The following is a 144179-nucleotide window of genomic DNA, read 5'->3' as shown; positions in this document are numbered from 1 at the left end:
ACAATCTAACACGTCTAATATGAACTCTTCGACTGAAGCGACCATTAACAATCTTGCACAAACTGTCTCTTCCTTACAGCAACAAATTGCCTCTATGAATTAATCTAAGTTTAGTGTGCCCACATTTGATGTTGCGAGCCCACTTTCTCTTGACATTGTTAGAGCTATCCCCCCTAAACATGTTGAAATCCCGTAGTTGGAGCTTTATAATGGTAAGGGTGATCCTCTAACACATGTTAAGACCTTTCAAACAATATGTACCGATTTTGCTTATGACCAAAGGTTGCTTGCAAAACTGTTTACTAGAACATTAAGAGATAAAGCCCTACAATGGTATTGCTCATTGCCTTCCTATTCTATTACTTCTTTCGAACAACTAGCAAATTCTTTTATTCAAAAATTTCAAAACAATATAAGTCCTAAAATTACTTTGATTGATTTAATGCATTGTAAACAAGGTGTTAAAGAAAGAGTGACTGATTTCATTGGTAGATATAAGCATTTGTATGCTTAGATTTCTTTTCCAGTACCTGACAATGATATTCAAAGAATCTTTATTTCTAATTTACAAAAAGATATTAGAGAAAAACTCTTGTTTTCTGAGTTTACTTCTTTCCAACAGTTGTGCGCAACTCTTCACAATTATCAACTGACTGTGAGTCAAATGGAACAAGCAAATCCTATGGCTCCGAGTGATAAGGGTGATAGTAGTCAACAACCATTTGGGAAGTTTAAACCGAACAGAGAGTCCATTAAGTTCAATGAAAACATCATCAACAACAATGTGAATGCAGCATCAGGTGTGCCTTTTATTTCTAAGTTTTTCAAGAAAGAAAGAAAGTTTAATCCTTTGAATGAATCATTGCATGGTATTATGAATAAGTTATTGGAACAAAATGTACTTACTCTTCCTCCTATAAGGCAAATAGATCCTGCAAAGATTAATTCACCCTATTTTGATAACAAGTCTTTTTGTCAATTTCATCGTCAACCTGGGCATGATACTGAAAAATGTTTTGCTTTAAAGGGTAAAATTCAAGATTTGATTGATAATAATACTATCTCTGTTTCTGGTGTGAATGATAAAGGCAACACATCTGTAGCTCCTCCTAACCAAAATCTTAAGATTTTTACTGATCCACTACCTTCTCATACCTCTAATGTGATTGATACTAATGATTCCTCTGTCTCACCTGATGATCTTGTGTCTATGACTCCGAATGTGATTAACTTTGTAGAGCAGCAGAAAATCCCTAAAGAACCTTCCATCACATTTGATTCCAGTGAAACTATCAGGGCACCTGATGGTCCTTTATATATAGTTGCAAAAGTCAAGAATACACCTTGCCGTGGAGTGCTTATTGATCCTTCTTGTATGGTTAATATCATTACTAAAGAATTTCTTTTTACTTTGCAATTGAATCAAGTGATCTATGATGAAACAAATGTGGTTGTGAAACTATTTGATGCATTTTCTTCTCCTGCAATTGGTTCTATTACATTACCTATTGAGGTCCATAACAAATACCTTGATGTAGACTTTGCTATTATTCCATCATCCGAACAATTTCGTGTGAAGCTAGGCTATCCTTGGCTATCTTACATGAAAGCTATTGCTTCTCCTATTCACAAGTGTTTGAAATTTCCCCATAATGGTGAAGTTGTTACTGTCAATCATAGTCTCTTTAAACCAGCTAAAAGAACTTCTAGTGTTCCTATTGATTATTTTTGGCCTAAACAATTCCAATCCCTTCCACCGCGGAGTGATCATCTTTTCAAATCTTATCAAAAGTGGAAAAAAGATATGATCCTTTCTCTAAGTGAACCTAGAACACCCAAACTTGACATTCCTATCATTCTTGAGAAGGAAGTTCTTCCTTTGAAAGATAAAACTAATGTCTTTCCTCAAGAAGATTCCCAACCCATCCCTATGAATGTGACTACGTCTATGACTAATAAATTTTCTAAAAGTAGACCTATACCTCCTCATCATGATGGACTTGGTCTCCTTCCTAAACCAAATATTCCTCCTTTATATGGAGCAGTTCCTCCTCCTTCCTCTTATAGAGAGAAGAGACCTTCCTCTTCTCCTATTGTTCAACCTAAGAGACCACAACCTAAACACCCAAGTGATAAGGATGAGAACATTCCTCCTCCTCAATCTTCTCAACTTCCTACTAAGACTAGACGAAATCGTTCTGCACGTGAACACCGATGAAAGCGTCGTCTTAGAGCTCAGGCAGCTGCTTCTCAAACTTTGCAATCCCCAAAAACACCTTCAGCTAGTATTATTCCATTCTCTCCTCAGCCAAAAATTGAGCCAAAATCTCCTAAACATAAGATGCATGATGGTCTTGATCTTGTGCGAGTTAAACATCCTATTTTTATAAATCTTGATGATGATATAGATGAAAATGTTATTCATGATGAAAATGTTACTCCTCTTTCTTCTGATAGTGAATATGAATATTTTGATGTTGATAACCATTTATCTAACGCATTTTTTAAAGCACTTATCCTAGCTCCTAGACAAGAACAACGTGGCTTGGAACATGAACATAGCCCTTGTTTGGATCTTGTGATAGCTCCATCTGCTGTGTTGGATGTTCCTCCTCTAGCATGTTTCCTACCTTCCCGAAATATTGATCAGCAAGATCGGGGGGTAGATGACGTGCTAGACTAGTTTCATTAGCATAGCAGACTCTCTCCTCCTCTCTTGATCTCTTTTGTTACTTCTTCTATGTGTTATTCTCATTCTTCTATTTGTTGTCCTTAGTGTTGTCTACTTGAGGACGATGCAAAGCATTGAGATCTCTTGGTCTCTCTCATGTTGACTCAAAAGACACATGTGTTCCCTTCTTCTAGGTGACCTTCCTTGATTGGGGAATGAAGAAAAATTATGCATACATACATATGATATACATGAATTATCATATAGCATACTGACCCCGAGGAAAGTGAAGTCACCTTGTGCTTTGTGTTTTGTGTCTATTATCCTTGGGTTTATCTCACACTTGGGGGCTAAATCCTTGTGATAACGTGCTCCTTTCCCTTCTCATTTCCTATATGTATCACTACCTTAAAGCAATCACCCCCGATGAGGCGTGTGCAATCGCTTTAACATAGGGGGGCATACACCCCATCCATATCTCTTCAAGATACTTGAAAGTTTCTTGGCGAACTTAGCTTTGCCTTGAAAATTTTTGGTATTTTTCTTGCATGACTCATAGTGAGTGAACCTTACTAATGACAGTCATGGTTCTCCCTCGTGATCTTCCCTTTTACTTTGTCAATTGAAGTAGTAAGATCCTTAGTCCACTGGGGGCTTGGTGTATCTTTCCTCCTTGACATGGTGAAAGTCTTTCAACATTGTTTCCTTGTACTTTACCGAAAGTATGGGCGTACGCTTATACTCCCGCTAAAGTGGGGGATAAATGTAGCGTCCTAAAATTGTGACACTTGCAATTTCGATTGTATTTGGGTCTTCACGATGGCGGTGCAACGTTGAACCTGAATGGAGACCCCGAAACCTGCTTGCGACATCAAAAACTGCATATTTCTGCACCTTGGCCTGATCCTTCCTTGCACCCTGCTATCCCGGGAGGTGGGACCATGGCGCACAGCGCCCTGGTCCTTCAGGACCATGGCACCTAGTGCCCTGGTCCCTCAGGACCATGGCACCCAGCGCCCTGGTCCTTGGCCCTATTTTGGGCCCGGTCTCTTGTTGGGCATCGGGCCTTTAAGTTTGCAATTTGGAAAATAATGTTCCCATGTCGGCCCAAGGTCGGAAAAATCAGTCTCTCAACCCTAATTGACAAGTATATAAACTACTTTTCCTCTCCTAGAAAGGGAGGAAGGAAATAAACATATGTGTGCAAAAGGCGGAAGCGATATTCAAACATTCAAGCATTCAAGCATTCAAGCATTCCTTCAAGCAATTGAGCATTCTAAGTCTCCATTCAAGGCTAAGTGTTGCATTCAAGACAAGGATTCAACCATTGAAGAGGAGATCACTTACAACATACAACATACAACATAATTACACCTTTGCATGTTGCAGGTACGCGGCCGTAATTGAAGATCTGGAATCCTTGTGCAGAGACGAACAGATCCCCCTTCGTTTCGCAGATTTTTCGGAGGACCGTGTGCACTCTGGGCGCCATCGTCCCGTCAACTTTCGCTCAAATTTGCAGAACAGCATCATCTCGACATTTTACTACTAATTCCAGGTCCGTAGCTTCATTCTGTATCCCTATCTCTGTTTATAAGCGAATCTTTCCTACTTTACATGCATTCCTAGTTCAAATCATTCTATCTACATTCTTTACAAAAGAGGGTATCCTTGATGTCTTAACCCTTGAAACTCATTTAAAATCCAGTCTTGCATTGTGTGGGATTGGATCTTGTGGGTTTCAACCCCTCTTTTGAATGTAAAGTCTCTCCCAAGTGAAAACCGTCAACCCTAGTGACCCTCCTTTCTCTCTCCTTGGAGTGGAGTGGGGAGAACAACTAGGGTTCGATTTTTCCGCTTTACACATTCCTCTTATTTAAACCCCCCCCCAACTTTGTTTGTATGGTTGCCTTAAACAAGACCTCAGAAATTTGGGGTTTTGGGGTTGCAAACAAAAGACAACAAAATTCACCTCGGGACTCCGGGGTTCTGAGGTTTCGAGGTGGATTACAAAAAAAAAAAAAGCAAAAAGACCTTGAGACTCCAAGGTTCTGGGGTTCTGAGGTAAAAAGGAACAAAATGACTTCGGAACTCTGAGGTTTTAGGGTTCCAAGGTCGAAAGACAAGACAACCTCAAGACTCCAGGGTTCCAGGGTTTCAAGGTAAAAAGGAACTAGGACAAGGCACATCTTTGGAACTTTGAGGTTTCGAGGTTGTGCACCAACAAACAAACACCTACCTTGGGACTCTGGGGTTCTGAGGTTGGATAAAGTAGAAACAAACAAAGGAGACCTCAGGACTCTGGGGTTTCAGGGTTACCAAGAAAAATTAAAAACACAAAGCAACAGAAAGAAAAAAGAGGGACCCATATTTTCAACACAAGGAAACTAATGGGGGTTAGGTATGCAAGGCATAACAAAATATACTATGTTGAATGTATAAACTATTGTGCTCACTACTTCTCTCCAGTAGATATGAGGTAGACTAGCTTCCATTATCATTATTCTAGCAGCATCCAAGATAGTTATGTTCTTCCTTTCCACAATTCCATTCTGCTGAGGTGTCCGGGAAGAAGAAAATTGTCTTCTTATACCATGCTTCTCAAAAAAGTTATTAAACTCACCGGATGTGAATTCTCCACCATGATCTGACCTCAAACATTTAATCTTCAATCCTATCTCAATTTCCACTTTAGCCTTAAAGATTTTAAACTTTTCAAATGCTTCATATTTTTCTTTTAAAAAAGTAACCCACATCATTCTAGAATAATCATCAATGATTAAAATAAAATATCTATCACCTTGAAAACTTTTAACTCTAGAAGGGCCACACAAATTAGTATGAATAAGATCACGAACATCATTACATTTATCTTGTATACTCCTAAAAGAGGTTCTGAACTGTTTACCCATTTGACATTCTTTACATACCGGATTATAGGGCTTCATAATCTTAGGTATATCCCTAACTGCCTTAGTTGAACTAATCTTCACAATGCAATCAAAATTCACATGACACGGCCTTTTATGCCATAGCCAACTCTCATCAATTTGTGTAATCAAACATGTCTTCTCACCAGAGTTCAAATGAAATATATTACCTTTTGTCTATGTATCGGTTGCAATCTTCAAGCCAGATCTGTTAATGATCTTGCATTTTCCATCCTTGAATTGTAATTGAAATCCCTTATCCACTAATTGTCCTACACTCAAAAGATTATGCCTTAAACCTTCAACATAATAAACATTGTCAGTATTGTTCTTACCATCCAATGATATAGTTCATTTTCCTTTGATCATACATGCTTTGTTATCTCCAAATCTAACTAGACCGCCATTAAATTCTTGCAAAGATAGAAACTTCCCTTTATCTCCAGTCATATGATGTGAACAACCACTATCAATTACCCATTCATCCTTATCTTCAATTTTAGCAGCAAGTGCCTTCTCTTTAGGTACATTATCTTCCAATGTTGGATCATCTTCCTTGATAGCCAGGAACACCCATTCCTTCCCATTGTCGGAACCACTAGCAGAATCTTTTGTCGGTTCATCATCAAAATTAGTAATGTCTTCCTCATCCGCTATGTAGCATGATTTGTCTTTGTTTTTCTTGTACTTGTACTTGTTCTGATATCCAGGGTTAGGCTTAAATGATCTTCTAACTCTTTCTTCAAATCTTGAATTCCCTTCAGGACATATAGATGCAAAATGACCAATCTTATTACATGCAAAACATTTAAAATGTTCTTTTCCTTCATACTTACTTCCTACCAGTCTTTTAGGTACTCTTCTAACAAATAGTTCTTCAAGTTGCTCAAACTCATCATCTCCTCTCTTCATATCTTCCAATTCCTTTGCATACAAAGCTTTCCAATCTTACTTACCGGTTGCAGATGTAGATGCATGAAAAGCAGGTTCAGTCTTCATAGCTCTAGAAGGACCAAATTCTTCAAGCTGAAAAGCAGATAGTTTCCCTACCAAAGTATCTCTATTGACAGATGTATTAACCATTGTTTTCAACTCATTGATAGTATTAGCCTTCATTTTGTAAGCCAGTGGTAGGGCTCTTATAACTTTAGAAAAAATTTCATCTTCGCTCAGAGTTCCACCACAACATTGAATTCCCATAGCAATCCCATTTACCCTTTCCTTGAATGCAGTAATCCTTTCATCTTATTCCATCTTCAGGTTTTCATATCTCACCCAGTAACCATCAAGTTTAGCAATCTTCACTATAGGGTAACCTTCATTAAGAGTCTCCAACTTATCCCATATAGCTTTTCCAGATGATTTGTTGGTTAATCGCATTATTTGTTGATCAGAAAGTGCACACAAGAGGGCTTCTCTTGCTCTACAATCATTCTCAAGCTCCTTATCCAGGTTTGCCAGAGGAGGATTGCCAGATCCTGGATTATAAGGTGTGACACCATTTTGTGTGATCTCCCAAATCTCCTTGCCAAGACATCTCAGATGATTCTCCATCTGAATCTTCCATACTATGTAATTTGTTCCATCAAGCCTCGGAATATCCCTCCGAAAGATAGCTCCAGAAGAACTGGATGAACTTGAACTATTAGTCATCATAGGATCTTCCTCAAGCAGTTAAGCTTTATGCAGAGAGGACCAAGGCTCTGATACCTATTGTTAGACAGTTCAAATAACTGGAAGACAACTGAGAGGGAAGGGGGTGAATCAGTTGTCACACATTATCGAAACCATTAGCAGTTAAAACTTTAATATTGGAACCCAAAATATTAATACCGGAATAGCAGTTAAAATAATTAAGCATAAACAATAATCATAGAATAAATACCATCCACATGACACCAAAATTTATACATGGAAAACCCGGTAAAGGTAAAAACCACATTGGGAAGCCTACCCATAGTTAGATAATACTTCTGTAGTAAGTATGTGAATTACAATTGAGGGGCTTGCACTTGTAGGAAGGCCAATAGCCTAGAGTGTACTGATCATCACAAAAGGAGCCTCACTGACTACATAGAAATCTAGACTACAATCCAAAGAAGTGTTGAACTGCAAAAATAGCATCTCCTATGTCTGAGTACAGTTTCAGTTAAGCTCAATACCAGAGGACTAAATCCTCTTACATAAACCCAATTCGATCTCCAATGATCAACCAAATCCTCTGCCTGAATGATATTACATTATTCACACATTACATTCCTTGACCATGACCTCTAACATAACCGTGATGATTTACAATGAGATCTTACATCTATATATACAAACCCTCGACCATAAACAATTAGGTCAGCCACCAGATAATAAATCAATTACATAATTACAAACCATGTCGGCTTTAGACTAAAAAAATAATATCCAAAACATAAGACATTCTGGAAATGCATCGAGAGGTCCAAACCACATGTTACATCAAAGTCAATCCATAACCTAGATCAACCAGGACCCATTATAGGTCCACACACTACAGCAATGATTTCCATCCGCCAAGTCTTGAACATGATCACTAACAACATCTTGAAACTCCACCAGAAGCTACACCAACACCACTTATGCGATTCATCAAAGATCTTCATCAAAAGTTTTGCTGGTGAAACCCTCCTTGGAACCAGAAAACAAGCTTCTAAGCAAACAGGATAGCATCTGATCACCAAACCAAGACCAGCTGGTTGAATATAAGCATGAGTATCATGAACAAGCCAATTCCATCACCAAACAATACTGGATCATGCTGGATCCAAATCAACCAGAAACCACTCAACCTACTAGGACCAAAAGGGTGTCGATAAAGCATCCAAACAGCTAGTGTTGGCATCAATGACAAAACATCAATGCAACACATAATCAATTTCACCAAATGGCCAACAGTAATGCCTCTCAAGCGGTGAAGGGACTATGATACCAAGATATGTATGCTTAGAAATTTAGCCATTAGAACAAAAAGAAAGGGGGAAATTGGACCTCCCTAGCGGACCCCCTAAGAGATATTGAAGAACCCTAAAGGAGAACCACTGATAAGAACTGGAACTTTTGGAGTTGAAATTAAAATTTGGATTCATTTACACCATTTGTTGCTAAACCCAAATCTAATTGAAACTTTTTTTTTAAGAAGTCCTGAGTTAGTTTTTCATATGCTTTCATCATATCTAACTTGATTACCATTGTTGGAATTTTGTGTTGATTAATTGAATGTATAACTTCATGGGCTAATATAGCTCCTTGTCTAGTTTTTTTCCCCAAGATAAAGCTTCCTTGTTCTTTAGACACTATTTTAGGAATGACTTTAGCCAATCTAGTTGTGATAGCTTTTGAAAATATTTAATAGATTGTGTTTCATAAAGAGATTGGATGAAAATCTACAAATATGGTAGGGCTTTAATTTTTGGTAATTAGAACCAATTGATTTGTATTTAATTGTTCAAAATTTCTCCATTTCTTCTAGACTCTTCAAGTGCTAACCATATATATCTCCCAATGAAAGGTCAACATTTGTTAAAAAATAAACCAATAAATCCATCTTGCCTAGGAGTCTTGTCTAGGGGTAAGGAGAATATTGTTTCCCTCAACTCTTTCAATGTGAAAGGCCGAAGAAAAAAATTACTATCTTCTTGCCATACTAGATGAGGTATATGCTGAAGAATTTCTTCCTAATTTTGATTTTGGGAAGTATCTGATTTTGAAAGTAGTTTGGCAAAAAAGTGGATTTCTTCTTATTTAATCATATCCTCTTGTTGATGAGTTTTCCCTTATGAATCAATGGAAAATATTGTATTGTTTTATTTATGAACCTTTGTAGAAAAATGCAAAAAATTATATTGTAAACTCCATCTTTAAGCCAAATCTACCTAGTTTTTTGTCTCCAATAGGCTTCTTCTCTTACTAGAACTTCTTCTAATTCCTACTAAAACTTTTTCTAAAGCTAATAAGAAGAGAGATCTATTCCTTTTTGAATGATCATGTTGTTTTGATTAGATAAAACCCAGAGAGGCAGAAACCATTACATAACAATGAACTGGGCAAATGAACAGAAGGAACTCCAAGCAGTGAGACCACCAGAACCAAAATTTGGAGAAGACTCCTTTTGCAAGTGAAGCTTTTGACTAGAGCAACAAACTGGTGGGAACGATGGTCTCAACTCCTCAAAATTACATTCTCAAAACTAAGGGGTTTAGGAAGGAACCCCAAATCATTAACCAAACAAAAACCCTTGCACTGGAAACAAAGCAGCCAAGGAAAAAGAAAAATAATGAGTTTTGAAAGGCTTCCCATAACCTTTTACCTAAAGGACCACCTTGAAAGGAGACAATCTCCACCAAGAAAGGAGCAAAGACTCTCACATAAGTAGGGATACCACAAAGGTTTGGAAACACCCAAAATCCTTGTGAAAGAGGAAATATCTGGCCATTCTAGAAAACCACTACATAAAAGGAACCATGAAATGAACTAGCACAAAAAACTCAAAAGAGTTTTGAAAGGAATCCCTTAACCTTTCACTAAAAGAACACCCTACAAACAAACCATCATGTTCCACCTCAATAGTTCTGATGTTAGCAGTCAAAAGCCCACTATGGGCAACACACATATCCTAGAAGAAGCGTCTAGCATCTAGAACCACATCAATAGATTCAAAGGCCATGAAACACTCCAAATGGTCCACCTGAAAAGGACCAAGGGAAACAAGAGGATGAGGGAAAACATGGACAAAATCATAAAACAACGAGGAAAATGACATCATCCAGAATAAATCAAAATCCATCATGGGAGCAGGAGAGAAGACCCTCTCTAGTTAATCACCCCTAGGGTAACCAACCCTCAGCACACAACTACCTCCCACCCACAACTAATACCAAATTCAACAAGCAATCTGTCATCCACCAAGAAAGCCCCAAAGACCCCAATCAACTGATGTAGAGAGAAGGCAACACTTGATTCAATCCACCAAAACAACCTAGGTTCACCAACACTTTCTAGGATCCTCCAAGGACTCCTACAACACAATCACAACCACAAGGATTTATATGAGAATGAACTTGCCTAGGACCACTCTCTTGTCTCCTCTCATTAAGACAAATCACTTCCCAAATGTGAGTCTCACCACTCACTTTCACAACTTCACAATCCTAGGTTCCCTCCAAGTGTTCCACCCTAGCATTTCAGGATCTTCCTCAACTTCAAGACTCCACAGAACATAGACATGTTCTTAAAACTTCTACCAACCCAATGACACCAATCAGACCCCTTGGATCTACTCTTGAAATAACAGAACTTGACTTTCCCAATTAGACTTGGTAGGAGACCTACAAGCAATTAGGCCTTCATAGTGAGTATTTTGGGAATTTCTCCCAAATTTCCCAAAAGACTTCCAAAACAAAATCCCATTACTCTTGATCACTTCATTTGACCACCTAACCTCCAAACCCTAGATTTAAGGACACAAACACCTATTTTAGTGCTTCTACAAAGGAACTACTAAGGGTTCACTTGTTCTGATCAAATAACCACCACCAAAGGTTCTGTACCAAATAAACAACACAAAATTCACCATCATTTTGGTGACACCCTTACTGGTCTCTTCACTAAATCAACTTTCCTTCGCTTACAAGGCTCATCACATAAGAGATGCCTAGCCTAATTCAAATCAAACACCCTGAAGCCCTTGTGTGCATAGGCCAAAACCTCCAAAATAATTGATAGTACATGGAATTCCCCCATCACACCAAATAAGAGACTTTTCCTATTGGTGGATTGAGGAAAAATTGCTCATTTAACAACAAAACCCTAGTTTCTTATGTTCTTAGACCTGCAATCACAAAATTGGTTATAATTTACAGAACCTTGCTCCAAATTACTTTAAACCAAGACCAAAGAAAAGATAATTCAATGCACTAACATCCACAATTGGTTTCAGTCTCCTCTCAATCCATACATGCCTGTACAAATGTCTACAACAACAAAGATACACGGAAGAAACAGATTTTGAACACACAAGAACTCCCAAATTCTTCATTAGAAACCTCAATTACATCATGAATCTCCTATTATAGGCTTGGCACATAAATTTCCAACATTCCCAACTTATCAAATTGATTTTGAAAATCAATTAGCCATTGGGGCCATTCTTACCCAAAATTTGCACTTCTTGCCTTAGCAACTTTTGCAAGATTTACAACAACTTGTCATTTTCTAATTTGTCACATCCTAGTGACTTCAACACCACATAATCACGCTTTTAGGACCTCTAGGATCCCAAAACACCTATTACATCCATTATGTCATATTTTGATAAAGTTTGGCCTATATTAACCAAGTATGGTCTATACATGACTTAGTGACCAAACTAACATACAGACCTTATTACAAGCATCATTTGGCCATGAAAGGCCTTATTACAACATGAGAAACATTATCACACCTAGAAACTAAGAAATTCAAAAGAACCAATGAATGGATCCGACCATAGTAAAGGTTCTCCTGCACCATACTCCCCAGCCAAGAAAAATCAAGTCCCTTGAGTTTCTAATTATTGGAGAGTCATCCCATGCTTCAAGATATTTGCTTCACTCATCCAAGTAGCCTATGAATCGAGTAGACCTGCCCATTTGACTAAGTACTCCTTGTACACTCCTTTCCTTGTTTGCTTGACCACCTTTGAGTCCAACATGCATTCTAACTATAGTGGTTTGCTTGGAGGCAAGTCTCTGACCCAATCTTCATCTTCAACCATAGCATCTAACCCAACATCAGTATCCAAAGGTGCTCTGAATGGAAAAAGATCTGAGACATTGAATATTGGGGATATGCCAAGGCCTGGTGGAAATTCAATCTCATATGCATTAGGACCAAACCTATGCACTACCTTGCATGGTCCAATTTTTTTCATCAAAAGTTTGGTTGACTATCCTTTAGGCAATCTCTCTTTCCTGAGATAAGCCATCACCAAATCTCCAACCTTGTATTGTATGTCCCTCTTTTTAAGATCTACCCTATCTTTTTACTTGGTAACTATTTTTTCCAAATGAACCTTAACTTGATCATGCACCTCCTTCATGGTAGTAGCAAAGTGTTCACCAAGAGCACTTCTCTTGTCCCATCCTTGCAGATCTCTAAGTTCTAGTGGTCCCCTTGGGTGAAAACCATAGACAATCTCAAAAGGACTTCTCCCAGTGCTCCTATTCACTGAGTCATTATAGGCATACTCAGCTTGCTTGATGACCAAGTCCCATGCCAACCCATGTTGCTTTGTTAAACACCTTAAGAGATTCCCCAATGACCTGTTAACAACCTCAGTCTGACCATCAGTCTAAGGATGGTAGGCGGATGGGAAGGACAGCTGTGTTCCCAACTTCTTCCATAATGTTCTCTAGAAATGGCCAAAAAACTTAGAATCCCTATCAATTAAAATGGTAAGAGTAAATCCATGGATTCTAACTACTTCTCTGAAAAAAAGACCTTCTATATGAGATGCATCATTTGTGCATTTACATGGCACAAAATGAGCCATCTTACTGAATCTGTGTACAATGACAAATACATTATCCACACCTCTTAGAGTTTTAGGGAGACCTAACACAAATTGCATGCTAATAATTTCCCAAGGCCTATTGGGAATAGGAAGGGGTTGATATAAACCAACATTAGAGGACACACCCTTAGCCCTTTGACAAATTGAACAACTTGCAACATACTTTCTTACATCAGATTGTACCTTTAGCCAATGATAGAACCTAGTGACCTGCTCCAAGGTTTTGTCCAAACCAAAATGTCCTCCCAAGGTTCCATTATGTTTCTCCTTGATGATGTTTTCCCTCATAGAGAATTTAGGGACACATAACAAACTGCCTTAAAACAGTAGGCCTTCCTGCAACACAAAATCAGAATATTCACCATGAAAATTGTTAGCAAAGTTAGAACAAACTTCATACGCAACCTTCAAATCATCATCATATTTTTATAACTCTTTCAAATAGTCTATCCCCATTCTTTTCAATTGTACTTCTTTAATGGTAAGCACTCTTCTTCTCAAGGAATCGGCCACCTTGTTGGCAGTGCCCTTTTTGTGTTTTATGGTAAATGTATAGGCCTACAACTAGTCCATCCACTTTCTATGCCTCTGACTTAATTTCTCCTAACTGTATAGAAAACTAAGAGCGTGGTTATCAATGAAGACAATGAATTCCTTCAGAAGTAAATAGTGCCTCTATTTCTTAAGGGATTGCACCATAACATATAATTGAAGGTCATAGGTAGAGTACCTTTGTTTGGCTTCATTAAACTTTTCTGAGAAACAGGCCAAGGGATGACCCTCTTGACTGAGTACTACTCCTATTGCTTGCTTTCTAGCATCACACTCAACTGTAAACACCTTGTCAAAATCAAGGAGTACCAATGTTGGTAACTTTACCACTTTCTTCTTCAATAGTTTAAAGCTTTCATCTTCTTGCTTTGTCCATGAGAACTTGCACCTAATTCCACCCTTGACAGTGTTTAGTATTGGGGCACATAGGTGACTAAATCCTCTAATAAACTTCCTATAAAAGGTTGCCAAACCATGGAAGCTTCTAACATCTCCTGTTCTCTTAGGGGTAGGCCAATTAAGGATGGCCTCAACCTTTGCAGGATCCATCTATAAACAACCATTAGAAATCGCAAAGCCAAGATACACTAGTTCATTTTTCATGAACTCACACTTGTCTAAGTTGATCATCAACTTCTCTTCATATAGCTTCTTCATCACTTGACCAAGGTGCTTCACATGTTCCTCTTTTGTCCTGCTAAAAACAAGGATATCATCAAGATAGACAATTACAAATTTGCCAATTAATTCAACAAGTACCTCATTCATCAAGCACATAAATGTGCTTGGGGTATTTCTAAGCTAAAAGGGCATGACTAGCCACTCATAGAGACCCTCATTGGTCTTGAAGATAGTCTTCCACTCATCTCCCTGCCTTATTCTTATTTGGTGATACCCTAATTTTAAGTCAATCTCTGAATAGAAGCATGACCCTTCAAGGTAATCTAATAGGTCCTATATCCTTGGCATAGGGAACCTATATCTTATGGTGATCTTATTTATGGCCCTTAAGTCCATACATATCCTCCGCTTTCCATCCTTCTTATGGGCAAGCACACTAGGAACTGCACAAGGACTGAGACTCTTCCTAATCAGACCTTTGTCCAAGAGTTCTTGAATTTGTCTACTCACCTCCTCATTTTTTTGGGGTGTCAACTTGTAAGCAGCTTTATTAGGTAAAGTGGCACTGAGAATTAGATCAATTTGATTGTTTATATCTCTCATGGGTGGCAAAGAACTAGGAGTATCTTCCACTACAATTCCTTGGTACTAATCCAACAACTTCTACACTTCTGGTGGAACCTTCTTCTTCCCCTTGTCCTGCAAACCTGGTTCATCCTTTGGCTTCATCACTAGAGCATACCCTTGACAATCTTCCTCCTTCTTGAGGTTTAGGAAATCCTTGCCACTGACCATCATCACATTGGATTCACTGCTTTTCTCTCCTATCTGCTCTAGCATAGGATCCATTTTGAACATTCTTCCATTCTTGGTGATGAGGTAGGTATTTTTCTCCCCATCATGTTGTGCCTTTACATCAAACTACCATGGTCGGCCTAGGAGAAGGTGACAAGAATCCATAGGGATGATCTCACACAATATTTTGTCTTTATATTCACCTACTTCAAACTCAACCCAAGTTTTCTCTTCCACCATGTATTTTTGACTCTTATTCAACCAAAAAATCTTATGAGGACTAGTATGTGGTAACCTTTTCAATTTAAGTTTCTCTACCATCTCAATAGACACTACATTCTCTATAGTACCAGAATTCACAATGATTTTACAAAGTTTTCCATAAGCCTTACCTTGGGTTTTGAAGAAATTCTTCCTTTGTGGTGGCTCTTGTTTCAATGGCACCTTCAATAGGGTCCTCTTGATCATCATGCTTTCTCCTTCAAGGATTGGAGCAACACTACCAATTGGTGAATTGATACTTTGGAAATCATCATCCTATACCAACTGATTTCTTCTTTCCCCTCCATGGGAACTAGAAGCATTCACGGGGCATTTTCTCATGGTATGGCCCACTTGGTTACAACTGTAACACCTTCCTGTGAAAACTTCAGGTCCTCTGCCTGCTCCACCACTTCTACCTCTACTATTAGATCTTCTCCATCCTCTAAAACCTCCACCTCTATGCCCAAAATCACCACTGGACTCCTGATGATTTGAGTATCCACTTCTATTAGATTGTCCTCTTCCAAAATTGTTCCTTCCTCTACTATTTCTACCACTCCTTCCCCTACTATTTTGATCATTTTTTCTTTTCAATTTCTCCTCAACCCTAGAGGCCAATTGAAAGCACTCATCAATTGTCTTAGGGATCACCATACTGATTTCATCTTGGATACCAAACCTCAAGACATTTAAGTATCTGGCTACCATCTCCTTTTCACCTTCATTGAAGTTAGCCCTCATACTAAGTTTATGAAATTCCTCAGTATATGTAGCCACATCCAAATCCTTTTGTCTAAGGTTATGAAACCTCCTGATGATCTACAACTCATAATTTATAGGCATGAATTTTCCCTTGAGCATAGTCACCATCCTGTAATGTGACTAATGTGTATTGGTGGGTGAAAAATGTGTGAATGAGAAATCAAGAGGAAAACTACCCTTTCCCTCCAAGGAGAGATGAGAGTTTCACTACGGATTTCCCTTCAAACACATTTCACCTAGTTACATTGGAAGAGGAGAGGAGAATTTACTAGATTAAATCTCCAAAGAAGAAGATAGAATTATGAGTAAAATGGGAATGATAAGTTGATCCCCTCTTCCTATTTGAAATGGAAAGGAATTGATTGGATTATGTAGTGCAAAAGTGACAAAGAACTGATTATAACTTAAGATCGGCATATGTGATGAAGTTGTGCACCTAGATCTAACAGTAATATATCAAGATGAAGTCATCCTGCGAATTTGAGGAAAAGTTATCCGCACCATGGCAGGAATGTACATAGTCCTCTGAAAAATCTGCAAAATGAAAAGGGTTTTTCTGCCTCTGCAAATGGAGCCTGAATCTGAAAGTACAGCTATGCACCTACAACCTACACACAAAAAAGAGAGGAAAGTGGGTTGGGATTGGGGGTTTTCCTTTAGGTCAAACCTCGGTTTTGGAATTAAGCAGTAATGAAAGAAAGTACTTGCAAGTGAATGTAAATGAAAGACTGGAATGTAAATCAACTCAAAGGAGGTTGTGATAGCAATGTTGATAGAAATGCTTGTGTGTAATTGAATGTTGGAATCAATCTCCTCTTCATTGGTTGAATCCTTGACTTGAATGCAACACCTAGCCTTGAAGAGAGACTTGAGAATGCTCAATGCTGGAAAGGAATACTTGAATGCTTGAATTCTCTTGAACGCTTGATTGTAATTTTATCCAACTTGACCAACTTACCACTTACCCAAATGAGATGGAATTGGAAACTTAAATACATGTAAATTAGGGTTAATGAAACTGATTTTCGTCACAGGCCGACATCGGGGAAGTTTTCCCGCTCACTGCACAACCTATAATGCATTCTTAAGAAAGGTCCTACCCCAAAATAGGATAGGGACAAGGGTGTCATGCCCCTATCTTAGGAGGATAATGGTTCCATGCCCCTATCCTAGGGGGGATAGGGGCACCATGCCCCTTTCCTACCCCTTTCTCTAGGGCAGAGTGCAGACAGGGTGATGTGGAGGCCAAGGAGGAAGCAGATTCTGAGGGTTGAGCAGTCTCTGGTCTCTAATCAAGCTAGAGGATTCAATCTCGCATGTGTGAGGACCCTAATGCAGTCGACAATTGCTAGGGTCACAATTTTATGACACTACACATCCTATCCCACTAGGTGATTGCGTTCTTCCCTCGCCTTTCTCTTTCACTTTGTGTACAGTTCCACCACACCAAGGCGAAACCCCTCAATCTAGTTTTAGTGAATTTAACCTTCTTGTTGTCTGCATACTCCCTATAATTAAAATAGGTATTCAAGGCTTCAATCCAATTAGTAAGTTCATCACCATCTAGTTTCCCACTGAATATTGGCACATCCATCTTTGTTTCACCACTTTCCTTGTAAGCATCTTTGATGGCATTCACAAATGCCTTCTGGTCTGTAGGTAACCCATCCACTTGAGGCCTTTCTTCACCCTCTTCCTCTTCTTCTTTCTTAGATTCTTCATAGCCTTCATCTTTATGACCTTCCTTGGCTATGAGCTTTTTCATCATCTTTTGAAACTTGGCTTCCCACTTCTCCACTAATTTCTTTTCCATCTCTTCAAGGTCCTGGGCCTTCACACCTTTAGGAGGCATTGTATCAACCTCTTCTTGGATTTTCTCTTATGACATACACCACACTCAAACACCAACTATTGGCTCAAATACCAATATGATGCATATGGAAGGCAACACTTGATTCAATCCACCAAAACAACCTAGTTTCACCAACACTTTCTAGGATCCTCCAAGGACTCCTACAACACAAGCCCAACCACAAGGCTTTCTATGAGAATGAACTTGCCTAGGACCACTCTCTTGTGTCCTCTCACTAAGACAATTCACTTCCCAAATGTGAGTCTCACCACTCACTTTCACAACTTCATAATCCTAGGTTCCCTCCAAGTGTTCCACCCTAGCATTTCAATATCTTCCTCAACTTCAAGACTCCATAGTTAATAGACATGTTCTTAACACTTCTACCAACCCAATGACACCAATCAAACCCATTGGATCTACTCTTGAAATAGCAGAACTTGACTTGCCCAATTAGACCTAGTAGGAGACCTACAAGCAATTAGGCCTGTAGGCTGCAAGTGGGTATTCAAAAAGAAGTATGGTCCAAATGGCAGCATTGACATGTACAAAGAAAGATTGGTTGCTAAGGCGTATTCTCAAAAGAAAGGTATTGACTATGGAGAGATCTTTTCTCCTATGGCTAAGCTAACATCTATCAGATTTCTCTTGTCACTTGCAGCAGCATATGATTGGGAGATTGAGCAGATGGATGTGAAGACAACATTTCTTCATGGTGATCTTGAAGAAGAGATTTATATATCTCAGCCTGAGCACTTTGTGGAAAAAGGTAAAGAACACTTGGTTTGCAGACTCATGAAGTCTTTGTATGGTTTGAAACATTCTCCCAGAATGTGGTATCAAAAGTATGATACATTTGTTTTGTCCTTGGGATTTGTGATATCAAAAGTTGTGTTGTCATATGGACACTCCAATGAGACATTGTGTGTGATTGAAGGTTTTGTCATTGATGGCAACCTTGCAATCCTATGGCACCGGCAAGACATTATACTAGCAAAGCATTACTCAGGCAACCTTGCAATCCTATTGCACCGGCAAGACATTATACTGGAAAAGCATTACTCAGGCAACCTTGCAATCCTATGGCACCGGCAAGACATTATACCGGCAAAGCATTACTCAGGCAACCTTGCAATCCTATGGCACTGGCAAGACATTATACTGGCAAAGCATTACTCAAAAAAGACAGTGCACCGACATCAGCAAGATCAATCTACACCGGCATCGGCACAGAAAATGTACACCGGCACAGAAAAGAACATGTATACCGGCACTGAGGCCAACAGGATTTTTGATATATAATATTTTGTTTATTATTGTAAGCTGACTTGGCAAATTGTAAAATGACTCTTGTATATAAAAGAGATCATTGTAGACATTTGTAGGATATGGATAGGAAGCAAAAAGTAAATTATAAGGCAAACCTAATGTGTGAATTGTAGGTCAAGGGTATATGTAAAGAACAGAGAAAGAACCGGTACCGAATCTGGCATTGAAGATGCTATTGTAAAGCAGTACAGAATATTGGATTTGTGTAAATCCTCATTGTAAGTCAGTGTGACTTCTTATTGAGCAGTGAGCTCTAGGCAGTTGGCCTTCCTGCATGTGCAGGCCCCTATTGTAAGTAATATTATCTTATTGGCCAGTAAGTGAATATTGTGGGTCACAAATCCCACCGAGGTTTTTCCCACACTGGGTTTCCTCCTTAAACATCTTGTGTTATGGTGTTCTTTTCATGTAGATGTTTTTGATTTTGTTATTTACATTAATTCTTGCATACCGGTATACTGTTACTTTATGTTCTGCATATTTAGTTTTAAGAAAATTTCATTACCGATCAGATATTGATTCACCCCCCCCTCTCAATATCTGTGGGAACCCTAACAATTGGTATCAGAGCCTGGTCCTCTATTTTCAGAAGCCTAATAGCTTGAGGAAGATCTTGACACTGGTAAAGATGGAAAATCTGATGAAGCAACTTGAAGGAGCTCTTACTGACTATGATGCAGAGAAGTTAAAAAATATCAAATTAGAAGATGATTTAAAAGCAGCTCAGGACATTATTCAGGCACTTCAAGAAAATCTTACTGTTACAAGAAACAAGAGAAGAGAACTTTGTGAAAAATTGCAAAATGAGAATGATGAAAAGGAATCAATAAATGATATGATAAGAAAATTGAAACAAGAGATCATGACAACAAAAAATGAAATGCAGGATATGACTATGAGATTTTGCAAAGAGATTGAGGACAGAAAGAAGAATGAAGAAGAATTGACCAAAAGACTAAGATGCAGCAAATGAGAACACAAGACTTAGCTATGAAAATGACATGTTGAAAACAGATCTGATGCATACTCAGAATGACTCAAATGAACTAATGAGACAAAAAGAAATCTTGGAAAGGGAATTGGAAACTGCAAATCAACACAAAGAAAAATTCAAGAAAAGCTCAAAAGAACTTGGTACCTTATTGAAGAATCAAAAACCCAAAGGTGACACTTCTGGAATTGGATTTGAAATTGGAGAAAGCTCTGGTATTGCAAATACCCAGGATCACAGCAAACCGGTAAGACCTTCTAATACTTACAAATTCAATTGAAAATGCTTTAACTGTAATAAATATGGTCATAGGGCAAATAAATGTGTTATCACTGATTAAAATTGGGTTTTTCTTTTCCCATGATTGGCTATGGTATGTTGAAATTTTCGAGTAGGGTGTAATTCCAAGTGCATCAGCTTTGTTCTAGACCTTAAGGGTTTAAGGGTTTTTTATTTTAGATCCTATCTTATTTGTTTTAAACCCTCTGGTTTCTAATCTGTCGTTACTTTATTCACTTAAGTTATGGGTCATGGGGTCATAGGAAGTGTCCCCCCTTGTTATTTGCCTAGGCGGTTACGTTGATCAATTGAAAAATTTTATGCCTTGTATGTTTTTCTTCTAAAGTTGTCGGGCCCAGTAACTAGTGCGCATCTCATGGATGGATCCATGGCTTGCGCTATTTTGCTAGGCGAAGTTGCACGTAGTTTAAGACCAGTGAAGTTGCGAAAACCACATGGCATGCCACGTAGATGGTCCAGCTGGTTGTTGACAGCGAGTAAAATGGCGGCATATAGCACAGGTCACAACAGTCAGCGAGTCGGGACTAAAGGCTGAAAGGTGGGCCCCGGAGGTGAGTCAGGTCACAAGTGGAGATGACCTGGCAGGTACAGCTGTTAACAATTTACTGAAGCCCTGTAGTTTCTTTTGGCAAATGACAAAGCGACAAATCAACGCCGAATGTAACAGGGCACCAGGTGTTCACGATGAGTCAGCAGGCCCACCCCTCCTGAGAGCCTTTTCAAAGGATTAAACGTCGATCAGCTTATGAGATGATCCAACGGTCAGCACTATTTCGCAAGGGTAAAGTGCTCACTCTTTATGCCCGCGAAATAGCGAGAGTAAACGAGAACCGTCCATGTGTCATGATGATGACCTGGATGATAGAGCTGTTGAGACAAAAGTGAGGGCCCCGGGGTTTCCTTCTGGCAAATGACAGAGTGACAAATCAGCGCCGCAGGTGACTGGATGTCACGTGTTCACGATGAGTCAGCGGGCCCAACCCTCCTGAGAGCCTTTTCAGAGGATTAAATGCCGATCAACATCAGAGATGATCCGACGGCCCGCACTATTTCACAAGGGTAAAGTGCTCACTCTTTATGCCCGCGAAATAGCGAGAGTAAACAAGAACCATCCACGTGTCATGATGATGACCTAGATGATAGAGTTGTTGAGAGGAAAGTGAGGGCCCCGTAGTTTCCTTCTGGCGAATGACAGAGTGACAAATCAGCGCCGCAGGTGACTGGATGCCAGGTGTTCATGATGAGTCAGCGGGCCCACCCCTCCCGAGAGCCTTTTCAGAGGATTAAATGTCGATCAGCTTATGAGATGATCCAACAGTCGGCGCTATTTCACAAGGGTAAAGTGCTCACTCTTTATGCCACCGAAATAGTGAGAGTAAACGAGAACCATCCACGTGTCATGATGACATGTGGTCTAAGAAGAAAGTGTGGGTCCTGCCATGGTGGAAACGTCGGTATAAAAGAAAAGACACGCGGCCAGTATTAAGTGGAATGCGAAGGGAATTTCAAGGCCAATGATTCGACGCCATGTGGTATTATAGAGCCAATAAAAAAGTGGGACCCAGAAAAAGGCCAAAGTCGTCAGTTAATCTAACGCTCGATCAAGTTTCTTTTGATCGAACGGTTGGCACTATTTCGCAGGACTAAGCTGCCTGATAGTTATGCTTCGCGAAGTTGTGAAAGAGCAAAATGGAACACTTGCAGGAATGTTGTGACCCGTTGGAGCGAAAAATACGAATTCTCGTATGAATTCAATTTCGAACGGACGACCGGAGCATGAGGAATCAATGTTATAGTTAAGGCCCTGAGTACAAATATTTGATTTCCTAACTACCAAGTGAAGATATCTTTTAAAAGATTTTGCAGAAGAGCAGACGCAGAGTTATCTTCTTTAGATACAGAGCAAGTCGGTTCAGTTGCAGAAAAAATTCCTTCAAGCAAAGATCAGGTTCTCTCATATTTTTGTAGCAATTCTTGTGTGGTGTTCTAAGTAAGATAATTCTTTTGTTGCAGGATTGTTTAAGAGTGATATTCATTTTCTTGCTTTTTCAAAATGGCTCCTAAAAGGGAATTTTCCGGCAAGGTTAACTATTTAGAAAGAAGTGTATATGATAATTTTTTAGAACAGTTGACGTTATCAACCAATCAAGCATCAAAGGCCAAAGAGTTAGTGCCCAGGGCTCCCTGTTTGAAGATAGGAGAAGGATTGTATGACAAAGGTAATTGGCTAAGAGACCCACAGGTTGGACTGTCCGGGTTGGGGTTGTTTAAAGTTGGATTTGGAATGAGAAATTCTCCTGCCCCTCAAAACAGTATCTAGGAACTAGATGTTGGGAAATTAGTAGTCCCAGGGGTATTCATGGATATAGACCTGCTAACCCAAATGGCGTTAAATTATGATCCAGTCACAAGATGCATCCGGGATGTAAATGGGAAAACCCTTGTTGAAATTAATGCTGAAGAGTTTAGGACAGCATTTGGACTTAATGAGTTCACAAACTTCCTGGAACCTATAAGTTTCATAGCATTAGCCCAAGTTTACGGTGCACAGAGGAGTCATCTCAGGAATGGGCCTCTCAAGGAACTTTTTGTGAAAATAGGAGGGTTAACAGTTGTAGGACCGAACACACAAGAGCCCTTCTCATTAAGTATGTTTACCCTAAGGGCTAAAGGAATGTACTGGGCACTTTCTCAAGTTCTAGGAGAAGATGCTGAAGCAAATATGCCGAATCATTACTTGCTAATGATTGTCCAGATTTTGAATCCTTCTCTTGCTATCACATTTGATTATGCCTCTTTCATTATCAATGCTATCCATGGAGGGTTGATAGGAATAAAGAATGGAAAGGTGGACAAACCTTTCGGATGGTATTCACTCTTAATGCACCTTTTTCTTTTCAAAGGTGGTGATTATTTCGCCAGTGGACTAGACCTGGTTAAGGAGAAGGAAGGAGAAAAAATGTCAATACAATTATGGAGTATTGTGTTGTCATGGGACAGAGACGATGCTAGTTTCTTAAAGTTTGATAAATATTTTGCATCCAAAATAAGGACTCTCCTCTCCTCTGATAACCCAAGAGTCCCCAAGGTTCTTCTGGAATTCATAAGGCCAAAAGCATTTGCAGAGAACATCAAAATTGTTCATAACTGGGGCGACATCTATTTATATCCAGTCTCCAAGGTTTTCAGAGTTTTTGGTTTCAGGGGTACTCCATTTTTGTTACCTTACCGAGTCCCTCTCAAAGTGGGAATAGCGGAGATCCTTAGGCAAATTGGTGGCCTACAAGAGGCAGAGTTAACAGGCAGAGGTAAAGGGACTATTTTCCCGTCGGCTACCATAGCCCACCAATTCGTAATAACAAAGGGAGGCTGGAATTGCTTTGAGGATTTCCTCAAACCTTATCATTTATCCACTGCAGTGTCCAGGTGTGCTTATCCAGAGGACTTCTTCAACGGTGTGTTTAGGAAGAAGGTAGCATGCAGAGGTAGGCCTCATCAATTCCAATTTCCTGAAGACCTCATCAGAAATGAATTTGATCTAGATGAGCAGGAACTAAGGAAAGAAAAGTGGGTGGCTTATAAGAAAGCCTTGGATTTTGTGCATCAGTTTGATGCTAGCTATGACCCATTGTCTAGCTTCTTCCCATTAGAAGAAAAAATAAAAATTTTGATTGTTTGCTTTGAAGATGTGATGCAAACACTAAAGGAGAAGAGGGAAGCTGTGATTAAGAGCAACCCTGAAAAGGCCAGAGTGATCCTAAGCAGGTCAGCTTCCAGCAAAGCAATTCCTCTTGGTGATTACACATTGCATAAGAAATCAGGTTACAGTGGGCCGGTGCCTACAACAGGAGAGCCCTCTACATCCAAAGGAAAGAGGAAGATACAAGATGTCATTGACATCCAAGACAGCCCAAAGAAGCAAAGGGTGGGGAAGGAAGTGCAATCAGATACACCCTTGTATTCTCCATCCCAATCCCCTATCCATATAGGAGATGAACAAGCAGCAGCTGAACACCTCTTGCAGTTGGGTAGCTTAGGGGAAATTGCATACACCTATGATGAAGTGGAGGAAGGGATGCCAGAAGAGCCCATTGATGCTGAAATGGATATTACCTCCACTGAACTAAAAGGTCAAGAGTGGGATCCTGAGATAAAAAAGGCAAGTAGTGCCTTTTTAGCTAATGACAACTTTGTCACATCGGAAGCATTTATGCAATTCATTTGGAAACAGCATATAGATAGATATAATGCTAGATGTGAGACAAGAAAGGCTGAGCAGCCCAATAATGATCCAGCCTTAGTGGAGGAAGAAATAAAACAAGAGATGATGGAGGAATTCAAGACCATCACCCCTGAGTAGGGAAGAGATATGGTAGCACAAGCTGGAGTGCTTATCTTGCCAGAGTGGGATATTGTTGATGCCCTAGTGCTAGATGCAGTAAGAAAAAAAACTAAACCCATGGAAGGGGTTACTTTCAATAAGGATAATGCTGCACTAGTCATGTGGTCTCTCAAGAGAAATGAGAGCAAGAAAGGAAAAGACACTCCAGGGTCAAGTTACGTTGGTGGAATGATGGTAAAGAGAGTACAAAGTACAGGGGTAGTAGAGGCTGCTAGTACTATGTTAGAAACTGCAAAATTCAATGTTGCAGTGGCAAAGAAGGAAGCCAAAGAAAAAGAGGCCCTCCAAATTAAGTTGGAAACAGTTTTAAAGGCCTATAACAGTGCCAAGGAGGAGGTAAGAGGTAAAGATAGCATCATTGCTAAATTGCAGAGCTAGTTGATGGGACAACACCAACAAGGTGAGTCTTTAACACTGATGATTTCCTCTTCTCTTGCAAGACCTCCGCCTACTAGCCCTATCATTGAATTTCCACCATCTCCAGCACCCCCCAGCTCTCAAATGATTGAGATTACTCCTCAAGAACTAGAAAACCTGAAACAGGCTCAAACCTTATATGCAGGGAAGTATGAGGAGAAATTAAGGGCCACAATCTCCAGTTTTGCAGATACAATAAATGCCTCATTGCTTTACAACAATGTGGGAAAAATTATGGAGATGTGGAATGAGCTGAGGAGAGATAAGGCCATTTTGACACCCATTTTTGATAGATGGAGACCTAGGGAGCAAGATCTAGAGTTCATGTGTGTATCCTGTGATGAAGCAAGAGCCAATCCCATTATCAAATCCACTTCTGATGTCGCTAAAGTCTTAATGCAATTGGCAATAGAGGTGGATAATGTGGATAGAAGGGTTAAATTGCTTAAGAAGGAATACACTGATCAAGTTTGTGAGTTGCTCCCAGGAATTTTTGCTAATCAAGATCAGTTAAAAGACAAGCAGATATGGCTTAAGGAGATAGAAGCCAAATTGTCAGCAAGAATCAAAGGAATCATTGATCTTGATGATACTTCTTTCTTTGTCATGACAATACAAGAGATAGAAAAAATTAAGTCACATTATGGTTTTCTTAATTCAGAAGTCAACAAACTAAGGAATTCTTGGAAAAGGTTAACAAAAATTAAAGATGATGTGATTAATTTTTCATGGCCGACAGAAGAGATATATAGTGAGTGGGCAACTAAATATGCCACCCAGGATCCGGAATAGTTGGAGAGCGCCCCTGAAAAGACAGAAGAGGTTGCAACAAAATAACAGGTTGAAGTAACTGCAGAGGCTGAAAAGTGCTTGTAACTGCTTTTGCGAAAAGCTTGTAACTTCTTTATTTTGTAACAAACTCTCCTCAAAAGGTCCAAAGCTTTGTGCATCCATGTTGTTATAAATGGATACCAGGACTAGAGGAAAGGAAATCACAAAATTTTGTAAGAAAACACTGCAGAAATTTATCTGAGCTTTTCTAAGTCTAATGGAGAATCAGAATTTATTGTAATATTTCTTGAACTGAATATCAATATACAGGCCATCGGTTTTGAGTAAAGCTTTGTGTTGTCTTCAAGTTCGTTCACAAATTTATTTACTGTTTTCATTCTGAATAATCCAGGGTTATTCTGTTTGAATGGAATTGCAAAGCAATTTTAGTATAAGTGTTTGTTAGATTTTCTCTTTAGAAGGGAAATTAAATACGCGGGATCACCCATACCAGTAAATTCTTTGGGAGGAACTTTGAATTTTGAGGACCATAGCTTAGATTGGAATGCATAAATTCTTGTATGTGTCAGGCATATATAAGGATTAATGGAAACCAAGCCGACGGGAAGTATAAAGATGTATTGTTTAAGGAGTTTTATTTGAGTTTAGATGACTCTGTGACCTTGGATAAGGCACTGGTATTAATTGAAGTTTTTTTTATTGCATGCTTTGTTGATCAAAATGCTGAATTTAAGTACAACTTCCATCCTTTGTTTTCAGTTGATTTCAAGGTGAATAAATCCACTGGTTTTCTGGACTGGTTTGTTGTGGGTTTATATTTGAAAGTGTGAATTTAATTCACAAAGGTATACCCACCTGGGCTCTGAGGAAGCCCGAAGTGTAGAAGGTTTAATCAAACCTTGTCATATGTTGCCTTGAGGGTTTCCTTATCTTTGATGTCTCTTCTGCACCAAGCTCAAATCATATTACTCTAAAGATATTAAAGGGAATCAGATTTTGAAGACAACAAAAGTGGCGACTCTGCTGGGGAGAGTTATTACAAAGATATAAATACCGATCTGTGCCGAGATTTGTAAAGAAATTTGTTGTGTGTTTGTGGGTAAGACTGCTTGTTTTCACTTTTCCCATAGTTTTATGGGTGGCGACTCTGTTACTATTGAACCAGTCCTTGTGAGATACAAATTTTCTAAAAAGAAGACAAGCGAGATGCAAGGAAACAAGAACACGAGATCATTCATGAAGAAACATCCTCGTGAAACCTTGCAAGAAGGTCTGCCAGAACAGTCACGAAGAGGTCAGAAGCGATCTTTGTTGCATGAGCCATCAAATGCTGTGTGGGTGCAGAAAAGCAATAATACTGGTAAGATGCCTGATCGACCTGTCTATGCAAAGTCTAATTCATCTTCTAGAGATTCGGAGCATGATATTTTAGGTTTCCATTCTGGATTATTTGGAAATATTGATGATGCACCTATTTTAAATCAAGATCTATCTCATGCTAGTGTTTCTGCAAAAGATAGAACCAGCTCAAATGCAATTAGGCACTCAGTTCCTAGGACAATAGATGGGAACATTAGTCTAATTGACATAGATCAAATTAATGCATCTGACTCTGAAGAAAACTTCCCTGATGAGAATAAGATGTCTCAAGAGATCGAAGATTTGAATAAAAGAGTCCATCATTTAATCTCCCTAAGAGCCCAAAAGGAGGCAAATAAGGAGAAGGAAATCAAAGCCAAGCTAATGGAAAGAGATAGGCTTCTTAGACAGATAGCAGATCTTGAAATGCTTGCTAAAGAAAAGGAAAAAAGTGATGAGGAAGGCCTTGTGATTAGGGAAATCCTAATCCCTAAAAATAGACAAGCTTGTAAGTCAGTAGCCCAGCCAATTAGGGAAGTATTTAATGACTCCCAGCTTCCTAAAGCTAATTTAGATAAAGGAAAACAGAAATGGGTAGATGATGGAGTAGAATCTAAAACTGCAGAAGAGATTTCTCATAGGATTCTAGCACATGAGAGAGAAATGGAAAGGATGAGGAAGGAAAAGGAAGACCTCCAAATGGAACTGGAAAAGGCTGAGTTGGAAGCAGCGAATCAGGAAGTTAAAAGAAAGATTAATTACTTAAAGGCTCCTCCTATTACATTCCCATCAGAAGATCTTAGCAAGCCCAATCCCCAACATATTTCCGTTCCTCAGGTCAATACTCAACCTGCAGTACATGCTAATATTGCCTCGGTAAGTCAAATACCCTCGAATAAACAGTACACCCAAGCACCTCAATCTCCAATCCCAAAAGCTAAAATGACCATGGGAAATAATAGTGCTATTGCCCCTTTTCAAAGAAGGCCAATCAATCTAGAACTATATAGGCAATTGTTTTTTGATGGGATCCCAGGATATCCAAATCATTTTCCTACTGAGCTAAGAGACAGACTCCATAAGTTTGCTGGGAACAATGTAATTAGTGTTGAGGAACATCTGAAATCTTTTGGGGATTTAATAAATGATTATGAGATAGCAGATGAAGATGTTATTATGAAGCTGTTTGTTCAATATCTGGTTGATGATGCAAAAGATTGGTACAGACGTCTTCCAGTAAATAGCATAGGTTCATGGGATGATTTTAAAAATTGTTTTCAAGAACAGTATGGTGACAAGACTAATGTGAGTTTCATGCTGAATAAGTTCAATAATATTAGAAAATCTGAAAATGAAATAGTCACTGATTTCAATGCCAGATTCCAGAAATCTATGCATAGATTGTATCAAGTGATGAGGCTAGATGATAACATGTGTCTTAATACATATTACAATGCATTTGATTCCAAAATGGCCTATATTTTGAGAGATAAAAATCCTCATAACTTAAGGGATGCTTTTAGAATTGCTATAAATGTAGAAAGTAATAGAAAAGCATCTGGAAAATTAGGAAGACGGATAGATGGTAGATTATGGCATGAAACCAAACAGCAACCTAACAAAGTTGCTAAGGAGGATGATAAAATGGAGAAACTGGTTATTGCTATGAAAGATTTGACTGCCAAGGTTAGCAAAAATGATAAGCCCCATTATAACTAGCAAGATAGACCTCCTAGATTACATGATATGCCATACAATACAAATTGGAAGGATGGTAAACCCCAAATTGAGAAGCCCAAAATTGCCCAAAGTCAAGATACACCGGATCCTTTGAAAGGGAAAACTGTTAACAATATAGAAAATACTCCTTGGTGTATTTCTTGTGATGGACCACATTCTCCTCATCAGTGTGCAGTGGCTCAAGCTTTGGAAGAATCTATGAGACCTGAAGCAGAGCTTGACATTAATATGTTTGAAATTATTGTAGAAAGTGATGAGGAATCTATGCAAAGTGAACACAGTGATGTGCTGGATAATGAAAGGTTAGTGCAAGGACAGTTAGCCTTAGGTTGGCATCCTACATTGAATGTGGTAACAATTGAAGATGAAGAAGTTCATCTTAGGAGGCCTAGTGAGGAAGAAGTTAGAAATCTCACTAAGGCTGCAATTGCCAAAGCAAAACATAACTATAATCTGAGAAGCACCAAGAGAGCCACTGATCAAGGTGAGCCAGGTTCTATGTTTGTAAAAGAAGTCACAAAAAAGGGGGCATCAAGCAGCGCTACTACTATTCCTAAAGTTAGTCAAGAAAAAGAGGAACAAGTTAAAGATTTACCTAAAGGTATAGATGACAAAAATGTTGGTGATGTACAAAGAGCAGAGACAGTGAAAAGGGCAAGTCAACTCAAAACAGAAAAGGTTAAGGTTAATACTGAAAAATGTAATAATTCTACATTTGATATGGCCCAAGCTTTAACTCAAATGAAAGTCACTGTTCCATTAATAGAATTGCTAAAGATTAAAGAACATAAGGATGCAGCTTTGTCTTTATTCTCTAGTATATCTGATAGTGACACAGTATTATCCACTGGTTTGGTTAAAGTTGGAAAGGATCAAGAGTTCCAAACCCCAGAGGTCTATGTTGGAACCACTATCACTCAGGAGCCTTCTCAGGTAGATCCCTTCTATGTTACTTTGTTAGTCAATAACTGGTTGATTAAAAACTGTATGATAGACTCAGGAGCTGCTGCTAATGTAATGCCCTATGGTGTTATGAAGGAATTAGGGTTATCAGTAACCACTGTGTATGGGAAATGTTATGCCATGGATAACAGAGAAGTGCCTGTGATAGGTACAATGAGAGATGTAGAAGTAAAAATAGCAGCATTTCCTGAAGCCACTTACAAAATGGATGTTATTGTTACTGATACTAAACCCCACTATGGTATGTTACTGTCCAGGCAGTGGGCAGCAGTAGTAGGGGGAAATGTTCAACTGGACTTATCTTATGCTACTATCCCTATTGGTGGCAACCAGGTCAAACTATACAGAGAGCCACGAGCTGCTAGGGTAACTGAAAATGTGGACCCTAGTATGCTTAATTGTATAATTGATGTAGATTTAGATAACTTCAGACTTCAACCAATCTCACCTCAATTGAAGAATACTGACCCAATTGTAGTTGAGTTACAAGCACAGCAGTATGGGTTGTGGCAAATGTATTTTGATGGAGCTTGCTCCAAAGAAGGATCTAGAGCAGGGGTTCTTTTTGTGTCCCCGTCAAGTATAACTTTTAAGTACTCATTTTTATTGGCATTCCAGTGCACAAATAATACTGCAGAGTATGAAGCCCTATTACTAGGACTTGAGGTTGCAAAAAAGCATGGAATCCAACTGTTGAAAGTAATGGGGGATTTAGAATTGGTTGTCTCTCAAGTGAGATCTAAATATGCATCCAAGAATGATAAATTGAAGCAATATAAGCATGCTGTTTGGGATGTTATTGAGCATTTTGATGCATTTTCTATTAATTGGATAGAGCGAACCAAAAATATTATGGCAGATTTCCTAGCTAATGTTGCTTTGAAAAATGATGATGCAACACTAACTGGCATTTCCACCGTGGAAATAAAATCTAGACCTGCTATCCCTGATAATGTGTATAATTGGCAAGTTTTTGCTGATGATGAAGACATTCTTAGGTTTATCCAATATGTTGATGATTATGATGGACAAAAGATTGATTGCAATGCATTGGTGGAAGTGGTAGATAATAGAGAGACAGTGTTTGGAAATGATGTTGTCCAGTTGGAAACCAATGAGATATCTAAAGGGTTGGTGGAGCTAGAGAGCATGTTTAGTTACAATGATAGTCATTTACACCAGCAATCTACCACCAAGTTAGAAGAGTTAGAGGAGGTAAACTTGGGGACAGAATCATTCCCTAAGTTAGTATATATTGGAAAAAAATTACCCCCTCATGTTAGGACTAACCTTATCAATTTATTGAAAAGGTATAAGCATGTCTTTGCTTGGTCTTATGAAGACCTAAAGGTGTATAGACAAGATATTTTTCAGCATGAAGTTCCTTTACTTCCAGATGCTAAGCCTTTCAGACAGAAATAGAGACCTATCAACCTCTTATTAGAAACTAAAATGCAACAAGAATTGACTAAATTAAGAGAAGGGGGGATTATCAAACCAATAAGGCATTCTTCATGGGTCTCCAATTTGGTCCCAGTAAGGAAGAAGAATGGAGACATCAGATTATGTGTAGATTTTAGGAATCTGAATGTTGCTTCCCTAAAAAATAATTATTCATCCTCAAATATGGAAGCAATGCTACAAAGAGTGATAGGTTGTGATCTTTTATCCATGATGGATGGTTTCTTAGGATACAATCAAGTGTTAGTAAAGGAGTCTAAACAGTTTAAAACAGCTTTCACTACTCCATGGGGAACCTATGTATATGTGAGAATGCCATTTGGATTAAAAAATGCAGGAGCTACATTTCAGAGAGCTATGGATGTGGCTTTTAAAGAATTCATAAATATTATCATGGTAGTTTACCAAGATGATCTAACTTGTTTCTCAAAGAAAGCTGATGATCATTGTGGACATCTAGAGAAGGTGTTCGATAAAGCCCTGGAATTTGGTGTGTCACTGAATCCCAAGAAATGTCATTTTGGGGTCACTGAAGGAAAGTTATTAGGACACATAGTTTCCAAGGAAGGGGTAAGAATAGACCCTGAGAGAATTGAAGCAATCAATAGGGTTTCTGAACCTAAAAATGTGAAAGGTATCCAATCCTTTCTAGGCAAAGTAAATTTTGTCAGGAGATTCATTACAAACTTCGCAGAGATAGTGAAACCTATTGTCAAATTGCTTAAGAAGGACACAAAGTTTCATTGGGATCAAGAAGCTTCAAAAGCTTTTGATGAAATTAAGAAGGCAATCCAAGAGGCACCAGTGTTGAAATCCCCTGATTATAGTAAACCTTTTTCTCTATTTTCTTTTGCTTCATATCACACGGTGGCTGCAGTACTATTACAAAAGGACAATGAAGGATATGAACATCCCATAGCCTTCTATAGTAAATCTTTGCAGACAGCAGAACTAAAGCATGAAACCATGGAGAAACAAGCTTATGCCCTAGTTAAAGCTATTAAGGCTTTCAGGCCATATTTAGTGAATGCAAACATTATTGCCTATGTCCCACATGCTGCAGTTAAAGATATTTTGTCTCAGTCTGAGGTTACTAGAAAGAGATGCAGATGGATTAATAGAATTCAGGAGTTCAACTTGGAGATAAAGATCACCAAATTGGTGAGAGGTTTAGGCTTGGCTAAGCTCATGACTGAGTCAAATCTCATGAATGTAGAAATACACAATGTTGAGGTTAGAGATGTTTTGGTCACTAGTATTGAGAGGAAACCCTGGTACACAGAGATAATCCAAGTTTTGAGAGGTGACATATTCCCAGAAGAAATGACATACAATCAGAAAAGAACTTTGAAACTCAAGTCCCAAAAGTATGTGCTCATTCAGGGTGATCTTTTCTAGAGAAAAAGAGATGGAGAGTTATTAATGTGTTTGGATGAATTTCAAGCTAAACAGGTGTTGATTGAAATGCATGATGGAGTATGTGGAGGTCACTATTCTGCTAAGACTACTGCTGTTAAGATAATACAGGCTGGGTATTATTGGCCCACTTTATTTAAAGATACCCATGCATATGTTTGGAGATGTGATCCATGTCAAAGATTCTCCTCCAAGCTTAAGTATGAAGGAGCCTTACCCCTAAATCCAGTCTCTGTAGAAGCTCCTTTTGTCCAGTGGGGCATTGATTTCATTGGAGAAATTGTTGAGAAGTCAGGGAGAGGTCATGGATGGATCATAGTGGCCACTGATTATTTCACCAAATGGATAGAAGCCATCCCTACAAGAAGAGCTACTAGTAAAATTGTCATTGATTTCCTGATGGATAATATTGTGACTAGATTTGGAACACCTGCAAAATTGGTAATGGATAATGCTATGTGTTTTAGATCAGAATAATTTGTAGGCTTTTGCAATAGTCATGGTATACTCATGTCATACTCATCACCTTATCACCCCAGGGGAATGGACAAGCAGAATCCAACAATAAAAGCCTGTTGAATATCATCAAGAAAATCATTGAGGAGAATAAAAGATCTTGGGATCAAAAGTTGAAGTTAGCTCTGTGGGCAGATAGAATAATAGTCAAAAAATCCATTGGAATGTCACCTTTTGAGTTGGTTTATGGTACCCAAGCCAGATTGCCGGTAAATAACCTTCTTTCAGTGTATACGTTTTTGCAGAATGAGGAGATGGAGGTATCTGAACCAATGGAAAACCGAATGATCCAAATTGTAGAAATGGAGGAACTTAGGACTTCTGCCCATAAGAAAAATCAGAAGATCCAGTTGCTGTCAATGTATCTTTTTGATAAAAGGACATCACTAAGGAAGTTTCAAATTGATGACATGGTTCTTCAGTGGAATGCAAAAGGACAGGATAAAGGAAAGCATAAAAAATTTGAATCATTATGGATTGGCCCTTTTGTGGTTTGTGACTTAAATGGTAAGGATTCATATTTCTTGAAGAATATGGATGATGAAATGCAGGAATTTCCAGTGCATGGACAATTCCTGAAGCATTATTTCTCTTAATGTCCATGCACGGTAGGTCCTTTGTTTGTACATATTTTGTTTTCTTTCCTGCTTTTCTGGTTTTGGTCTGTGTTTTGGTCTGTTTCTCCAGAGTTTCTGAGTCTTCTTGTGTTGATCTCGCAATCAACCATCCCCAATCAGAGCCACTGTTATCACTGATTAAAATTGGGTTTTTCTTTTCCCATGATTGGCTATGGTATGTTGAAATTTTCAAGTAGGATGTAATTCCAAGTGCTTCAGCTTTGTTCTAGACCTTAAGGGTTTAAGGGTTTTTTATTTTAGATCCTATCTTATTTGTTTTAAACCCTCTAATTTCTAATCTATCGTTACTTTATTCACTTAAGTTATGGGTTGTGGGGTCGTAGGAAGTGTCCCCCCTTGTTATTTGCCTAGGCGGTTACGTTGATCAATTGAAAAATTTTATGCCTTGTATGTTTTTCTTCTAAAGTTGTCGGGCCCAGTAACTAGTGCGCATCTCACGGATGGATCCACGGCTTGCGCTATTTCGCTAGGCGAAGTTGCACATAGTTTAAAACCAGCAAAGTTGCAAAAACCACATGGCATGCCACGTAGATAGTCCAGCTGGTTGTTGACAGCGAGTAAAATGGCAGCACATGGCACAGGTCACAACAGTCAATGGGTCAGGACTAAAGGCTAAAAGGCGGGCCCCGGAGGTGAGTCAGGTCACAGGTGGAGATGACCTGGCAGGTACAGCTATTAAAAATTTATTGAAGCCCTATAGTTTCTTTTGGCAAATGATAGAGCGACAAATCAGCGCCGAATGTAACAGGGCGCCAGGTGTTCACGATGAGTCAGCGGGCCCACCCCTCCTGAGAGCCTTTTCAAAGGATTAAACGCCGATCAGCTTATGAGATGATCCAACGGTCGGCGCTATTTCGCAAGGGTAAAGTGCTAACTCTTTATGCCCGCGAAATAGCGAGAGTAAACAAGAACCGTCCATGTGTCATGATGATGACCTAGACGATAGAGCTGTTGAGACGAAAGTGAGGGCCCCTTGGTTTCCTTCTGGCAAATGATAGAGTGACAAATTAGTGCCGTAGGTGACTGGATGCCAGGTGTTCACGATGAGTCAGCGGGCCCACCCCTCCTGAGAGCCTTTTCAGAGGATTAAATTCCGATCAACTTCAGAGATGATCCGACGGCCCGCGCTATTTTGCAAGGGTAAAGTGCTCACTCTTTATGCTCGCGAAATAGCGAGAGTAAATGAGAACTGTCCACGTGTCATGATGATGACCTGGAGGAAAGAGCTATTGAGATGAAAGTGAGGGCCCCGTGGTTTCCTTCTAGCGAATGACAGAGTGACAAATCAGCGCTGCAGGTGACTGGATGCTAGGTGTTCACGATGAGTCAGCGGGCCCACCCCTTCTGAAAGCCTTTTCAGAGGATTAAATGTCGATCAGCTTATGAGATGATCCAACGGTCGGCGCTATTTCGCAAGGGTAAAGTGCTCACTCTTTATGCCCGTGAAATAGCGAGAGTAAATGAGAACCGTCCACGTGTCATGATGACATGTCGTCTAAGAAGAAAGTGTGGGCCCGCCAAGGTGGAAACGTCAGTATAAAAGAAAAGACACGCGGCCAGTATTAAGTGGAATGCAAAGGGAATTTCAAGGCCAATGATTCGACACAACGTGGTATTATGTAGCCAATAAAAAAGCGGGACCCAGAAAAAGGCCAAAGCCATCAGTTAATCTAACGCTCGATCAAGTTTATTTTGATCCAACGGTTGGCACTATTTTGCAGGACTAAGCTGCCTGATAGTTATGCTTCACGAAGTTACGAAAGAGCAAAATGGAACACTTGTAGGAATGTTGTGACCCGTTGGAGCGAAAAATATGAATTCTCATATGAATTCAATTTTGAAAGGACGGTCGGAGCATGCGGAATCAATGTTATAGTTAAGGCCCTGAGTACAAATATTTGATTTCCTAACTACCAAGTGAAGATATCTTTTAAAAGATTTTGCAGAAGAACAGACGCAGAGTTATCTTCTTTAGATACAGAGCAAGTCGGTTCAGTTGCAGAAAAAATTCCTTCAAGCAAAGATCAGGTTCTCTCATATTTTTGTAGCAATTCTTGTGTGGTGTTCTAAGTAAGATAATTCTTTTGTTGCAGGATTGTTTAAGAGTGATATTCATTTTCTTGCTTTTTCAAAATGGCTCCTAAAAGGGAATTTTCCGGCAAGGTTAACTATTTAGAAAGAAGTGTATGTGATGATTTTTTAGAACAGTTGACGTTATCAACCAATCAGGCATCAAAGGCCAAAGAGTTAGTGCCCAGGGCTCCCCGTTTGAAGATAGGAGAAGGATTGTATGACAAAGGTAATTGGCTGAGAGACCCACAGGTTGGACTGTCCGGGTTGGGGTTGTTTAAAGTTGGATTTGGAATGAGAAATTCTTCTGCCCCTCAAAACAGTATCTGGGAACTAGATGTTGAGAAATTAGTAGTCCCAGGGGTATTCATGGACACAGACCTGCTAACCCAAATGGCGTTAAATTATGATCCAATCACAAGATGCATCCGGCATGTAAATGGGAAAACCCTTGTTGAAATTAATGCTGAAGAGTTTAGGACAGCATTTGGACTTAATGAGTTCACAAACTTCCTGGAACCTATAAGTTTCACAGCATTAGCCCAAGTTTACGGTGCATAGAGGAGTCATCTCAGGAATGGGCCTCTCAAGGAAATTTTTGTGAAAATAGGAGGGTTAACAGTTGTAGGACCCAACACACAAGAGCCCTTCTCATTAAGTATGTTTACCCTGAGGGCTAAAGGAATGTACTGGGCACTTTGTCAAGTTCTAGGAGAAGATGCTGAAGCAAATATACCGAATCATTACTTGCTAATGATTGTCTAGATTTTGAATCTTTCTCTTTCTATCACATTTGATTATACCTCTTTCATTGCCGATGCTATCCATGGAGGGTTGATAGGAATAAAGAATGGAAAGGTAGACAGACCTTTCGGATGGTATTCACTCTTAATGCAACTTTTTCTCTTAAAAGGTGGTGATTATTTTACCAGTGGACTAGACCTGGTTAAGGAGAAGGAAGGAGAAAAAATGCGAGTACAATTATGGAGTACCGTGTTGTCATGGGACAGAGAGGATGATAGTTTCTTAAAGTTTGATAAATATTTTGCATCCAAAATAAGCACTCTCCTCTGCTCTGGTAACCCAAGAGTCCCCAAGGTTCTTCTGGAATTCATAAGGCCAAAAGAATTCGCAGAGAACATCAAAATTGTTCATAACTGGGGCGACATCTATTTATATTCAGTCTCCACAGTTTTCAGAGTTTTTGGTTTCAGGGGTACTCCATTTTTGTTACCTTACCAGGTCCCTCTCAAAATGGGAATAGCGGAGATCCTTAGGCAAATTGGTGGCCTACAAGAGGCAGAGTTAACAGGCAGAGGTAAAGGGACTATTTTCCCTGCAGCTTCCATAGCCCACCAATTCGTAATAACAAAGGGAGGATGGAATTGCTTTGAGGATTTCCTCAAACCTTATCATTTATCGACTACAGTGTCCAAGTGTGCTGATCCAGAGGACTTCTTCAATGGTGTGTTTAGGAAGAAGGTAGCATGCAGAGGTAGGCCTCATCAATTCCAATTTCCTGAAGACCTCATCAGGAATGAATTTGATCTAGATGAGCAGGAACTAAGGAAAGAAAAGTGGGTGGCTTATAAGAAAGCCTTGGATTTTGTGCACCAGTTTGATGCTAGCTATGACCCATTGTCTAGCTTCTTCCCATTAAAATAAAAAATAAAATTTTTGATTGTTTGCTTTGAAGATGTGATGCAAACACTAAAGGAGAAGAGGGAAGCTGTGATTAAGAGCAACCCTAAAAAGGCAAGAGTGATCCTAAGCAGGTCAGCTTCCAGCAAAGCATTTCCTCCTGGTTATTACACATTGCATAAGAAATCAGGTTACAATGTGCTAGTGCCTACAACAGGAGAGCCCTCTACATCCAAAGGGAAGAGGAAGATACAAGATGTCATTGACATCCAAGACAGCCCAAAGAAGAAAAGGGTGGGGAAGGAAGTGCAATCAGATACACCCTTGTATTCCCCATCCCAATCCCCTATCCATATAGGAGATGAACAAGCAGCAGCTGAACACCTCTTGCAGTTGGGTAGCTTAGGGGAAATTGCATACACCTATGATGAAGTGCAGGAAGGGATGCCAGAAGAGCCCATTGATGCTGAAATGGATATTACCTCCACTAAACTAAAAGGCCAGGAGTGGGATCCTAAGATAAAAAAGGCAAGTAGTGCCTTTTTAGCTGATGACAACTTTGTCACATCGGAAGCATTTATGCAATTCATTTGGAAACAGCATATAGATAGATATAATGCTAGATGTGAGACGAGAAAGGCTGAGCAACCCAATAAAGATCCAGCCTCAGTGGAGGAAGAAATAAAACAAGAGATGATGGAGCAATTCAAGACCATCACCCCTGAGCAGGGAAGAGATATGGTAGCACAAGCTGGAGTGCTTATCTTGCCAAAGTGGGATATTGTTGATGCCCTGGTGCTAGATGCAGTAAGAAAAGAAACTAAACCCATGGAAGGGGTTACTTTCAATAAGGATAATGTTGCACTAGTCATGTGGTCTCTCAAGAGAAATGAGAGCAAGAAAGGAAAAGACACCTCAGGGTCAAGTTACCTTGGTGGAATGATGGTAAAGAGAGTACAAAGTACAGGGGTAGTAGAGGCTGCTAGTACTGTGTTAGAAACTGCAAGATTCAGTGTTGCAGTGGCAGAGAAGGAAGCCAAAGAAAAAGAGGCCCTCCAAATTAAGTTGGAAATAGTTTTAAAGGCCTATAACAGTGCCAAGGAGGAGGTAAGAGGTAAAGATAGCATCATTGCTAAATTGCAGAGCCAGTTGATGGGACAACACCAACAAGGTGAGTCTTCAACACTGATGATTTCCTCTTCTCCTGCAAGACCTCCGCCTACTAGACCTATAATTGAATTTCCACCATCTCCAGCACCCTCCAGCTCTCAAATGATTGAGATTACTCCTCAAGAACTAGAAAACCTCAAACAGGCTCAAGCCTTATATGTAGGGAAGTATGAGGAGAAAGTAAGGGCCACATTCTCCAATTTTGCAGATACAATAAATGCCTCATTGCTTTACAACAATGTGGGAAAAATTATGGAGATGTGGAATGAGCTGAGGAGAGATAAGGCCATTTTGACACCCATTTTTGACAGATGGAGACTAAGTGAGCAAGATCTAGAGTTCATGTGTGTATCCTGTGATGAAGCAAGAGCCAATCCCATTATCAAATCCACTTATGATGTCGCTAAAGTCTTAATGCAATTGGCAACAGAGGTGGATAATGTGGATAGAAGGGTTAAATTGCTTAAGAAGGAATACACTGATCAAGTTTGTGAGTTGCTCCCAGGAATTTTTGCTAATCAGGATCAGTTAAAAGACAAACAGATATGGCTTAAGGAGATAGAAGCCAAATTGTCAGCAAGAATCAAAGGAATCATTGATCTTGATGATACTTCTTTCTTTGTCATGACAATACAAGAGATAGAAAAAATTAAGTCACATTATGGTTTTCTTAATTCAGAAGTCAACAAACTGAGGAATTCTTGGAAAAGGTTGACTAAAATCAAAGATGATGTGATTAATTTTTCATGGCCGACAGAAGAGATATATAGTGAGTGGGCAACTAAATATGCCACCCAGGATCCAGAACAGTTGGAGAGCGCCCCTGAAAAGACAGAAGAGGTTGCAATAGAATAACAGGTTGAAGTAACTGCAGAGGCTGAAAAGTGCTTGTAACTGCTTTTGCGAAAAGCTTGTAACTTCTTTATTTTGTAACAAACTCTCCTCAAAAGGTCCGAAGCTTTGTGCATCCATGTTGTCATAAATGGATACCAGGACTAGAGGAAAGGATATCACAAAATTTTCTAAGAAAACGCTGCAGAAATTTATCTGAGCTTTTCTAAGTCTAATGGAGAATTAGAATTTATTGTAATATTTCTTGAACTGAATATCAATATACAGGCCATCGGTTTTGAGTAAAGCTTTGTGTTGTCTTCAAGTTCATTCACAAATTTATTTACTGTTTTCATTCTGAATAATCTAGGGTTATTCTGTTTGAATGGAATATTTTAGTATAAGTGTTTGTTAGCTTTTCTCTTTAGGAGGGAAATTAAATACGCGGGATCACCCATACCAGTAAATTATTTGGGAGGAACTTTGAATTTTGAGGACCATAGCTTAGTTTGGAATGCTTAAATTCTTGTATGTGTCAGGCATATATAAGGATTAATGGAAACCAAACCGATGAGAAGTATAAAGATGTATTGTTTAAGGAGTTTTATTTGAGTTTAGATGACTCTGTGACCTTAGATAAGGCACTGGTATTAATTGAAGTTTTTTTTTATTGCATGCTTTGTTGATCGAAATGCTGAATTTAAGTTAAACTTCCATCCTTCATTTTCAGTTGATTTCAAGGTGAATAAATCCACTGGTTTTCTGGACTGGTTTGCTGTGGGTTTATGTTTGAAAGTGTGAGTTTAATTCACAAAGGTATACCCACCTGAGCTCTGAGGAAGCCCAAAGTGTAGAAGGTTTAATCAAACCTTGTCATATGTTGCCTTAAGTGTTTCCTTATCTTTGATGTCTCTTCTGCACCAAGCTCAAATCATATTACTCTAAGGATATTAAAGGGAATCAGATTTTGAAGACAACAGAATGTAGGTCTAGGAATTATCAAAACATCAATCTTCCCACCGGTCAATGCACTAAATGCAACAAAATTGGTCATAACTCTAAAAATTGCAGAATGAATGTAAGATGTTATGTTTGTGGAAGATTTGGTCATTTATCAAATAAATGCAGAACACAAACCGGCATAGGTTATGGGAAAGCTATTCAAAAAAATAATGTAACTTGTTATGCATGTAACAAGATTGGTCATATTGCTAAATTTTGTAGAAGTAAAGGTACACCGGTAGATAACAGAAGTACTAGCTTGAAAGGTAAAGAAAAGGTTGAAGAGGTTAAGCAAGAATTTTCAAAGCAATGGATTAGAAAAGGTGATCTAAAAATTGGGGATACTCCTCCACCGGTTGAAACAACAAATGCTTCACCGGTAGGACAATATGATGCTCCATCGGCAGGACAGAGCAATGCTCCACCAGCAGGATGTTCTTCATCAAATTGAAGAAAATTATCTTGAGGGTTTGGCAATCAAATGACATGTGCTATTATTCCCTTAGTTAGAGAAAAGAAGTTGAAAATCTTTCATTACCGGCAAATAAAGTTGAGCTAATACATTATCGAAAAGCAATTAATGTGGTAGGTAGCAGAAAAGACTTTATAAAATAAGGTTTTTGGCTCCATTTCATTTCACCATGAATTCAAACTTTCAGAGAGCGCCAAGATTTCCAAGCTAAGGCATTCCGAGCAAAGAGGCAAAGCACTTCAGCAATCAATCCATCCAAAGGCAGAAAAAGGTATTTATCATCATGGCATCCTCCTCTGCACCTGAATTCATAGCAAACCCTACAGTAGTCGAGGTTATAAAATGACCTAGGCTCATGTTTCAGCTAGTTCCTGAGGTAGCTAAGAAAGATGACAACACAGGTGCTTTTTCAAAAATTCCAAAAGGTGTTGTTTATGTAGAAGACCCTAGAATGTATATTCATTGCAACATAGAGGAATTAGGTGATGAAGAAATCAAAAACATGTATAAGTCTGTTATATGTGACAACTCCGGGAATGTGAAACCTGAATATAAAATTGTTGAAACCCTAGGATTCACTGAAATCCTCTGCATTCCTGAATTTCCCAAGGAAGTGGTTAGGATAGTTCTGAGTAGGGTACATGGTTCATTCTTTTGGCTTGACTCAGTGCATAAAATTACAAAGGAAGTTGTGAAAGTAGTAACAGGGTTACCTTCCACCGGTAACAGACCCGACAAAACCAAGAAGGTCTCCAATGACTTGGTAACAAACTTAACTGGTGCAACATCCGACAAGAGATCATTAAGGGTTAATGATGTGACTGATACAAATGTTAGATTTGTTAGCATGATTCTAGGTTACAAAGCAACTCATGCTAATAGGCTTAACTCAATTTCTAGTTTATGCATAAAGAGTGCTTATGACATGGTTAAGGACAATGTAAAAATTGATATCTGTGAATGGTTAAAGGATGAGTTAATTGACAATTTAGCAAAAATAAGAAGGATAAGAAAGGAACCTTTAGATTTGGAAATTTACTCGTATGCTTAATGCTACATATAACCAAACAAGCTCCCGGTATAGGCAACAAGGATTTTGGATTCGACATATCGGTAGGAAAACAATTATCTGACTTATTCAACAACATGGGTGAAAACAAAGAAAAGAATATCAATGAGTATTTTCAAGCACTAAAGGTCAGAATGAATAAAAGAATCAGACTATCACAGGAAATTGTCAACAAATACAAGGATGATATATGTTTTGTAATCAAAAAGGATGAGATCTAGATGGAAGCAGTCATCCCAAGGACAGTCTGGGTAACAGAGATGGGGTATGAAATAGATGACCACATAGTAGAAACTTATGCCAAAGCACTTCTGGAAGCCCCCAATGAACCAAAGGAAGAAGTATTTGGTAGTGCTGAGACCATCGAAAGTCAAGTTCAATCTAAAAAGAGAGTAAAGAAAGTTGAGGCATTTGTGAGGAAAGGAACCAGATAAGCAAAAGCCATAAAAGAAGATGTATTAAAGAAAACTGGCATAACAGAAGAAGAGTTGGTAGCCCAACATCCTGAAACTCATCTATCACCGGTAGATACTTCCTCAGAAGGAGATATGCCAGTAACTTTCAAAAGAGTTGTTAGGAAAAGAGACCCCTCACCAGTATCCACTCCTTCACCTAGAAGGACAAGACAGAAGCAACAAGGTGTGAGGTCTCTGGTCAAGAAAGCCACACCTAAGAAAAAGTTGACCCCCAAAAAGAAGAAGAAGACAAACACTGACTTGGCCCCTCTTGACATATTACTGAATGAGATCATAGAGGAAGGTAAATTGAAAAACATAGGGAAAATCTATGACACCCTATCAGATGATGAGAAAGGACAAGTCGAGGAGAGTGTTATATTACACATGGACATGTATAAAAAAATTTTGATGCAAGTCCTAAATGAAATTCCTGACAAATTATATAAAATACTTGAGGCCGGAAGGCAAGGAATAGTTGAGTTGGATAAGAAAATTAAAATAGAAAAATTACTTGCAGTATACCCAGTCAACTCACCTAAGGAAATTGATGATCTGATAGCTCAGGCCAACCGGACAATTTTTTCCACTGCACACCGACAAATATCACTAATGGCAGGTACAGTTACAGAAGTTTCAAAGGAAACAGAAGATGGTTGGGTACATTCTTGGTTGAAAAAGAAAAACAAGAAGAATATAGGAATCCCAAGCCCATTCTGGTATATCAAAAGGACAAAGGGAAAGGTAAAGTTGGTGGACCACCAGGTATCAAGATTAGAGACAACTTACCCCCACCTCCTTTAAATACTCCACCGGTAAAAACAACAACTGCAGAAGATCAACCGGCAGCTGAGAGTATGGACACAGAGGATAATAATCCTAATCCTGAAGTCCTATATACTGTGAATGTTGATACTCAGAAAATCAACATAGTGGTAGATAAGGATACAACAGATAAATCAGAAAACAAAGAGCAACTGGAAATAGGAAACAAAGAGCAACTGGCAATAGGAAACAAAGAGCAACCGGCAGTAGATTCAGAGAAAAAGATGGAATCTGGAACACAAATAGAGAAACCAACAGAGCTAAAGGCTCCAAAACAGATGCCACCGATAAGAAATGATGCAGGAAAACCAATGCTTAAAGAGATGGAGACTCAAACAGACCTACCAAAGGTCAATACTAGCTTGGTCACTTCCACCTGCACTCAGTTTGTTGGATCACCATCAAATGTAACAGAGGTATTGCTCGAATCTATCAAGAAAATAACTGATTATAGCTCACAAGCTTATAAAGTGATAGATGATTCAATTCCTATTTTGAAATCAATAGCTCCCAATTGTAATATAGCCAACAAAGATTCTTTAGGCCAGTTGGATACACTTTGTAAATATATTTCTGGAAATTTTGAGCAAACAAAGGTAGAAACTGTAAAGGAAAGTGTAGAAAAAGAGAAACAAAAATTCTTTGAGGAAGGAATAAAGAAGTGTAACAGGGAATTTGACACACTTCTACCAGAACTGTGCAATTTATTGAAAGAGTACAAAACTCTATACAAAGACACCTGTAAGATAAACTTTTTGACCATAGATGTAGAGAAAAAGATGAGCAAGGTACAGGAAGAAATCAATAAACTTGCTGATAATTTTGTTAACTCACCCGATACATTATCAATTTTTGAGGAAAAGATAACAAATTTTGAGGAAGAATTGCTCAAACTAGAAAGAGAGAAAGAGAAAATAATAAACAAGGCAAAATTCTTGAGATCTAAACTAAGTCCAAGATTGGACTATTTAGCATCTCTGCGGAAGGAAATCTCAGAGGCACTAACATAGGGTAGCAAAACACCAGCAAAACACTTGCAGCATCTCACTGGTATAGTATATAGAACTGAGATAGCAATAAAGGAGAGCAAGAAGTTTATGGATGGCATAAACTTAATTTTAGGAGATATTCTTCAGATAATAACTACCCAACTACAAGGTTGAGGTTATGAATTGGTACAACTACAAAATCTACTAACCTTTGTCATTGATGCCAAAGGGGGAGTAGTAGGATGAGAAAATTCAAAGCACAGGGATCACATGCTCGGGGGGAGCTCTCACATTTTTGGTAACATTTTTGGTCTACACATTTTTTGGATATCTTTTTGAAATTTCTCATGAGTGTTGCCATCAATGCCAAAGGGGGAGATTGTTGGCATATGGACACTCCAATGAGACATTGTGTGTGATTGAAGGTTTTGTCATTGATGGCAACCTTGCAATCCTATGGCACCGGCAAGACATTATACCGGCAAAGCATTACTCGGGCAACCTTGCAATCCTATGGCACCGGCAAGACATTATACCGATAAAAGCATTACTGAGGCAACCTTGCAATCCTATGGCACTGGCAAGACATTATACTGGCAAAGCATTACTCAGGCAACCTTGCAATCCTATGGCATCAGCAAGACATTAAACCGGCAAAGCATTACTCAAACAAGACAGTGCACCGGCATCAACAAGATCAATCTACACTATCACCGGCACAGAAGATGTACACCGACACTAAGGCCGACAGGATTTTTGATATATAATATTTTGTTTATTATTGTAAGCCGACTTGGAAAATTGTAAAATGACTCTTGTATATAAAAGAGATCATTGTAGACATTTGTAGGATATGGATAGGAAGCAAAAAATAAATTATAAGGCAGACCTAATGTGCGAATTGTAGGTCAAGGGTATATGTAAAGAACAGAGCAAGAACCGGTACTGAATCTGGCATTGAAGATGCTATTGTAAAGTAGTACAGAATATTGGATTTGTGTAAATCCTCATTGTAAGTCATTGTGACTTCTTATTGAGCAGTGAGCTCTAGGCAGTTGGCCTTCCTGCATGTGCAGGCCCCTATTGTAAGTAATATTCTCTTATTGGCCAGTAAGTGAATATTGTGGGTCACAAATCCCACTGAGTTTTTTCCCACACCGGGTTTCCTCGTTAAACATCTTGTGTTATGGTGTTTTTTTCATGTGGATGTTTTTGATTCTGTTATTTACATTAATTCTTGCATACCAGTATACTATTACTTTATGTTCTGCATATTCAGTTTTAAGAAAATTTCATTACCAGTCAGATATTGATTCACCCCCCCCTCTCAGTATCTGTGGGAACCCTAACAAGTTGATCATTGTGTTTACTACAAAACTGAAGGTGATATGATTCTTATCATATCTTTGTATGTAGACGACATGTTGTTCATAGGAAATACAAAAGGTATGATCTCAGATTTAAAATCTCAGTTATCTATAAAATTTGAAATGAAGAACTTAGGAGTAGCAAAGTACATTCTGGGAATGGAGATCAAAAGGGATAGATCTAAGAGGAAACTTTGGCTCAGCCAGAGAAAGTATATAACCAATGTTCTTGACAGGTTTCATATGTCTAACTATAAATCATAGGTTGTTCCCATCTTGCAGGGAACTAAGTTGTCTGTGCTTAACAGTCTGAAATCTCCTGAAGAGATTGCTGACATGAAGAACATCCCTTATGCAAGTGCTATTGGTAGCTTGATGTATGCTATGGTTTGTACAAGACCAAACATTGCCCAACTAGTGGGAGTACTTAGCAGGTTTATGTCAAATCCAAGAAAGCCGCATTGGGATGCTGTAAAGAGGGTGTTTAGATATCTGAAGGGAACTTCAAATTTTGCTTTGTGCAATCATGGTAATTTTAATGATTCAAAGAGAAATCTTAGCATTTGTGGTTATGTGGATTCTAATTGGGTAGGGGACATTGACAGCAAAAGATCCACCAGTGGATATATTTTTGTTATGAATGGTGGAGAAATAAGTTGGATGAGAAAGCGACAGTTTGTAGTTGCTTTGTCCACTACATAGGAAGAATACATGGCAGCTACACATGCTTGTAAAGAAGTTGTTTGGCTCAGGCGTTTGAGTACAAAAATTGGTTTTGATGCAGGGCAGATTGAAATTTGGAGTGACAGTTAGAGTGCTATATGTCTAGCGAAGAACCCTACTTTCCATGCCAGAATGAAGCATATTGATGTTCAGTATAACCTTGTTCATGACATGGTGGAAGATGGAAAATTTTATCTTAACAAGGTAGACACTCTAGAAAATGTTGCAGATGCCTTGATGAAATCGGTGAGCACTCGCAAGTTTAGGTGGTGTTCTAATTCTATGGGTCTTGATACCCATGATTCTCAGTAACGTCTAGAATTGTAATTGGTCCAGTGAATTCCTCGTCAAGTGAGAGTTTGTTGGAAATGTGCAGCGAATTAACTTGACTTGTGTTCAGAGTGATCGACGTAACCTACCCCGATGGAACAGCTAGAGAACATATATGCATTTTCTATCGGTGTGACTCTTGCTGATGTATCCTTCTTCATCGGGTTTTCAGAGAAGCAATGTTCATGTTAAACCAATGGGTCGATGGAACCTCCATCTTGTTGATCAGCTATCAGGTGATATTGGTTAGTGTTACACAAATGACCCGATGAAGTCGCCTTCGGTGATCGGGATGTCATCAGCTATCAGAGGAGATTGTTGAATGCTATGTCGATTACCCGATGGATCCGCTTTGGTCGACTTTGGTGTTATCAGAGATCGAGGTAGCTAGTTTGATTATCTTGTAGATGACCTGATGAGGTTGCCTTCAGTGATCGAGTTGATATCAGCGATCGGGTTGACAAGATGGAAGCTACGTCGATGACCAATGAGGTCACCTTCGGCGATCAAGTTGATATCGGCGATCGGGTTGACAACATGGAAGGTACGTCGATGATCGATGGAGTCACCTTCAGCAATCAAAGTATCATCGAAGATCGGGATGACATTGTTGTCTTATGTCGATGGCCTCATAGAGTCACTGTGGTATCATCGGGAGATCGGGTCTACCTGTTGAAGGCTATTCCAATGAGTCGATGGAGCCAACCTGTCTGGAGCCACATTAGTGGAATTATCTACTAGTTCATTAGGAGATCAGAGCAATGCATTTGTGGTCTTTCTGATGGCTGATGGAGTAGAGACCGACTATGGGTGTGCACTCCAACCAAAGTCCAAAAGGTGAACACTTGGACATTGAAGATGGTGTTGTCAGTGTATATGAATACGAACCGACCTGACTTCCTGGTGCATGTGGGATATTGTGTTTCTCATGAATGCAGACCAACGCAGATGGTTAGACTTCAAACCGTTGGTGCAGTTGCTCAGATGAACTATCGACAATCTTATATATGAAGCCATTGGATAACTATGGTGAATGTAACTGATTATCGTATGCCGATTGTAGTGTTCAGCTCGTGAGAATCTGAGAACGAATACTAGTAGTTGTAGACTGAAACTTTATTGTAAATTCATTTACTGGAAATAAAGTGTTCAATTGTTGGTGGTGGGTTTTTTTCCGAAAGGGTTTTCCCACGTAATTCTTGGTGTTTTGTCTTTGTGTTGATTATATTTGTTTGTCTATATGTTACTCTTAATGTTCTGTAAAAGTTTTAAACTACATTCTTGCATTATCTTCCCTATTAATTGACATTAGGAAGGCATTTCTGCATTGTGCTTTCCTTACACTTTTCAGATCTCTATTAGTTTCCAAAGTCTTGGCTCTTGATCACTTCATTTGACCACCTAACCTCCAAACCCTAGATTTAAGGACACAAACACCTATTTTAGTGCTTCTACAAAGGAACTACTAAGGGTTCACTTGTTCTGATCAAATAACCACCACCAAAGGTTCTGTACCAAATAAACAACACAAAATTCATCGTCAGTTTGGTGACACCCTTACTGGTCTCTTCACCAAATCAACTTTCCTTCGCTTACAAGGCTAGTCACATAAGAGATGCCTAGCCTAATTCAAATCAAACACCCTGAATCCCTTGTGTGCATAGGCCAAAACCTCCAAAATAATTGATAGTACATGGAATCCCCCCATCACACCAAATAAGAGACTTTTCCTATCGGTGGATTGAGGAAAAATTGCCCATTTAACAACAAAACCCTAGTTTCTTAGGTTCTTAGACCTGCAATCACAAAATTGGTTGTAATTTACATAAACTTGCTCCAAATTACTTCAAACCAAGACCAAATCAAAGATAATTCAATGCACTAACATCCACAATTGGTTTTAGTCTCCTCTCAATCCATACATGCTTGTACAAATGTCTGCAACAACAAAGATACATGGAAGAAATAGATTTTGAAAACATAAGAACTCCCAAATTCTTCATTAGAAACCTCAATTACATCATGAATCTCCTATTATAGGATTGGGACATCAATTCCCAACATTCCCAACCGATCAAACTAATTTTCAAAATCAGTTAGCCATTGGGGCCATTCTTACCCAAAAGTTGCACTTCTTGCCTTAGCAACTTTTGCAAGATTTACAACAACTTGTCATTTTCGCATTTGTTACATCCTAGTGACTTCAACACCACATAAACATTCTTTTAGGACCCCTAGGATCCCAAAACACCTATTACATCCATTATGTCATATTTTGACAAAGTTTGGCCTATATTAACCAAGTATGGTCTATACATGACTTAGTGACCAAACTGACATATAGACCTTATTTCAAACATCATTTGGCCATGAAAGGCCTTATTACAACATGAGAAACATTAGCACACCTAAAAACTAAGAACTTCAAAAGATCCAATGAATGGATCCCACCATAGTAAAGGTGCTCCTGCACCATCAACCCCCAAAATAGATGTCTCCACCTCAAAAGGAGTCCTCGAATGGAGGTTTGGTAAAAACATTCAAAACTCTACCAAAGGTAGAAAGGGCACCATGAACCTAGAAACCACATAGTATCCCACAATCTAAGAAGAGGTACAATCTCCTAAAGAGCCCCCCCAGGATGGGAAGTTTGAGCTCACACAACCACCAACCAAGGACTACCAACACTTAAAACAATAGGGGCATTGTACAATTGAGTCCACCATGCGCTAGCAATAGGGGCATCACCTGTATCCTCAACTACAATGGTCTCAGCACCAAAACTCACAACCCCCATAGATCATAGCCATCGCCCAAAATGCTCACAATCACCATAGGGAAAGGCATGAAGAACTAGACATAAAATTCCAATGAGCATGAACTAGGAACCCCACATGGACAAGAACAAGGTAGAGCACAACGGTTCCACAACTGCAACCACACTAGCCATATGCAACAAAAGAAGGGATAAAGTCCTTAAACCATTGGTAGGGGACCAAGGGAGCAAAACAAAGACAATGTTGACTATTCCAACCCAAACCAAGAACAACATTAACTACCACAAGAGGCAGTCCCATTCAACTCAAATTTATAAGCTTTGACCCAAAAAAAGTCAAAGAACCCAATAGTGGCATAATGAAAACCACCAGGAATAGCAACACCAACCAAAGCCCCAAAAAGAAACAAGGTCGAGGTAAATAGTCCAGGGCCAGCCCTATTTGCATCTCCATCATCATCTCCCTCATCTACCTCCCCTGCATCTTCTCCTCCTCCAAAAACCCTAGCAACGCTCTTTCCTCTCCCACTCACCTTTTTTATTATATTTTTAATGATGATTTCATTAAATTCATCTTAATGGATTAAAATTTCTAATTTTTTGTTGAAAAATATACTTGAAATGATTTATATTACACTCTTTAATCTTGATCTTCAAAAGATATAGTTTCTTTGCCAATTGAAACATCCTTGAGCCAAAAATAAAAGGGGAGTTTTCCCACCAAGAATTAAGAAAATTTAGAAAATTTGCATCCCTGAAACACATTAATTGTTAGGATTCCCAAAGATACTGAGAGGGGGGGTGAATCAGTATCTGACCGGTTATGTAATTTTCTTAACTTATAACATGAAAAACATATTAAAACTGTGTACCGGTAAACCAGAAATAATGCAGCAAATAAGAATAACAACCACAACATGAAAAGCACACCATAACACAATATTTTAATGAGGAAACCTAGTGTGGGAAAAACCTCAGTGGGATTTGTGACCCACAATATTTGCTTACTAGCCAATAAGGGAATATTACTGCTTACAATAGGGGCCTGCACATGCAGGAAGGCCAAGTGCCTAGAGCTCACTACTCAATTACAAAAGAAGTCACACTGACTTACAAAAAGGATTATACAAATCCTATATCTTGTACTGCTTTTGATCAACATATGTTATGCCGGATTTAGTACCAGTTTAAGCTTTGATACATACATAAACCCTTATCCAATAATTCACATATTAGGTCTGCTATTATCTTCCCATACTTCACCTATTTCACACACTAAATGATCTATGATGATCTCATACATATATGAGTCATATTACAATCCACCAAGTCGGGTTACAAAAAGATTTTACAACTAATTACAAAATATATATACAAAAAATTCTTGTCAGCCAGGGTGTCGGTATTCTTCCTTTTCGATGTCGATGTTTTGTATGCCGGTATAGAGTGTCGGTGCCATATGATTGTAAGGTTGCCATCAATGACAATACCTTCAATCACCTACAATTTATCATTGGAGTGTGCATTTGCAAACAATATCCCCCTTTGGCATTGATGGCAACACTCATGAGAAAAATCCAAAAGTGTATATCCAAAAATGGTTTGCTAAAAGTGTCTTACCAAAACTGTGTGCCCAAAAATGTGTGCTCCCCCTGAGCTAATGATGTCCTGTTCTAATCATTTTTCTCATCTCACTACTCTCCCTTTGACATCAATGACAAAGATTGTCACTCACTGTCAGTGGAGTGTGTTTCCTGCCTAGATTCTTGTAACCGGTGGGTTACAATCTAGAAAATATCTGCCAAAACCAAATTTAAACTGTCGGTGAATCTTTTTCTATCCTGTAATGCCTCTTGTGCTCTCTAAATTGTACCAGTGAGTATGTGCATTTTCTCTTCCGGTGTCTTAAGTCCAAGAACCAGAGCCTCAGAAATTTATTTTCTCAAAGAAATGATGTAATCTAGTTTAGGACCAAGTTTAAATTTTAAGCTCTTTGCCTTATCCTTTATTCTCTCTTTATCTTTTTCGAACTTCTCAATTTTCTCTTCAAGATCTGCAATTTTCTTTTCTATCTCCAAAAATGAATCTGATGTGCCTATTGGATTGTCAACAATATTGTTAATCTCATCTTGTGCTTTGTTGATTTCCTTGTCTAGGTCTTCTGTCAAAATATCTGTTTTACAAGTATCTCTATACAGTTTTTTGAAATCCAAAATTATCTCTCCTAGTTCTAGTAATAGGGTGTCCATTCTCTCCTTGTTCTTTTTTACTATTTCCTCAAAGAGTTTCTCTTTCTCCTTAATCATCCTTTCTTTGAATGTGTCCTCATTTATTTGATCAACTGTCAAAATGTTGTTGGTGATGAATTTAGACAATGTGTCTAGTTTACCTAAAGAATATTTGTTATCTACAATGCACTTGGGTGCTATCAATTTAAGAATGGGAATTGTGTCATCAATAGCCTTATAGGCTTGTGCATTGCACTCTGTGATCTTCTTTATGGAGTCCAATAAGACCTTTATCACATTTGTAGGTTGGAATTCTGACATTGAAGTACCAGATGTCTACCCAATTGTTTTCACAATATCCATGTTGTCAGTTGTAGTAATAACCTTGCTTGCTTCGACCTCTGGTAGGTCAGTTTGTGTTTGCATTTCTATTTGCAAAGGTTTAGGCTTATCATTTTTTCCCGGTGGCACTGTTTCGGTCTGAACCTGTGTCTCAACTTGTTTATGTTCCGGTTTCTCCATCTGTGTCTCAGAGGGTTTCTCTGAGCTCTCAATAGTTGGTTTCTCTGATGTAATCTCTCTATGTACTTTTGGTTTCTTAGTTTGTGCTTTTGTACTATCCATTGCCGGTTCTCCTGATTGTTTTTCAATTTTGTCTACCGGCTCTTCTAATGGTTTACTAGTGGTGTCCTCTGTCGGTTGCTCTGTTTGAGTAGGTTTTTTTGTGTTTATATTTATAGTATCATTGACCTCAACCTCAGCATCTGCAGTCAGTGACTCAGTAGTCACATCTTTCTTTTTGTCCATAGTGGTCTCTTTGTCTACCACAATATTCACCTCTTGAGTGTCTATATTCATAGTATACAAAATCTCAGACTCAAGATTTGTATCCTCTAATGGAGTCTCCATACTCTCAATGGCCAGTTGACTATTAGTAGTATGTGCCAGTGGAGTATCAGGAAGAGGTGGAAGTACATTATCAATTATTTTAAGGCTTGGAGGTCCACCTACCTTACCTTTTCCTTTATCCTTGTCCTTTTGATATACTCTGATGGTCCTAGGTCTTCTGAGTTCTTCCTGTTTCTCTTTTTCTACAAAGAATATGTCACATGCATCTATTGTTTCCTCAGAGACTTCATTCACTCTACCTACCATCAGTGCTACATGTCGGTGAGCGGTTGAAAACACTGTCCAGTTAGCCTCACTGATTAATTTGTCTATTTCATCAGGTGAGTTAACTAGATGCACTGCAAGTAATTTTTCAATTTTTATTTTCTTATCCAGCTCAACAATGGCTGCCCTTCTAGCTTCTAATCTTCTATACAAATCATTTGGTATCTCATCAACAATTTCTAACAAAAATTTCTTGTAAATATCCAAGTGTAAAATTACACTATTTTCTATGCTTTGTTTGTCATCTACGGAGAATGTGTTATACAGTTTGCTGATGTTTTTCAACTTACCATCCTCTGTTATTTCACTAAGAAGTTTATCTAGTGGAGCAATATCTTGTTTCATCTTCTTCTTCTTTGGAGTCATTTTCTTAACAGGAGGCCTAACTGCCTGTTGCTTTTGGCTGGTTTTCTTGGGTGTAGGTGAGGATGTCGGTGAGGGTTTTCTTTTCCTTTCTACTCTTTTAAATACTGCCAGTATATCACTCTCAGAGGAAGTTCCAACTAGTGAAAGATGAGCTTCCGGTTGAAGTCCTTCCAACTCACTTTCTTTTATACCAGTTTGTTTCAAAACATCTTCCTTAATTGCCTTTGCTCTATCGAGTTCTTTTCCTTACTGTTTCTTCAACCTTCTTAACCCTTTTTCTTGACTGAATTCCACTTTTAATTGTTTCTGCATTTCCAAAGACTTTCTCAGTGGGTTCCTTTGGTGCTTCAAGGAGGGATTTTGCATAAGTTTCTATGATATTATCATCTGTTTCATAGCCCATTTCAATTACCCAGATACTTCTAGGGATAACTACCTCCATCCAGATTTCATCTTTATTGATTACAAAACATATTTCCTTCTAATATTTATCTACAATTGCTTGTGACGGTCTTATTCTTGTTTTCATTTGAGCCTTCAATGCTTGAAAGTGTTCATTTATGTTTTTCTCTTTGTCTTCTCCCATGTTGATTAATAAATCCAATAGTTGCTTTCCTACTGGTATATCAAAGCCAAAATCTCTTCTACCAATACCGGGTACTTGCTTAGTAATGTACAACATTAAGAAAACAAGCAAATTTCCAAATCTAAAGGTTCCTTTCTTATCTCCTTTAATCTTCTTTAGATTGTCTATCAATTTATCTTTGAGCCATTCACACAAATCTATTCTAGCATTATCGTTTACCATGTCATATGCACTTTTGATACATAGGCTAGAAACTGAGTTCAACCTATTTGCATTGTAGCCTTGTAGCCTTGTAGCCTAAAATCATACTAACAAAATCTGACATTGATGTCCTTTACATCATTTACCCTTAGAGACCTTTTGTCAAAAGTTGCATCGGTTAGTTTCATCACTGTGTCATTTGGGACCTTCTTTGTTCTGTCAGGCCTGCTACCAGTGGAAGGTAACCCTGTTACTACTTTTACTACTTCTTTGGTGATCTTATGGATGGAATCCAACTAGAAGAATTCACCATGGACTCTGCTTAGAACTATTCTTATTACATCTTCAGGAAAATCAGGAATGCTAAGAATATCCACAAAGCCTAGGGTTTCTATTATCTTGTGTTCTGGCTTGACATTACCATCTACATCACAAATCACAGTCGTATACATGTTTTTGATCTCATTATCACCTAATTCCTCTATATGAAAATGTATGTATATCCTAGGGTCTTCAGCATATACTACTCCCTTAGGAATTTGAGAAAATGCACCTATGCTATCATCTTTCTTTGCAATTTTGGGAACCAGTTTGAGTACGGGTCTAGGGCACTTAATAACCTCAATCATAGTAGGGTTTGCAATAAATTCAGGAGTGGATGAAGAAGCCAAAGTGTAAAGCGGAAAATCGTGATCGAACCCTAGTTGCTCTCCCCTCTTCCAACTCCAAGGAGAGAGAAGGGAGAGTCACTCTAGGGTTGATGGTTTTCACTTAAGGGAGAGACTTTACATTCAAAAGAGGGGTTGAAACCCACAAGATCCAATCCCACACAATGCAAGATTGGATGCTAAATGTGTTTCAAGGGTTAAGAAAGCAAGGCTACCCTCTTTTGTAAAGAATGTTGATAGAAGAATTAAGCTAGGAATGCATAGAAAGTGACAAAGATTCACTTATAAACTGAGATAGGGATATAGGATGAAGTTGCAGACCTGGAATTAGCAGTAAAATGTCGATACGGCGCTGTCCTACAAATTTGAGCAAAAGTTGTCGGGACGATGGCGCCCGGCGTGCACACGGTCCTCCGAAAAATCCGCGAAACGAAGGAGGATCTGTTCGTCTCTGCACAAGGATTCCAAATCTTCAATTTCAGCCACGTACCTGCAACCTACACACAGAAAAGCGAAGATGATTGGGGGGTTAGGGATTAGGGGTTTGCCTTTAGGTCAAACCCCGGTTTTGGAATTAACCAAGAAATGAGAAGTTGCTGTAAATGTAATGTAAAACAAGTACTAATACCTTGTTGTAAGGATGTTTGTATCCTTATGTGCGAAGGTATAGATGTTGTTGTTTGTTGTATGTTGTATGTTGTATGTAGCATGTAGTAAGTGATCTCCTCTTCAATGGTTGAATCCTTGTCTTGAATGCAACACTTAGACTTGAATGGAGACTTGAAATGATCAATTACTTGAAAGAATGCTTGAATGCTTGAATGCTTGAGTATAGTTTCCACGCTTTGTCCCTCATGTATGTATATCCAAATGAGAGAGGAAAATGTAGTTTATATACTTGTCATTTAGGGCTGATAGACTGATTTTCCTGACCTTAGGCCGACCAGGAAAGATAATTTTCCAATTTGCAAACATAAAGACCCGAAGTCCAAAAGAGACCGGGCCCAAAATAGGACCCAGGGACCAGGGCGCTGGGCGCCATGGTCCTGGGGGACCAGGGAACTGGGCACCCTGGTCCTGAAGGACCAGGGCACTGGGCGCTCTGGTCCCACCTCCCGGGACAACAGGGTGCAAAGGAGGTTCAGGCCAGGGTGCAAGAAAATGCAGTTTTTGGTGTCATAATCAGGTTTCGGGGTCTCCATTCAGGTTGCGTGTTGCATCGCCATCGTGAAGACCGAAATGCAGTCAAAATTGCAAGTGTCACAATTTTAGGATGCTACATTTAGCCCCCACTTTAGTGGGAGTATAAGCGTACGCTCATACTTCCGATAAAGTACAAGGAAACAACATTGAAAGACTTTCACCACGTCAAGGAGGCAAGATACACCAAGCCCCCAGTGGACTAAGGATCTTACGACTTCGATTGACAAAGTAAAAGGGAAGATCACGAGGGAGAACCATGACTGTCAGTAGTAAGGTTCCCTCACTATGAGTCATGCAAGAAAGATATCAAAAATTTTCAAGGCAAAGCTAAATTTGTCAAGAAATTTTCAAGTATCTTGAAAAGATATGAACGGGATGTATGCCCCCCTACGTTAAAGCGATCGCACACGCCTCACCGGGGGTGATTGCTTTAAGGTAGTGATACATATAAGAAATGAGAAAGGGAAAGGAGCACGCTATCACAAGGATTTAGCCCCCAAGTGTGAGATAAGCCCAAGGATAATAAACACAAAATACAAAGCACAAGGTGACTTCGCTTTCCTCGGGGTCAGTATGTTGTATGATAATTCATGTATATCATATGTATGTATGCATAATTGTTCTTCATTCCCCAATCAAGGAAGGTCACCTAGAAGAAGGGAACACATGTGTCTTTTGAGTCAACATGAGAGAGATCGAGAGATCTCAATGCTTTGCATCGTCCTCAAGTAGACAACACTAAGGACAACAAATAGAAGAATGAGAGTAACACATAGAAGAAGTAACGAAAGAAAGGAGGAGAGAATCTGCTATGCTAATGAAACTAGTCTAGCACGTCATCTACCCCCCGATCTTGCTGATCAATGTTTCGGGAAGGTAGGGAACACGCTAGAGGAGGAACATCCAACACAGTAGATGGAGCTATCACAAGATCCAAACAAGGGCTATGTTCATGTTCTGAGCCACGTTGTTCTTGTCTAGGAGCTAGGATAAGTGCTTTAGAAAATTCATTAGATAAATGGTTATCAATATCAACAAGTTCATATTCACTATCAGAATGAACATGAGTAACATTTGCATCATGAATAACAATTTCATCTATATCATCATCAAGATTTATAAAAATAGGATCTTTAACTCGCACAGGATCAAGACCATCATGCATCTTATGTTTAGGAGATTTTGGCTCAATTTCCGGCTGAGGAGAAAATGGAATAATACTAGTTGAAGGTGTTTTTGGGGATTGCGAAGTTTGAGAAGCAGCTGCTTGAGCTCTAAGATGACGCTTTCGTCGGCGTTCACGTGCAGAATGATTTCGTCTAGTCTTAGTAGGAAGATTAGGAGATTGAGGAGGAGGAATGTTCTCATCCTTAGCACTTGGGTGTTTAGGTTGTGGTCTCTTAGGTTGAACAATAGGAGAAGAGGAAGGTCTCTTCTCTCTATAAAAGGAAGGAGGAGGAACTGCTCCATATAAAGGAGGAATTTTTGGTTTAGGAAGGAGACCAAGTCCATCATGACGAGGAGGGATAGGTCTGCTTTTAGGAAGTTTATTAATCATAGGCATAGTCACATCCATAGGAATGGGTTGGGAATCTTCTTGAGGAAAGACATTAGTTTTATCTTTCAAAGGAAGAACTTCCTTCTCAAGAATGATAGGAATGTCAAGTTTGGGTGTTCTAGGTTCACTTAGAGATAGGATCATATCTGTTTTCCACTTTTGATAAGATTTAAAAAGATGATCACTTCGCGGAGGAAGAGATTGGAATTGTTTAGGCCAAAAATAATCAATAGGAACACTAGAGGTTCTTTCAACTGGTTTAAAGAGACTATGATTGACAGTAACAACTTCACCATTATGGGGAAATTTCAAACACTTTTGGATAGGAGAAGCAATAGCTTTCATGGAAGATAGCCAAGGATAGCCAAGCTTCACACGAAATTGTTCGGAAGATGGAATAATAGGAAAGTCCACATCAAGGGATTTGTTATGGACCTCAATAGGTAATGTAATAGAACCAATTGCAGGAGAAGAAAATGCATCAAATAGTTTCACAATCACATCTGTTTTGTCATAGATCACTTGATTCAATTGCAAAGTAAAAAGGAATTCTTCAGTAATAACATTAACCATGCACGAAGGATCAATAAGCACTCCACGGAAAGGTGTGTTCTTGACTTTTGCAACTATGTATAAAGGACCATCAGGTGCCCTGATAGTTTCACTAGAATCAAAGGTGATGGAAGGTTCTTTAGGGATTTTCTGTTGCTCCACAAAGTTAATCACATTCGGAGTCATAGACACAAGATCATCAAGTGAGATAGAGGAATCAGTAGTATCAATCGCATTAGAGGTAGGATCAGTAAAAATCTAAAGATTTTGGTTAGGAGGAGCTACAGATGTGTTGCCTTTATCATTCACACCAGAAATAGAGATAGTATTATTATCAATCAAATCTTGAATTTTCCCCTTTAAAGCAAAACATTTTTCAGTATCATGCCCAGGTTGACGATGAAATTGACAAAAAGATTTGTTATCAAAATAGGGTGAATTAATCTTTGCAGGATCAATTTTCCTTATAGGAGGAAGAGTAAGCACATTTTGTTCCAATAACTTATTCATAATACTATGCAATGATTCATTCAAAGGAGTAAACTTTCTTTCTTTCCTGAAAAACTTAGAAATAGGAGACACACCTGATGCTGCATTCACATTGTTGTTGATGATGTTTTCATTGAATTTAATGGACTCTCTGTTTAGTTTAAACTTCCCAAATGGTTGTTGACTACTATCACCCTTATCACTCGGAGCCATAGGATGTGATTGTTCCATTTGACTCACAGTCAGTTGATAATTGTGAAGAGTTGCGCACAACTGTTGGAAAGAAGTAAACTCAGAAAACAGGAGTTTGTCTCGAATATCTTTTTGTAAATTAGAAATAAAGATTCTTTGAATATCATTGTCAGGCACTGGAAAAGAAATTTGAGCATACAAATGCTTATATCTACCAATGAAATCAGTCACTTTTTCTTTAACACCTTGTTTACAATGCATTAAATCAATCAAAGTAACTTTAGGACTTATATTGTTTTGAAATTGTTGAATGAAAGCATTTGCAAGTTGTTCAAAAGAAGTAATAGAATAAGAAGGCAACGAGCAATACCATTGTAGGGCTTTGTCTCTTAATGTTCTAGTAAACAGTTTTGCAAGCAACCTTTGGTCATAAGCAAAATCAGTACATATCGTTTGAAAGGTCTTAACATGTGTTAGAGGATCACCCTTACCATTATAAGGCTCCAAATGCGGAATTTCAACATGTTTAGGGGGGATAGCTCGAACAATATCAAGAGAAAGTGGGCTCGCAACATCAAATGTGGGCACACTAAACTTAGATTGATTCATAGAGGCAATTTGTTGCTGTAAAGAAGAGACAGTTTGTGCAAGATTGTTAATGGTCGCTTCAGTCGAAGAGTTCATATTAGACGTGTTAGATTGTGATGGAGGTGTTATGTTATTGAAAGAAGGTAGAGAGTAAGGTGGTGGGACACTATGATAGTTAGTCATAGGAGATGATTGGAAAGGAGGAACACTACAAGGAGGAATGAAAGGGTTAAATGAATTGCCCCCTTGCATCATGTTCATTTGTGGAGATATAATAGGAACACTTACTGAAGGAATGAATGAAGAAGTTGGATTGAATGAATGAAGAGGGTTGATTGAAGAAGAGGGATTGCCCCCATGACTGGTGATCATAGGAGGAATGTCTTGTGTTGAAGTAGTCATTATGTTTGATGTAAAAGTAGGTATGCTAGCAATAGAAGTCGTCAAAGGAATAGAATGATTGACTTGAGTAGGAGGTTGTGTATAACCTAAGGTTTCGGCACAACTTTTCATAGGCATCACATTTGAATCCACAATGTCTGCAATACCACGCAAAATATCAATTCCATTCTTATCACTTTGAAGCATACGTTTTAGACCCTCAATTAAAGGAAGAGCTTGACTATCAGGGTATTCTTGAGACATCCATTGTCGAAAATCGTCAAATTGGTTATCCAATTTTGAAAGTTGTTCTACAGAAACCTCATGGAGAGCTTCTTCATCATTAAGAGGATTAGAGGAATTACCCATGTCCTTGTTAAAAAGGCCATTCAAATTAGGTTCTATCTCCTCAGTAATTAAACCTTGGAAGGACTTAATTCTAAGGCTTCATCTAATGGGAATAGTGTAAGTAGGGCTTATTGTTGTAAAACTCATGCACTAAAGAAAGAGAGAAGATTTTGAATTTTAGAGGTAGCAAATTTCAGTAAAATCGGCCAATCTTCTAGATTTAAGCTGTTAAATACAATCAGGACAATCTCCCAAAATTTCGAAAAAAATGTCCGGGACCGTGGCGCTCGGGGTGCACACGGTCCTCGCAACTTTTTTTGAAATTTGCAGGGATGAAAGTTATGATGATTTTACAGCTAACCTAAAAAAATTGAGTGATTTTACGATCTGTAGATAGGCCAAATTAAAGTTGCAATCTCAAAATTGAATCCTACCAAGATTGTCGAAAAATGCAAAATTTGAATTTTGAAAAAGAGAGGGAAACTGAAATTTTGAATTTTATGATTTTAGAGGGAATGTCAAAAGCAATGCAAGTTTTGAAATTTGAAGGTTGACTCAATTTCACACAAAATTCAATTCTGAAAGTGGAAATCAAAGTTGTTGTAATTAAGCACTTAATTTCAAAAGTCACAAATTGCAAGAATTTGAATAAAGCACTGAAATTTCGAATGAATGCCAACACACTTTTCAGATTTAGGATAGTAAGAAACACAATATTGACATGAATTTCAGTTTCGACAATTTTTGAATGATTAGAAGCCTCAATCCAAGCAATCGCTAGACCAACTTTGACTGTAATTTTGAAGGTGTTAAAATTGATAAAATCAGCCAAAATTCCGGATTTTAGCAGGAAAATACAGTAAGATCTCGCTCCCGAAATTTTGGAAAAAATGTCGGGGACGATGGCGCTCGGAGTGCACACGGTCCTCGCAACTTTTTTCCAAATTTTCAGGGATGAAAGATATTGTGATTTTATTGCGGAATCCAAAGTTACAGCTGATTTGGAAATGTTTTGATCAGTGAAATTGTCGGACAAAGGTTGAATCAAGAGGGTTTCAAAAATTAGGGTTTTGACACGTAACCACTTAATTTTCAAAATTAAAGCACAAATATGAGTTGATAATTTGTAATAGAAGGGCAGATCTGAAACAAGCATTAACAATTAAACATTTCACAAGTTTAATTACTTAAAAAGAAAATTTAGGGTTTTTATGCAATTAACCTCTAAAATTTTACAAAAGATCAAACATGGAAATGTAATCAAGGAATCCAATTTTCAGATCTAACTATGAATAATCAGAAAGGATGTTCACGTCGGGTTCACCAAAATGTAAAGCAGAAAATCGCGATCGAACCCTAGTTGCTCTCCCCTCTTCCAACTCCAAGGAGAGAGAAGGGAGAGTCACTCTAGGGTTGATGGTTTTCACTTAAGGGAGAGACTTTACATTCAAAAGAGGGGTTGAAACCCACAAGATCCAATCCCACACAATGCAAGATTGGATGCTAAATGTGTTTCAAGGGTTAAGAAAGCAAGGCTACCCTCTTTTGTAAAGAATGTTGATAGAAGAATTAAGCTAGGAATGCATAGAAAGTGACAAAGATTCGCTTATAAACTGAGATAGGGATATAGGATGAAGCTGCAGACCTGGAATTAGTAGTAAAATGTCGATACGGCGCTGTCCTGCAAATTTGAGCAAAAGTTGCCAGGACGATGGCTCCCGGCGTGCACACGGTCCTCCGAAAAATCCGCAAAACGAAGGAGGATATGTTCGTCTCTGCACAAGGATTCCAGATCTTCAATTTTAGCTGCGTACCTGCAACCTACACACAGAAAAGTGAAGACGATTGGGGGGTTAGGGATTAGGGGTTTGCCTTTAGGTCAAACCCCGATTTTGGAATTAACCAAGAAATGAGAAGTTGTTGTAAATGTAATGTAAAACAAGTACTAATACCTTGTTGTAAGGATGTTTGTATCCTTATGTGCGAAGGTATAGATGTTGTTGTTTGTTGTATGTTGTATGTTGTATGTAGCATGTAGTAAGTGATCTCCTCTTCAATGGTTGAATCCTTGTCTTGAATGCAACACTTAGCCTTGAATGGAGACTTGAAATGATCAATTACTTGAAAGAATGCTTGAATGCTTGAATGCTTGAGTATATTTTCCACGCTTTGTCCCTCATGTATGTATATCCAAATGAGAGAGGAAAATGTAGTTTATATACTTGTCATTTAGGGCTGATAGACTGATTTTCCCGACCTTAGGCCGACCAGGAAAGATAATTTTCCAATTTGCAAACATAAAGACCCGAAGTCCAAAAGAGACCGGGCCCAAAATAGGACCCAGGGACCAGGGCGCTGGGCGCCATGGTCCTGGGGGACCAGGGCACTGGGCGCCCTGGTCCCACCTCCCGGGACAGCAGGGTGCAAAGGAGGTTCAGGCCAGGGTGCAAGAAAATGCAGTTTTTGGTGTCATAATCAGGTTTCGGGGTCTCCATTCAGGTTGCGTGTTGCGTCGCCATCGTGAAGACCGAAATGCAGTCAAAATTGCAAGTGTCACAATTTTAGGACGCTACACATAGTTATAAATACCTCAATCTACCTTAGGGATGAATGCTTTGATGAACTGCTTCACTTTTTTGCTAAGGATGTCTTCGTTCGGAAATTTTTGCACTCTTAAAGATTTGAAAGCTCGGTGAATGAAAAAGGAGCCAAAACACTTACTTTATAATGTTATTTTCTCCAACTACCACATTTAATGCTTGTCAGTTTAAGTCACAACTTAACTCATCTATTGGTATAGAAGTAATTTGACTTCTTCCCATCAACTGAGGGTATAATAGCATGTTTTTCAATTTGTTGCTAAACCCCCAAAAGATTTTCCTTCAGTTAGATGAAGAGTCTCTTGCTGGTGGAGTGATACTCTATTCTGCCAGTGGAGGAGTATTTCCATCAACATTCTGATCTGACTTTTTGATCCATTGTTTTGAGAATTATTGCTTTACCTCTTCAACCTTTTCTTTACCTTTCAAGCTAGGACCTTTGTTATTTGCCGGTGAAGTCTTGCTTCTACAAAATTTTGCAATATGTCCAATTTTGTTACAAGCATAACAAGTCACGATGTCTTTCTGAATAGCTTTCCCATATCCTATGTCGGTTTGTGTTCTGCATTGATTAGATAGGTGTCTGAATCTTCCACAAACATAACATCTTACATTCATTCTACAGTTTTCTGAATTATGACCAACTTTGTTGCATTTAGAGCATTGACCGGTGGATGTACTAGTGTTCTGATAATTTCTAGATCTACACTGATTTTCTCTATGACCATACTTGTTACAGTTAAAGAATTTCCCATTGAATTTGTAAGCATTATGTTGTTTTGCCGGTTTACTATGATCATGATTGTTTGTAGTACCGGAGCTTTCACCAATTTCAAAGCCAAGGCCATTTGTATAACCATTAGGTTTCTGATTCTTCAGCATGTCAACAAGTTCTTCTAAACTTTTCTTGAATTTCTCTTTGTGTTGATTTGCAGCAATTAGTTCATTCTCCAAGATTCCTTTCTATCTCATGAGTTCAGTTCTATCATTTTTTGTATGCATCAGATCTGTCTTCAACATATCATTTTCATGACTGAGTCTTGTGTTTTCATTTCCAGCATCATTCAGTCTTCTAACCAAGTCTTCTTCATTCTTCTTCCGATTTTCAGTTTCTTTACAAAATCTCATAGTCATATCTTGCATCTCATTCTTCATTGTAGTGTTTTCTTGTCTTAGCTTGTTCACCAGTTCATTAAGAGTTTCCTTTTCATCTTCATCATTCTGCATCTTTTCACAAAGTTCTCTTCTTTTATTTCTTGCTATAGTGCAATTTTCTTGAATTCCTTGAATGGTATCCTGTGCAGCCTTTAGATCATCCTCAAGTTTGATATTCTTTACTTTTTTTGCATCATAGTCTGAAAGAGTTGTTTCCAATTGCTTTCTCAAATTTTCCATCTCTATCGGTGTCAAGATCTTCCTCAAGTTGTTAGGCTTTTGAAAATAGAGGACCAAGCTCTGATACCATTAATTGCTTCGAACTTTAAGGATGAAAATTGTGAAGTTTTGAATGGAGCTAGGGATATCTAGATAGGATAATGGATTGAACTTCAGAGAGGTAAAATATGCATATCATAAGGAGAAAAGGAATTATCCAAAATTGATGATACCATGAATTATCAAGCCTTTCATCAATTATATAGAAGTCTTTCCTTATATTTGTCCAAGTAAACAATCCATTCATGGGGGTCAATCAATAAGAGCACTATCTGAGATAAAGCCTGCAAAATCCTCCATTACCTTTGGAGGTGGGATGACACCTCCTTTTTTCTATTTTTTATTGATTATTGTTTTAAAGTTCCCTCCTAGTAAAATACTTTCCTCTTTGAGATGATCTAAAACATCTGAAAGGGAATCCCAAAGCTATTATCCAATTGTTGTGTTTGGACCATAGATTTTAAACAACCAGAATGTGGAGTCAAAGAGGGATACATTGACTAACATCTAATTTTGTGAAGCCACATTGTGCTCCATTTGAACCTCTTTTCTATTATAAATTCTATGTAGAAAGACACATTTACCAATGGTTTTTTGTCAATTTGGTTTAGATTGCAAAAGGACAATATCAGATGAATAAGAATCTAGTTGATGCTTAATTAAATGTCTTTTATTAGGGGCATTTAATCCCCTAACATTCCATGATATGGTCTTCATTGAACTCAAGGATAGCAACATGCTCTCCTCGGTCTATAGTTTTCATTAACTGGGTTGACTAAATGCCAACTTCAATTTCCTTTTGGGTTTTTTTTTTCTTTTATGTAGTTGATCTCTCAAAGGGGGAGATGATACAATTTGGATCTTTGACTTGGAAATGGATAGTGTGTGACTAAAATCAAATTTCATATCAATTATACCCTCTGCCTTTGCAATCTCATCTATCAGTTTTGAGCCCTTTTGAACTAAAATTTCTTTAACCATTTCCTTGACTTGTTCTTCTATGAACAGATTTATGATATCTTGAACACAATTAGAATTTGTCTAAGGAGAGGCTATGGTGTTTTCCTTTGTGTTCTCAATCTGCATGGGGGGTGAGTCAATATCCTTATAATCATAGACAAAAAGAGATTCCAAAGGCATTCCCCCATTGGTTATGTTCTCATCAAAGGATGGGGAAGTTTGAGGGTGATCTCTTTTGCAATTTTCTTTTGTCAAATTATTTTTGGAGGAAGGAAACTTTTCTTTATCTATAGAACCTAACAGAAGCTCCCCTTGAGCAAGATCCTTTTTTTGAGGAGGAAGAGAGGTCACCAATTCTATGTTATTAGGGCTTTGGTCCTCATTATAAAGCTTCTAGAAATAACCTTGCTTACCAACTACCATGGAGTGCAGAGGATTCATTTCATGATCAAAGGGAAGGTTTAATTCTAAGACATTACTCCTCGAAGAAGACTCTCTAAAAAAAAAATTATGATTAAGGGATAAAGTGTTTCCTTTATCCATTGGATGATAGGAGTTTTTTCCTATTCTTCTAGGATAAAAGATAAGTTTGAACCCTTGATATTCATTTTGTAGGATGAAGGATCCAGGAAAGGAATTTCTTGTTCCAGATCCACACATTCCACCATCAAAGAATAGAATTCATGAGCAATGTGGTTTAGCGAATGGCAATTGGAACAAAATAATTGTAGGGTTTCTAGTTGAAGGTGTTGTTTCCGCATAGTGCTTGGATTCGATAGCAAGGACCTTGGGGAAGGCTTCCCTTGCATTAATAAGGACACAAATCCTGACTAGTTTATCGGTATTTTTCATGAAATCGTTATTTTTTTTTAATTGAGTTTCTAAATGCCTCAAGTATTCTATCTTCTTTGTATTCCAAGGGCAACCCTTTCATTTGTACCCAAAAAGGAGTAAAATTAATAATTGTTATTTTAGGGTTAAAATGGGGTATCCATGGTTGCAAATAGTGGCACAACCTATTTAAAAACCAATATTTTTATTTATAAACCCTATTTGATCTGCTCTAAGATCAAAAATCACTATAAAAAATCCTTTTTCTTCTTGAACATAAAAAGCATCTAAAACCCCTCTCCAAACTTTGTGAGACCAAGAATTTAATAAGGAATGATCAGGAGTAAAGTTATAGAATTCACCAATTAGGGCATGTGATATGAGCTAAAAATATTGGGACAATCATCTCATCATCAACATGCACCTTATATTTTAATTTTTGAGAAGGAGAAAAACCCACCATGGAAGCAAACCTGCAATTTCTTTTCAACAAGAATTTCTTTTGGGAGTTTGGAAGCCATATCCTTTGTTTCCTGTATTTGGAAGTACTTTTTTTGTTGATGAGGATGATAATTTTATGGATTGTGTGAAGGATTAACTCTTTTTGAATCAATATAATTGTTAATTGTTGTATGTTGATTAGAATTTGATGACAATGATAATGTGTGAATAGAATTAAATCTTAGTTATTTAAGATCTGATTTAAATATTATAATCTAATATTCTTGTCCTTGTTGGTATAAATAGGATCATTTCATATCTATTTATTTAATCACACTTTCTAAGTTGTCATATTCACACTAGTTAAGTGTCCACATAGGTAATTTTATCTTTTTATCTCCCTTCATTTTGTTGAGGCACATGAACTCACTTTTTGAGACATCTATTTCATGCACATTTTACACATGCTTAAACCTTTGTGACATGAGTAAACTTGTGTTGCACATTTGGTGATATAGTTAGTTGATTAGTCTTGCGTTCCTACCTCCTCTTCCTTTTTTCTATATACAAGGATTTCATTTTATATTTAAAAATATTTTATGATAGACATGCTCTTGTACTCATTTGTTCACTAGTGGAAGACTATCTTGGTGTTGCATTTTGATCTTGGCTTCTCTAACATAGAATCGCAATCATGATGGAACATCCATTATCAAATCAAAGTGACTGGCATTTATTTCTATCATCAAACTACCATGAAGCCAAATGAACATCATCATTTTGTCTAAAAAGGCTGAGAAATGAAAACTAACCTTTCATTTCATCAAATTTAATAATGTTGCTTTTTTGCAATTTTTTTGCCTTTTAACATGTGGTATTGTATTGAATATGTACAAATCCATATTGTACAAAAAAAATTAATTCTTTTTAAAAAAATTACTATAGGGTTGAAATGTCCACTACCCATTTATACTTTTTTTTGCCCCAAAAAAAAGTAGGAATTTTTGCATCTGTATGTGAGTGTAATCTTTTGTTTATGTAGCATACAACATGCACCTTTGACCATATTTATTCATTAATTAAAAATTAGAATAAAATGGTGTAATAGGACTTCAGCATAATAAAAGTTTTTTTGGTTGGGTCAAAGTTCAGGTAGTCCACCATGGCTAAGGCATTGAAGTGCACAACACCACTTTGACTCACAACACAAATCCCCCTATGTTTATCAGGTCTTGTTTTGACCACAATCAAGCTTTCATCTCCAATAAGATCTAAATACACTAAACATCCCAAGAACCTCCATAATAATAGTGGCCTTTTTCAAATCACCATAATGCCCATAATTACAACTCTTTCCCAAATGGCTTCCATGTAGTCTCTATGCTCAATGGCAACATCAAAAGACAGTCTTTAAATTGTTGGTCGATGTTAAGTAAATCGCTTGTCAATCCTTGACCACTAGAAATTTTATAAATCACTAGGTCAACAACAAAATTACCTAGTCGAAGAGTGAATTGGTCAATTGAGATCACATAAAGTCAACTCACATTAGAGTTTATAAAAGGGGTTTTTTATTATTTTCACAATATCTTGCAAACTAGGAGTTTTCTTTATGAATACATGTGTCAAATTTTATTAATATAAAAATAGTATACTCATACCCACAACAAAAAGGTAGAGGGACACAAGATCACCTCTAAGAGTCACACTGGTAGTGCCTGGAAAGCAAGCTAATAGAAATAACAAAAATGATGCTTAAGTGGTGAGCGAAACACCAGTAGGTGATGGAGGAGGATCTTCATCATCTATCTTGCCCCATACATATGTGCAGTGTGGGGTGATATCGCGAAGGGATCACCACTCATTAGAATTTGTCTCTCTGTCCTCTTTATCTTTAGTCCCCTTGAGTGAAATGGTCAATTCCAACTGAGGGAGCCATTTGGAAGAGTCTAGTTAACCACCACCACCACTAGTTGAGGGCCAACTTCTACCACCACTTGTAGATGATCATGCACCACTAATAGGTCACCTAGAGGAAGAGCCTCCACATGGGTGAGAAGTAGAGTGCCATTGATTTGCACCAACCCTACCACCAAAGTGATAGCGAGGGGCCTGGGATCTTGGTGAACGAGAATTTCAAGTAGAGAAACTTCAACTATGCATGTGGTCGTGGGGTGGAGAACAACCACATGAGGTAGAAATTTTTGAGGGAACCCTAGCCATAGGTGCATGAGGTATTGCCCCAATGTTCAAGCAATGCCTAAAGGATAAAAACCTTCAGGGCCACTTTGTTCGCCTGAATTTGAATCTAAAGCATCACAGTATTACAAATAGTAGCTTTAGTATAAAACAAAACAAAAGTATCAATAGAGTTATGAGAAAAAACTATAGCATTTCTATATCTCCATAAAGAAAAGAGAATATCCACCCTAAAAGCATGCCAAACTTGGGTATACTTTAAGAAAATGCGAGGTCAATCCACCAAAAGAACTATGTACCAAGAAAAAGGTTTTGTCTAAAAGGGGTAAAAAAAATCATGAATCCAACTTCACAAATGCTATGCATAGTGACAAAGCCAAAAGACGTGTTTAAAGGTCTTTGTTTGGACACAAAATAGACAACGAGGGTTTTGGATACCCATATGACTGAGGTGAGAGCCCTCTAGCAAGCCTTATAAATAATACACTAGGAAAAATGGGACAGTTTAGGCTCATTAATAGCCAAACAAACATTCTTGAAATGTCCTTGCTAGACAAAAAGAGGTGACTATGAATGCCACCATAAATTGAGAGTTGAGACTATAGGAAGATGTGAGGAGAGATATCTTGGCAACCCAAATGTGGTTTATAATTTTAAAAGGAAGTGTTAGGGTGTCAACACCAATCCTTCCACTAGGGCTTGAAAGAGTGAATGTCAATTTTGTGTAGAATATTCAAAGGCAAAGCCAACACAACTGTGTTGAATGTTTGTCAATCTAACCATATGAGATGATATTGGAATCTAAAATCTTCCCAAGTGTGAATATTCATATTGGCTCTAGAGAATAGATCCTAAGGCATGCAAATACCTTTCTTATGAAACCACAAGGCAAACGCGTCAAGGGAAGACCTTGAATGTGAATGAGAGGAGATCACCAGAGGTTATGTTGATTAAAAGATAATCCATCCTAAAAGCCAAAAATAGCCCACCAAAGCCAAGGCTTAATGGCTCCCAAGCATGCCAAATACTTTTGGCCACAAAAGTGCCCTCAATATGAACAACCTCTAGCATAACCAAGGTTTTAAAGCCAATATCCTTCTAGATCGGTATGTGAGACAAATAGCTAAAATAAATGCAATGTTTGAGAACCTATTGGGCATCATTACCAAATATAGCATGAAAAATCCATTTGCCGCAAAGGGTTAATCCTTGTCTCCTAGTAGAGAGGAGACCCATCCCATAACAAAACTCCCTAGCAATATAGTGAAAACCCTTGTGATCTTTAGAACAAGCCCATAAAAATTCACGAAGGAGTTTCTCCAACCCCAAATAAGAGTCATTGGAAGGAGCCCAACAAGAGGAATAGTACACATGGGTAGCCGCAAGGATTTTAGAACAAACCTGGAATTTACTAGCCAATGAGAGATTCTTAGTAATCCATTATGAGATCTTTTTCTTATTTCTAGCAAGGACTACATTCTAAAGTTCCACAAGAGACACCTAAAAGGAAAAGGGAATTCCTAGGATGTGAAATATTTCCCCATGACCAATCCACTTTCACCCAAACCCAAGAATCCAAGAAGGCATGGGAAAAAAGAATGAATGATAGCACTAAGTTTTATTCCACTAGATGGTTGAACTAGATGCCAAACATAAAGTGTTAAGCGACTAGAAAACCTCTTTAATATATTTTGCTCCTCTTCAATGAGTGTGAGAAAAGAATCATCAAAAAAATGCCCATTAACCAACTAGCTAGGTGACTCAAGCAAGGCAATTCCTTAAACCCTCCCAGAGGAGATAGATTTATCTAACAAATACCCAAATCCTTTAGCAGTAAGAACATATAAATATAGAGCTAGAGGGTAACCCTAATGTATGTATTGATGAAGCCCAAAAGTAGAATATTTGCGGTCATTGATAGTGATACATGCAAATTTTAGAGGGGATTTCCTACTCTCAGTGATGAAACCTCAAGGACAAAACCTTCCTTTGCTACCTCACTTAACTAGTGCTCTACTAATCTAGGAAGATACAAGAAACTAACTATCCAAATCTATGTATGAAAATTACAAAATAGAAGAAGAATATATAATAATAAAATTATTTTAACCACTAAAATTGAAAGGGAAAGTCACAGAGATCCTCTAATGACATCTACTTGCCCTCTACCTAAGGATGCACATGCAAGTTGTGAATGACAGCATGACATTGTTGGCATATGATGAATCAGTATGATGATTATGATGATAATGTATGTTGTCATTGATGTCAATAAGTACAGGTGAACCAATATGAAGATTGGAAGAAGTTGTTATTGATGTTCAAGTTGGAGAACTGGTATGAAGAGATGAGTGAACCGGTGTCGAGGTTTCACTAAGTGTGACTACCAGTTGGTAGTCTCAGCACTAGGGTTTCTGGTTTGGCAATCTAGCTTGTGTGATGCAATCGGTGACACTTTGTGATGAGTTAGCTAAGAGATGAGGATGAGATCTAGATGCCACGTCAGTTTTGTGCACGTGAAGGATTTCCTTAAGGATCTTGCATGTGAAGATCGATTGCATTAAATGTCTACCTCGGGAATGAACATTCTTCTTAGTGGTATGTGAAGAGAGCTTGATGGGTTACTGATTCCCATGTGCGGTGAAGAATGGATGATGCAAAAAGAATTGTGATCTGTTTAAGATTGTTTTATTCTATGCAAAGTGTTTGAATGGTCAGGATTGGACCGCTTGTAATTGTAAACCTAAAATGTTTAGGGTTTAGGGTTTATGCTACCGACCTAATTGTTGTCTATAAGGTTGATGATGTTTGTTATTGTTTGTGTTGGCAAATGTTGTGTTTTGTATCTGAGTGATGAGATACTTGCCAGACCATTAAGTGGAAAACTGCAGAGTGTGATTGTAGAGTAGAGGAACTGAAAAGGATCTGCCTTAGCATATAGTGTTGTTATCAGATCAGAGCTTTACCTATTGTCTTCTAACCATTTCAACAGTAAGAAAATCCCTTTTCTGGGTAGCTTTAGCAGGATTATTGTAAATCCTCTAACCAGGTGACTCGAGATCATTGATTTCTTCAAATCCTCTAGCAAGGTAACCTTTAACAGGGTTTCAACCTTTTAACAAGGTATATAGTCATCCCTTAACCGACTGATCTTTAACAGGATCGGTTCCTAACAGAACCTTATTGTAAAGTCTTTAACCAGACTAGGCTCCTAATAGAGTGAGCTTCAAAAGAGTTCAAAAACAAGCTTATGGGTATTCATCCCCATCATGGTTTTTCCCATTTGGGTTTCCACGTGAAAAATATGTGTGTCATGAGTTGTGTATTTTTCATGTGATGATTGAGTATTCTTTGTTTAGGTGAATATGCATGCAAAGCTAATAGTTATGGTATTACTGATACAACACATGCATGAGTATATTGGTGAAGTAGTTATCAAGTGTTGAATGATATTTGAAGTATTCAGTTTTACTGGTTTAGATGTCTGAAGTCTTACTATGTTTAACCAGTATTGCCATGGTTAAGTTCAATGATGAAGACAACCGGTTATCATTGTTTTAACTTGATAAGTTGTTGAGAAGTTTTTTATGTACTGATTCACCCCCCACCCCCTCTCAATACTAGTTAGGGTATTTATTATTCATCATTATTCATCAGACACACTGGCATCGTGTATCGACATAGTACAAAGGCTATGCTAAAGAATGTTGCAAAATGACTAGCACCCAAGTGTTGGATTCAGGGTTCACTGAGAGGTAGGGTGAATCAATGATCTACTGATTATCGGATTTTCAAACATAACTTTAAACCACTAGAAGCATACAAATGAAATTGAAATGCAAAAACATAAAACAAGCAACCACAAAATCATAACACTGGATTTTTGCGTGGAAACCCAAATGGAAAAAACCACGGTGGGATTTGAACCCACAATATTATTCTACTATGGCTAGTAGAAAAACAATATTACAATATGGGGAATGCACAAGCATTCAGGCACATTTCCTAGAGCTCACTGCTCAAATACAATAAGGGTTACAACCCTAGAAGGCTCACTGCCTTACTGATTAGTTACAATGATGAATTACAGCAAAATGAACTCTGAAATAGCATCTACAATGCTTGGATGAGTTCCAATTGAGTGCCAAATATACCGACTAAATCAACTCTATAGTTTTGCTTTGTTATGCCCTATTCATTGTCTCAATCGGCTACCGGATCAAGAATATGCATGTGAAACTATGCCAAACTAGATTCTTGATCACCACTCACTCACATACAATCATACCACTCACCAAAAAGATCATCAACACTAAACTTATATACCGGAAATCACAAAATAGATCATTTACCATGTCGGCCTACTAGTGTAATGTGTAATCACATGTCGTCTTGACCAGATCACAAAAGATAAATGTGGATCACCAAAACAATAATAAAATGATGTTTCAATGTTGGCCCAATAAATCCAAACACTATTCAATGCATCGCAATCATCGAAAAGCTTTCAGACCCAAAACTGCTATGTTCTTCCTAAAATACCAGTTAACTAGCTACCGATTGACATCTACTTCCAATTAAGAAGAATTATGGCTACCGGATCAAATATCCAAGATGATTTGCCATCAATGACAACCCTAAACCAGTAATAAACCATCAGAAGCCACCAGATAAGTGTCAATTGCCAACAATCTTCCCCTTTGGCATTGATGGAAACACTCATGAAAAATAGCTAAGTGTTGAGCACTGTACACCGGATCAAAAATAATTTCTAAGTCTCCCCCTTAGACAAAGAATTTCACTCTTCTATATTGTACATTTTTCACCATATCTCTATTCCCCTTTGATAGCAATGCCAAAGATGGGTGCAATCCAAAACTTATATACAAAGATACTTGCCAAATATTTACAAGTACTTGAAGATGTCAGCAAAAATGGTCTTCAAAGATCCTATGTCAGTATCCCACTCGCTCTTCAAGTTATCCAAAATAGCAATAAATGCACTAAATACAATGGCATGAATCTCTACCTCCTTCAGATTGGATGACACGGGTTGTGCCATAGCCTTCATGCAATCTACCTTATTTCTTAGCATGGTGTCCAACCGGGGAGAAATTTGTTAGGTCCCGGAGACAACTGAGAGGGGGGGTGAATCAGTTGTCTAATAAATTCAAACCAAAAACAATTAACCAACTTAATGCTTAATACCGGTAAACCAGTTAAGTATGTCAGTAGACAGTGTTAACAATAAATTGTTATACTGGTAAAGATTAATGCATGAAACACAAACATAAAGTCATCCACAACACAACACCAATATTTGTATGTGGAAACCCTGTAAGGGGAAAAACCACGATGGGAAACCTTACCCACAATCAGATGATACTACTGCAGATAGTAAGTGTACATAAATGGGGTCTACACATGCAGAAAGGCCAATAGCCTAGAGCTCACTGCTCAATCACAAATGGGAGTCACACTGACTACAGTTGGATGGTTAAATCCAATAAGAATGTGCTGCACAAAATAGCATCTTCATATGTTGGATTCAGTACCGGTGTAATGCTAATATGCTTATACAAAAACCTAGCTTCACCTTCAAATGATGTCTTCATGTATACCTCTGCTTGATCTCGCATAACCTTCACTCAATTCTTTTTTGCATTCAACACTTGATCTTACACATAAGATCTTACATTTATACCATACCCTAAGACCAATTTTAGTAGGTCGGCTCTACAAGATATTACAATAAAATCATTTTACAAACAATATAATATCCGATGCAATAACTGATTAAACATGTCAGCTGAATGCATTTTCATCAATAATAAATCATCTCCATAGCATGCCATGCTGATCTGGAAAAGATAAACCTGCCGGTGTAACCCTAGATAACCTGGACCTATTTGCCGGTAAAAGCAAATATGCAAATATGAATATACCAATGATTAATTCTTCAAAACAAAGTGTCCACATGATGTCTTCGACATTACTAAGTGTCTTCCATATCATTCTAGATACTGGTGAACATTATATCCTGTCGGTGAACCATATATCAGTAACTGTGCAATAGTTACTTGCTTGCCGGTGAATGTTGCTGGATCTCCAAAGTGCTTGTTTTCAGTAGGTGTTGACATCAATGACAAAACCATACCAAAATACCAACAAAATCAAGTTCTGAAGTTCACCAACTCTCCTCAAAAAAATTTCCTTCTCTGCATTGAGCCTTCAGATCTGATCGTTTAGAGCTAATATTTGTCCTTCAACACTACTAGTTGGAGCAAAATTGGGATCAAAGGACTGAGAAATACTAGCAAGTTTGCCCTGACAAACACTTATTTGTTTGTCTATGTCTACAGTAAATTTAGGCAAAATTAGAGAAGACTTGTACAATTTTCCACCTTCTGTCAAGGCATCTGAGATAACCTGTATACCTTTATTTAATCTCACTCTATAATCCTCAATCATCTTCTGGAATGTCTACATCTTAACATCCTTAAATCTATCCAAAATTCTCTTAGTAGTAAACTTCTCTAAAGAATCAAAACTGGTATTTACACTGTTAATCAATTGCAACATTTTACCAGAGGGTTGGCATTGGAATCTAATTGTACATTCAAAGCCACCTTCTGCAAAACATCTACCGACATCAAAGTGAGCTTCTTGTCTTCATATTCAGACTTAACCAAATCTTAGCTTCCCCGGGCTTGCATAAAAACTGTGAGCATGTGATTTCTATAGGAGACATTTGTCCAAGGTTCAATGGACCATCAAGATTGATAGGGATTTGAGGTGGGGTCATAGTAACCGGAGGAGTGATAATTGTCAAATCAACTACTCCTTTGCCCTTGTCTAACTCTGCAACCTTTGCCTCTGCACTCTTAGCATCCTTTTTTCTCTTCTCCATCCCCTTTATCTTTTACATTGGTGTTACCACTTGGTGCAGTATCATCCTTTTGGATCTCAGGGGTTGTTGAGTTGCCTATCACTGGAGGTGTATCACCGGTCTCAGCATCAAGTATTGTGTTATCTTGATCTTCTGGATGTCCCTCGGTCTGAGTTTTACCCTTCTGCTCACTAGAAACACCTTTCTTTTCTTCCGACTGAGAAGACTTGAATGCATCTTTGTACAAGGGATATTTTACAATTATCTTTCTCCATATGTCCTCTGTCTCCTTCCTCACCTCTTCGACCTTCCCAATCATTAACCTTTTTACCCTGTTCTTGCTTCTAAATTCTTTCTTGTTAGCCTCTTCAATGAGTTTTTTGACTTCATCATGAATGATACAGTTGCAGACATTTATTAGCTCTCTTTCTTTCATCTCCTTGTTTATTATGATGGCATTTAGTCTCCTTGCATCAATAAGGTTGTACAGATCCTTGGGGATGCTCTTCTCCAGCTCAATCAATGTTTTTCTAAAATTGTGCAAATATAATACAACTGCTTCTTCCACTTTTCTTTGATCACCTTCATCTAGATTCTCATAATAAGCTCCAAGATTCTTTAAGTTCCTATCAACTATTATTTCATCTATTAGTTGGTTTGTTGATAATGGAGGAACAATTGTGTACTTACCTTGAGGTCACCAGACTTAAGGTCTTTATCAAGTTGACTCCTGACCTGTCTACCTCTTTTGGGCCTTCCGGTAGGAGCAGGATTAGATTTGGCTTTCTTGCTTTGTTGGGCTCCACCAGACTGTGGCTTCCTCACCACTCTGACAAATTCACCTTTCTTCTTCGCCTTTCCTGCTTCCTCCTCAGACTCTGTCTCAAATGTCATTGGAGACATAGCAACATAATTCCTCTTGGGCTTCTTCTTTTGCTTCAATACACCTTTCCCAGATGGGCTAGGTCCTGAAGATGATACAACCAGAGCAGTGGTAGACTTGGTCTCTTTTGGTTTGACCTTGGAGGGAACCGGATCAACCTTAGGCTTCTTGGTTTCCTCTTTGGCCTCCTTCTGATCATGTTTTTCTCTTGCCTGCTTCACCTCCTCATGGGTGAATCCCATCTGCACTGCTACTTCCTCAGCCATCTTTGTAAATTTCCTTTTCCTAGCAAGTGCAGTGAATTGATTGTGCAATTCAAGGTCTTTCTCCTTGAATGTTCCAAATCTCCCTTCTTTAGGATCCATCAGTTGCCTCAATAAGTGTTGAGCATATGCCTCAAGAGTGATAGAGTCAACTTTATACCCCATGGGCATGATCCACACTATCATGGGCTTCACAACTTCCATTTGACATTGATCTTTATCTACCATCAAGCAAATGGTTTGCTCATACTTCTCAACAATATCTTTAGGGATTCTCTCTCTGTTTTTCATTGCAGCTTGGAAAGATTTGAAGTATCCCCAGAGAGAGAAGATATTCTCATTGTGGTATCACCTATTCCCCATAATCTCCTTGATTTGCATAGCCACCGGTCTATCATAGGCCCATTGGACCTTTTCTTTCACACCGGGTATCTCATTCAAGAAATATAAGGCCAAGCAAATAAGAAGAGTTTCATATTTGAAAGTGTGCTTCTTATCTTCCTTAATTTTCTTCAAATTACTTATCAAATCATTTAGGAGGTCTATACCCAGATCATACCTCATGTCATTCTTCAACATCTGCTATGCAGAGTAAATGGCAGTTTTGAAGACAGAGTTGTGTCTGCTAGATTGGTAAACTTTGTATCTGACCACCATAGATGCAAACTTCACATCATGCTCTAGAATATCATTTATGGTCATTTCTCTGCTATCAAATTTGGAACCAGTAGTGGCTATCACCATGTTATTCAACACTTTCCTCAGGCCATGTACTTCACCGGTTTCATTGAGGCATGGCATAGCTCAAATCACCTATTTGGTAATCTTGTGGGGTCTATCAAGACATATAAACTCATCATGAACTCGACTGAGAATGTATTGGATCCACTATGCTTCGTCGAACAACGAAAAATGGACAAATTGTGAAAAACCCTTGTCTTGAAGAACCTTGTATTCTGGTTTGAGGTTTCCCAAATTGTCTACCAAGTGTATGTTATACAGGTTCAACATATCTGCATTACCAAGCTCCTCGAGATCATAATGGATGTAAGCCCTAATATCTTCATTATGAAGGATGTCGTAGGGTACCAAAGAAAATGCACTTTCCAATTCATCTTCAACCAACTTGAAAGGGTGTTTCTTGAATACAAGTCTGGCCCTATCCTTAATCTCCATGACCAATGGGGTAACAATACCAAAAGCTAAAGCCATTTAGAATTTAGGGTTTGTAGAAACAGATAGTCTAGAATAGATAAGTACCTTGATTTGCAACTCGGCGTTGAAATTCACTTCAGAATCACTAAAATCATTGTTAAGATCGCCAAACTGCTTCGCTCTGCTTCTCTCTACTATTTGCTTGATCACATTGTGACAAATGAAGCTTTAAAATGCCTTTTTATCCTTTGAAAACCTAATTTTCCATTGCAATAAATTTTGCAACCAGTTACCATGATTTTCATAGAGTCACTTACCGGAGCACCAATTCTTCTCTGAAACTTTTGGATAACATCTGCACATGTGATTTAAGCCTTTTGCAACCTTTTGAAATCGATTGTATATTATCGAAGAGGGGGTTCTTAGAATCTGCATGAAAAGTTCCCCCTAAGGCATAAAGCCCTAGTTACCGAATGAAGATCCTACACCGAATTCGGGTGCAAATCCATTTTCTACTTTAGATTCATCTTTTCTAGACCCACATCTTCTCATGTTTATCTCTGATATTTTATACCTTCACCTTTCCCTTCTCATCTGATTTTTTCTTGTCTACCGAAGCACTATTCTTGCTTCTACAGTACTTAGCAATGTGACTAGTTTTATTGCATGCACAGCAAATAACATTTCTTTGCATAGGTCGGAAGTTCATCTGATTTGGTCTCATCCTACACTGGTTAGAGATATGTCCAAACATCCCACAAGCATAGCACCTCTTATTTTGGAAGTTATTCATTACTGCTCTACACATATTTGACTTGTGACCAAAATTATTGAATATGAAGCACTGATTGGTAAAGGTAGGAACATTATTCATGTTGTTCCTTCCACTATTCATCCTACTTCTGCATTGATTTGCCATATGACTTAATTTGTTGCAATTAAAGAATCTATCATTGAATTTATGAGCATTAGGTTGTCTTACTGGAGGATTCTTTCTCTTCTTTTGATCAGGTTTTGGATTGCCTTGTCTAGATCCAGAGGATTCGCCTTTCTCAAATCCAAGTCCTCTCATGTCCTTTCGATGTCTCTGACTTTCTAGCATCTCATCAAGCCTTGTTGAGCTAGCTTTGAATTTGCCTTTTTAGTTGTTAGTCTGCTCTTGTTTTTCTGTCTTTTCACGTTGTTTAAATTTTTCCCCTTGCAATTTTTCTTGAACCGAACCTCTCACTTGAACCGTTTCAAGGTTCAAGGTTCAAGTTCAAGTGTGGTTTGTGACATAGTGGCTTTGTTAAAAAAGTTGTTAAAAGTCTTGGTGGTTGTAGTTAATTGAACTTGAACCGTGAACCTTTAGAGTGGTTCAAGGTTCAAGGTTCAACATGTTAAAGCAAGTCTCGCGTAAGTCATGTTCGCGTGTTTTGCACTAATACTTTTTTGAACTTGGACCTTTGAACTTCTATTCAAAGGGTTCAAGGTTCAAGGTTCAAACTTTGAGGATTGATGACTTTGGAGATAAAGTGGACAAAGTGTCGGCATATAGAGAATATTCTGGATTTAAAAGATGAACCTCAAGAAGATGAATTGTGATGTGAATCCGTACTTGGGAATAAGCATTCCAAATAATCATTTCAAGTAAAGGATGCAGAGGAGAAAAGACTTGTTATTAATAAATTGTCAGAACTTGATCTTTTTGGCACGATTTGGCATGAATGAGTATGCAGTTTTCAAATCATGACAGATTGTGTGGCCCATATTTTAGGCCAGCCCCTAAGATTTGTTTTATTTAAAACAAGTTACTTCCCTTTATCATTTACCCAATTTGGTAAGTAGAAGGTTAATGCAGATGACATTTCTTGCTCCCAACTCTGTGAATTCTCAATTCTGCATGAAAGGTGAGCACAAGTTCTTCCTCTTTTCTTGTTGGTTTTCATGAATTGAAAGTGTTATGTGATACTTTAGTCAGTTTAGTCAATTCTTCCTGCTGTGCATTTTCTAATTGTAAAACTAAAATGAGACCGAAAGTACCTCAAGTAGACCAGAAGTCTTGGCTAGTTAGTTCCCTGCCTGACATAGGAGATACTTTTCTGTCGTCAGTAGATTTAAATGAATTCCATGAAAGAGTGTGAAATTCTCCTAGCTCCCCTTTGATGCAGAAAATTTCAGATAGTGGGTTGATAGAAGTTGTTGTGTTTCCTCTCAGTGTGTCATGTCCAGAAGTAGTTTTGGAATGTATGAGAAAATATGATCCTGTAGAGAGGTGTGTAAGAGATGCAGAGGATAAGTTTTTTCTTGCAATTAATCGGGAGGTTGTTTCTGCCATAATGAAAATATCAGAGAGAGAGCAATATGAGGACTGGATAGTATGCAAGTCGCAAGGTATTTTCTCTGAGAAGAAGTCATGTTATAGGAGTGTCAATGCAAGAAATTGGTTATTAAAATTTCAAAAGGGGGGTTTAAGACTGCCAAGCCCGTTAACCCGAGAGCATCTGATTCGGGAAGTAAGGGACATAGTCATTTTATTGCATAGAATGCGGGGAAATCAGATAGCCTTTTATTGGGAGGATTGGATGTATTTCTTTATTCAGGTCATTTTTGTTGACAAGAGATACATAGATTGGGAAGAGTTAATTGCAGAAAGAATGCATAAGGGTTTAAGTTGTTTTAGGAACAAAAACTTCTATATTTCATCCTACCTCATATAATATTTAGCTTGTACTCGTCAATAGGTAGGTCTGTATCATGAAACTTGGCAAAATGATATGAAGATATATGAATATCACCCGCATTTGCAACAACATAGGGTTACTGAAAATTATTATAAGGTTCACATTATTTTCTTAGGTAGGTTAGTATTTGAATTGAAAGGAGATGTTCATAAGAGATTGACTGAGGAAGCTATGCAGTTTATAAATATATATATATGGAAGCTTCTATATTCAGTTCTCCAGGTTCACTTATTTGAGGGTTAGTGGCTTTGAAGGAGAACCCTACAAATTGTCAAGGTATGCCTTTGACAGACAAGTATTAATTGAAGTTTGCAGGTAATTGGCTCATATAGATAAGAAATAAGGGGAAGAACACCAAACAGGGGTTTCCTTTCCCATTGAGCTCACATACTACACTTGTAGCAGTGTTTCGAATGCTTTGAATTTAGAATTAGAGCTCAAAAGGTTCAATTTTCAGTTGTATTTCCCCCACACTGAATTTGATACTAAAGGATTTGCAATGACACACTTTACATTCAGGGAGAATTTTCGACATGTACCTGATTTAGAAGACTTTTGGGCGGATTGTGTGGATGAGTATGAAGTCCGAAAAAGAGCTCACCTAAGACTCACAGTGAAGCAGATTCGGGATTATGGTCTAAAGATAAACATTGCAAATATTGTGGATGATGAAAATTATTTGCTTGATTCCAAATTTGTTGATGATAGGCAGCCAGGGGTAATACCAGAGATTGACTGGACAAAGGATGAGGAAGAACAGATTCAAACTAGGACAATCTTGGTCATTCGAAGAATAGAGAAGTGGGGTGAAGAATTGATGAAGATGGCGCGTTACGCACAATTGATGAATTCTAAAGATACCAAAAATGAGTGGGGTGAAGAAGAATCTTCAAAGCAACCTGGCGACTCTGAAATCCACTTCCTTGAGTACGAGTCAGATTTGGAAAGAGGGGGTAATATTTTGGTTACTTTAGAAGATCCTTCATATTGTTGTGCTTACAAGAAATCAACAAAACATAAAGCCCCAGGGTGTCTCTTCATCTTCAGTTGTGAATTTCAAAGGTAAGGGGATTGACCCTAAATTTCATAACAATGATCAAAAACTACAAGATTCTCCATTTTTTAAGGTCTGTTGAAAAAGAAAGTTCATTTGATATAGTAGAATTTTACAAATCTTCTCAAATTCAAATCACGCTTGTCAAGTACCTTAAGCTAAATCCTAAAGAACTAGACAGGCTCATACATTTTATAAAAGGGAATAATGTACTATGGGCCAATGGAACACAACAATCAGTAAATGCCATATTGCCCTCACATAGTGATGAATTGGTTCACCCTGTGACTTATGAAAAGGTGCCTAAAATAATTTCTCTTCAAACAAATGATTCTATACCTGCCCTTGAGTCAAAACTAGAACCCTTTTACATATCATTATTCATAAATGGTCATAAGTTGAATAATTGTATTATAGATTCAGGTGCATCTAGCAATATAATGCCTTCTATAATAGCTAAAGCATTAGGGTTGTCCTTGACAAAAACTTTTGGCAGATGTTATTCTATGGATTCAAAATAGATTCCTCTGCTAGGACAAATTAAGGATGCTCAAGTAGTTCTCGCCTCCCACCCAAATAAAAGAATCAAGTTGACTATTCTGATAGCTGACATCCCAGCTAGCTATGGCATGTTGCTAAGTCGTACTTTTTGTAGGGATTTAGGTGGTGAAATTAAAATGGATTGGTCTCAAGCCATGATCCCTATTGGAAAACAGCAAGTCATTCTGCAGCCTGAACCAAAGTCTACATTCACTGTTTTCCCTTCAGATGACCCAAGAGCTCAAATTCTGTATCATGATTGTCAATTTGGAAACTTCATGATTTTGTCCAATAATGAGGTATTGTGAGATCCATCATAGCCTAAGGGAGAAGAAAGCTTGTGGTTAATGGAGTTTGATGGTAGTTGTGCAGCGTCAGGTTCAGGTGCAGGGGTAGTGTTAATCCCACCTTCTGGCAATCATATTCCTTTCTCTTTTAAATTAGAATTCAAAAATACCAACAATACGGCTGAGTATGAGGCTTTGTTGTTAGGTTTAGCTGAAGCTAAGAGGTTGGGAGTGAAACTCTTATAGGTCAAAGGAGATGCTGAACTGGTTCTAAAATAGGTTAGAGGGTTGTTTAATGTTAAAAATGAAAGATTGAAACACTATTGGAATAGAGTTTGGGACGAAATCAAAGATTTCGATGCATTTTCCATTGAGGCAATACCCAGAGAACTGAATTCAAAAGAAGATTCATTAGCAATCTCAGCTTCTTTACTTGTTCCACATCCCAAATTTGTTGATGATACTTACAGGGTAGAGTTGTTATATTGGCCTAGTGTCCCAGACAACTCTGAGTTTTGGCAGGTGTTTGAAAATGACAAACAAATCAATAATTTTATGCAAAGTGTAGACATGTTTTTTGCCATATATTTTGAAGGTTCAAATGCAGAGTGCAAAGAATTTACACCAGAATGAGCCAAGGAGTTGCCTGATGGAATTATGTAGTTGAAAGGAAACAAGATCCCTAAAGGGTTGGTTTCATTGGAGCGTTTGTTTGATCGTCATGACGCCTACAAGAAGAACAAAGGTGACAAATCTCCTGAGGTTTAGGCTATTGGATGTTATGAAAAGATTAACATCGGTATTGAGGATGAATCTCAATATATCAATCTGGGAAAATGTTGTATGCCTGTAGAAAAGGAGAGGTTCATTAGTCTCATGTTGGAGTTTAGGGACGTGTTTTCTTGGTGCTATGACGATCTTAAAAACTTCAGAGAGGGAAAATTCTAGCATCAAATTCCTCTGAAACCTGGGGTAAGTCCTTTCCGACAAAAGCTTAGAAGCTTCAATCCAAAAGTAGCTAAGGCTATATTTCAAGAAGTAGATAAGATGTTAAAGGCTAGGATTATATATCACATCCATCATTCTAAATGGATAGCTAATATTGTACTCGTTAGAAAGAAAAATGGAGAAATAAGGATCTGTGTAGATTTTAGAAATCTAAATTAGGCCAGCCTAAAAGATAACTATCCATTACCAGTCATGGACCATATTCTACAAACAGATTTAGGATCAGAGATGATGTCCATGCTTGATGGATTTTTGGGCTACAATCAGATTAGTGTTCAGGAAGGTGATCAACATAAAATTGTCTTTATTACTCCCTGGGGTACATTTGCTTATAACCAAATGCCATTTGGTTTGATTAATGTAGGAGCAACATTTCATCATACTATGGATTTGTCCTTTGGTCATCTAAAGGATAAGATCATTGTTGTGTATCTGGATGACTTAACAGTTTTCTCAAAAAAGAAGAAAACATCACCTGCGGGACCTGAGAGAAGTGTTACAGAGGTGTCGTGAGCATGGGGTGTCCTTAAACCCAAAGAAATTAGTGTTTGGAGTCATAGAGGGTAAGTTGCTTGATCATATTGTTTCTAAGGAAGGGGTGAAAATAGATCCTGAAAGGGTAAGAGCAATTCAACAGCTAACTCTACCATCAAGTAGGAATATCATTAGATCCTTCTTTGGATAGGTAAATTTTCTAAGGAGGTTCATCTCGGATTTTGCAGAGACTACCAGGTATATTGTGAATTTGATGAGTGAGAAACAAGCTTTTAAATGGAATGAGGAAGGGAAGAAGGCGTTAGAATCAATAAAGAATGCTATTGGTCATGCGCCTGTTCTGGTTAATCCTGATTTTAGTAAGGTTTTGTTATCTACTATTATGCCTTAGAGCACACTATGTCATAAATTTTATTATAGAAGAATGAAGATAATGATGGAGTCCCAATATCATTCATGAGTGTACCACTAAAAAAGCATGAAGTGAAGTATTCAATAATGGAAAAGCAAGCATATGTGGTTGTGAAGGCCGTAAAGTAGTTTAGGTATTATATTCTCCATTCCCATGCAATTTTTTATGTGCCTCTTTCCATAGTCAAGAGCATATTTACACAACAAGACATATGAATGAATAATAGAGCCTCCTGGGTGTCAAAAATTCAAGAGTTCAATTTAGATATTAGGCCCACAAAGTTGGTAAGAGGGCATGGTTTGTACAAACTAATTGTTGAGAGTAAAGAGGGAGTGACAGAGGAATTTCCCTTAGTCTTGTTTGTTGGCCTTCAGGATTCCTGGTTCGCAGAGGTTGCTTACTACTTGACATATGAAGATTGCCCAGAACATCTTTCTTCAAAAGAGAAGAGGAAATTGAGATTAAAAGGTGATAAGTATGTTTTTTTTAATGATGTATTATATAAGAGGGGATTGGATGGAACCTTCTTGCGTTGTGTAGATAAATCGCTCCAAGAGTCTTTGTTGAAAACATTTCATGACGAAGCCTGTGGTGGCTATTTCTCATCAACAGTGACTGCCTACAAGATTTTTAGGAATTGTTATTATTGGCCAGGGATGTTCAGGGATGTGTATGCATGGGTAGCCAAGTGTGAAAAATGTAAGTTGTTCACAGGTAAGCTGCAGCTTGTAGCATTACCACTCTGACCCGTGGTTGTAGATGAACCCTTCAAACAATGGGGTTTGGATTTTATAGGCCCTCTGACACCTACTTCAAGTGCAGGACATACACATATATTGACAGCTACAGACTATTTTACTAAATGGGTTGAGGTCATTTCGGTACGAAAGACATCCTCAGAGATTGTTTGTAACTTTCTAAAAGAGAATATCTTGGCTCGATTTGGAGTTCTGCTAAAAATTGTGGCTAATAATGCTACTAATTTCTCTTCTACCAAGATTTCTTTATTTTTCTATGATCATGGGATCTCCCTTGCTCACTCTTCTGATTATTATCCTCGGGGAAATGGTAAAGCTAAATCCAATAATAAAAACCTCATAAACATCATGAAAAAATTAGTGAGTGAAAACTTTAAGGATTGGCATAAAAAATTGTATGAATCTCTTTGGGCTGATCGTACATCACCAAAGAGGGATATTGGGATGTCACCGTTTGAACTAATCTATGGTGTAGGGGCTCAGGTAGCACTTCCTTTGGAACTTGTAGCTACTAAGTTACAAACTGTCATTGAGGATGCTTATTTTTCAAAAGTCTCTGGAAAAACAAATTATGCATTTGATGAGGATTAATGAAGAAAGGGATAAATTAGTGGACCGGATAACAAAGCACCAGATGAGGGTGAAGAAAATATTTGACAAATGGGCCAGGCCACGGAAATTCATGCTAGGTGATCAGGTACTACTCTGGGACAGAAGGAGGGAACCCAAAGGGGCACATACAAAGTTTGAATCACTCTGGAAATGACCGTTCTTGATTCATGAGGTAAAGGGGCCAAATTCATTCAAACTTGCATATCAGGATGGTATTGCTCTTCCCCTATCTTATAATGGACAGGATTTGAAATTATATCAATTATGAATAGGATTCCCCTGTCGGTCTTGTATATAAGTGTTTGTTGGGTAGTTGGGCGTTGATATTGTTTTTATGCGTTTTTCGGTCCTTTCTTTCTGTAAGTGTGCTTGTGAAACTAGAGATTCTGAGTTCATGTCTTGGTCCTTTGCAGTTCCAGTCCTCAGTTAGAGCCAATGTTAGTCCGCTCTTATTTTTCTGTCTTTTCGCGTTCTTTAATTTTTTTCCCCTTGCAATTTTTCTTGAACTGAACCTTTCACTTGAACCATTTCAAGGTTCAAGGTTCAAGTTCAAGTGTGGTTTGTGACATAGCGGCTTTGTTAAAAAAGGTGTTAAAAGTCATGGTGGTCGTAGTTCATTGAACTTGAACCGTGAACCTTTAGAGTGGTTCAAGGTTCAAGGTTCAACATGTTAAAGCAAGTCTCACGTAACTCAAGTTTTATAATGGGTAAGCTTCATGTTCATGTGTTTTACAGTAATACTTTTTTGAACTTGAACCTTTGAACTTCTTTTCGAAGGGTTCAAGGTTCAAGGTTCAAAGTTTGAAGATTGAAAACTTTGGAGATAAATGGGACAAGTGTCGGCATATAGGGAATATTCTGGATTTCAAAGATGAACCTCAAGAAGATGAATTGTGATGTGAATCCATAGTTGGGAATAATCATTCCAAATAATCATTTCAAGTAAAGGATGCGGAGGAGAAAAGACTTGCTATTAATAAACTATCAAAATTTGATCTTTTCGGCATGATTTGGCACAAATGAGTATGCAGTTTTCAAATCATGATAGATCGTGCGGGCCATATTTTAGGCCAGTCCCTAAGATTTGTTTTATTTAAAACAAGTTACTTCCCTTTATCATTTACCCAATTTGGTAAGTAGAAGGTTAATGCAGGCAACATTTCTCGCTCCTGACTCTGTGAATTCTTAGTTCTGCATGAAAGGTAAGCACAAGTCCTTCCTCTTTTCTTGTTGGTTTTCATGAATTGAAAGTGTTATTTGATACTTTAGTCCGTTCAGTCAATTCTTCATGCTGTGCATTTTCTAATTGTAAAACTAAAATGAGACCGAAAGTACCTCAAGTAGACCAAAAGTCTTGGCTAGTTAGTTCCCTGCCTGACATAGGAGATACTTTTCTACTGTCAGTAGATTTAAATTAATTCCATGAAAGAGTGTGAAATTCTGCTAGCTCCCCTTTGATGCAAAAAATTTCAGATAGTGGGTTGATAGAAGTTGTTATGTTTCCTCCTGTTGTGTCATGTCCAGAAGTAGTTTTGGAATGTATGAGCAGATATGATCCTGTAGAGAGGTGTGTAAGAGATGCAAAGGGTAAGGTTTTGCTTGCAATTAATTGGGAGGTTGTTTTCGTCATAATGAAAATACCAAAGAGAGAGCAATATGAGCACTCAACGGTATGCAAGCCGCAAGGGATTTTCTCTGAGAAGAAGTCATGTTATAGGAGTGTCATTTCAAGAAATTGGTTATTAACAATTCAAAAAGGGGGGTCAAGACAACCAAGCCCATTAACCCAAGAGCATCTGATTCAGGAAGTAAGGGACATAGTTATTTTATTGTGTAGAATGTGGGAAAATCAAATAGCCTTTTATTGGGAGGATTGGATGTATTTCTTTATTCAGGTCATTTTTTATGACAAGAGATACATAGATTGGGAAGAGTTAATTGCAGAAAGAATGCATGATGGTTTAAGTTGTTTTGGGAACAAAAACTTCTATATGTCATCCTACCTCATATAATTTTTAGCTTGTACTCGTCAATGGGTAGGTTTGTATCATGAAACTTGGCAGAATGATATGAAGATATATGAATATCACCCACATTTGCAACAACATAGGGTTACTGAAAATTAGTATAAGGTTCACAATATTTTCCTGGGCAGGTTAGTATTTGAATTGAAAGGAGATGTTCATAAGAGATTGACTAAGGAAGCTATGCAGTTTATAAATATATATGGCAGCTTCTATATTCAGTTCTCTCAGTTCACTTATTTGAGGGTTGGTGGCTTTGAAGGAGAACCCTACAAATTGTTGAGGCATGCCTTTGACAGATAAGTATTAATTGAAGTTTGCAGGCAATTGGATCATATAGATAAGAAATAAGGGGAAGAACACCAAACAGGGGTTTCCTTTCCCATTGAGCTCACATATTACACATGTAGCAGTGTTTCAGATGCTTTGAATTCAGAATTAGAGTTCAAAAGGTTCAATTTTCAATTGTATTTCCCCCACACTAAATTTGATACTAAAGGATTTGCAATGTCACACTTTACATTCAAGGAGAATTTTCAACATGTACTTGATTTAGAAGATTTTTTGGCAGATTGTGTGAATGAGTATGAAGTCCAAAAAAGAGCTCACCTGAGACTCACAGTGAAGCAAATTCAGGATTATGGTCTGAAGATAAACACTACAAATATTGTGGATGATAAAAATGATTTGCTTGATTCCAAATTTGTTGATGATAGGCAGCCAGGGGTAATACCAGAGATTGACTGGACAAAGGATGAGGAAGAACAGATTCAAACAAGGACAATCTTGGTCATTCGAAGAACAGAGAAGTGGCTTAAAAATTGAAGACCAAGCAGAAGTTCAAGGAAAGTTTCAACCTCACCCACCAAGGTCTTGGTATCTAATTCTCTTGTCCCATCTTGTGTTGCAGGTTTGCAAAAACAGGAAAAAGGAGGACAGAGAGAAAAGACAGTGCAAACCAAAGAGGAGACAACTTCTATTAGAGTCACCCACTCAAGAACAAGAGGCGAAAAACATTCCTTGCCTATTGATACTGTAGTAGTTGATCTTGAGATGGATGCTACTTCAATTGATCCAATCAAAGAGAAACAAGGTTTAGCAGATGAGGGTAATAATCAACAGGAATGGGAAGCCCCAAATGAAGTTACTACTATGGTAGTCATGGATGGAAAAGAAACTGGAACTGACCCAGATAGGTCTCAAGTTCCTTCAGGACCAGTATGGTTAGAAAACATGTTAAGTAGCAAAAAGAGAAATTTTATTCCAGCCTCAATTCCAGTTAAAGATATTGTGAGTAAGTACCTGGGAAAAACTCCTAAGGCAAAGAAGTCAAAAACCATGTCAAAGATTGATTTCAATGTAGATAGTGGGAATTGGATTGCAAAGATAGTGCATCCATTAATAGAGGGGAAGACAGAGAGCCCTATAGCTTAGGACTTTGTTGTTGAAAGGATTAAAATTGGAACTACCTCTTGAGCTACAGATGTGCTTCATCTTGAAGCTTCAACAAAGAAAATCATAACCAAGACATGGAAAGATGAGAAGGATAAACATCAGATGAAAGAGATGTTATAGAGGATGGAAGAGTATATTGAGGCAATCAATGATCCAAATCCTCAACCTCTATCATAACTTCCAATGTCTTTCGATCCTAAGTCCCCTACAAATCAGAAGACTCTAGAACAAATACAAAAATGCAAGTTGATCATAGAAATTGTGATGGAGTGGCTAGCAAGAATTCAGAAGTCTGGTGTAGAATACTTTGTTTAAGTAGAGTATATAATGGGGCGATACAAGTCATGAAGGAACTAGAAGTTGAGATCATCAATTGGAAAAATGAAGAAGTAAAATGGGCGTCGAAAGCTTCACAGATTCGAGAAGTGCAAAATTATGGGGTAATGAAGTTTATCGTAGGAAAACCTATGGCAGGTTTCGATGATAGCATTTTGTATGTGTGCCAAAAGAATATTGAATGGACAAATTCTTTGATAAAATAGGCTTATGAGGACTTCACAAAACTGATAAATCAACTTGCAAAGTTAGTCACCTCCATGAGAAATGAACTCGTGTGTATTGGGATAAAATGCCTGAAAGATGATGGAAGAACCCTTGAGACAGTTGAGGTTATAACCAAATCATTCAAGGGCAAAATCAATTATGTGAAAGAAGCTAAGGGTTTATTTCTGGATGACCTGAGTGTGATTGCTAAAATTGAATCACTCTTGTTTTTATGCATCAGACATCTGGATAGTCACTCCGATAAAGTTGCGCAGGTTCATAAGGAAAAAGAAGTTTGGAAGCAACGAATGGCACACATGGGATTACCTCATAACAAAATCATTCAGCACTTTGCCACTACACATGCGGATTGGAAGAAAGAAGCAGTTACCAGAACTGCATAGTAATATTTTTCGTTGATGATAGATCCTTTTACTTGTTGGTTGCAAAAACAATTTTATTTTGATGCTGGTTTCACTGACTTTGTGGGGCGGAAGTTGTTGGCTTTCCGTGTTTCCCGTTTTAACCGTTGGCCAAGTTGTGGCTATATATCTATGTTTTTGAGACTCTAGAAAGGTTCGAAAAAAACTGTGATTTTTTTATAGTAAATAATATTTGTGTTTTTCTTTAAGTAATTGCTGGAAACTAGAATGATTGATCAATCAACATAAGTTATGGTGTTATCTTTAAATCTAGGTGTTTAAGGAATAGCAATATTTCCTGAGAAGTTTGTTATAAACATGATGTCATTTTATGCTCAGTCATTTCTATGTTTTCTTCAATTCAAGGTTACCATTAGTTGTTAGTAGACTCATTACATATTGATTTGCACTGATCCCCCTTGCCCTGTGAGGTGCGAGAGAGTATCGATCAGCCATTAGTATTGCTGAGCTCCTGCTATGCTTTGAATTTATACAGTGAGCATGTTTGTGGATTGGAGTCTGTGAACTCGCATTAAATTATTTTAGAATATTTTCTCTGCTTTTAGTTTGGAGGCATTCATTTGTGTTGATGAATGAATGCTAAATCCTTTCAATGCTTTCTGGTAAAAAGTGTTAGCATTTAATTTATATAATAAATTCATTGCAAATCATACAAGGAGCTGCCCTCTAATGCAGAGGTTGAATTTTAATCAATTCATCCAGTTGTCGATAGTTTGTTTCTTTTCATAAAGGGCGAACTGGAGTTAAATTTTTGCTTAAGGAAGATAATTATTAAGATTTCAGAAAAGAGACAAATATGTTTACCAACAGTAGTCATTAGTAGTAGCAAGTTCATCCCTTAAGGCAGCAATCTATCTTTCAAGTTCTTGACCATTATTCCTTGACTATGTCAACTCAATCTTCAACTAATCATTCTCATAGGTAAGCCTGAAGCATTCATCAGCTCTTTCCTTCAATGATTGTGCCAGATTCACTTCATTTTTCTTCTGGTCCTCAATCTCCTTAGTCGGTCTCATCATAATGGATTGCATCTCAGTCTTCAAGGAAGCATTCTCTCTCTCAATCTTGTCATATTCATCAACTTTACCCTAATTTTCCATGATTTTATCTTCTTTCTCCTTCATCTTGTCCATTAATTCTTTCCTCTTGTCTCTTTATGTGCTCACTTGATCTTTCAAGTCATTAATGAAATCATCAGTAGCATTCAAGTTTCTCTTCAAGGAAATGATCTAATTTCTTGTTGCATCAAGATCCTCAAGTGCCACACTGAGTTGTCTCTAAAAACTAGAATCCATTGAGTCAATCTCCCAGACCTTCCTCAAGCTGTTAAGCTTCCTCAAAGGAACTAGGCTCTGATACCAATTATTGGATTCAAGGATCACTGAGAGGGGAGGGTAAATCATGTTGGAATCCAAGAACACTAAGAGGGGGGGTGAATCAGTGTTCTACCGGAATGATCATTTATAACCTTATTAAAACATGCATTCACCAACTGATATACCCGTACATATAGAATTGAAAGAAGTAAAGCAACCAATAATCTAGTCACACAAATTAATCCCATAACACACAGAATTTTACATGGAAAACCTCAAAGAGGAAAAACCACAGTGGGATTTGTGACCCACAATATCAATCCACTGGCCATATGAAAAGATATTACAAAATATAGGGGGCTTGCACTTGCAAGAAGGCTTACAGCCTAGAGCACACTGCTCAATCACAAAAGGAGCCTCACTGATTACATACAAATCCAGACTACAATCCAGAGAAATGATTGAACTACAATGATAGCATCTTCTATGCCTGAATATAGTTCTGGTTAAGCTTTGTTTATTTCGGTCTGAAACCCTAAACCCTTACTGAAATACCCATTTATATAAATATCCTCACATACATGATCTCTCTCATATATTTTGCATCTCTTTCATTATTTCCTTCCTAATACATATCACAAAATGATATAATCAACTGATCTATATACCCTTTACAATACATCATGCCTTATGTCAGCTTATAAAGATAATTACAATATGAATATACATGTCGGCTTAATAACATAAACATATGAATATCAAAAACAATTGTCGATGTCGGCCTCCAATATCGATAACCTAAATGTGAACCATGTCGGCCTAAAATATCGGTACCCAAAGAATTCCTTCCAACTTGCCAGTGTCGGTGTCGGTGTCAGTGTCAGTGAAGTGTCTGTCAGTATACAACTAAACCAAAATATGAAGCCAGAACAAGTTGCCATATTTTCATCAATGGCAATATATAGAAACCAACCAATTGAGTGTCAATTTCCAACAATCTCCCCCTTTGGCATTGATGGCAACACTCATGTGAAAAATGGTCATGGTTTTCATCTGTCGATTTCATCCTGAGCCTGCTCCCCCTGAGCTGAATATTCATCTATGATCATAATAAAAAATACTCCATATCTCTTGAATATTTTTCACCTATACTCACCCTTTGACATCAATGCCAAAAATACCAAAAACCAGGATGAAGACTGAAAGACTGTATAATGAATATGTCCCAAAATATCTTTCCGGAGCTTAATACACTTGAAAATTTATAGATAGGTCTTCTCCAATAGTTCTAGATAAGTATCCCAACCAGATTTGAAAGTGTTAGAAATAGATACAAGTCCATTTAGCATATGGGCATATGACTCTTTCTCATTTAGCTTTGTCTATGTGGGCTTACCAACCATATCTATACACTCCTTCTTATGTACACTTAATGAATCCAACCAGGGACTCACCAATCCTCTAAGAATTCTAGCTCTCCTTATAATTTTATCTTTTTCCTTCTCAAGAGCAAAAACTTGGGCATCCAAAATGAAAATCTGACCATCAATAGATGTATTCAATTAATTCAATCCATCAAAAGAATTGGCTATACCTGCAATCTCCTCCTGAATATCCTTAATCCTTTTATTTGTCTCAGCTGTGAGTAAACCTGTACTACAACATACTCTGTAGATATTAGTAAACTGCCTTAAGGAGTTATATATCAAGTTCAACTTATCATTAATCTCCTTCCTCTCAGACTCAATCATTTGATCAAATGTAGCTCTCTTTGCATGTGTAAACCTCTCCAGTGCCTATCGGTTTGATATCTATTGTAAAGACTGAAAATCCTTTGAAATGTGCTCTGTGATTAAATTAAGCTTGCCAGATGGGCTCACTTCATTGTCAAATTTGCACTCTGGGAGAAGTCTATGCAAAATAGTGATATACTGATCAATAACCCTTTTATCCATAGATCCTTCCTTCATCATTTTTTGTGCAGCCATCATCATGAGTTCAGTAGAACTCATCTTAGTTATGCTTTTCTTTTCAACCTACGAGGTGTCAATTGACAACAATGATGGACTCACTACCGGTTCCCTATCAGATTCCCCTTTGTTCTCCTCTGATGGTTTAACTTTCATAGCTTCCTCACTTGCACCGATGGCTTCACCACTTGGTGCAGTCTCAATTACTGTCACTTCCTCCCTAGGAACTATGTCCTCATCCTATAAATTCGGATTCGGAGGACTGTTATCCTCAACATTAGTAACCTGTGCATTTTCAACCTTTACACTCTCTGATTCTGCCAGTATCTCAACATTTCTCTGTACATTAGTCTCTATTGGGGGCTCAATATCCACTATCTTAATATTTTTCAAAATTGAGGTTGAAGTACCCACAATACCTTTACCTTTCCCTTCAACTAGGATGTCTATAGTATCTATCTTAGGTTTCGGTGAAGTATAAAAAGCATGGTTCTCTTCAAATAACTTAACCCATGCCTTGTGGGTCTCCTTGATTATCTCATTGACCCTACCTAACATAAGACTGATTATTTTATGCTTGTTGTTAAAGATTTTCCTATCTACAACTTCAAGTGTCTTTTCCATCTCCTCTGGAGTAATAGAAACACAAACAGCAATTCCTGAATCTTTATATATCTGTCCTCTTGCATTGTTGATAGTCTTCTAGCATCTAATATGTCATATAACTATGTCAATATTTGGTCTTCAATTTCTAACAAGGCTTTCTTATAAATATCCAAATACAACAAAACTTATTCCTCTACTTCTCTTTGTTCAACCTCATCCAAATGCTCATAATATAATTGCACATTCTTCAACATACCATCTTTAGTTATTTCATTAACTAATTTTGCACAAGTCTTGGGTGGAATGATAGTTACATTACCAGATACAAGTACAAGATCAGTGTCATCCTTCTTCTTCCTTCTTCCAGTACTGGTTGGGGCTGAAGGTGTTTCTTTTGGTGCTCTTTTCTGTGCTGGTACCCTGATAGTAACTCTCCTAACTGGTTGCATCTTAGCTTCTACCTTAGTCTCTTCAGTTTTCTTCCTCAATACCATCTTGAATGCTAAGGGTGTGTCATCCTCAGATCCAGAGTCAGCTGCAATTAGCTCAATGAATATTTCTGGCTCTTTCCTTTTCCTACCTTTCTCTGGAACAGCGTCAATTAATGCCTTGATGTCCTGTGAAACCTTTTCAACAAATTTACTTGCCTTGCCCTCCTGCTTCTCTCTCTTCTTCTGGTTGAACTCAGTTTCAACATCTTGCTTCTTTTTCTTAGCAGTACCAAAGGTTTTTACAGATCCGTCTATCAATGCATCAATTAGAATCTCTGCATAGGCATCTAGGATCTATACATCAACTTCATAACCCATTTCCTCAATCCAAATCTTTAATCAAAGTTTCATCTTTCTTGACCATGAAGCATATCCCAATTGAGTACTTCTCAACAATGTACTTTGGAACCCTCTCCCTAGAATTTATAGCCTTCTGAAATGCTTTTAAAGTAACCCCACACTTTTTCATCTCTCTGACTACCCAATGTAGCAATTGATTGTTTTAGTTTCCTCCACTAGTACATTCAGGTCAAAATTTCGACGACAAATCGTTGGAATTTCGACATAATTTCGTCACACTACCGACAAAAAAAGTCATCAAAAACTTTGTGTCAGAAGTTCCAACTATCCTTGTGGTCGTCGCAATTTCGACATCACCTCCAACCTTTCAGACGGCCACCATGGATGCTCATACCCCAAAAGAATACCGTCGCGATCTCAGCCTATCGTCAGAATTCCGACTCCAAAGGGTAAAATTTTGACAGAGGAGTGTCATCAGATGCACAGCATCCTCGTCGGAACTCTCTTGGAGGTTGTCATATACAACAGCCTCTAGGAGAGTTTCGACGAGGATGTTGTGCATCTGATGGCACTCCTGTGTCGGAATTTTACCCTTTGGAGTCGGAATTCCGACGATAAACCGATTTTTCGGAAAAAAAAAAAAATTATAGAAAAAGATTGACATTGGTATCTCTCTTCTATCTCTCTTCTCTATCCCTCTCTACTATCTCTCTTCTCTCTCCCCTCTCTAGGTCTCTTTCTCCATCCCTCTCTTCTTCTCTCCCTCTCTACTTCTCTTTCTCTACCCTCTCCAGGTCATTATCTCTTCCTCTCACCCTCTCTCTCTCTCTCACCTCTATAGGTCTCACCTTCCATTCCTCCATCATTACCCATGTTGTCAAGTTGCAAGATATTTCCCAAAGTACTTGGTTGCTAGGGTTGATTTGCTTAAGTGTTGGAGTCAGAGTTAGATGAGACCTGCATGATTAAGTTGTATTAAGTGATCAAGTCACCAAGATCTCAATTGTAAACATGACTAGGTTTTAGGGTTTTAGGGTATAGCATAGGTCAAGATTGAGGTATGGTGGTCAAGAATTACCTTCCAATGACAAAAGAAATCCAAATGATGAAGAATGAAGGCGATGAACTCATAGAAGTTTGGAGGAGATAATTTGACTAAGTTAAAATTTTGTTTAAGTCATGGTCATGATACTAGCTTGCTCATCAAGAGCAATTTGTGCGAATGAGCCCTAGAAATGTGCCCATGCTAGAGAAGCGATAATTCCAATAAAACCTAAGGCGATGCTAGTAAGGGGTCAAAATTAAAGAATTAGGGTACAAAAAACAAAATTTGGCTAAGTCGAGATGTTGCTCAAGGATGACCTAAATCATGGAGTGTAAATCAATCATGAAACATGAGAATGGATAGGTCTTGACCCAAGCAACGTAAGTCCCCCTTGTGATTCCAGCAGATATCACATCACAATCATTGAGTCTATCTGCAATATAAAGTCAAGACCTGACTATTGGAATCTTGGAGTCATCCCATTTGATCACGTAGTTTAGCACTTGGGAGGATTTTGTTCAAGAGAGGATAGAATACTTAGTATTTTATTTTGTGTTGCATAGTGCATAAAAAACACATCAACATAAACCATTGAAAGGTTTGGTTAAAGCCTTCAAATCACAATCTCTACGAGAAGCTATCAAGAGTGCCCAGAATTTGGAAACTTTAGTATCCAAGAACATAATTCATAAGGCACCACTTTTAGAGAAACCAAAGAAGCCTATCAATGTAATATTTTATTTACCTTGGATATGTTTTATCCTAAGTGTGATATTCCACTATTAAAAAGCTTAATTAGTTAATATTTTTACTTAGGTAGAATAAGATAATGAGTTGGCACATTCTCCTTCTTTGATTGAGATTCTACTTTTTCCTTGTCACAAATTTGGAAACTTGGATAAGCAATTTCTTTTTTTGGTTTTCTACCTCTTCATGATCCTCATGGATTTGGAATCTTGGAAGCTATATATTGTAGGTTTTTCCTCGATTAACATATCAAATGAAACTATTGTGAGGTTTCATATCTTAACATACCAAGGGCTTAAGTTTGGGGACGATAGGGGGATGACGAAGGGGGCGGGGTGGGATGTAAATATATATACAACTTAAAAAATTAATTATAAAAGGATGTGTATAGAATAAGTATAACAACTGTAAATAAAACATTGCCACACTATGTAAATTTTACAATAAACATTACAAATATGTCAATGATTGCATTGAAATTTGAACATTAACAATGGTGGTAAAGTTTTGGAATTTTGGGAACAAACTAAGAATAAGTATAAGAATTGTAGATGAAACTTTGGCATACTAAGTGTTTAAACTAGTCAACATAAAAAAAATGGAAATGATTACATTAACAATAAGGGTGGGTAGAGGTTTGGGGTCAATGGGTAGTGCCCCTTGTGGGGGGTTTGGGGCAGAGCCCCCATCAAGGTTAGATGGCATTGCCAAACCTTTAATACGGATGACATTTTCACAATAATTTCACCATTTTTGTTTAGAATTGGAGTTTCTAATTGGGGGCCATGGGAGACTCATAGGCATCCTCAAGATGGTCAAGAGGCTCCTTGGAGTCCCTAGGACATCCCTAAGTGGTGTGGCAAGGGGATGTTTCCCCTAAGTATTGCATCCTAAAAAAATAGGGATTTTGGAGGGGGGGACGGGGTCCCCATGTTTCAATGGTTTCAAAAGATTCTAAGTTTTTTTTTATCTTGTCATAACAAAATATACTCCTCTTGCATCCTTGGATGATTTGAAAATTGAAAACAATTTGACAAGAAAAAACTAACTTCTAAAGTTTAGACTTAGTTTTCTTTTTTTATCCAAGTCACTACAACATTTCAATGATCAAAGTAGCTTTTTTTTGGTGGTTTCGAAGCATCCAAAAGGCTTGATAAATTCAATATTATCTTTCATTCCACCAAAATTGGAGATCAAGAAGCATGCTCACAAATAAGGATTTGTTTGTAACTTATGGCAATCGACTAGTTTTTGGGGCATTTTCAGGTCTAAAGAACCTACCATTGTGTCAAAAAGGCCCATAAGACCCCATTTTCTTCTAAAACTTGTCTCTTTTGGTCGTAGAAGCATTTAAGGAAGAAAAAAAGTTCACACAACCAATGATATGCCTATACCATACATATTTGAGTTAAAATAAAAATAAAAAATTGACAAGGTTTGGAGACCATTGAACAATTTGGGAGATTGCTAATACATACACTCAATTTATAAAGTCTCAATTAGATGTACTTAATCTTCGAGAGGCCTATACAAAAGCATTTTGTAATTGTGAACTAAGATAAATTTCCATTTTTGGCAGTTTTCATCAAGGATTATGGTATTAAATTCCGACATTCTATTGTCAAGATAAATTCAGAGAACCATTTGTACTTGAAACAAGGGATAGTGAAAAATTACATTATGTAGGATCTCCTACCCTATCTCATTGAATTCATTCCTACACCAAGTGACTATGAACAAAAGTGTAGGTATTTAACAACAATGACATGGTCCATGGACTAGTGATCCTCCTCTTGATACTCCATCTACAAATGAGAACATCTCTTATACACGTTGCTACTTCAGAATTAAAAGTTGCTTCTTCTAGAACTTTCCATGATTCTTTGCAATAGGATTATATGTCTTCTAGATTCACCCCACTAGGACACATTCCTATCAAGCATCTTTACTTTTTTGAAAAGTAGACCACATTTTAGATCTAGATGACACCATAATGACTTTGATTTTCTCTTGCAAGATATTCCTCCATCATGTATTGCTTCATCGAAGTTGAAATTTGCTTCTTCAAGGGCTCTCAATGATTCTCTATATAGGATTCTTCATGTCTATGAGATCCACTTCATTGGGAGGCCTACTTAAACATTTCACATCTATTTGTGGACTCTCACCTTTCAAATATTGATGAAACAATTGAGAATATTTATCTTCTCATTGATTACAATGCCCATTGAGTTACATCGTCTCCCATTGTAAATTCACTTGTTCTATCCCCACCATATCATGCAACATGACACATTCTATTTCACATTAATTAAGGTCTCACACTTCAATGATTGTAGTCTCTGAATCTTCTATGGAACAATCACAGCTTAACATCAACATCAAGACACATGAGTCACTTCAAAAACCATACATCTAAATTCCTTTCTACATTCCACTTGAATGGGAATTCAACAATTTGACAACTCAAGATTTCCATATTGTGAAAGGAAGGTGCATCATTTGTTGCAAATGAACCTACTACAACATTCACCATTCAACATTTTGCATTGCTTTTCTCTCTTCTTTGTGGAGGCACCAACTTTAGGGGATGGGGTGGGTCTATATTATCCTTCACATATGTCACTTGGGATGGAGTTTTGTCCTATGGATTTTCTAGTCTCTACTTCGAGAGGGTACACTCTCTTTATAATTTGGGGTTATTTCATATTTTACATGGATACCTAACCTTGTGACCCATTTCCTCTTACCTCAATTGCACTTAAGGGGGTGTGCCAATGTACCATTTTATTCACCAAGTGGATATGTTTTATCGTAAGTATGATATTGCATTTGTTTGTTTAGTTTACTTAAGTAATTTCTTTTAACTTGAGATAATGACTTGCACATTCTCCTTCTTTCATAGGATTATGTTTTTTTCCTTATCCTCAAAAATTTGGAAACTTGGATAAACAATTCCTTGTCTTTTGGTTTTCTATCTCATCCTCATCTTCATCCTCATGGATTAAAAATCTTGGATATCGAGTGAAGATATTGTGAACTTTTTCATTTTCTCTCTTATGAAATCAACTATGTTATGCTATTTTGATTTTATTATCATTTATATTTAACAATTTAAAAAATGTTATCACTTACATTAATTTCTAGGTTAATATTTATTTTGTAGATTCTAATAGAATTGAATACCATACCCAAATAATATCTAGTATGAACTAGTTAGTTACAAGCTAGGTTCCAAGCATACTTGGTAACACAATTTTTGAGCTTGTGTTTGTTTATGATTTAACGATTGATGCATCTAGCTTTTCTATGCATCTACTTTGAATACAATGAGAGGGTGATTTTGTCTAAGCCAAGAGACCCTGCTATCTAATATCACCCAAGAAAGATACTGATATTTTACCTTGGAAATATAAGCCTTTTGTAAGTATAATTCAATGAATTGTGATAATAACTTAAAACGAAGTGAATTAAAATTTGATTGAGTTCCCCATTGTATTTTAACAAATCACCTAGGAAGATGTTTGTTCCTAACAATTTCCAATTCTCTTTCCAAAAGGATGAAAAAGAAGAGAAAGGAACTATTTAATGTTGGGACAGAATTTAGAAGACCTATGTTTTGTGTCTGAAAGCTACTAGCCTAGAGAGCATGGAAACAATCTGAAGTCATGGGAGAGAGTTTCAGTTCTATCTCCAGAAATTATGTCCAGTACTCTTGTATTGAATTTTTAATCTTTCTAAGTTTAAATGTTCACGAGGAAACTCTAAAATTTTAATAAAATACATAAATGAAAACCAATTTTGTTTTCGTCAGAATACTTTTGAAAATCACATCACCTCAGTAATTGAACTGTAACAATAAGATTGCATACAAAGTGCAGGTTTGCTATGAAACATGTTAAAAGGGTTAAACTGTTTCAATTAATACAAACATTGGAACTATTAAACAACAATAGCTTGTTGGTAATCAAGATTTTGGACTATACCCACATTTTACACCTTTTTCATACAGTTACAAAGAACATAGAAAACATGTACGTGGAACTACAGATTCCAACATATGTAAAAATACAACAATCTAAATAAGAATGGGAAGCATGTGGATAATGGTTAAGACATGCATAAATAAAAGGAAAACAAAAATCTCTCAATGTGTATCACAAACAAATCAAGGAAAAAAGCTTTTAGGCAGGGGACCGATATGATCATAAAAATTTCAAAACTTCCAAAGTATAGAGCATTTGAGATTTTACAGAGAATGCGCTAATTTAGCTTTATTCATGATGAGGCATATTCACAACTTTTGCAGTCACACCATGGTGTTGTTCGTGTTGGCTCTGTTGGACCCTGCAATTAAGATTCAATATACGTACATTATTCAATAAGATTAACTGTGCAACATAATGAAATACTGAAAAGTGTGTTATCTTATTGAGCTTCGCTTTGTTTCAAGAATAGTTTAATATTCTCTACTTAACAGGGCCAACCATGTGAAGGTGGAATCTCATTTGGCCCCTCCCCCCCCCCCCCCCCCCCCAACATCACTCTAAATTCCCCGTTAACATCTAACATTCATTCATTCTTTCATTCATTCTTTCATCCATTATTAAAATATAACATTCATTCATTATCACATAATGTTCATTAACACATAAAATTCATTAACTTTCATTAACACGCAACATTCATCAGTAATCATCCACACATATCATTCATGAAGATTCATTAGCACATAATTACATTCATTAACACATAAAAATCAGTCATTATCAAATAAGGTAGATTACAATCATTTCTTTCTTTGTTTTTTTTTTGAAGCTATGTAAAGTCTAAGTGGAGCATCGTCTTCTTCATCATTTCCCCCATCTTCAGATGTTCTGCCCTCTTCTTGTGCTCTTGATGTATGCCTAGTCCTATACAAAGGACGAGGATGCTGAACCAAAGGGGGGTCCTCTGCAATAACAAAGAATTGGGTGAAATTCAAAACATTTTTTTATTATTGTTACAAGTATTTCATTAATTTAAAGAACACAACCGTTACACTCTTTACCTGATGGGGCCACATCATCTTCCACATCATTTTGTCTAGCCTCAACCTCGACATGCTGAACACCCTCTAGATCCTCTGGAGTTGAAATACGAAACGTTACATTAATCAATACACCAATTGCAATTAAATTTGTTTAAAGGAATAACAGTGGTCCTCTTTACCTGATTGGGGAACATCACGTTCCTAATGTTGTCTACCCGGATCATGCTCCACTTGGTCACCACCGACTACATGCTCTAAAATATTAACAATAAAGGTTACATTAATTACTACACTAATTTTCAATTTAAGATGTTTAATTGTATTAATAATTACATAAAAAAATTTGAATAGCAAATGAATACCTCCACTACTAGGATGCACATCCGGACCTTCATGTACAGGTTCTGTTCCATGATTATCATGCTGCATTCCAATGTCACGCGTAGTGTTATCATTGCTTGCTCATTTTAAAAAAATATAGTCACTTTATGTTGAAACTTAACATCAAATAGATTATTGGTTAAGTATTCAATTTGAAATAATTTTCATTTAGCTTATTTACCATTGTGACAAATGCATCAGAATCTCGTGTTTGCCCACTCAATTCTCGTAGTCGTTCAGCCATGGCTATATAGCCTTGATGGTAGCCAATTCTCTTGTCATCTTCTGTGGGCGCTCTATTGAATTCAGAGCCCTGCATTTTGCTTAGTATTGTGAATTTTGCTTGTATTGTTGGATAAAAAAAAAATTATTTACAATTTATAAATATTTTGATGTGATACTTAATTTACTGATTCTTACAATTCGTGCGGCAAGTTTCATATAACCACCAAAACCGAGTTTGTGTTGCCCATGCTTTTCTTGTCTTGCCTTGGTTGCCTTTGACGTGTCACTCAATCTATGAAAAGTTTGAAATATGTTAGATTATATAAATATAATGAATAATTAGTACATATTCACATTCTTAATAGTATCAAATACCTTCTTCTGGCGTCTGGTGGTGTATTTCCTTTTTTCCTTTCAATTCTCTCCTTTGAATCCAAAATCAGGTCCTTCCACTCCCTCTCTGAAATCATGGGGGGACACTCATACTTTACGTTCTTCTCTAAATGTGTCCTGTATTGGTCTCTCACATACTTTAGATATGTGCTAGCTTTTTCCAGGAGCTTAGTCTTGTCAAATGTGTCATTTCCAAACAACCCTACCATACGGTTTGTGAGTTCATCTTTTAACTTTTTTTCTTGGTCATTCCACCTTTAAAGCAAAAACAAACCTGTTAGATTTAGAAAGAAACTGAAGCTACCTTTGATATAGTTCAAGAAATGGATAAAAGGAAAACTATTCTAGCAATGATATGAAATCAAAATAGTGGATAAGGGTTAGTTCACGTATGATGTTCCACCTTTTACGTACGATGGGCCCAAATATCTGCAATGTAATGTCATTAAGATTTTTATAAAAAATATCATTTCCTGCAAAAAAAGCATGGGATCATTAGTCCAAAATGAGTGATCAGTAAGTAAATTACAATTAGACTATATATAATAATAATTTTAAAGTACCTGGAACCTTCTGTATCTTCAAGGGAATCAATTTTGCGCCGCTCACCACCAATGTGGCTTGCAACGTTCCCATACTAGCAATACGGGAAGATCCAGGAAATGATGGCATGTTATCACCAGCAGTCACCTCTGGTGCATCCTCATGTGCATCTCCTGTCATAGTAAATGAATCCACTATGAAATGCCTCCAAGAAAGAACACTTCAAGGGTAATAAACACATAACGAAAGAGAGAGAGAAAGAGGGATCTACCACCAGTGGGCGGGTCAACACGAGCCGGTGCAACAGACTATGTCTACATGCTACGTGTTGCCGACATTGCACTCGGCAATATAGTTGGGGTCAACCTCGGACCCATGTCAGAACCTGAAGAGTAATACATTAAATATATAAAACATTAAAAAAGCAAGTTCACAAGTCCAAAGGAGTGGTTTTAATATATAGAACATGGTCATCACCTGAACTACCCGCAATACCCTGATCATCACCACCAGGATAATGAGCACTTATAAATTTCTGTAAAAACAACACATACATATTTTAGTTAATGACATAAAAGAGAAAAAAATATAAACCATTATTGAACTTTTGTTATGATTAAAGCTTTCATTACTGCTTACTTGCAAGTTTTCCACTGTCCACAACAATAGTTGCACCCTCTCTGTTATCTCATCAGTCTGAGGGCTTATGGTTGCCAAATCAACAATCTCTTGGCTAATTTTTCTAATATTCGTTTGTACCAATTGTATAGGGTTTGCGCTAAGTGCGATGTCATCAGTGCATAACACTGTCGAGTGCCCCACATCCCTATGGAGGTGCTGAGGTATTGCAGGTTCCTTTCCCTTATCCCGAACATCCATCTGTGACAAGAATATAATTAACACTATCAAAATTACTTCAAAACACTCAAGAAAATATCATAATGTAACAGTTTGCTTCTATCTAATTTGTACAATTACAATGAGGTTTACCTGCTCCGTAGAAGTGTCGGGACCTACACCCCTATCTGTGCTATGTGGTGGATCCATGTGGCCCTATGACAAAGAAAAAATATAAAAATGTTAGCGAAATGAAACCAATAGACTTAGCAAAAAAACTTAATAATACAATGGTTTATTGGATTCATTAATTGGAAGTTGGCTTAAATGGTATATATATAGTACATACCACCCCCATGATAGTAACTTTGTTTGTATCTATACGATTCAAATTGTAATCGATTAGCAGCTCTTCCCCTGCACTTATTGATTTTATCGCACATACAAACACACAATTTCCCTCATGTGCCTCAAATATGCAATTGGGTTGCTTATTAGTTGACCCAGGTCATGTACTATTTATAAAACTTGCAATATTCCCTGTTGCTTTTGGCCTTCCATCAATGTATACAGCCACTCATTTACTTTGATCATTATCTTTTTGTTGTATATAATTGGCTAACAGTGCATACCTACGCATACTTTTTTTATATCAAACAATCTGCATCCAATCATTATAATTGTAACAAGGTCCAACAAACTCCATCAATTCAGCAACTTTGTTGTAACAGACCTTTATGTTGTCCATGGAAAATAGGCCCAAACCATGTTACAATGAAGGTGCTATGCGATATATCCTCTCATTAATACAAAAATCAGTGTTTATTGGAGGAAGTTCCTTGGGTACACATTGTTTCAGTAGATGTTTGTACCTCAAGGGCACCTCAATGTCGCCTTTGGTCTCATCATCATAAGAACATGACCCCCCTTGAGCAAGAAAAAATTCCATGCGTTTATTGAATTTTCTTCTAATCTTTTGACCTCTAGTTGATCTCCCTATTTGAGATCTACTACATGTCTCACTTTCCTCTTCTATTCCTGCATTTCCCTCACTTGAGGAAGACACATCTGACAAATACCTATTTGGTGATACCTGTGCACCATCAAATGAGAGAGTTAGTTGGTAATGAGAGAGATATTTTGCAAATGAGGGTAATATTGATGAAGAAGTCGGCCATAAAGTTGATGTTGAGATTAAAATTTGAGTAAGTCCAACTGGGGCCTCAAGTGTTGATAACTGTATTAGATTTGCTACTAATGTTGAGGTTTGAAAAACTGAGGAAGTTTGTTTTTCTTGTAATTTTTTAAAAATATATTATTTCTATAAGGTGTATTGACTTATACATGTTGATCCATGAGACTGTGCAGGATCCTCATCAAAGGGGTTCAGGTTCCTACACCAACAATTGAGCATCATAAGCATTACATTTGTAATTTGATAAACAATAAATACTGCAGTATCATAAGCATCATTAGCATCACATATGTATCATCATATATGTAATTGAGCATCATAAGAATCACATATGTATCATCATAAACATGTAATCCATCACATACGTATCATAAATCACCATCCATCACATAGCTAATAAGTAGTCCACATTCCATAAATAAACACAAAGTTCAAAAAATGTCACATGTATCATCATAAGCATGTAATCCATCACATATGTATTTTAAATCACCATCTATCACATAGCTAGAGGTGCATCATGAATTAATTAGGTAATGGCATTAGAATTCAAAACATATGAATTATTTATGTAACCATATAAGTCAAATCAATTTCTATCAAGATATCAATATTAAATAGATAATATAATAATCGCATCTCATACATTTCATTCATGTCATTGATCTTCTTCTTCATCCAACTCATCATCATGACCATCATCATCATCATCATCGTCGTCGTCATCGTCGTCGTCATCGTCATCATCATCGTCATCGTCGTCATCATCGTCATCGTCATCATCATTGTGTTCGTCATTTTCATCTTCATCACCATCACCGTCACCATCACCATCACCATCACCATCATCATCAGCAGCAGCAGCATCATCATCATCAACTTCTTCTTCATGTACATTTCCATCAAGAACATCATCGAATAACTGTTGATCGTGATCATCATCTATATCATCTTCTACTTCTTCGATATCTTCCTCTTCCATCACATTATACATTATGGGCCTTCCTCTTGGATCATGTCTAACAACAAATGACCAATCCGGTTTATGTGGAACCTCTGAGTAAAATACCTGCTCACATTGACTTGGAAGAACATAGGGCTCATCCCCAACTCATTCAAACGACCTTGTATTAACCATTGTAAATCCATTATCATGTTTGATAACAGTTCTATCAAGATCATTTTTATTCAGTCGTAGCCTATACCATTTGACGACGAACAGAACTAATTTGAAGGAATTAAAGTCACACTCAAGTATATCATCCAAAATTCCATAGTATCAATTTTGAGACTCTTGAGGATGTATGTCGTTTCTAGATGAAATATTGGTCACCTCAAAGACTGCAGTTATCCCAGAATCACAAGTTTTCTTCATGTCATCCTACTGTTTGATGTGAAATTTATGACCATTGCAGCACATAGCCTCGTAGTGTTTGACCTGCAATATGTCTAACATATTAAAATTATTGCATCATGAGTTGATAAACATACGAGTGATTAATAAAATTATACGTACCTGTTGATCTCTTAAACCATATGCTAAATCAATTTCCCTTTGTGTAACATTGGAATCTCCATTACGATGAGCTTCTTTAACCAATGAAGCGACACCATCCCATGTTAATGTGCGACCAGAATGTTGACATCATTCAATCCACACCGTCATCCAATCAAGATTGTTTGCAATATACAAATGTAGCACATCCCACTCCTGACCAACTGTACAAATAATTAATAGACCACTTACAACTGATTTATTTAGAAGATGAAGAATTAATTTACTACAATAACATCTTATAATTACCTCTCACTTTCTTCAATCTACCTTTCCCCATCAAGTGCTCCCCTTCGAATTTATTAATGGGGTTGGGATCCCAAATGCGATCTACGTGGATTTTTGCTGCAAACTTAGGAAGATATTCAGTAATGTACACCATAGTTTGGTATACCATATATCCCTCCACCATAGAACCCTCAGGATGTGCTCTTTGTCGAACCAAAGCCTTCAAAAATTTCAAGTGCCTCTCAACCATCCACATTGACCTAATGTGTACAGGTCCACACAATTCGATCTCCTCAACTTGGTGTATGAGGTAGTGTTCTTGTGCATTGAAAAAAGTTGAAGGTAGACACTTTTGCATTTCACACATTAGATGAGGGATTTTTCTCTTCCAATATTTTATATCTTCCTTGTGGATTTCTTTAGATGACAACCACCTAAAAGAGATTGAAGATGCAAAAATATATAAACGAGACTTTACAGAATAATATACAATATATTGCATAACAAGTAAAACAAATGGCAAATATAATATCTATACAATAAATTGAACAAACATCACTACTTACCTCATGTATTTTCCAAGATCATATATGACTTGCTTGATATTATTGTCGAAGTGGTTTGGGAGAGATAGAGGTAGAACGTACTGCAACAATTATAAAATGATCTTTTCATTGTTTTCTAACATAATACAATGAAAAGTACATGCGCAGTATACAAATATATAGTAAATACACAAGAATGTGAATTACCTTAATGAAGGTATGCCAATCATGTGTTTTCATCCCTGACCCAAATTCACTCTTCTTTGATATGAGATTGTTTATGTTTGCAGCAAATCCTGTGGGAAATCGAATTTTTCGTATGACTTCTTTTATAGAATTGCTTTGCTGCTCCGTTAATAACCAAGGAAGGGCACTTATATTAATCTGATCTCCATTGCTATTTGATTGAATGACATTTTTCATTGCATGATTGGATTCCACAATGTCACTACAAATTTTGACATTTTTTTCTTTGTCACGCCTTCCATCCAATATTTTCCATAATGTCTCTGTTATATTCTTTCCAATATGCATTGTATCAAACAAATGCACAATTTGTAGCTGCTCGTAATAAGGCAACCTACTGAATTGTCTAGGATAACTTTTTAGTCCCTTTGGAAGGTGGTCATCCATGCCTTGATGACCTTCAGTATCATCAATTACATCATCAGTAAACAAAACACGATAGAAAAATTCAAATTCCAAACATAAACCATTAGATGGAATGACATTACCTTGATGATTAATTCTATTATATTCCAACTTCCATAAGTGAGGAGTCATTCTTCGTGGCTTTGATGTAGTCTCTTCTTTCCCATTGAAAAGATTTTTTTCAGTATTTCGGTACTTATGATTTTTGTGAAGGAAGTGCCTATACTCATCAAACACCTGATTTCCTAAACTTTTTGAATGATGGGATTTCATCTTTGGACCACAAACTGGACATGCAAATTTTCCCTTTGTTTGAAGACCTACAAGATAATGTATAATTCTATTAAATCTGTTAATTTTTATAATTATAATTATCATGCGCAACTTGAACACTATAACGTACCACAAAAATGTGTTTGCCCTGGGGCATCATGTATTGTCCATACAAGCTATTATCACTGTTTAAAATTGGGTTCTTCTTTTCCCATAATTGGCTATGGTTCAAAAAAAAAAAAAAAATTCGAATAGGGTGTAATCCCAAGTGCTTCAGCCTTGTTCTAAACCTTAGGGGTTTAAGGGTTTTTGATTTTTTTATCCTTTTGTGTTAAACCCTCTGTTTTCTAATCTTCTATTACTTTATTCACTTAAGTATGAGTCGCGGGGTCGTGGGAAGTGTCCCCCCTTATTATTTGCCTAGGCGGTTACGTTGATTATTTGAAAATTTTATGCCTTGTATGCTTTTCTTCTAAAGTTGTCAGGCCCAGTAATTAGTGATCAATTTGAGAGATGATCCAACGGCCTGCGCTATTTCACAAGGGTTAAGTGCTCACCCTTTAGGCCCACGAAATAGCGAGAATTAACAAGGGCCGTCCATTTGTCATGACGGAGGAAGTAAAGGGTGTAGCTGTCAAAGGTGGTTGGAGCCCCATGGCTTTCTTCTGGCATATTAAAAGGTAGCACATGGCACAAGTCACCACAGTCAGCGGGTTAGGATTAAAGGTTTGAAGTGGGTCCCAGAAATGACCTGGCAGGTACAGCTGTTAACAATCTATTGAGACCTTGTGGCTTCCTTCTGGCAAATGACAGAGTGACAAGTCAGCTTCGAAAATGACAAGGCGCCAAGTGTCTATGACAAGTCAGCGGGCCCACCTCTCCTAAAAGCCTTCTCAAAGGATTAAATGCCGATTAATTTGAGAGATGATCCAACGGCTCGCGCTATTTCGCAAGGGTTAAGTGCTCACTCCTTATGCCCGTGAAATAGCGAGAATGAACAAGAACCATCCACGTGTCATGATGATGACGTGAGAGATAGACCTGTTGAGATGAAAGTGGGGCCCCTCATAGTTTCCTTTTGGCGAATGACAGAGTGACAAATCAGCGCCGCAGGTGACTAGATGCCAGGTGTTGGTGACGAGTCCACGGGCCCACCATTCCTGAGAACCTTTTCAAAAGATTAATTAGTGATCAGCTTGAGGGATGATCCAATGGCTCGCGTTATTTCACAAGGGTTAAGTGCTCACTCCTTATGCCCACGAAATAGTGAGAATGAATAAGAACCATCCACGTGTCATGATGACACGTGGTCAAAGATGAAAGTGTGGGCCCGCCAAGGTGGAAACGTCGTTGTAAAAAAAAAGACACGCAGCCAGTATCAAATAGAATGTGAAGGGAATTTTAAGGCCAATGATCTGATGCCACGTGGTATTATCTAGCCAATAGAAAAGCGGGACCCAGACTAAAGACAAAGCCGTCAGTAACGAAAAGGTAACAGTGAAACACTTGCAGGAATGTTATGATCCGTTGGAGCGAAAAATACGAATTCTCATATGAATTTGATTTTGAAGGGACGGCCGAAGCATGCGGAATTAGTGTCATAGTTAAGGCCCTGAGTACAAGTATTTGATTTCCTAACAACCAAGTGAAGATATCTTTCAAAAGATTTTGCAGAAAAGCAAACGTAGAGTTATCTTTTTCAGATACAGAGCAGGCGGTTCAGTTGCAGAGCAATTTCTTTCAAGCAAGCATCAGGTTCGCTCATATTTTGTAGCAATTCTTGTAGGGTGTTTTAAGTAAAATCATTCTCGTGTTGCAGGATTGTTTAAGAGTCATATTCATTTTCTGGCATTTTCAAATGGCTCCTAAAAGGGAATTTTCTGGCAAGGTTAATTATTTAGAACGAAGTGTATGTGATGATTTTTTAGAACAGTTGACATTGTCAACTAACCAGGCATCAAAGGCCAAGGAGTTAGTGCCCAGGGCTCCCCGTCTGAAGATAGGAGAAGGATTGTATGACAAGGGTAATTGGCTGAGAGACCCACAGGTGGGAATGACCGGGTTGGGGTTATTTAAAGTCGGATTTGGAATGAGAAATTCTCCTGCCCCTCAAAACAGTATTTGGGAACTAGATGTTGGGAAGTTAGTAGTCCTAGGGGTATTCATGGATACAGACTTGTTAACCCAAATGGCATTAAATTATGATCCAGTAACAAGATGCATCCGAGATATAAATGGGAAAACCCTTGTGGAAATTAATGCTGAGGAATTTAGGACAGCATTTGGACTCAATGAGTTCACAAACTTCCTGGAACCCATAAATTTCACATCATTAGCCCAAGTGTACAGTGCACAGAGGAGTCACCTCAGGAATGGGCCTCTCAAAAAACTTTTTCTGAAAATTGGAGGGTTAGCAGTTGTAGGACCCAATACACAAGAGCCTTTCTCATTGAGTATGTTTACCTTGAGGGCTAAAGGAATGTATTGGGCACTTTGCCAAATTCTAGGAGAGGATGTTGAAGCAAATATACCAAATCATTACTTGCTAATGATTGTTCAGATTTTGAATCCTTCTCTTGCTATCACATTTGATTATGCTTCTTTTATTGCCGATGCTATCCATGGAGGGTTGATAGGAATAAAGAATGGAAAGGTGGATAGACCTTTTGGATGGTATTCGCTCTTAATGCACCTTTTTCTCTTCAAAGGTGGTGATTATTTTGCTAGTGGACTGGACCTAGTTAAAGAGAAGGAAGGAGAGAAAATGTCAGTACAATTATGGAGTACTGTGTTGTCATGGGACAGAGAGGATGCTAGTTTCCTAAAGTTTGATAAATATTTTGCATCTAAAATAAGGACTCTCCTTTGCTCTGATAACCCAAGAGTCCCCAAAGTTCTTCTGGAATTCATAAGGCCAAAAGAATTCGCAGAGAACATCAAAATTGTTCATAACTGGGGCGACATGTATTTATATCCAGTCTCCACGGTTTTTAGAGTTTTTGGTTTCAGGGGTACTCCATTTTTGTTACCTTACTAGGTCCCTCTCAAAGTGGGAATAGCGGAGATCCTTAGGCAAATTGGTGGCCTACAAGAAGCAGAGTTAACAGGCAGAGGCAAAGGGACTATTTTCCCTGCAGCTACCATAGCCCACCAATTCGTAGTTACAAAGGGAGGCTGGAATTGCTTTGAGGATTTCCTCAAACCTTACCATTTATCCACTGCAGTGTCCAGGTGTGCTGATCCAGAGGACTTCTTCAACGGTGTGTTCAGGAAGAAGGTAGCATGCAGAGGTAGGCCTCATCAATTCCAATTTCCTGAAGACCTCATCAGAATTGAATTTGATTTGGATGAGTAGGAATTAAGGAAGGAAAAGTGGGTGGCTTACAAGAAAGCCTTGGATTTTGTGCATCAATTTGATGCTAGCTATGACCCATTGTCTAGCTTCTTCCCATTGGAAGAAAAAATAAAATTCTTGATTGTTTGTTTTGAAGATGCGATGCAAACACTGAAGGAGAAGAGGGAAGCTATGATTAAGAGTAACCCTGAAAAGGCTAGAATGATCCTGAGCAAATCAGCTTCCACCAAAGCAATTCCCCCTAGTGATTACACATTGCACAAGAAATCAGGTTATAGTATGCTAGTGCCTACAACAGGGGAGCCCTCCAGATCCAAAGGAAAGAGGAAGGTACAAGATGTCATTCACATCCAGGATAGCCCAAAGAAGCAAAGGGTGGGGAAGGAAGTGCAATCAGATACACCTTTGTATTCCCCATCCCAATCCCCTATCCATATAGGAGATGAACAAGCAGCAGCCGAATACCTCTTGCAGTTGGGTAGCTTGGGTGAAATCGCATACACTTATGATGAAGTGGAGGAGGGAATGCCAGAAGAGCCCATTGATGCTGAAATGGACATCGCCTCTCCTGAACTTAAAGGCCAGGAGTGGGATCCTAAGATAAAAAAGGCAAGTAATGCCTTTTTAGCTGATGACAACTTTGTTACATCAGAAGCATTCATGCAGTTCATTTGGAAACAGCATATAAATAGATATAATGCTAGATGTGAGACAAGGAAGGCTGAGCAGCCTGATAAAGACCCAACCTCAGTGGAGGAAGAAATAAAATAGGAGATGATGGAAGAATTCAAAACCATCACTCCTGAACAGGGAAGAGATCTAGTAGCACAAGCTGGAGTGCTCATCTTACCAGAGTGGGATATTGTTGATGCTCTGGTGCTAGATGCAGTAAGAAAAGAAACTAAACCCATGAAAGGGGTTACATTTAGTAAGGATAATGTTGCACTGGTTATGTGGTCCCTCAAGAGAAATGAGGACAAGAAAAGTAAAGACACCCCAGGGTCAAGTCACCTTGGTGGATTGATGGTAAAAAGAGTGCAGAGTACAGGGGTAGTAGAGGTTGCTAGCACTGTGCTAGAAACTGCAAAATTCAGTGTTGCAGTGGCTGAAAAGGAAGCCAAAGAAAAGGAGGCCCTCCAAATTAAGTTGGAAACAGTTTTGAAGGCCTACAATAATGCCAAGGAAGAGGTGAGAGGTAAAGATAGCATCATTGCTAGATTACAAAGCCAGTTGATGGGACAGCACCAACAAGGTGAGCCTTCAACATTAATGATTTCTTCCTCTCCTGCAAGACCTCCACCTACAAGCCCTATCATCGAATTTCCACTATCCCCAGCACCTTCCAGCTCCCAAATGATTGAGATTACTCCTCAAGAATTAGAAAACCTGAAGCAGGCTCAGGCCTTGTATGCAGGGAAATATGAGGAGAAAGTAAGGGCCACAATCTCCAGTTTTGCAGAGACAATAAATGCCTCATTGCTCTACAACAATGTGGGAAAGATTATGGAGATATGGAATGAGCTGAGAAGAGATAAGGCAATTTTGACACCCATTTTTGACAGATGGAGACCAAGGGAGCAAGATCTAGAGTTCATGTGTGTATCCTGTGATGAAGCAAGAGCTAATCCCATTATCAAATCCACTTCTGATGTCGCTAAGGTCTTATTGCAATTGGCAACAGAAGTGGATAATGTGGATAGAAGGGTTAAATTACTTAAGAAGGAATACACTGATCAAGTTTGTGAGTTGCTCCCAGGAATTTTTGCCAATCCGGATCAGTTGAAAGATAAGCAAGTATGGCTTAAAGAAATAGAAGTCAAATTGTCAGCAAGGGTTAAGGGAATCATTGATCTTGATGATACCTCTTTCTTTGTTATAACAATATAGGAAATAGAAAAAATTAAATCACATTATAGTTTTCTTAATTCAGAAGTCAACAAACTGAGAAATTCTTGGAAAAGGTTGACTAAAAATAAAGATGATGTGATTAATTTTTCATGGCCGACAGAAGAGACATATAATGAGTGGGAAGTTAAATATTCCACCCATGATCCAGAGCAGTTGGAGAGCGCCCCTGAAAATATAGAAGAGGTTGCAACCGAACAGCCTGTTGAACAAACTGCAGAGGTTGAAAAGAGCGTATAACTGCTTTTGCGCAAAAATTGTAATCTCTTCAATTTTTGAAATAATTGTAACAAGCTCTCCTCGAGAAGTCCGAAGCTTTGTGCATCCATGTTGTTATAAATGGATACCAGGACTAGAGGAAAAGGGATCACAAAATTTTGTAAGAAAACGCTGCAAAAATTTATCTGAGCTTTTCTAAGTCTAATGGAGAATTAGAATTTATTGTAATACTCTTTGAACTGAATATCAATATACAGGCCATCGGTTTTGAGTAAAAGCTATGTGTTGTCTTCAAGTTTGTTCACAAATTTATTTACTGTCTTTATTCTGAATAATCCAGGGTTGTTTAGTTTGAATGGAATTGCAAAGCAATCTCAGTATAAGTGTTTGTTAGCTTTTCTCTCTAGGAGGGAAATTAAATACGCGGGATCACTCATACCAGTAAATTCTTTGGAATGAACTTCGAATTTTGAAGACCATAGCTTAGTCTAGAATGATTGAATTCTTATATGTGTCAGGCATATATCAGGATTAGTGGAAACCAAACCGACGGGAAGCATAAAGATATATTGTTTCAGGAGTTTTATTTGAGTTTAGGTGACTCTGTAACCTTGGATAAGGCACTGGTGTTAATCAAGGTTGTTTATTGCATACTTTGTTGATCAAAAATGCTGAAGTTAAGTACAGTTTCTATTCTTTGTATTCAGTTGATTTCAAGGTGAATAAATCCACTGGTTTTCTGGACTGGTTTGCTGTGGGTTTATTGTTTAAAAGTGTGAAACTAATTCACAAAGGTATACCCACCTGGGCTCTAAGGAAGCCCGAAGTGTAGAAGGTCTAATCAAACCTTGTCATATGTTGCCTTTGGAATTTCCTTATCTTTGATGTTTTCTCTGCACCCAGTTTAGACCATATTATCCTAAGGACATTGAAGGGAATCAAATTTTGAGGACAACACAACCATTGCATGGAATTGAAATTGTCTTTGTCCTATTGGTCTAGAGATGTCATACATGGTCACACCATTCCATAACTCCAGAAACTCATCGATAAGAGGCTCAATATATACATTCATATCTTTAACTTGGTACTTGCCTAGTGGAATGAACAAAAACATTACATAATTATTATGACCATTTTACTGCAATATTTATAATTAAATGTAGATGACTATTAAATGATAAAATACCTAGAACAATCATTGCCAACATTATGTGCTCCCTCTTTATTGACATCCATGGAGGAATATTATTGTTGATAACAAAAATAGGCCATGCTGAGTAAACAGATCTCAACTCTCCAAATGGATTGACACCATCCGCTACCAATGAAAGCCTAAGATTATGAGGTTCTTCTTTAAAGTGTGGCCACTTTTCCTCTATGTGCATAAATGTTGAACCATCAGCAGGCATTCGAATAATGTCATCTCAAGTTCTATTGTGTGCATGGTAATCCATAAATGGTGCCAAGCTAGTGCACCTAAATAATCATTGCATACATGGAATAATGGGAATATAACGAAGAACCTTGCGAGGCACCTTTTTTGTTATTTGATCTATTCGATATCTACTAATATGACATTTAGGGCATTCTGTTCCAAATTCATGTTGTTTATGATATATGATATGATCATTGGGACAAGCATCTATTATTTGATACTCCATTCCAATATCTTTCATAATGGCAAATAATTCTCGGTATGAGCGAGGTAGAATATTTGATGGTGGTAAGAAAAACTCACCTATCAATCTACAGCAAAAAAAAAAGTTTGAGGTGTTAATATAAAGAATATTAATGGTACATGATTCACCATTTATTAACTGTAATGATATGTATGACACACCTTAACACATGTGAGATTTTATGTTGGATAAACCATTCATAACCTTCAAATTCACCAACAACAATACAGCAGAGAGAAGAGTTGTTTGGGAGCTTTTGTAAAGGGGCTCATATGCCTTCTCAAGAAGAGGTAAATCATGAACATCAAGGTCATCTTGATCATCATGATCAGTTGTGCCAGTACTAAATGTGTCACGGATCAATGTATTTGTACCATCATCTTCAATTGTGTTTTTTGGTGCATGATCGTCATCTTCCATGGGATCATTATCTTCAGCTTCGATATTCACACCTCTATGTTCCTCCACTTTGAAAACCATATTCTTCGGGTTGTGTTGGTCCATATCATGTGCCCTGGGGTGCTCGACCTATATAAAAATGATCAACATAAATAAACCATGATCATGATCTCATTATCAAGTGATTTCTTATGTATATAAATTGTTAAAATGATATAATGAACAACTTACCAGTGGATGATAATCATGTCCCCCTTCAATGTGACCATGTTGCCTACAATGTTTCTTATCTATTTTGATTAGAAGTCTTCTAGTCTTTAAGCCCTTACAAATTTTGCAGGGACAATAACATTTCCCATCACCTTTTATTTTCAAGTTAGACCATAATCTAGCAATTGTCTCCTTATTTTGTTCTTCACTGATATTATCTAACATGGTCTTTCTTCACATGCAAAAAAATCAGGCTATGGAAACTTCAGTGCAAAAGCTTCACAAAAATTGCAAATCGAACCAAAACCATTTAACTCTTCTTTTTCATCTTAAAACATTGAACTTAATAGAGAACGTATTTTATGTAGCTGATTATGTGAATTTCTAAGCATTGTGTCTGCAAATTCCTACTAAAAGTTTGCCTGTTGCAGACTTTCTGAGAGACATTTTTGAGTATTCTAAGCCTTGGTTCTTGTATTTTCACTGGTGATAAGTTGGAAACTTTATGGCAGACCTGTAGCCAATCGATCTAATTTTGACAAGTTATACACCAAGCAAACAGGCATCTAGAACTAGCATTGTTTGCAGGTCACCCCTACCCTATGCCATGGGTATATGACTACCCAGAACTCCAGTTTAAGCATCAATCCTAGAAATGATCGGTATATGACTACCCAGAACTCCAGTTTAAGCATTAAGTTACATCATTATTGACCTTACTTTGGGATGCTATGTATGAGATTGGAACCTTTTGTAAGGTGTGATCAATGTGCTATCATAAATGCAAAGCCAAAACCATTTTGATGAGATCATGATCCCACTAATACTATTTTGCCTTGTTAATTTTGCACTCACAAAAATGATAGAACCAGATATAATATGCCATCAATGCCCATATACCAACAATGATCAAGATGAGCCACTTAGAGGTAGAGTTTAACCACTTTCCATATAGGTAGATTATCTCTAACCTCATTTTCCCTATAGGTAACTGATTAGGTTCATTTTAGAGTCTTATTTCCAAATATGTACCTCTATGTTAGCTTTTTGCTTTATTATTTGCCTGTTTATGCTTAATCTTATCAATTTTGCATAATTTTACTTAGTTCTTGCATCTTCAATGAAATTATATCTAATCATATCCAATCACATCAAAATGGAACAATTAATTATATTGCTGGTCTCTCCTAGAGGAATTAAATTGAACCAAATTGACTATTCCCCAATAAAATGTTTTGAAATGGTGAATGTATAAGTTTGTAGTTTACTTTCCTAGACTGGGACCCCATTTCATCAACATTTCACTATGAAAGCATAAATATTTTTTCTTGAAGAGAACATCTTACAGATTATGCTTCAATGTATAACACATTTTCATAATCAATCATTCGACTTCACATGGATAAAAGAATTCACATATTCTAAATCATGATCTGATGATGTGAACAACTCATATGCAACTATATGGCATGCAAAGCATTTATTTTAACATACACTTATTCATCCACATTGCAGGGATAACAATACAAGGCTCACATATTGGTCTAAGAGGATGCCATGGTTTCACAAAGTAACCAAGAACCATATGAAATAATGGTCTTGAATCCACACACAACTAGGGAGGATCCATACGATTATGTATGACTTCCCCCTTGTTTGTTTAATGGGATTAGCCTCCAAGACATAGCCGTCAATAATCACTAAGAATGTACAAGTGGATCATAGCTACCCATACAACAAAGACTTACCCCTATCCTCAAATTTTCCCAATGTTTTATTCCTTATATATACTCATCCAAGGTTATCTACATCGATCTTGGTGAGGAATCACATCACAACAAAGAAGGCAACATTTATAAATAGCAAGAGTTTCACTAAACTACCAAAGATCATAAATATTGAAAGAAAGAAAAAATAGTACCAATAATAAGTCAAATAAATGTGTTCAATTCTAATAGCAAATCAAACATAGCCACAATAACTACACAATAGAGAAAACTCACAATAGTGATTAAACTAATTCAAACAAGATAAAATAAAATTATTGGCCCATGCAACAAAGATGAGAGATCATCAATAATTGAAGGAAACTTCACAATCCTTAAAAGTGCACATTACATAACTATATGACTAGAAATTGTGGCTAAATAGAGTGAAGATTCATCATGACTCCAATAATAGTCCCTCATGTGTGCATTTATGGCATGAACACAAAAACTCCCACATGGCATGGCCATGTACCTAATGGAGAAGACATGCCTAGGCTACATGCCCAAAAAACATGACTATAATAATAGTCCCTCATGCATGCATTTGTGGCCTACACACTACAAATCCTAACATATCATGGCAATACACCTCATAGAGAAGACACACCTAGGGCCACATTGCACATAGCAACATGCCTCACAAAGAAGACATGCATAGGGCACATGCCACATAGCAATGTGTCTTATGGAAAAATGTGCATGCATGTCACACACCAAAGCTATATGTATACATCATGAGGCACATTCATATGTTATCAAACACAACCTATTGTATCTAACATGAGTTCCTCTCTACATGTGTGCAAATCTTCCAACACTAATCGCCACTAAGAAGGAATAATATAAAATGCATCTTCAAATATTTGTGTGTGTGTGTGGAATTGTGTCTTTGAACCCAAATCGCTACCATCAAAACATGTAACCATCACCTACACTATATCAAAACATAAGTATGGTGTGACATCATATCTATTTGCATAATGTCAAAACACATGCAAACATGAAAATCATCATAGCATGACAAAAATCAATCTCCACATGTTGGAACAAAGATATAAATAAGATAATAGGGTAAGAGGAAACCTGTACCAAGAACCACATACCAACTATCAACAATGCCATCAAGATAAATGTAGGATAGGATACCACTATGAGCCATCCAATGGTCCATTCTATGAGGAGAACTAGGGGATACTCTCTTTGAAAGGTGTGGTCAATAGAGATAATCCCTACTAATGCCACAATATGTCACCATAGCTTCTTGAGTTTTCCATTCTTCTACTTAACACCACATTTATTGAGTTCCTCAATAGGATGCACAAACATGTAAACACACAAGCATGGTTTCATCATACTTGTACAACAATACAAATTCATTTTTCTAGTTAATTACTTAGTGTAAAAATAACTCCATTACATAACATAGGGCAATAATCACCATAAGTTTTCAAATAAAGTGCCCAAACATCAATTGGAGTTACCCTTTCTAAGGTACAAACATAATTTATTTATAACTTCAAAATTAAAATAATCACAATACATACAAATAAGTTCAATAGTGCATGGAAATAGACAACATGATCCATAATTAAACCCATAAATTACCCTAATTGGATATGCTAATAAAATGGTGTCTCAAATAATAGAGATTATGTTGGACCTATAATAGAGATCTGGACTTTGTTTCATCATACACAAGCATGGTTTCATCATATTTGTATCCAAATACACCATCCATAGATAGGTACTCAATACCACAATCTCATGGGTACCCTTTTAGCTGAATTTACCCTATATTTAGGTGAATCTACCCTTGTATCATTCCTTGATCTAGTATGTCATTCCACCAATCAATAATTTTTCCATATTCTTGGGAGAATACACTATCCCTTAGGTGAATATGCCATATCCTTAAATGAATCCTCCTTGTCATCATCCTAAGTCCTCTTTTTGTTAAGTCTTATCCCTTCATCTTTAGGAAAATCTACCTATCCTTATGTGAATCTACTTTCTCTTAGGTGAATCTATTTCACATAAATCATTTATCTTATCCATCTTTCTTACGCAAATGGTGAATTTTTCCTATCCTTAGATGGCTACACTCCCATTTAGGTGAATCTATCTAGTTTTAGTCTCCTTCCATTATTTTGTCCAAATTTGTATCCTCTAGTTTACATGAATCTACTTGTTCTTAGGAAAATCAACCCTATCATTCTAAGGAAAATTCACCTTGTCATCATCCTTAATCATCTACCTTTCAAGTGTATAGTCCATCCATCCTTGGGAGAATCTAACATATTATTGGGAAAATCCACTCCCTCTTAGGTGAATCCACCTTTTCCACCTTCTCATTAATCTATTATTTGTTCTAAAAAGGACACAAAAGTGGATAGAAAACAATAGAGGAGATAGTACTCAAATAAGTAGTAAGGAATTGCATTAGTGACATGTCACAAATGTGAGTTATACATGTTCCAAATTGATTGATTCTCATGAAGGAACTAAATTATCTACAATAAATAGCCACCCAAGAAACCCATTTGCTTTAGGCAAACTATCTTCTTAGTAGTAGCTTAATTCTTGAGACACTTGATTTAGATATGATCTTGTAAATGGTGTTAAAAAGAGTAATTAGTCACCAACCAACCACACTCTTCATTTGTATATTTAAGAATTAGTTTGGTCAAACCTTGATTGTAACAAGCATAACCAAATCCTCCATGATAAAGTTAACAACAAATATATTATTGCATAACCAAATCTTTGTGGTGGGTGTGTTCAACAAATATATTATTGTGTGAATTGCTTTTGTCCAAAATGTAGGAACTTGATCTACATATCCATGAAGGCATGATTAGGTCTCTATACAACACTGTTTTGTTGATGCATATATGTAGTGGTTAGTTGTTTTCTTTTAGTTGTGGATAAACCATTTTGAGTGAATTTCTCATTTACTTGAGCATTTTGCATTTAGAGAACAACTGGATGACCATTCAACAAGGGGTTTAAACTCTTTGAACTTCACAAATTCTTGAACTTTTCTTGTCAAACAATGTACCCACATCTTAAAGACATCAAATTATGAAAGATGATAGTCCCAAATCTGCAAATGACTATCACAACATAGTGAATAAGGGAAATCCATAGATACATTAATGAGTAGCCCTAGATCAATACAAAGGGAAATACAGTCATGTTTATCTCAATGAAATACAGTCATGTTTATCTCAATGCAACGTTTGCTAGAATCCTCCCTGCGTGTGCCAAAATAGGAGCTTTGGAACAAGGTATGGACATCCATCAAAGCATAATCGAGAGAGCATTGGAATACAGGTCGGTTCTTGTCCAACAAGATTCAGGATGTAGGGCCCCCACTAATAAGAGAACCCATAGTGGGTATGTGAGGAAGTCGGGTCTTATGTGGTTTAATGCGATCCCCATTCCATTCATTCGAGTTACTTCATTAATGTCTTCCAAATTCTCAGAGTGGTTTTTTTTATCCAATAACAAAAATCGCAAAATAGGGTAGCATACACACGGCATGTGAACTGTATGATGGAATACCTCAAAGAGATGTCATTTCATGGAATTTTAAGATTGTAAGATATGCACAAAATGGATTAATTCACAAAAAAAAACTAGTTGCCCTTTATTGCGAAAAAAAATTAGTTGCCCTTCATTGAAAAACAAAGAGTTCCTTTGATTGCAAAAAAAACCTTACCTTACTTGTGCAGAGATCACTCCGGCGGGGGGGCAGGGAGGCAAGACGGTTGCCGCTTGTGCTTTCAAAATGAAAATGCGTTGTGTTTTTTTTTTTAATAAAATGCCCGAGGTCATCGGAATTCCGACGAACACGGGCATAGGTCGTCGGAATTCCGATGAACACGGGCATTTTTTTTAAAAAAAATCAAATTTTCACACAATGCTCCTTGTCCGTCGGAAACCTCCATTGGAATTTGACCCCAAATGTATTAGTGCTCCCTACCAGGATATCAAATCCCATTGTCTTTTCCCAAAATTGAGAGTCTCATTGATGAAAAATAGCATTAAAAAGACAATTAGGTTTCCATACTAGAATGTTCCTTTCTCCTCTCCTTTGATCTTTCCTAGGTTAATCAACAATTCATCCAACATCCAACCACATAGATCTAACTTCTCATTCTCCCTCATCATTTTATGAGCTGCATAAATGCAGGAGCTAGAAACAGAATTCAGACAGTTTGACTGAGTTACCTTATAACCAATGACCATGCTTCTGAATCTGATATCTATGTCAGTGATAGTACCAACCCTCATTGATCGCTTGTCTGATGTTGCGTCGGTGATCTTGTTGACCTGATCATTAAAAACTTTCTTCTCGAGACGTTGTCCAACTTGCGGTAAACCGGTGATTGCCCTTGTGGCCTCCTTCGAAATCATACAGTCTATCCAACCAAATAAATTCTCCATGCACCCTTCTCAAAACATATCTAACAATCTCATCTTCAAATTCCAGAATATCCAGAATGTCGGTAAACCCTAGATCCACAATATGCTGGCATTTGGGCTTAATCTTTACAAAATGTCCCAGCAACTCATTCATGTGCATGCTCTTAATATCAATCATTCCTAAATCCTCAATATGATAATGAATGTAAGCTCTAACATCTTTGACATATGCAACTCCTTCCGGGACATGAGAAAAAGCGTCAACTGAATCGTCCAGGGCAGCAATATGTGGATATTGCTTGAAAATAGGTATGGGATGGTCCTTGACCTCAACTATAGTAGGATTTGCAATAAACATAGGTTTAGATGATGATCTCGCTTCCATGATGAAATATAAATACCTGTGAATAGCTGTCGATGAAAAACCCTAAAGACCTCTTCTGATCGCTGGTGAAATCTCTCAAGATGATATCGATCGCTTTGAATCTCCTTAGACTTCCTCTGAATCTCTTTGAATGCAAAGTGATAAGAAATGAAGTGAATTCATCCTTTTAACCTCCAAGAAACCCTAATCTATCATTGATATGAATGACTTCCGGTAGAAGATACCGGATCTCGATCAAATATCTCCATGCCGGATAAGCATCTCAAATGTCTGGAGCATCTTCTAGAACCTCTTCTAGGGGCATATGCACTATCTTCATGAATTTTTCCTACCCCTAAGGCATTTACCTTAGTTCCCGAATGAGCTTCATGTCGAAGGAGCAACCTCCTCTGTCCATTGAGTAACCAGTGCAGTTACATCTGTTGATTGTTCTTCTGACTTCCTGACCCATCTCTGGGTATATTCTTGTTGAATTTCACTAACCTTCTCTTTTCCTTTCTCATTTGATCCTTCATTACCAACTGGTGGATTTCTTCTTCTACAAAACTTAGCAATATGTCCAACCTCATTACATGCATAACATGTAACATTGTTCTTTTGAATTGCTTTGCTAAAACCAGTATAATTTCTTGACCTACACCGATTAGGCATATATCCAAATGTTCCACATGCATAACATTTAACATTCATTCTGCAATCTTCTATCTTATGACCATACTTAGAAATTTTAGAATATTGACCCAGAGCATTTGCTCTATTTCTACATTGCCTAGCCATGTGACCAAATTTATTACAAACAGAATATCTACCATTAAATTTATAAGCATTAAACTGCCTTACTAGTGCCTTATGGTTTTGATCTTCATTTGTAGTACCAGAACTCTATCCTTGTTCAAATCTAAGTCCACTGGAATCTCCATTTTGCCTTTGTCTTTTCAATAACTCATCAAGTTGTGTTGAACTAATCTTGTATTTTTCTTTATACTCACTTGCAATAGTCAGATCATCTCTCAAAGTTATCATTTGTCTCTAAATATCTTTTTCATTACTCTGGGATTGTACTAAATCAGTTCTTAGCATATCATTTTCATGAACCAACCTTCCACATTCTTCAAAATTGTTCTTCAAAGATAAAGCAAGATTTTCTTCCTTTTTCTTCTGGTCCTCAATCTCTTTAGACATCCTCATAGTTATAGCTTGCATTTCATTCCTCATAACCATGTTCTCCTAACTTAGCTTCAAACATCTCTCATTAAGTGCATCTTTCTCATCATTATCCTTATTCTGCAAAAGTTCCTTCCTCCTAGCCTGAACAGATGACAGTGTCTCCTGAGAAGAATTCAATTCATCTTGTAGCTTCAAGTTCTTCATCCTTTCAGCATCATAATCTTCAAATGCCACCTCAAGTTGCTTCTCCAAACTCCTATCCATGAATTCCGGATTCAGGATCTTCCTCAAGCTATTAAGCTTCCTCTGAGGCACAAGGCTTTGATACCAATTGTTGGAATCCAAGAACACTGAGAGGGGGGGTGAATCAGTGTTCTACCAGAATGATCATTTTAACCTTATTAAAACATGCATTCACCAACCGGTATACCGATATATATAAAATTGAAAGAAGTAAATCAACCAATAAGCCAATCACACAAATGAATACCATAACACAGAGAATTATACGTGGAAAACCTCAAATAGGAACAACCACGGTGGGATTTGTGACCCATAATATCAATCCACTAGCCATATGAAGAGATATTACAAAATATAAGGGGCCTGCACTTGCAGGAAGGCTTACAGCCTAGAGCACACTGCTCAATCACAAAAGGAGCCTCACTGACTACATACAAATCCAGACTACAATCTGAAGAAATGGTTGAACTGCAATGATAGCATCTTCTATGCCTGAATATAGTTTTGGTTAAGCTCTATATGTTTCGGTCTTAAACCCTAAACCCTTACCAAAATACACCTTTACATAAATATCCTCACATACATGATCTCTCTCATATATTTTGCATCTCCTTCATTATTTCCTTCCTAATACATATCAAAAAATGATCTAATCAACTGACACGTATACCCTTTACAATACATCATGCCTTATGTCAGTTTACAAAGATAATTACAATATGAATATACATGTCAGATTAATAACATAAACACATGAATATCAAAAACAATTGTCGATGTCAGATCTCCCAAATGATGTCGGCCTCCAATACTGATAACCTGAATGTGAACCATGTCGTCCTGCAATGCCAGTACCCAAATAATTCCTTCCAACCTATCGGTGCCAGTGAAGTGTCTGTTGGTACACAACTAAACCAAAATATGAAGTCGGAACAAGTTTCCATGTTGCCATTAGTGACAAAATATAGAAACCACCCAATTGAGTGTCAATTGCCAACAAATCAATGATCTACCAGTTAGCAGATTTTCAAACTTAACTTTAAACCACCAAAAGCATACAAATGAAACTGAAATGCAAAAACATAAAACAAGCAACCACAAAATATTAACACCGTATTTTTACATGGAAACCCAAATGGGAAAAACCATAGTGGGATTTGAACCCACAATATTATTCTACTATGGCTAGTAGCAAAACAATAAATTACAATATGGGGAATGCACAAGCATTCAGGCACACTGCCTAGAGCTCACTGCTCAAACACAATAAGGGCTACAACTTCGGAAGGATCGCTGCCTTACTAATTAGTTACAATGATGAATTACAACAAAATAAACTCTGAAATAGCATCTACAATGCTTAGATGAGTTTCAGTTGAGTGCCAAATATACCGACCGAATCACCTTTGCAGTTCTGCTCTGTTCTACCCTATTCACTATCTCAGTCAGCTACCGGATCAAGAATGCACACATGAAACTATGCCAAAACTAATTCTCAATCACCACTCGCTTGCATACAATTATACCACTCACCAAAAAGATCATCAACACCAAACTTATATACCAGCAATCACAAAATAGATCATTTATCATGTCGACCTGCTACTGTAACATGTAGTCACATGTTGGCTTTACCGGATCACAAAAGATAAATGCATATTACCAAAAAAATAATAAAATGATGTTTCAATGTCATCCCAATCAATCCAAACATGATTCAATGCACCGCAGTCACCGAAAAGCTTTCGGACCCAAAACTGCTCTATTCTTCCTAAAATATTGGTTTACTGGCTACCGGTTGACATACGCTTCCAATTAAGAAGAATTATGGCTACTAGATCAAATCTCCAAGAAGATTTTCCATCAATGATAACCATAAACCAATAATAAACCATCAGAAGCTACCGGATGAGTTGCAACTGCCAACAATACCCAAGTTTCACATTTATGATGTTATGAAAGATATAAAACAATAGTAATAGAAGAGAAAACACACTAGAAAATATAGAAGGTGCAGTCTCATACATTGCACCATGTGTAATTCCATGCTACGTAAGTACCTCCACTTTATGTTAATTGGAGAATTTTTTCATCACCTTGTCCATTTGGCTTTCCTTGTCACTCTTCATTCTATCCTTTTCCCAACTTTGTTGATTGTATGGCTTGTAGACACCTGTGCACCAAGGAGACATCCATATGTTGCACTAGAATCCCTCGAATTTTCAATCTACAAGTGGTTATTTGAGCATTACACTTGTGACTGGTAGGATTTTTAACACCTCTTCTTGTAGCCACCAATATCAATTTCATTCCTAAACCTCATATCTTGCATTTGAAGCTTCATTTTGAGGCTCTATTCACTCTAATTCACTCTTTATTGATTTTATTCTCTGTAGGTAATTTCCATTGACACTCTTGGCTCTTTCTCTTGTGATCTCCAGCACACTTAGTATTTTTGGCTCTCTCACATTCTAGACACCATTGTCATGATTTGAGGAGACTTCATGCTTTGTCTTCTTCATTTGGTGAGCCCTTCGCTTTGGGTGTGGAAGGGGAGTTCTCTTCTCATTTTTATCTCCATAGAATTATTGTTATGTTGTCTATCCATTATCTTGTTTACTATTATATCGATCAATCTATCTTGGCTGTCTGTGGAGGTGGAAACACCAAAATGGGGATCTGATTATGGCAAACCTCTAAAACATAGCCCTAACATTGTCTTTTATGGTTTGTGTGCAAGTTGTTGATAAGAGTCTGTAGTTGGAGGCTTCATTTGTGGATTTTTTGTCAGGTCACTCTTCATTTATCTTGTGTTTTTCATTCCACTTTTGTAGTCATTTTACTTTTTGTCACACCTTTATCACATTTAAAACATCTTTAAGCACATATCTATCTCATTGATTTTTCTGTACAAAACTTTGTATTATATCCGTACAAGACACTAGCATGTTGTACAGTCAGTCATCTAAGACCTGCATGTGTGTCCCTAGGTAGAGAGTTGATGGAGGTTGTCAGAAGACCTCTGTGAATCATCCTATGTTATATCTAGTGTACTTGATATCCATAGTATTTGTATTCATCTTGAGTGGAGAGTTCGATTAGTGAATCCCTAAGAATTTGTCATCCACCTACCAAAGTGGTTCACTTTTCCCCTTCTACATTTTGGTGAACCTGATGTGAAGGCTTGTCGTGTACACGTGTGATTGGTTTTAGACACTTAAACATCTTATTTAACTATTATTTCAATATCTTGCATCTTTCCTTCATCTCTACATCATAAGACCCTAAGTAGAGTGGTGGCTCATATATTAACATGGTCACTCTCACTTTGATCTTGCCCTCTAGCCAAAGAACAAGAAACAATGACATATCATTCACACCTCTGGATGCTCCTTACAATGGGGAACCTACTCTATTATATATCCTGACTAAGTGAAATGGTCACATTGTTATAGGTGTGATGGTTGATCCTACATGTCAAGTTGATATTATTATTGAAGAGGATTTATTTATTAATGGATTACATAAAGCAATATATGATGATTGTCATGCCTTTATTCGCATGCATAACGGGTTATCTATTTCTCCTTTGGGAAACACCACTTTGACAGTCCTTGTGGGACCCAATGTAGTGTCAACCACCTTTGTTATTATTCCCAAATCAGACCTATTCCATGTTAAGTTGGGTATCCTACGGCTGATTGCCATGGAAGCAGTTCTTTCGATTATTCACAAATGTTTGAAGTTCCCTCATGAGGACATAGTGCATGTTGTCCAAAACATTAGATTTTAATCATTGATTGTCATCAAGTCTTTTGTTGGATCACTTCTTACATGCTTTGGTTGGGACTATGCTTCCCTATGGGGACTTGTTATGTAAAGCCTACTATAAACATAAAATGGGGGAGTTGGCCTTGATATCAGTTCAGCCTATAGTTTCTTTAAATCGCCTTGCATTAATTTTCACTCCTCCTTCCTTGTCCGCTCTTGTACTGTAGCAGGTTGTATCTTTGATCCCTTCTTAATTGGGGGATAAGGATAGACCTATCCCTCAAGGTGGACCTCCTCACCCACCTAGGACTATGTAACATCTGGCAGTGTCTTATGTTCTTATGGTTCCACCTAGGGAAAGCAAGGGAAAGACCCTTGCATTGTCCAAGTCTGTAGTTTGTCCTCCCTTTGATATTTTAATCATGGCACATATCCCTTATCTTCCTATTACAATTGTATTCTCCATCTTGGGTAGATTCTAGTGTGTGAACACAATTGTTAAATTTGAGTAAAACCCTACTCTGATGTTTGATGGTTCAAACTATTCTATTTGGAGTTGTAGAATGGAAGTCTACCTGTCCTCTTTTGGATATGATGTTTGGATGTTTGTCAAGAATTGATACTATGTCCCTGCATGTCTTCTAATTAATTCAAATGCCATGAGAAAGTGTGAATGCAATGCTGAAGCAATGAAGGTTATCCTCGGTGGATTATCTGATATAGTATCTTCAAAAGTAAAGAGATGTAAATTTGCAAAGAGCATATGGGATAGATTGAAGAAGCTCTATGAAAATGAACCTAGTACTGTAGAACTGGATTGTGTGAGCAAGAAGAGAAATGGAACCATGAATATACAGATGATAAATATAGATCAGTCAGCTACTGCAGCAATGGTGAAGAGGAAACTCATCTCCTCATGGCTCAAGAGACACAAAGTGAGATGCACACATCAAAAAATGATAACAAAGATCAATCCTATCGACAAGATGTGTTTGGGAGTGATGAAGAAGATAAAAATGAAGTTTAAGTTGTTGTTGATCTTGAAGGTGAACTTGTACGTGCACTTGAGGAACTTGGCATAGTAAGAAAAGAATATAAAAGATGTGAAAAGGGTGCTACTGAAGAACAAGACCAGTTGAACAAATGTCTTGAATAATCTAAGGAATGTATTTCAGAACTGAAAACTCAATAGGAAGATGCCAAGAAAATCGATGAAGAAATAGAATCAGAGCTAGAGGCCAAGGATAAAGAATGTCAGAAGCTAAAAAGGTGAAATGGAGAATCTCAGGAAAGACCTTGAGAAGTGTCAAGATAAGCTCAAGGTGAGGATCTGGTATGATAGAAGCACTAAAGCCTTGGATAAAATGTTGAATAAACAAAAACCCTCCAAGGATACTAGAGGAATTAGATGTGATGTAGGTCAATGCTCCACAAGAAAGGATATCTCTAACAAAGAAATTTTGTTTGTCTCCTCAAGTGAAAATAGTGATAAACAAACCTTTACAGTCAGGAGTGATCCTAGAGAGAAGATAGATCTAACTACATCTATTGAAAACATGAAAAAGAAGGTTGCTGCTACAAAAAGGGACAATGATGATCCAAAAGGGAAAGGAAAGCTGAGAGAAGAAGGCTTCATCAGAAATGAGAACATAAGAAGACAGTCTAGAAGATCTTCTATTGGTAGAAGACATAGATGTTGTTGCTCACAAGGTAAAACAAGTGTGGAGAAATAAGGGATCAGATGAAAGGACTATTGAAATTGAACCGCTCAAGATCAATCCCTGGAAAAGTAGAAATGGAGAAAACAAGCCTGCAAGATCACCACATGTTTGGCAAAACAAATTTGTAAGTTATAAGCCCTCCTTCTCCGGTTACTATTTTTCATGTAAAGGATATGGCCATAGAGAAGATGAATGTAAAATGAGGTCTAGGAATAGACAAAGTGTTTTTCTTAGGAATAGCAATTTAGTTTGTCAAAGATATAATACATATGGGCATAAGATATCAGAATGTAGAAACATGCATATGCCCTCTCTTGGTTATGTAAACAAGAATTCTTCGTCTATTCAAAGAAATGTAAATGCCATACGTTATCAATGTAATGGATTTGGCCATAGAAGTCATGAATGTAGAAAGAAGAATTTTCAATCATATGGCAACCTGTGTAATAGTCATGCTTAATATGGTAGTAGTTATAGAGCATATGAGAATCAAAGACCTACATGGAACAAAAGGAGAAGTGTTCCTGCAAGATCAAGAAATCTATCGGTTCTGGTATTTGGCCACAATAGCATGGTTAGGAGAAGAGGAATAAGTCAGATTAATAAAATACCCCATGAACATCTAGTTGGCATGAACATGGTATGTTACTACTGCAACAACTTTGGTCATACTGCAAAATTTTGTAAAGAAATGACTATTTGGCAAAACAAAATTAATAATGCTCCAAAGACTGCAAATAAGAAAAGGAGAGAAATCAAGAAAGTATGGAGAAAGAAGAAAGAGAATATGACCATGGGCAAGCACTGTGCATTCAATGCATAGGTGATGTCTCCTAAGGCTTAAAGGAGATGCAGGCCCTTAGGGGGAGCTACCTATTGATCACATTATTCAGCCCCAAATTTGAAAAAAGACAAATGTAAGGACAGGTTGCTACCGGTATAAGGGAGAAGTGAGATGGCAGTGTGTGTAGTTAGTGCCTTGGCTACACATCTACATATGTGAGATGGATTACTATTGCAAGTGTCAATGGATGGTTTAAACTGCAAAATTGTAGTAGAGGCATTTGACTCACGAAGATGGAGTTTAGCGAATAAAGTGTCCTAGTGGAGATATTGGTCAGGTATAGGGTCAATCGAAATTGCAAATTATGTGAGTCATTGTGTTCTGGGATCATTGCAGTGACTCACGTGGCTTGAATTGATGAAATTATGGCTTAAGTGATATTGGCAAAGTCCTGAATGAAAATGTGTTAGTTTGGTAATAAATAGTTTGTGCATGTATCATTATGATTTAACTGGTTTGGTAGTTGTCATGTTGTTGATATGATTTGGAATTATGGTCATGCAAGATTATGTCACAAGGTTATGATGAATACCATTAAAGTGGAAAATCATCTATAGATCATATATGCTCAGCTCCACTAGCTCAAGGTGCAGATTGGAGATCCGGTTTAGGATCTAACAAGAAAAGAAGATCTGAGATCTATGGTTGAGGGGGATTTCACAACTATATCTTTTGATACTTAGATCATATGTTGGACACAGGGGAAGTTCAGGTATTTGTGTAACAGTACCGGTTGGTTTGAGATTTTGGAGAAGTTGTTTATTAAATATGCAGGCTGGCAAATTTTTGGTAATGAAAAGGAGGAAATAATTTGGTGTTTGAGCCCTTTTTCATTGGTTCCAAAGGGGGAGAATAGACAGTCTGACTGGTAGCTAAGTGAAATTCATTGGCACCCTCATTCACAAAGGAGGAGAGTTAAGGGGGAGAACTTAGAAAACTGCCTGAGCCCTTTGACATTGTCAAAGGGGAGAGAGGTCTGTATAACACACTTATAGGGAAAAAGTCTCCATTCTGCATTAAATGAGCATGGGCGGTGGAAGAAACCATCTAAAAATTAGTTGCAGAGGCATGGGGAGGGACAATCATCTCCTAAAAATCAGGGGAAATCAGCATTGGGATGGTGTCTTAAAAGGCCTTTACACCCATCAGTCCTATATCTGTAAAAAGGAGTCGCGAGTGGCATCCAAAACTGGCCACAAGGTCATATTTGGAGTAATGGCATCAAAATTTGGCATCTACATTGAATTCTGATTGGATTTGGGGTGTCAACCAAGCCAAAATATTGTCTCGACCATAGAGCATTCAAAACCTCAACAACCCTATCATCTTTGAAAATTGGTCATCGATGAGAGAGATTCGCGTGAAGATGGATGCATGAGATCTCTCCACACAGTGCCCAAAAGAGATCGATGAAACTTTAAAACATGGTTGTTGATTGAGCTACTAAGTGAAAATCCATAGCCGCACGCATTCCACATGGTGGGTCAGGCCTGTTGTATGTATCGTTGCTTGTATCATGGATGTGGGGTAGTGGGGAGAAGCTATCTCCTGTGATTTTCTTACCCCAAGCGGCATCACTACTTCCTCAGAATTCCTTGTGGGATGGCAGGGAAGCATCTGTTTACTTTGCCTTTTCTACCCCGCATGACATCTTAGTGTGCTTGTAAACTATTGTGGGATGGCAGGGAAGCCTCTGCCTTACTTGTTGCTTACCCCGTGACACCCTTTGACCTGCCACACTCACCTCGCGGGATAGCAAGGAGCATCACCCACACTATGTGTTTCTTACCCTGCATGGCCATTTTATTGTGATTTTATTTGGTATGGGATAGCGGGGAAGCTTTTCCTTTGCATGTGTGTCTGTCCCACACCCATCGCACTTTTTCATTCCCTTTGGTGTGGGATGACAAGGGGAGAAAACCTCTACCTGCATGTATTTCCCCATAACACACCCTCTTTAGCACTTTATGCTTTGCGGGATAGCAGAAACATCACCCGCACTTCACTTTCTCTTATCCAACAAGCATCAACTTCTTTGATCTATGCTCATGCGGCAGAAGAAAGGAACTAACTTCCTTACCTTCCATGCCATCCCGCACAAGCAAAACCTGTTGGTCAAAACCTGTGCGGCCAAAAACTTAGCCTGCCACAGTCGAATAACATGCAGTGTTAATAATAAGATGATGAATAACCCAATGTGTTATTCGCATGCGATGCTGGTGTAACTACAAGGCATGGTTCAATAACCCTCATGTTATTGACCCTCACATAACCTTCATGTTATGCATTTTATGGAAGAAAAAAAAGAAGCAGCTAACTCTACTGAGTATGATAACACAACGTGTTAGTTGCACTAACTAATACATGTTAGACACACTGAAATTTTAGAACTAATCTCTGTAAAGGTTGGCACAAAAACTGCCAACATTTTTGGCAACTCAGAGGGGGTCCAAAGCCTTCTTAGGGCAAGACCAGAAGTCTTAGATATCCATTGGGCACAGAGTCAACGCATGAAACAAAATACATACTTCTCTACCCATGCAACCTATAAAAGGTCAAAAATTTTGCCATCCCAGAGAAGAATGGCCTATGCACGTGCACTTCTTGGAAAACTAGAAAAAATCTAACTAATATTTACATTGTTACAATAAGATCCAGATGATGCCTTTTGCCTTTGTCAAAGAGGAACCTCTTGAAAGAGTTGATCTCTCTTCTACCATATTTGCAGTCACTAGCCAACTGAAACAATTGAAGTATCTTGTATGCATACAATAGAGCATACAGGCTACTGATGTGGTGAGAAGAAAGCTCACCATTTATCTTCTTGTCATAGGGAATCCACATAAAATAAGCCTCTTCTACACATGGTTTCACATCAATTGTATGCTTAGAAACAAGGGGAAGATGCATGGAGGGCAAGTCAGAATCAGATTTAACACTGCTATTATTACTGCCCTGCTCCGGGTATGAGTTAAGACCAAAAGAAAAGGCCTCAAACTCATATGAGGGTGACAAGTATACCATCTCCTTGCCTTGATCTGTATGAGGGGGGCCCTCAAATGTATCAAATAGGAAATTTTGAAGCTTGGGTACACTATCAGGTTGAGAAACTAAAAGAATATCTGCATGGTCAACATCTTGTTGCTCAACCTCATCAAACTTGGTATGTTGGTCCCAAATAAAACATTCAAGCTTAGACACCTTAACCCTAATGTCAAAAGAAACATCTTCACACTAAATGAAGGCCTCATATTCAACATTGGTACATTCAGGGACAGGGGAGAACCAGCATACATCATAATCACACGTGTTGATGTCTAACTCATCGGCACAAATCTCAGGCTCATGAGAGACTTCACAAGAAGACTTAAAATCTTTAGATTGTCTCTCTATTTCAGTTCTTTCTTCTTCTTGGCAACAAACTGCAGCAACCTCGGGCTCATGTAAAAACACATCTGTCACATGTCATGTACTACAAAAACATTACCCCCCACGGCCACCTCAACACTAGCCTATTGCAACCCATGTTGCAGCCTCTTTGTAGGTACATCTTCCTCCTCATTCTTAATGAAGGAAGGAAGCTCATCAAATAATGATAAAACATCCTCTTCCTTCTTGCCATCCTTTTTGTTAGCCATAGGGGAGTTATCTAATTGGTCAACCACACAAAAATTTGCCTCCTGCCAGTGTGTAAAAGCAAAATCTCTCTATGCCACTAAGGCTTGAGAGGCATCTTTATTTCTGCAAGTGGCCCGAGTAACATGAATTCCCAAATTTTGCCTCTAAGAAAGACTACTCTGCACAATTACAAGTGCTCCTAAGGTGCTTACAATTGCAGAATTTAAGCTATTCAAAGGCCTAGGGCTTGTCCATTGGTTCTACCCTTGGAAATTGGGTCTTTGTTGCTGATAATTATGATTTTGTGGTTGATAAGGCCTATTGTTGGCCTGCGGCAACTGTCTCTTGATTGAAACTAGCTCATTACCAAATCCTTCCATTAAATCCTTGAGCTCTTGAATCTAAGAAGGTGCACGTGTAAGAGATATTTGACTTGTGGATGTCATTGGTATTGGTGCCAAAGTAGGTTGTTGTGTAGGAGCTTCTGGGAACAAGGGAATTGGAGGCCTTGCAGATAACTTTCCATCTTGAATTAAACACCTTTTTGCCTTGATAGCAGTGTCATAATCTCTTGGAAGGTTATCCCCACCTATTGATTGTATCATTATTGCTATATCACAGTTTAGAGAAATGAGGAAGTATAAGAAGGCACACTTGGAAGATGGCTTGACCGAAGCAGGGATTCTATCCCAGGTCTTCTAAAACCTATAATTAAAATCTTCCATAAACTCATATAGGGATTTATGGTTGTTTATTTTTCAACCAGTGACAAGGGATCACTCTTTTCCTCAAAACTCTTGCATAATTTTTATCCCAATTCATCCTAGTTATGAATGGAGTTAGAGGATAGACCCCTATACCACTGAAGGGATTTTTCCCTTGAATGAAGAGGCAAAAGCCTCACTGCAACATTATCTTCAGTGACATCAAACACAATGCAGATGCTTGACACATCCTATATATGTTCAGCTAGGGTGACAGAGGTTTCCAATGAGCATTCTCTGTAAATCATTGTCTATCAAGGAAAAAATAATCTTTGTATAAATTGACTGGTATTGAGAAATAAACTTTGTGATCCTTTCATTAGGCTTCTGCTTGTAGTGAACAAGATGTACTATAGTGACCTTGCTTCCAATTGTTCACCTAAGCCGCATATGAAAGGTGCTCATAAGTTGATCTAATGATTTGATAGAGTAGTCAAGCAATGAACTATACCATTCTAACACAATTCCCTTAAAGAACCGAGATAATAGCTTTAATAGTACAATGTCCAAGTTGTGATAATCACTACAGATAATTGTGAAAGAATTGATGTAAATGTTAGGATCTCCCTCTCTATTATTTGTTGCTGCAAAATTTCGTACCCTTGATGACCAACCTTGATCATCAACCTTTCATAACATGGAAACAACCTCCCAAGTGTGGAACTTGAAAAAGTGAGGTTGAATCTCTGGAGAAGGTCGGCTTCCTTTACAATCTGAGTGCAATTGTTGGACAAACCCAACACTAATAAATCCTAATCTATGATCTGACAAAGAAAAGGGAGAAAGAGGGGATGCTGGAAAGAAGGAAATAAGGTTTGTACCTAGAAGAGACTTGATCTCCCTACCTGTAACTGCACATAACACAAATAAAACCACCCATAATATGCACAAGTTTCTACCTAAATCAGCTCCCTAAGTATGAGTGAAGGTTAGAATTCTAAAGAATGGCAAGGGGAACAGAAATAGTTCTCAAGTGCCACCCAAAGAGGGGATCAACACAATCACTTATGCAAAGAAACAAGATGAAGATGCATTCAAACAAAGAGGTAAGCATTACATGGATTGCTCAAACTAAAACAAGGTAAGATCTCTCGACATAGCACCCAAAAGGGCTCGATGAAACGTTAAAACATGGTCATTAATCAGGATACTAAGTGAAAATCCATGATTGTACGCATGTCACATGGCGGGTCAGACCTGCTTTATGTATCGTTGCTTTTATCATAGGTGCGGGGTAGCGGGAGCAACTATCTCCTATGATTCTTACCCCACATGGCCTCATTGCTTCCTCAAAATTCCTTGCAAGATGGTAGGGAATCCTTTGTTTACTTTGCCTTTGTTACCCCACATGACATCTTAGTGTGCTTGTAAATTGTTTTAGGATGGCGAGGAAGCCTCTGCACTAATTTTTGCTTACCCTACGACACCCTTTGACCTGTCGCACTCACCTTGCAGGATAGCAGGGAGCATCACCCGCACTATGTGTTTCTTACCCCGCACAACCACTTGATTGTGCTTTTGTTCGATGCAGGATAGCGGGGAAGCCTTTCCTTTGCATTGTGTGTCTATCCCGCACATGTCCCACTTTGTCATTCCCTTTGGTGTAGGATGGCGGGGGGAGAAAACCTCTACTTGCATGTGTTGCCCCGCAACACACCCTCTTTAGCACTTTATGCTTTGCATGATAACGGGAAAATATCCTACACTTTGCTTTCTCTTATCCCGTAAGCATCAACTTCTTTGATCTATGCTCATGTGGGGGAAGAGAGGAACTAACTTACTTTCCTTCCCTGCCATCCCACACAGGCAAAACCTATTGGTCAAAACCTATGCGACCAAAACCTTAGCCCACCGCAATCAAATAACATGCAGTGTCAATAACAAGATGATGAATCATACAATGTGTTATTTGCATGAGATTCTATTGTAACTAAAAGGCACGAGTCAATAACCCTCGTGTTATTTACCCTCACATAACCTTCGTGTTATGCATTTTCTAGAGAAAAAAAAAGAACGATGTGTTAGTCACACTGACTAACGCAACGTGTTAGCCACACTGAAATCTTAGGACTGATCTCTGCAAGGGTTGGCACAAAAATTGCGAACAATTATATCTATCAAAATTTAATTATTTTTCCTCTTGAGAGGTGATTATGTTCAAAATGCTTAGATCAAGAGGATTTCAATGATAATAAGCAGGTAGTGGGGACTAATTAGCAGTAGACACAAGAGTAGTAAGTTGTCTCTATAACTATCCCATATTCTAAAAAATAGAGTCAACACTAGATTGTTAGGTGGAGGAGTTGGAGGTGGAGTAGTAAAGCCACGAGGGCCAACACTGCCTCTAGAACCACTACTAGTACCACCTCTAGTACACATACGGTCAGCACTAATAGAAGCGTTTGAAGTTGTGGAATTAGTAACCATACCAGTATACCCCAAGGGTATTTGTGAAATATTAATGTTAGGTTTATAACCACCAACATACAGATCAAAAGTAGACCTAGTATCCACCACATGGATCAATTCTCAAAGGATATCGACACTAATATGTGGGCCAATAGCATCAAATTGATCATCCTAGGTAGGGATCTCAGCAAGTGGTACATGACTCCTAACAATCATAGATATAGCTCTCAACACCTCTATGTCTTTCTTGTTTGAGTCAAGCATCTCAAATTCTGAATGACAGAGCCATCTTCAAGGAAAACATTTTCTCAGTCAAGGAAACTCTTGAAGCCTTTTAGATTCTCCACTGAGTGAACCTAGTCTAATAGAACCTCAAGAATAGATTCATGATTGATGGTAGGAGGATATCCCAGGGGACTATTCATCGAGATATTATTCCAAGAATTATTCTATAAACTATTTGTAGAAGAACCCCTAGTAGTAATACCTGTTGGAAACAATGCAGCAAACCGAGAGGGGGCGGTGAATCAATTTACTCACAAACTTTACTAAACTCAAACACAAATTCAAATTTAATAATTAACAATGAAAGCACAAATCAACACCACATCAATAACACACATAACACCAAGATTTTTGACGTGGAAAACCCAGTTAAGGGAAAAACCACGGTGGGAATCTATCCACAATAAGACAATACCCTATTAGGAGTAAATGAAATATTAAAATGCGGAATGCACATGTATTCAAGCACAATGCCTAGAGATCGCTGCTCAAATCACATAACAAGAAGGGCTACAACCCTTGGGAAGGCTCATTTCCTTACAAAAACATTCGGATTACATCTGCAGGATCATGAACTGATAAAATAACATCTCCTCATGCCTGGTTACAGTTTCGATTAAGCACATAACACAAACTCTGCTCTTTCACAATTCATCACACTTATGCTATGCTACTGAAAGATCAAATCATTGTTCACACATGCAGATACATCTCTCACATGATTATTACATATATTTAAACAATTCATCAACCTATATTTCAAGGTCGGCTCAACACTCATCACACATTACAAGTATATAACCACACATGCTACAACAATACATGTGAACCAAAACAATGTTAGCTAAGACATAGTATGGACCTGGTGCAGGAGCACCCTTCCAAGCTCTCCCTCCTTTTTGTTTTGTTGGTACTATGCTTCTTATGAAGTCATTGTATATAAAATAATGAGCCAAGTGCTCATAGGTCCTAGTTAGGGTCCTAGAGGAGATCTTAGGGGTTATTAGTCAAGATTGTGATTTTCTTGAAAATGGAGGGTATGTGTGTCTTTGTGGTGTTTAGGGGTCCTTCATAACATGGTGGTGTCCTTAGGTTGGCCCAAGGTGGGTTTAGGAGTCATGAAAAGCAACATTGAGAAAGTTGCTCAAAAGTTGCAAAAGTTGCATGACAACTTTTAAAAGTTGTCAGGCAACTTTTTTCCACCAAGAGGTCTACATCCTTAGTTTGGCATGGAAAACCCTAATATGGGCACACAAACTGATGCAAAGGTGGTATAAGTATTTGCAAACCCTAATTGGATGGGTTGGATGTCAGAGATTGTACGGCTCAAGCAAAATGAATTGACTATGACTGCTTTGTTGGTTACCAGTCAGTTTGTATGAGGCTATCGAGAAAGTTAATGGATTGATTTGTGTGAAAAACTATGTGTAATGTCTTCTATGGTGTAAATACTTCCATTGTGAGTGATTAGATTAGCTATTTGTTTGCCAGTTGAGTGTGTTTGTAAATAGTTTGTAAATTGCAGTCTCACTGTCCAGTTTTGGACTGGTTTGAGCAAATGAAGTCTTAACTCCATTCCCCATTGTGGAATCACCATGAAACCATGGGGAATGGAAGTGAAGACCATGTACTATAGTCCCATGCAAGTAGGGCCCTTGAAAATGTAGGGAGGCCAAACAAAGACCCACTCCTAAGCGAGACTGGACAATGCCTGGCTAGGAGAGGTCAAATTGCAGAGGTCTTGAAGAGCAAGGTTGGTCAGTGGAGAGTGCATCCTTTGGAGGAGGTGCAGAGGAGTGAGTGAAGCATCATTGGGGTGAAGGAGGAGCCTCCACCAATCCAAACAAGGTGGCTAAAACTCAAAACACTCACTGTGACCCAGGCAGACCCTAAAAACCCTCACAAAAACCCTTGAAAACCTTAAAATCCACCTTGGATAGCATACGAACACTTGGAGGCCTAAAACCTAGAAAATCCTTGAGTCCTTGCCAAATGAATGGCAGTCCATTTTGGGAGTTTGGGTTGTTTGTGCATTGTTTGTGAGAGGGAGCCCTAAAGGACCGGGTAGGAGGCCTAATTGGTCCTAATCCTTGTAGCCCTATTTGAAGGCAAAAACCCAAATTAGTGAAATCAGTTAGGGGTTAGAATCTTGAAACCTCTTGGGGGCACATGAATGGATGGAAAGACTATGAAACAGACTTGATACAACCTTGTTAAGACCTTGGAAGGTGTGGAACAAGCCTAGCCCTTATTAGCCATAGTAAGGGGTTTTGAGTCTCATGAGTAGGTGAGACCTTAGGAGTAGCATTGCAACTCATTGGTGGGTATATTGGGCAAGGTCAAGGGATTCCTCAAGAAAAGGAAGTCCTAGAGACCCTAGGGTGTGTAGAGAGCATCAGGTGATCCAAGGAAAGGATCCAAGAGCATAGACTAGGCTAGTCTATCCCTAACCCCATCCCATCAGGACCTAAACCAACACCTTGAACATGCAACACCTTCAAGAATTATGCCACAACCATCTGCAACATGCTACAATCATCTGATTGGCCAAGAACACCACATAACATGAAGATACCAGATAAATCATCCACAATGAGCACAACGATCAATACAGACCATCAACATGGATAGAACATGATCTAGAAACATCCACATCACCACATACTAGAATCTCAATCATCGTTATACCAAACCTCAAGAGCATAAACTATACTGACTATCAATTGAAAGATTCACTTGCAGACCACTAAATCATGAACCATCTGAATTAAGGACACATATGAACATCCTAAACACTCTGCCAAATCTACAAACCAAGATATTTCAATTTTGGAGCAATGTGGAGCAAAATCTAGAACATTGGTCAACATTGAACAATAGAAAACCAACCTCAATACCGGATCTCATAACTCGATCAAAACACCATGCGGACCTCTGAAACTTGAGTTGGATCAACTAGAGATATTTATCTCAAAACCCTTTAATCCACAACACCTCAACTGCAACACACAGGCCAAACCAACTCATTTAATCTGACTACAACACAGAAATACATAGAGGAATATATTGACATCAATGACAACACATCATTATAGAAAAATTATCAACAATATCCAACAATACCATTAAGGGGATGATAAGCAAAGGGCACATTTAGATCCACCATCCCCATGAACATCAAGCTCGATCAAATAGGACTATAATAATTCAAAGGAATACTTGGTCTAGAGGTCATCCTTACAACAACCCCAATGGTTATGTGGGTCGTAAATCTCATAGACAATCCTTACAACACTTCAACAATCTCTTAATAAGGTGCAAGGAAGGAACCCAACATAAGTACCTAAGAAAAATGCTAAAGTGCCTAATGACTAACCACACAAAGACAAGACAAGTTTTCATTTTGGGTTCACCAAAATGTAGAGGAGCAGATTTGCTACCCTTGAAGTGATGAAACCTCAAGGAGAAAACCTTCATTTGCTACCTCACTTAACTAGAACTCTAGTGAGCCAAGAAGATACAAGCAACTAACTATCCAAACCTATAAATGTAAATTACTAAATAAAAGAAGCGAATATAATAATAAAATTGTTTTAACCACTAAATCTAAAAGGGAAGGTCACAAAGATCTTTCGATGACCTATGCTTGCTCTTTGTCCAAGGACACATGCATGAGTCATGAATGACAAGGAGGTGCACTAGTGTCCTATACAGACAAAGTACAAAGGCTATGCTAGAGAATGTAGAAAAATGATCGACACCCAAGTTTTATGTTTATGATGTTATGAAAACTATAAAATGATAGTAACAAAACTGAAAACATAGTGGAAAATATAGAAGGAAAGGGAAAGAGAAAGATCTCACAAAGGTCCATGAATGAATTCTTCAACATGCATGAACTTCCTCCAATAACCTACACACAAAATAAATAGCGATGAAATGTTGGGGCTATGTTTAGAGGTTCACCACAATCAGACCTCTGATTTGGTGTTTCCACCTCTATAAACAACCAAGATGATAGATAATGGATAACTAAAATTAGATATGATAATACAAGAAAAACAAGATGAATAATATTCTATTGTAGATGCAATGAAAATAAGGAGGAAGAAACTCCCCTTCAACACCAAAGAAGTGAGAGCTTGTTGAAGTGAAGGTGAGCACCAAGATGTTGGCAATATAACAAGGATATTGAGAAGGTTGTTGATGATTATGGACATAACTGATTAAAGATGTTTTACTGTCTTGATATTATTATTTTGTCATTAATGTCAAGAAATTGATTTTCTAATTCAGTATGACGTTGCCATATCTTAAGAAATATGATATGAAGATCATAAGGAAGTCGGTAAAGACACAGGAAAGGATATGATGAATAAAGGGATAAGTTATTCAATGCGCAACTCTACCGAGTCAGACAATGATGAGATCTTGATGTTTTAGATTGTTTTAACATCATACATATGTTGTAAAATGTAAAGGTTAATACTACACTATGTTATCAGCCAAAGGACCTAGTCGGTAAACCCTAAGGAACTAGTCAGTAAACCCTAAGGTTATCGCAGTCAGTTAATGAAGACAGAATGTCTACCGAGTAAAGTTTAGTATTCACCGAGTTGTAACCGAGCTATAAAAGAATGCATTAAATGTTTACATGTGATATTTAATGAAAGAAGCTGATGAGCTGGAGCGGATCAATGATTGGCAAGCTATGGAAGAAGTTTGTTAACAAATCTAAGGCAATGGAAAGTCGGCAAGAAGATCTATAGCTCAGATTGAACTGCATTACCCTAACACAAGTTCCAAGATGATTGTGCAAGTTCCGAGGCAGGGTAAAACATTTTTCAGATTGTAAGATACAATGAACCTAGACAAGATTGAAGATTTGATGGCTATGATTGATCATGGGAAATGTGATTGAGGAGATTAAGCGGTTAGATGATTGTTTATAAATAAGGAAATGTTGATAAACATTGTATGCAAGCAAGTGTATGCACAGGGATGCTACATAGTGATCACCGAGCACAGAAGCTTGAAGACCTGTTGGAATAACAGAGTATTGATGCCCAGCAGGTAGACAAGATTAGTTCTATGTCTAGATTGTGATTGAACAAATAAGAATCTGCTTTAGCATTTTAGATGTAAAGTTGCAGATAGATTGTATTACTGTTAGCTTGTGAAAGTAACAGAAAATCTCTTAACCGAGTGGACTTAACAGTCTTATAAGTAAATCCTCTAACAAGGTGACATTCTAAATGAGTGTTTGAAATCCTTTGACAAGGTCACTTCTAACAAAGTGAAGATCCTAACAGATCTGAGGGAAATCCCTTAACCGGGTCACATCTAGCAATGTGTTTTGTAATCTTTAACAGGATTGGCTTTTAACCGAGCATACTCTAGAAGAGTATATTTCTTAGTGGGTCCGAAATCCCATAGTGGTTTTTCCCTATTTGGGTTTCCACGTTAAATCTGGTGTTATGAGGTTTATATAGTTCCTATGCCTTTGAGTTTGCATGTTTGACAGTTTTATTCTATGACTGATATATGTTATCGAGGTTGAATCTGATGTTTTCATTGATGATTAAGTTTGTATGATTCACCCCCCCCCCCTCTCATCTTGTTGACTATTGGATCTGTACTTATATTAAGTATCAAAACTATCACAAGAATTCTCCAATGAAAAGTTGAGATGATGGTGACAAGATGAACAAGGTGCAACAATGGTGGAATACAAAACAAGTGATCAATAATTTGCAAATTGTTTAGAAATCCCAAAGAGTGTGTAGAAGACCAAAAAGTGCTAGAGAGAAACCAAATGAGGCTATCAAAGGCAAGATATGAGACCCAAGGACAAAACCAACATCGGTGGCCATGGGAAGAGGTGTTACAAATCCTACTAGTTGTAGGCGTAATGGTCACCTACAAACTATAGATTCATGGGATGCTATCACAGCCTATGGATGTCTCTGTGGCGCGCAGGCATCTACGAGCCATACAATCAACAAGGTTAGGAAAAGGACATAATGAAGAGTGATGGAGAAATCCAAGCAAACAAAAGGA

Source organism: Cryptomeria japonica, chromosome 8 (genome assembly GCF_030272615.1).
Source record: "Cryptomeria japonica chromosome 8, Sugi_1.0, whole genome shotgun sequence".
Taxonomy (NCBI): domain Eukaryota; kingdom Viridiplantae; phylum Streptophyta; class Pinopsida; order Cupressales; family Cupressaceae; genus Cryptomeria; species Cryptomeria japonica.
This window is presented reverse-complemented; position numbering follows the sequence as displayed.